The sequence below is a fragment of the Vicia villosa genome, unplaced genomic scaffold (assembly GCF_029867415.1).
Source record: "Vicia villosa cultivar HV-30 ecotype Madison, WI unplaced genomic scaffold, Vvil1.0 ctg.000077F_1_1, whole genome shotgun sequence".
NCBI classification, from domain to species: Eukaryota; Viridiplantae; Streptophyta; class Magnoliopsida; order Fabales; family Fabaceae; genus Vicia; species Vicia villosa.
In genome coordinates, this window is record NW_026705001.1 from 1,425,218 (window position 1) to 1,547,113 (window position 121,896).

General features: G+C 35.3%; 9 protein-coding genes across 10 annotated transcripts; 4 read left to right on the top strand and 5 right to left on the bottom strand.

Moving 5' to 3' along the window:
* Positions 1 to 8,251: 8,251 nt before the first annotated feature.
* Positions 8,252 to 9,284, bottom strand: LOC131623757 (uncharacterized). Its single transcript, XM_058894779.1, has 2 exons — positions 9,105 to 9,284; positions 8,252 to 8,962 (listed from the first exon to the last, which is right to left on the bottom strand). The coding sequence occupies exons 1-2, from the start codon at positions 9,282 to 9,284 to the stop codon at positions 8,252 to 8,254; spliced, it is 891 nt and encodes a 296-aa protein (XP_058750762.1).
* A 5,698-nt stretch (positions 9,285 to 14,982) lies between these two features.
* Positions 14,983 to 15,750, bottom strand: LOC131623669 (uncharacterized). The gene is made up of 2 exons (XM_058894678.1): positions 15,459 to 15,750; positions 14,983 to 15,364 (listed from the first exon to the last, which is right to left on the bottom strand). Exons 1-2 carry the CDS (start codon positions 15,666 to 15,668, stop codon positions 15,044 to 15,046), a joined length of 531 nt encoding a protein of 176 aa, XP_058750661.1. The 5' UTR covers positions 15,669 to 15,750; the 3' UTR covers positions 14,983 to 15,043.
* Positions 15,751 to 51,937: 36,187 nt separating this feature from the next.
* Positions 51,938 to 52,855, bottom strand: LOC131623758 (uncharacterized). The gene is made up of 2 exons (XM_058894781.1): positions 52,676 to 52,855; positions 51,938 to 52,534 (listed from the first exon to the last, which is right to left on the bottom strand). The coding sequence occupies exons 1-2, from the start codon at positions 52,853 to 52,855 to the stop codon at positions 51,938 to 51,940; spliced, it is 777 nt and encodes a 258-aa protein (XP_058750764.1).
* An 11,486-nt stretch (positions 52,856 to 64,341) lies between these two features.
* On the top strand, positions 64,342 to 65,971 carry LOC131623670 (uncharacterized). The gene is made up of 8 exons (XM_058894679.1): positions 64,342 to 64,465; positions 64,550 to 64,622; positions 64,709 to 64,856; positions 64,941 to 65,098; positions 65,188 to 65,308; positions 65,380 to 65,550; positions 65,636 to 65,692; positions 65,778 to 65,971. Exons 1-8 carry the CDS (start codon positions 64,447 to 64,449, stop codon positions 65,949 to 65,951), a joined length of 921 nt encoding a protein of 306 aa, XP_058750662.1. The 5' UTR covers positions 64,342 to 64,446; the 3' UTR covers positions 65,952 to 65,971.
* Positions 65,972 to 67,007: 1,036 nt separating this feature from the next.
* Positions 67,008 to 70,375, top strand: LOC131623759 (uncharacterized). Its single transcript, XM_058894782.1, has 5 exons — positions 67,008 to 67,509; positions 67,598 to 67,684; positions 67,772 to 68,216; positions 68,307 to 69,280; positions 69,366 to 70,375. Exons 1-5 carry the CDS (start codon positions 67,008 to 67,010, stop codon positions 70,373 to 70,375), a joined length of 3,018 nt encoding a protein of 1,005 aa, XP_058750765.1.
* Positions 70,376 to 70,381: 6 nt separating this feature from the next.
* On the top strand, positions 70,382 to 72,529 carry LOC131623760 (uncharacterized). The gene is made up of 4 exons (XM_058894783.1): positions 70,382 to 70,586; positions 70,674 to 70,892; positions 71,001 to 71,858; positions 71,952 to 72,529. Exons 1-4 carry the CDS (start codon positions 70,382 to 70,384, stop codon positions 72,527 to 72,529), a joined length of 1,860 nt encoding a protein of 619 aa, XP_058750766.1.
* A 4,774-nt stretch (positions 72,530 to 77,303) lies between these two features.
* Positions 77,304 to 78,462, bottom strand: LOC131623671 (uncharacterized). The gene is made up of 4 exons (XM_058894681.1): positions 78,247 to 78,462; positions 77,756 to 78,157; positions 77,604 to 77,649; positions 77,304 to 77,488 (listed from the first exon to the last, which is right to left on the bottom strand). Exons 1-4 carry the CDS (start codon positions 78,279 to 78,281, stop codon positions 77,483 to 77,485), a joined length of 489 nt encoding a protein of 162 aa, XP_058750664.1. The 5' UTR covers positions 78,282 to 78,462; the 3' UTR covers positions 77,304 to 77,482.
* An 11,063-nt stretch (positions 78,463 to 89,525) lies between these two features.
* On the top strand, positions 89,526 to 90,973 carry LOC131623761 (uncharacterized). Its single transcript, XM_058894784.1, has 3 exons — positions 89,526 to 89,708; positions 89,838 to 90,327; positions 90,621 to 90,973. Exons 1-3 carry the CDS (start codon positions 89,526 to 89,528, stop codon positions 90,971 to 90,973), a joined length of 1,026 nt encoding a protein of 341 aa, XP_058750767.1.
* Positions 90,974 to 91,917: 944 nt separating this feature from the next.
* Positions 91,918 to 121,310, bottom strand: LOC131623722 (ATP-dependent DNA helicase SRS2-like protein At4g25120). Of its 2 annotated transcripts, none has more exons than XM_058894745.1 (29): positions 121,099 to 121,310; positions 119,921 to 120,899; positions 119,781 to 119,822; positions 119,464 to 119,627; positions 117,778 to 117,976; positions 114,979 to 115,035; positions 114,775 to 114,880; positions 114,545 to 114,678; positions 114,348 to 114,422; positions 114,098 to 114,223; positions 109,519 to 109,650; positions 109,340 to 109,423; positions 102,716 to 102,829; positions 102,486 to 102,586; positions 101,480 to 101,546; positions 100,235 to 100,285; positions 99,762 to 99,839; positions 98,340 to 98,546; positions 98,190 to 98,228; positions 96,571 to 96,642; positions 96,381 to 96,467; positions 96,257 to 96,313; positions 95,062 to 95,273; positions 94,861 to 94,954; positions 94,071 to 94,121; positions 92,924 to 92,986; positions 92,746 to 92,805; positions 92,217 to 92,279; positions 91,918 to 92,104 (listed from the first exon to the last, which is right to left on the bottom strand). In XM_058894745.1, exons 1-29 carry the CDS (start codon positions 121,200 to 121,202, stop codon positions 92,015 to 92,017), a joined length of 3,708 nt encoding a protein of 1,235 aa, XP_058750728.1. In that variant the 5' UTR covers positions 121,203 to 121,310; the 3' UTR covers positions 91,918 to 92,014. The 2 variants fall into 2 exon arrangements, with proteins under 2 accessions (XP_058750728.1, XP_058750727.1); XM_058894744.1 differs by having other exon boundaries at positions 119,921 to 120,938; positions 121,099 to 121,308.
* Between the last annotated feature and the right edge of the window lie 586 nt (positions 121,311 to 121,896).

Consider the following 121,896-nt stretch of genomic DNA (forward strand, 5'->3'; position numbering starts at 1 on the left):
CAAGACTTTTGATTAAAGATTATATCATAACCATTGTCACTCAATTGACTGATAGATAAGAGGTTATGTGTTAATCCTTCTACAAGAAGTACATTAGAAATGGAAGGAGAGTTACCAGACTTTATAGTTCCAGAGCCAATTATCTTGCCCTTCTGATCTCCTCCAAACTTGACTTCTCCACCAGACTTAAGCACCAGGTCTTGGAACATAGACCTTCTTCCTGTCATGTGTCGTGAGCATCCAGAGTCCAGGTACCATGACATGTTGTGCTTTGTCCTTTTTGCAGCCAAGGATATCTGCAATAGGAATAATCTTATCCTTAGGTACCCACATCTTTTTGGGTCCTTTCTTGTTAGATTTTCTCAAGTTCTGATTGAACTTGGGTTTAACATTGTAAGCAATAGAAGGAACAGCATGATAATTCTTAATGTGAGTTTCATGATATTTCCTAGGTTGTGTCACATGCTTTTTGGTGTGTGTTATGTGAAAACTTTGAGCATGTGAAGTGTGCCTAATATCATGGGAGTGGCCATACTTGAACTGATCATACAATGGCTTGTATGTGAGTTTCATTTCATCAACAGGTTCAAGTTTGTATGGGGTTTCACCCTCAAAACCAATGCCAACTCTTTTGTTTCCAGACACAGCATATATCATAGAAGCTAGCTGACTTCTGCCAATACTTCTAGATAAGAACTTCCTGAAACTTAAATCATATTCTTTCAGAATATGGTTTAGACTAGGAGTGGATTTTTCTGAATCAGAAGGAGATCCAACATTATTGGATAATTTTAAAAGTTTTTCTTTTAATTCAGAATTTTCCAACTCAAGCTTCTTTGTTTCAAATTCAAATAGCTTTTTCAGCTTTTTGTATTTGAGACTAATCTGAGACTTGAGTTCCAGAAGTTCAGTTAGACCGGAAACTAACTCATCTCTAGTAAGTTCAGAAAATACCTCTTCAGAATCTGATTCTGATGTAGATTCTGATCCGTCATCTTCTGTCGCCATCAGCGCACAGTTAGCCTGCTCATCTTCAGGGTCTGAATCATCTTCTGACTCATCCCAGGTTGCCATAAGACCTTTCTTCTTATGAAACTTCTTCTTGGGATTTTCCTTATGAAGTTTTGGACATTCATTCTTGAAGTGTCCAGGCTCATTGCATTCATAGCACATGACCTTCTTCTTGTCAAATCTTCTGTCATCAGAAGATTCTCCACGTTCAAATTTCTTTGAACTTCTGACGCCTCTGAACTTCCTTTGCTTGTTCTTCCAGAGTTGATTTAGCCTTCTGGAGATCACGGACAGTTCATCTTCTTCTTCAGATTCTGATTCTTCAGGATCTTCTTCTCTAGCCTGAAAAGCGTTAGTGCATTTCTTGATATTGGATTTTAATGCAATAGACTTACCTTTCTTTTGAGGCTCATTTGCGTCCAGCTCTATTTCATGGCTTCTCAAGGCACTGATAAGCTCTTCCAGAGAAACTTCATTCAGATTCTTTGCAATCTTGAATGCAGTCACCATAGGACCCCATCTTCTGGGTAAGCTTCTGATGATCTTCTTTACGTGATCAGCCTTGGTGTATCCCTTGTCAAGAACTCTCAATCCAGCAGTAAGAGTTTGAAATCTTGAAAACATCTTTTCAATGTCTTCATCATCCTCCATCTTGAAGGCTTCATACTTCTGGATTAAAGCGAGAGCTTTAGTCTCCTTGACTTGAGCATTTCCTTCATGAGTCATTTTCAAGGACTCATATATGTCATAGGCCGTTTCCCTGTTAGATATCTTCTCATACTCAGCATGAGAGATAGCATTCAGCAAAACAGTTCTGCATTTATGATGATTCCTGAAAAGCTTCTTCTGATCATCATTCATTTCTTGCCTTGTCAGCTTTACGCCACTGGCATTTACTGGATGTTTGTAACCATCCATCAGAAGATCCCATAGATCACCATCTAGACCAAGAAAATAACTTTCCAGTTTATCTTTCCAGTATTCAAAGTTTTCACCATCAAATACCGGCGGTCTAGTATAACCATTGTTTCTGTTTTGTTGCTCAGCAGAGCCAGATGTAGATGCAGGTGTAGACTTTGCAGTTTCATCAACCATCTTTTACTGAAGCGTTTTTCTCTTCCTGAATCTTTTCTAAACACGATTAAGTGCTTGCACCTTAGAACCGACGCTCTGATGCCAATTGAAGGATAGAAAAACACTTAGAAAGGGGGGGGTTTGAATAAGTGTAGCTTTAAAAACTTGACAGATAAAAATAAATTGCACAGTTATTTTTATCCTGGTTCGTTGTTAACTAAACTACTCCAGTCCACCCCCGCAGAGATGATTTACCTCAACTGAGGATTTAATCCACTAATCGCACGGATTACAATGGTTCTCCACTTAGTCAGCAACTAAGTCTTCCAGAGTCTTCTGATCACACACTGATCACTCCAGGAACAACTGCTTAGATACCCTCTAAGACTTTTCTAGAGTATTCTGATCCACACGATCACTCTAGTTACAACCTGCTTAGATAACCTCTAAGACTTCCTAGAGTATACTGATCCACACGATCACTCTAGTTCCTTACAACTTAATGTAATCAATTCAAGAGTATTACAATTGCTTCTTAAAAGCTATAATCACAAACTGTGATATTTCTCTTAACGTTTAAGCTTAATCTCACTAATATATTACAACAGCAATGTAGTGAGCTTTGATGAAGATGAAGATTCTGAGCTTTGATTTGAACAGCGTTTCAGCAAGTTAATATGAGTTGGTTTTGTGCAGAATCGTTAACCTTGCTTCTCATCAGAACTTCATATTTATAGGCGTTGGAGAAGATGACCGTTGAGTGCATTTAATGCTTTGCGTGTTCCGTACAGCATCGCATTTAATGTTATACGCTTTTGTCAACTACCTCGAGCCTTGTTCACGCTGTGTCTACTGACGTAGCCTTTAATAGCTTTTAACGTTCCTTTTGTCAGTCAGCGTAGCCTGCCACTTGTACTTCCTTCTGATCTGATGTTTGTGAATACAACGTTCGAATATCATCAGAGTCAAACAGCTTGGTGCATAGCATCTTCTGATCTTCTGACCTTGAAGTGCTTCTGAGCGTGATACCATCAGAACTTCAGTGCTTCTGATCTCATGTTCTTCTGATGCTTCCATAGACCCATGTTCTGATTCTGCTTCGACCATCTTCTGATGTCTTGCCAGACCATGTTCTGATGTTGCATGCTGAACCCTTTGAGACAAAGCTTCTGAGCGCTGAATTATGCATACTCTTTATATATTTCCTGAAAAGGAAATTGCATTGGATTAGAGTACCATATTATCTTAAGCAAAATTCATATTATTGTTATCATCAAAACTAAGATAATTGATCAGAACAAATCTTGTTCTAACAGATTGGTCTGTTGAGGATGATAAATTAAACATTTGAAATTTCAAGGCTTTGAATGCTTTATTCAATGAAGTAGATAACAATGTTTTCGGGTTAATTAACACCTGTTACGTAGCCAGTGATGCTTGGGAAATCCTCAAAACAACTCATGAAGGCACATCCAAAGTGAACATGTCTAGACTTCAGCTTCTCACTTCCAAATTTGAAAATATGAAGATGAATGATGATGAGACTTTCCTGTAATATCATATGGAGGTTCTTGAAATAGAAAATGCATCTAGTGACTTGGGAGAAAAGATGTCAGAAAAGAAATTTGTAAGAAAATTATAAGGTCTATACCTAGTAAATTTGACATGAAGGTTACAACCATTGAAGAAGCTCATAACACCAGCACTATGAGGGTTGATGATCTTGCTGGCTCACTTCAAACATTTGAATTGGCTATAAGTGACAAGTTTGAGAAAAAGAATAAAAGCATATCTTTTGTGTCTAATGCTAAAGATGAAACATGTCAAACTAATCTGGATACTAAAAAAGGATTGTCCAATACCATTGTGTTACTTAGGAAACAATTCAAGAGAATTTATAAGAGAATGGATGGAAGAGGAATAGTAGATTTCAATAACATCTCATCTGACATCAAGATTGATAATAACTTTCAGAATAATACCATACCTAAGAGAAGTTCAATCAAAGAAAAGGTGTTCAATGTTATGAGTGTGTATGATTTGGTCATATTAGACCATAATGTCCAAATTATATCAAGAAATAGAAAAAGGGAATTACTGTATCTTGGTCTGATAATGATGAGTCTAAAATTGAGACTGCCAAACTAGTGATGGCTCTTTCTAACAGATGGGAAGATGAAGTAGAATCATGTGACGGGAATGATCACTATAATGACCTGGCTGAGTCCTACAAGGATACTCATGACAATTGTGGTGATTATGGTCTCATTAAGCCTTTCTATTACAAATTGTTTGGAGATCAAAAATCTTCAGCTCATTCTAAGGCTAGTCAAGTCAGCAAAAAGAGAGGTGTCAAAGAAAGAGATGTCAATCTAATAGCTCATACCTTCTTGAGAGATTCAAATAGAGAAGGCTGGTACTTTGACAGTGGGTGCTCTAGACACATGACATGGATTTATAAATTATTAGTGGATATTATATATCACCCCACAAGTACTGTCAAATTTGGTGGTGGTTTTAAAGGATAAATCAAGGGAGTTGGAAAATTGATGTGTACTGGTTCTCCAAATTTAGAAGATGTTCTTCTTGTTAAGGGACTATATATTAATCTTATTAGCATTTGTCAACTGTGTGATAAAGGGTTGTTAGTCAATTTCTCCAAATCAGAATGTTTATTCAAAAATGAGAAAGATGTTGTGGGAAGTATGTGCTTCGTGGTGTACTGCTGTAGCTGAATTTATGAAAACAAGAGGAAGTTTCTATGAAATGCTAAGGATGAAACAGATGTTGAAGGATTTCAATGTCAAACATAATGTCTTGACATTACACTGCGTTGATCTGAATATATATATATATATATATATATATATATATATATATATATATATATATCATAAATCTCATTCAACATGGCTGGAATAAGAATCTTGATATCCAACTAATCAAGAATTTTGTTGAAGGGAAAGTGATTACTTTGGAGCATATGGACAATAAGGAATAACTTACTGTTATGTTTATAACATATCAGATTAAGAATATAAGCAGAGGGATTGTAACTTGCACTATTGAGGAGTTATAACAATTACAGACATGAAGGAATGCAACTTTTACTGCATCTTTCCTCTATTATTTGAGGCTTGAAAATCCTAATCAAATTGCTATGGATAAGAGATCGGACAGAAGATCTCTGCAAGATATCCACAAGGAATGCAGAAGGATCTTTTACAGGGGCAATAGGTGGAAGGCCACTTGAAAGTGATCAAGTTTGTGTGTTTCCATCTGTGATTGTGCTTTTCCATCCGTGTGTTGCTTGTGTGCAATATGTGTGTACTTCCATTTGTTTACAATTACTCTAATTTTTGTGGGGAATAAGTGTTAGTGTGTTTTTTTTGTCCTAATGTTAAGACACATGTTCTAACATGTTGATTAACATACTGGTAGGACTGTGCTAGTACTAAGGGAATAGTAGCTACTATGGTTGCTTGCTGAATTCAACTATTTAGGAGGAGCATGATAGTCTCTCATGTTGGTTAGTTGTGTTGTGCTGCTGCTACTAGAGATTGGAAGAGTTCTATGCATGATGTCTTATACCTAATGTTCTGACATCTTTCTTGATGTGAGGCTTTTATTATCTTCTATTACACATGCCTCTGATGTGTGAACTTAGGTAGTTCATATTGGTTCTCCCTTTGATGGGGAGTACTCATTCTATATGACAGGGGGAGTAATGGACTTGTCTGATTTCTGGAGAACTTTGAAGAAAAATGTCTCTTTGTGTAATTGTTGTGTAACTTTATTCCTATCTCGAGGACTTAAATGTGCTTTGGTTGTTTTATCCAAAATTTGTAAAAGGGGGAGATTGTTAGTTTCATAGTTTTATAGTTGGCATTGTTTTTGATATAACATGGTTCCTAACTGATGTTGAGCAAAATATTGAAACATCTTAACCAACTGTCATGATCACAAGTTCTGCTGTCATGAGTTTTGAGAAATGTTGTACCAGATGTTGTGACATCCTATACCAGAACATCATGAAAGTGCATACTGGTTTTTAATCCTTGAAGATTTGATTGAAAAATATGAGATTCTGGAAGATTCAGACACTCATACAGGCGCAACCAATCAAAGAGTTTTTAGGACAAATGCATATTTGATTTGGTTTCGTAAAAAGGATCTTTAAGACTTTTTTAGGAAACTTAGATTTGATTTGATATGTTCCTATTTTTTGTGAAGATCTTGCAACTGATTAAAAAAGGAGAAGATTGGATTTGTTTCAAGAGTTCAATCCCATTCTGCAAGAGTCTAAAACTAAGGACTTGCTAGACCTAAAATAGGAAGCATTCACAAAATGAAACCCTTGAGTGTAATAAGGGTTTAGATTTTGAGAGAATAAGTTCAAGTTCTTTGTGTGTTTTTGTTTGTATGTCACTCACATATCTTCTAATACATTGAGGTAGACTAATCATTCTCACTCCTGAAGCTTTTAATCAAGAGAGTTGAGTATTGTTTTTTATTGGAGCTTGTAAGCAAGTTCAAGTATTGTTTATTTGAAAGTGTAATCTTTCTATTTGGTTCTGGTCACAAGGTTTGTGAATGTATTTATCACTGAGGTGTAGATGTTGATTTCTAGGTAGAAGTTACATGGGGTAGTGATTAGGTGATAAGTTGTAAACTCGTATTGCTTAGGCTTTAAACTAATATTATTATAGTGACTTTCCTTCATATAGCTTGTTAGCCCCCAGATTATATGAGTCGCACTGAAATGAGTTAACAATTATATGTGCTATTTATCTTTCTATAAATTATTTTCCGCATAATCTGTTTTTTTGTAAGTAGATGATGTTATAACACCTGCCCTGATATGTGTTTGTGTGTGTGTTGAGACATCTGTCTTGACATCTCTATTTTAAGTGCCATAATTTCAACAATAAATAAATTTTTTCATGTAAATAAGTTTTTGTCATCAGAAAGAATTAACTAGAAATCATTTAATATGAGAGAAATTAAAATTTTAATAAAATGTCCACAATTCCTCTTTCAAAGACATATTTTATTTTTATTATGATTATTATTTAAACAATTCAAATCCTATTCTAATTAGTAATCATCTTTAACTATATTTTCACAAAAATCAAAGAAATCACCACAAATAATAAGTGTCAACAAAATATTCTAAACCATTTCCAGGAACTAAGGACAATAGCGGAGAAACAATCGTCAAAATTAAAAATGCTACCTTTGAAGAGAGTAGCATTTCTCATCAACCATAGATTCCACATAACCGCTATCCAAATTACTCCCACAGTTAATCGTTCTTCTACCGCCTTAATCTTGTCAAAATGATCCAAGAAGTTCCTTAGATCCTCTTTTCTCAAGTTCACGTTATCCCCTATCCATTTTCCCACTTTAATCCAAATTCTTCTAATAAATGAACAACTATCAAAGAGATGAGAGGAGGTTTCCAGCTCTTGAAAACAGAAAACGCAGCAGCAATCTATTTCATCACTTAAAAAGATAATCTACAATCATTTGATATGATTAAGGTGTATCAAAGTCCAAAAGTTGTTAGCTAAGTGACAAATCACTACCATATCATTCTCAATTCCCCTTTTTTTTAATCAAATTATTAAATGATATAATGTTCATATTATCACATCTCAATAACATATTATTAATTAATTTCATTTTTTGTATAACTAATCAATATAAATTTTTGAATCTAACAATGAATTTCATCGAACAAGAATTTGATTAAAAATATATTAAACAAAGTGATTCAAGAAGTTACATAATTTGATTCTTCATCTTGCTACAATGCTGTAACTTAGCCCTAAAATTATGTTTCATTCGAAATTAGATATGAATTTATTAGATAAATTTGATTCTTAATTTACGAAATCCACATGCACATGCAGATTTTTGAACAAGTAGTAAATCATTACATAAAGACCATAGTAATCGATCTAGTTGAAATTAAAACTATTAATATTAACAAGGAAAACATATATATTTTATTCATTTATAAAACAAAGTACATTAACATTAACATAAGGAAGAAAATAAATCAAAACAACAAAACATAATTTAAAAGATAGAATGACCATGAAGACAACATGATGTCTCAATGTGTACGTCTAATGTACTTTTATTAGGTAGACACAGAATCTTAAAGTTCGAGATTCAAATCAAATTCCTCAGATGTTGATTCAGTTGTTGATGATGAAGACGCATTAGTCTCTGCTAGAACTTGGCTTCCTCCAAATAAATCACGAGTTTCAGTTGTAAGATCATTAGAAGGAAACTCAGCATTTGAATTTCTTTCGACACCCTCACCTGATGTAAAAAGTCTCAATTCCACTGCATCCTCACCAGATAGAGGGGTTTGATTAGCTAGACTAGACAGTCTCGATTCCACTGCACCATCAACTGCAGTGTTTGCCCTTTGAGTTACTGGCAATGCAAGAGTTTGATTTTCACCTAAAAAATTAATCATCCCAAACTGTGGTGGTGGCTTTGGAACTTGCATCATAAATGGAGATGGTGAAGTGGGTGTATTTGGCAGATACATCCCTCCGTAACTACCCGATGGAGAATGGAGCCTAGAAGAAATTACATTGTTCATCTGAGGGCCAACTAGGGCTTGCAAGTTGCCGCATAAATTGGGATATGCTTGATGGTGAATAGGGTTTGAATAAGGATAACAGTATGGAAAAATAGGTCTATACCTCATGGCGGCCTCCATTTCTTCCTCTATTCTTTTTTGCTCCATTTTTTTTAAGGCACGTTCTTCCTTATGAGCATTTTGATGCCCTCCAAGAGCTTGTGAACTCGAAAATGTCTTGTCACAAAAAAGACAAGGAAATATTTTCGCTGCTTCCTGTTTAAATAAAATTTCAGTAATAATATTTTTTTGATGAACTTAAATATTCGCATTTCTCTAAGAGATTGGAAGTTAGTTTAGTGTTGCTGCCAAGTTTTCGAGTAAATAAATCTTTTGATTGAATGGAAGATTTCATTACCTTGGGTTCATTATACAGTATTGGCTCTGCGACTGCTACCATTTTGCCCTTCTCGGAATCAGCTTCAGAGGATGTTATTACATTCTGTGATTCATTTTTTTGTGCTGCCTCTGATTCTTCAATCATTTTTTGCTTTAAGATTTTGTCTTCTGCATTTCCGATGGGAATTCTTTGAGACATTTTTCCGAAAACACCAAATAAATGATTTAGAACTTTTTAGTGAGAAAGCAAGTTTGTGTGGATTAGATAATTGCAAGTGAGGGGTATTTATCCTTGAATAAACTTCCTTGAATGCTTATACTAGAAAAATTCATTCTACGGTCAAACAACAAATATAGAACTTTTAAAGAAAATACATTACTTATTAAGGTGAAGTTTGAGTAATGACATAACTTGAGGTTTTTTTTTTTTTTTTAATAAAAGAATGGTATATGTTTATTTTAGATCCATGGACTAAATAACTAATAAAATTGTAAATATTACACTTAAAGTGAATACATTGGATTCAAACTTGAGACAAATAAAAAATACCCGATCTACCAAAGATATTATCGTCTGAATTATATTATATGCTAAATATATATTTAATGAATGTTAAATTATACAAAATTATTGTCAAAGTTAATTTAATTATTTTTAGTTATTAGTTATATTGATTTACTCACCGGTAGTTTTCAAAACATTTCATATATCATAGATAAAAATTAAGACTACAATCTTGAATTAAATAAAATTATATAAAAATTATTGTTATAGTTATAAGAGAAGTCTATTCGAGTAAATGAAGCAGTGAACAAACACAAATGAATTTATGACATGCAACTCCAGTAAAATCATATTTATTGATGTTACTTTTGCATTTTTTTGGCTAATGAAGCAGTGAATAATTTTTTTTTGGAGTGTGAATCAGTTGTTAGTCAATTCAGTCATAAGTCAAATATAGTAAATCATTGTTTAAAATTATTAATGTGCTCCTGAATTAAATTTGAATTATAATATTTTACAATTTTAGTAAACGAGTATAGTATAAACTAGTTTCCTTTTACTATGAAACAAGCCGATAAAACGTTTTGAATATGAATATTATATCGAATTGGTTTTTTTTTTTTTTGGTAAGATTTTAGTTGGACTTTCTATTTGAGAAAGTTGAATTGAATTGAAATTCAAATCAAACTACTTAGCGAAAATTGGTAATTTTACTTAATTTAAAGTGTAAAATAAATAATTTTTTTCTTCAAAATTAGACATTTTAATTTTAAAGGATTTCAATGTCAAACATAATGTCTTGACATTACACTGTGGTTATCTGAATATATTAGATATCTCATTCAACATGGCTGGAATAAGAATCTTGATATCCAACTAATCAAGAATTTTGTTGAAGAGAAAGTGATTACTCTGGAGCATATCACTACAAGAAAACTGACCTATTGTGACACCCATATTTAGTGAAGCTTAATTTTAGTCACTACATGTTACTTTTACCTACAGTCATATTACTTTTACCTACGGATATATCTTATTCTATTAATTTTTTGAATAATTTTATACATTACTTTTACCTACACCCATATTACTTTTACCTACGGCTATATTTTACTTTATTAAAATTTTAAATAATTTTATATTATAAATAAATAATATTTTTTTATAAATTATAAAATTATTATTTTCATTAAAAAAACGTAAAACTTAAGTTTTTTTTTTCATTGTCAAAACTCAACTTTACTAATTACTAATTAAAAAATTAAAAATTAATTTTAATTATAAAATATATGTTTTTATACTAATTAGGACAAACAGGGTAGTATTGTCATTTTCATTTCAATTTCAGCTTGCAACTTGCTTGTGGAAGCGATGTAAATCTGAAATCGTAGAATCCACCGTCAACTCTCTGTTCAATCGCCGCCACCATCAACTCTCTGTTTAATCGCCGCCACCGTCAACTCTGTTCAACCGCCGCCACCATCAACTCTCTGTTCAATCGCCGCCACACAACTCGACTCTTTCTTTCTAAGGTTTTCTCTCGCCCTCTCAAATTGCACTGAATCGTAATTGTTGAATTGTGTTATCGTAATTGAAATCATTGGAAACCATAACTATATGTATTCACGATTGTTTTCAATTTCTTGTGTAGTTAATTTACGTATCCTGAAATCAATTTACGATTTCGATGGTTTTTATTTTCTTCATCATTGACATTGTAGTGGTTGTTGTTGTTTGATGATTTGTGAAAGATGAGAAAAATGATTAGAAATTTTTATTAGGTTAAACCATAGTGAGAGTGTTCTAAAAGTCATGTCTTATTATCCAGCTATGTCATTTGGATTCAATTCCTACATCTCTGCTTAATTTCTCCGACTTCTGGATTTTACTTTTGTGGGTATTGGTATCAATCATAATTTGGTTAAGCTTGAAAAAGAGTAAGGGATTAGATGCAGAAATGCTGTGGAGCTTGGACCTTTTGGACCTTTGGCTGCTACTCTCATGAAAATGTCTCGTTTGAGTTTTTGTCGTGTTGATGAATTAGCTTTTGCAGTTAATAAGCATGATCTTGGGAATTACAGGCCTTTAATAACTCTCTATAAGGATTGGGGTCAAAGTAACTTTAGTAAAAAACTTGCTACTATTAATGTTTATTCTTATTACATGATTAGGAACACATTCACTATAACACGGAAAGGCTTTAAAAGCACTTTTTTTGGCCTTTAACAGCGCTTTAAAGCGCTGCCAAAGCCAGCGCTGGCGTAGGCTACGAAAGCGCTTCTAAAAGCGCTCTGGTAGATCCCCCTATAAGAGCGCTTTTTCCAGAAAAAGCGCTCTGGTAGACCCCCCTATAAGAGCGCTTTTTCTGGAAAAAGCGCTCTTATAGGGGGGTCTACCAGAGCGCTTTTTCTGGAAAAAGCGCTCTGGTAGCCCCCCTACTAGAGCGCTTTTCCAAAAGCGCTTTGGTAGGTTGCCAATTTTTTTTTCTTTTTTTTTTTTATCTTTGGCAGCGCTTTTCGTAACAAAGCGCTTTAGTAGGCTGACCTTTAAGAGCGCTTTTTAAAAGCGCTTTCGTTGCTCAATGAGATATTTTAAAGTGCAGCCTATAATTTCAGCCTCCCAGATCGACCTGTAATATTTTCGACCTGTAATATTTTCAACCTGTAACATTTTCGACCTGTAATATATTTTCAACCTGTAATATTTTCGACCAGTAATATATTTTCGACGATATATTTTCAACCATAGGTATAGGACTATATATATACTAGTATAATACCATTATAATATCCAAAATTATATATATACATCATTATGTCAATCAAACTAAATCTCTAACATCAACAATATTATACTTCAAATATTAATTGGCAACAATATGAACAAAGTTAGTAACCATATATTCTGGAGTACTATAATATTCTCTTCAAATCGACACAAATCCTACTACATGAATAGTTGATTAATATAAAATTGACACAATTCCTCTTTGATTTCTTCCAACTTAAGTTTCGGGTAAGAAGCAGCACGGAATTCGTCAAAGTACTACAGAATAAAAACATAATATGAATGATTTAGTTAAATGTAATAAATTATAAGAAGTTATCTAATTAAGTTATAAATCCATACCGTGATTGGAATCTCTAATTGATTCATTTGAAGGATTTCTTTCATAAACCTCAAAACAAAGTATCCGCAGTCTGAACTGTTCCGCTGTATCAGACACTACATAGAAAACAAATAAGAATTTATAGTTGTCTTGTTTTATCAAGTAGCATAAATATTATAAGCAAAATTGTGAAAAATAATGTACCTGCACTTTGATCCAAGTAATGTTGTTTGATTTAGTCTGGGATACCTGTGCGTCTCGTTGACTTCGGAACACTTGTATTGATCTAACAAAAATATAAAAGCATATATTTAGATCAATCTCACAAATAATTAAATATATAAATATACAAGAATATTTAGAACGATCCCACTTACAAATCAATAATTTCCTTCATAGCCGGATAATTGCTCCACTCACCATCTACCGAATTCAGAAAATATACAACTTCTCTTATCGGGTTGATAGCAAGCAACAACCAGTGTGCTCTATAAATTAAAACAATAGGTTATATAAAAATTTTGCTACGCAAAAGAAACAAAGATTAAATGAACCAAGAATGAGAAACTAACCCTATTGGTCGGGTATTATACGCCCAAAGAATCAGACTTTCTGTATTGCCGGATGACATGAATCTATCGACTAGGCGCTGTCTAACTGATTCCGGTTCCGAATCAATTGTCATTCCGCTGCAATGGGTGGAAGACACGAAACGGAATCTGTTTGACAATGCAGTCCCGCGCAACACTCTGTCATGCAACAACCTTAAATAAAAACATTATAAACATATTAGCGGATGAGTGAAAAACATAATAAACATAATGTGTAAATAAATTGTTCGACTAATTAAATAATATATCGGATAAGTGAATATTACCGGATGTACGAGTGCATATTAGCGACGCCTAGTTGTTCTTGTGTAAAAATCTCTTCCAAGTCATCTATTGCAATATGTGAAATGAATTCAACACCAAAGATACCTTCCTCCATATTGATTTGACGGAGAGCACCTTCCTTCAAATCGGACATATCAACAAGTGTTCCGAGCGTCGTCCGATATCGAGGAAAAAAAGCACCACCTTTTTTTGCCGCTTGCTTCGGAGGACCCTTAGGCGGTACGCTACGAACGACCTGTGTCACTTGTTGTGACTCCCGAGCAGATGCCTAAAAATTAAATAACGATCAATAAAATATAAAATCATGGAGTTTTACATTCAAATTATATATTAACACCTTAAATGTACCTCTTTTAGTGATGCAACAGACTCCTCCTCCTGTAAAATCCCTTTGCCCTTAATTGCGGGTTTTGTAGGAGCAGTCTAAAATTAAAATGTAAAAAATAATTAACGTAACGGTGCAAAATTGACATTCGAAAACTAAATGATTCATAATGGTTTTGAATATACCTCATCACCAATGATAATGAGCTCCGAGGGCCATGCAACAAATGACCCTATTGCATCTCGCAGCAATGTCGTCTCTGAGACCATGTCAGGTACCGGTAGCACCGCATCATGATCTAATACAACATCCACCGATACTTTCAGGTGTCCATCCGGGAGCGGTCTATGGTGAAGTAAATCTCCTACAGTGTTGTGCACTTTTCCCTTGCCAACTAGGCGATAATACGGTGCCGATAAGTATAGTTGGCAAGAAGAAATGCCCTAAACCAATAGTAAATATAAAGTCATTATCGTTAATAAAATAGAACAATTTGTCAGGAAAATAAATTTATAATTACCTCGGGAAGTTTTCTTTGACAGTTGAAACTAGCTTTATCACTAGTTTCTTTCACCGATGCAGTATTGCACTTTTCTCTCATATACATATCTTTATCTCTTTGCAATTCAGAGACTTGTGCTTGCAATTCCGCCAATTTTTGCAACACTTCTTCATTTGAAGGATTTCTTCTCCTAGGATGCTTGTAAAAAGAGGTTGGAGTCACACCATGACCCTTACCCCTCACCCGACCGGGATACTCAGGAGCATCTAGTGCTCTACTAAGTATGCTCCTATCATCCTGGTCCTCACTGGTGGACACCGATTGCGACAATGTCTCCTGTAATTCATTTACATTTCAATAATTATTAGTGGAGATAAAAAATCATTTATATATTAAAAAACATTTGATTTAATTAAAGACACAGTATTATACTTACACATTCAGCATAAACTCTCTGAACATCGGGATCGACAGCTCGATTCTTGCCCACACGAGCTTCCTTCCACAACACATGTTCAGGAAGTGAAGTTTCCTCACTTTTAGACTCCTCTAACTATGCATTGACACAAATGATAAAATCGTCAAATAAAACACATTTAGACAATTAATTAAAATGCATTTCTATTTACTTACAAGTTTATCCTCTAAGCGTGCATATCCCATACGCCCTTTTTTGTATGGATACGCGGGTTTGGATGCTCTCGCACTATTCGTGGCACTCCTTTTCCGAAAATCTTCATCTCTTTGATTTACAAACTCAGCCCAATCTTTTTCACCAATGAAGATCTCATACTTTTTTGGCCGTCCCGGTGCCTCTTCAAGAAAGTTTCCATCTTTATCCTTAAGATAGGTGTTTGTCAAAAAAGCTTTCCACCCTCTATATCTTTTGCCGGCCAAACTAAGTATGTAGCGTCTACGATCATCTGGTATCTCAAAAGTCCTCTGCAAAAAAACATACGCATAGTGTGTTAGTATATGTAATTTAAACAATTTATCGTCAAGATAATAACAACAATTAACCATATATGATATATACCTGAAGCTCGTCCCAAATCGCTTTTTTTTTCGCATCCAACTCTTCGCTTTTCAGATTCCATTTAGCTGTGGAGACCGGAATATGCATACGAACAAGTGTACCAATATAGCTTGTCAACTTTGCAGAATTAGGACCAATTGCTTGTTTATCAGAATTCCAATCCAAACGGTATACTAATCCTTGGTCTCTATGTCGAATGATTCCCTTCATAATGGTGATGCCTCGTGCAACTTCTTTTGCTTCAGTATCAGGTGGAGCATTTGTATCCGTGGCATCTCTTTCTTGAGCATCTCTTTCTTGTGAGTTTTCTTGTGAGTTTTCTTTAGGAGCATCTCTATCCGGAGCTATTGAACCTGTATCAAACAAACTAAAGCACATTAGTACACTATTAATAAGCTAACAATCTATACAAGTCAAATGGAAGTCAAACCATGCATGTACAAGTAAATCGGAAACGAAATCGGTACAAATCAAAATAAGCGTCAAAAAAGAAAGTTGTCGGAATTGAACGAAATTTACATGGCTATGGTAAAACGTCCCCACGGACTCAAAAATAAAGTCGGTTTTCCAAAATTCAGACCCTAAGCCCGACTTTTGATTACGGGTAGAAGCAAAACCGATAAAAAAACAGTCCCGAAGCGGGTCTTCGGAGTGCGCAACCGCAAACTCAACGAATTCCCATACCCCTTTCTCATACTGTTTCGACAATCGGTTTGAATTCATCCATGTCTTATCCATGTCTTAATTAAGCTAAACAAAATCGGTCAAACTTTCACTCTTCACAAGTAACCCCTATGGCGAATTCAATTCACAAAGTTAGTAAGTTCATCACTTAACGATTAACGAAATTGACATCAAGAATATATCACATGTCGGAATAATGAGCAAAGCTCTTGAGCCTCTTTCATTTCTTCTTTGAAAGTAGATAACATGACTATAGTTTTTGTTAGAAATCAAGTGGTTACTCTTATGTTTGTAGTGTACCCTCCTTGCAATCACAACTATACAATTTGTATACTACTTTTATTTATAATACTAATCTTATAAAAGGCGATTCAGCTTGTTCTATGTTACCAGAATCCTGTCTCCTACTTTGTTCAATTTGTATACTACTTTTATTTATAATGTTTAATCTTCAAATTGATACTTCAAATTCCTACTTAGTTATTGAACAGCCAAATAATATATAGGATTTCCTTCTAAAGTATTTATAAAGTACTTCAAAATACATTTCTTATCCAGCTAATGTAAATATATTTAGAGCAAATTTGCCAAACACTGTCTGGAGGAGGCAAGCAGGGGAATTTTTTTACAAACCTATCACATGGGAACCCCATTAAAAATACATTTGCATGAACTTACTATAGTTATAGTCTCAATGTTTAATTTGATATGTCCTCTCTTATCACAATGCTAATAAGAGTTAGCTCCAGTATTAAAATTGAATTATTTCAATACTAAGAGTGACATGCATATTCCCTAAGTCCACATGATAGTAAATCATGTTTGGTGAAACAATGAAGCATTGAAGCATGTTCTAATAAAAACGAGTAAGAAAAACAAACAAGCATAGAACATCATAAAATTATACCTTATTAAGAGTGAAATAAGTCCAGTATATCCGAGAAAAGCTTGAAAAACAGATCCAATAATTATAGCCCCCTGAAATTTCTGCAAATTGTAAAATAACTTCAAAACTTATACTTTTATATAAAATTCAGACTACTATAACAACTCCTAATCAAAATAGTTGCATCATACTTGTAAAATAACAGCCACCACTTAACATACATGCATACATAATAAAAATATTTGTATTTCTCTTTTATTTATACATTTTTTTCATCCATGCCAAATTCTCAAATAAACCAGGTTATCAACAAAATTGTAGCTGATGGACAACACATTCAAACGATTTCACAACAGTTTCATGTATAATGTCTCAAAAACATTTGCAATTGAGACTTATTAACAATTGCAGGGATACATGGTTTCATGATGAAAAAAGTTTCAATGCATAATATGATACAAGACTACTAATTATCAATGTGAGACCTACTATTTCTAGAGAATTCCAAATTGTTTAGGAAGGAGATTACATTGCTACTGTTTTTAGAAATGTAAAGAATGGGATACTTGGCAGTAGTGGTGTTTTAATGCGGGATACTTTGTTTAATTATAAAAATGGGATTACTGTCACTGTTATTAGACAATTTTTAATTCGGGATACATGGTTTCATTGCGAACTGGAATTCCAAATTGTTTAATTCAGGATATTTGGCAGTAGTAACAATTGTTACTTTTCATTGCATTACATGAGAAAACATAATAGATACTTGGTTTCTTTTCATACTTTTTATCATGTCTCCCTACTATTGCAAACCGGCAATTATTAACATGCTTAAATTATGTATAGTATCTACATTGCTATAACTTTTATTGCCCTGTATTAATATATGTATTACTATTGTACCATGACTCCCAAAGGCACCTTTATGTTTCCCATGTAATACAAGAACCCGATTCAGCAACATCCTCTACCCTAACCTTAACTTCCTCACGACTCCCCAAAACCTTCAAAACAAGAACATCATCCCCAATTCTACCAACAACACTAGCCTTCAATCCAACATCAATTCATAACAGTTCTAACTTCCAATAACTAAAATTCTAAATTATCAAATAAACTCAATTCATAACAGTTTCTAAATTCTAATAATGGTTCAAAGTTCCAAGAACAGAAATTCTAATACTCAATTCATAACAGTTTCTAAATTCTAATCATGTCATACAACTGAAATTATAGCAGAGTGAATAAAATTGAATCTGAGTAACAATAAGCAGAGAGAGAGTGGAAGCTTACAACAATAAGCAGAGAGAGAGTGCCAAAGTAAATTCATACCTCTAATACCCAGATGAAAGAGATTTTGTTTTGCAGAAGAAGAAAATCGCAGCTGTAGGTCTGTAATACGGTGAACTGACTTTTATAATCGATCGAAATGTCGCGGTTAAGCATGAGTCGCCACCGACTTTTATTTTATCCAAACAAATTCAGAAAGGCTAAAAGAAACAGAAAAAAACCTTTTAAAGAAATCTAAGTTCGGGGGGTAATTTATGCAAAGGGAAGGTGTAAGGCACCCTTTGCATCCATGGTTTTCCATGGGCTCTTAATTGCTTTGCTTGCTCGTTTTCAGAAAATGTAGATGAAAGAGGAAAAAAATGGACTTTAGCTCGTAAAATGAGCGTAGCCAGTTTTTGAAGAATTTTGAAAAAAAGAATATAAAAAATAGAGCATGGCAAGGCAATTAGGGGCAATCACCTTAAACTCAGATGATAGGTCTCTTTTTAGTCTTTCAGAATGAAAGAGTCTATCCTTGCCATAAGAGGGCAGGAAGCCTTTCGTTTGGAGGTAGAAGGGTCATCGAAATATCCTTTGCCATAAGACTGTCCCATGCCATAGGAGGGCAGGTAGTCTAAGGTAAGGATCAGAATAAGCCTTATTCGTAGGCAGCCAGAAGATACCTCAGCCTTTTTTCGTAGGCAACTTCCGAGGGTCGAGGTCATATTTGTGTATCGAAGGCAGCATCATTTAGGGTCGCATGACCTTTAGTTATCGAGGCAGCATGGCTGAGGTATCCTCATATTCGAGGGACATGGCTTATTCTGCAAAACAAACATAAAGGCAACAGGCAACAGGCAACAAGGCAACAAGGCAACAGAGAGGTTACCCCAAAAGAGTGCGTGTGTGCACCAATCACGTGATTCAATTCAGAATATATTGTCTTATAATTAAATGGCTCTAATTCAGTTCAAGATCACAGTCCCTAAATTACTAACCACGCAATTTAAATAATATAATCACACAAATACGGGGGAGGGAAATTGTAACCAGCGGATCCCTTAATAGGGTTTGACATAAGTAATAATAAAGCATAAAATATTAAGGTTAGGGTTTAGGGTTACCAACACTGTAGCTTTGGCGGTCGACAAACCCTGAAAAAAAAAGAATAAACAGAAGAAGGGGTGAGTGTATTATTTGTTCAGAGACAATTAGGGTTAACCCTAAAATAAAAGAAAAAGGGTAAAAGAAACTTAGCTTCGTGTTTTTGAAGGTTGATAATTGGAGGTAGCCTGAAGCATTGACTCTGACAATAGAAAAAGAAGTAAGTGTAGGAGGAGTTCATTTACAGCGGGGATCAAACCCTAAAAATAAAAGGTGAAAGAAAATTTAAATAAGGAAAGGATAGAACTTAACTTTTGTTTTGACTTGGCGCGTAGTCGGAGTGCATTTGAAAAGTCAATCCGAATTATCCAGTGTGGCGTGTATGGGGAACCATGGTATGCTCTTCTTGCTTCAGACACGTCCGATCTTGGGTGAGTATCATCCAACGGTGCTAAGGTGAGGATGTATGGTACTCTTTTAAATATGAGGCGCATAGAATCCTGTGATATAATTCATGGAAAAATAGAAGCAAAACCAAGGGGTCGAACCCCTGACCCTTAGGTGAATAGCGTTGCTCACTAACCGCTTCAGCTATCTGCTGCTGTTGATTATCACACGCGCCTCAAAGAATATAAAAAACAATTCGATCACATAAAAAGCTGCGCGCGAAATTTGAATGGACGAATGGCACATTGACACGCCATCGTCTTCTCCAATTGATCCTGCGATTCATCTTTTACAGCGCTTATTCAAGTTAGCTGTAAAACCTCATACCTATTATACCGTGGCTTATTTGAACGTGTATCTGGCCGTTTCTGGACTTGGTAGAGATCGTGAATCGCTCAGGAGTCTTCCAGGAATGCGCTTGAGCCTTCAAATCTGCTTTAATCGATCTCAAATTTCAAGAACAAATTTCAATTTTCTTGAATATTATGAACTCGGTTTTAGGGTTCTTGCACCAGAATTCGTAACCCTTGCTCTCTGATTTTGTCATGTACTTATAGGAGAACCATTTAGGGTTGTAAAACCAAACAAATCTTTATTGAATCTTTGATTTGCAACTTTGGAAAATTTGATTGAAATCTTTCTAAATTTGTCCAAAATCAATCTTTTCATCACCAATTTGACTTATTTTAGGGGAATATATTGATTGAATCCTTGGCCTAAAATTGAAGTAAAATCATATCTTTTATTTTTTTTATTTTACATGATTAAATTATGATTTTAAATAAATAAAACCCATAAAATAATTAGTAAAAATAATAAAAATAGTGAGATATAGTTTTGGGACGTGCATGGGCTTAAGATGAAGATTGAATGAAAAGAACATGGGCCCATTTGGAAATGTTTGGAGTTTTGAACCTTTTCTCTTCACATTTTTCCTCCAAAATAACCCAACTTTGACAAGGTGTATCTCTCTCAATATTTGAGATATGGAAGTGTTCTAGGACTTTTTAGAAACTTTAGAGAATCCTCTAACCAGTGTCTTTGGTCTCATATCAAAATCATTTTCCATGCTCCTTGTGTGTTCTTTTGAAAAATATGACTTTTTGTTGACTTTTGAAAAGGACCTATAACGTTTTGGTCCATATCTCTTAAATGAAGTATTTTTAGACTTGGCATGTGAGAGACAAATTTGTAGAGAATCAAATTTCCTTCAAGATGTGCTTTGGATGGAAAATTTTTGATGTTCCATGTGAGAGTTATGGCTGGTCAAAGTTCAGTTGACTTTTCCTATACAAAACCCTAATTTAGAAACTTCTTGATTTGCTGATTTTTGATCTTTCTTTGATGAATCATGATCAATTCTTGATCACATGGTGAATGATACTTCAATATGAGGATCCCGACAAAAAATCAGAAGTTTTGACTTTACTTTGACCACAGTTGACTTTTCAGGTCAACTAGTCGATTGTTGATTTTCTGAACAGTTAAGTGACCATTCCCTTGAATTGAGACTCGATACTTTTCATAGAGGTCATGTGAGATATTTTGAGCCATATGGGATGTCTTGGAGCCACTGATTCATTGATTTTCTTTCTGAACGACAAAAACCCTAGTTCTCTGATCTTTGCTTAGGAGAGATGTCTTTGAGATTTGAATTTGAATAGGAGAAATAGTAATGGGCAAATTTTGTGGTATGACAGCTGCCCCTGTTCAATTTTCTTATATCTGAAGATGTAGACTGGTTTGTACGCCAGTCGGAATCTGAGGGTAGAAGAGGATTGAACACTAGAATACCCAGGAATTTGCCCTAGCTGAAGCAAGGGACCTTTTGTAGGAGATGGGCTTAAAGATGCCACCTGATCTGGATAAGTACGAAAGTCAGGATAAGTCGTACGCTAGACTATATCCGAGCTTGAGGTATTGAAAGGCGCTTGTTGGAGATGGGCTTGAAGATGCCATCAGATGTTTGAAGAATTGTTGTTCTAAAGCAGATGTTTTTCAGACGGGATCATATGCATCGATTGAAGAAGAGATTCATTAAAATGAAGTAATGTCTTACAGAAGACTACCTGAAGAGGTTCTTGAATAGGGTAGATTTCTGACTGATGCAAAGGAGTTTAGGCTTTTGCCAATGCTTGGGAAGAATTGTCTTGTAGAAGATTAACGGAGAGGCCCCTTGAAAGGGCAAGAGATGGTAAGATTATCTCTGAGAGGTTTGAGATATGTCTTTGAACAAAACTAGCCTAAACGGGACTGTCTTAGAGAAGACCACCTAGAGAGGATATGATACGTCTCAAACGAGACTTCCTAGAAAGGCTCCTAGAAAGGGCAATAAACGTCTTAGAGAAGACTACCTAGAAAGGCTCCTGGAAAGGATATGAAACATCTTAGACAAGATTACCTAGAAAGGTTCCTAGACAGGATATGATATGTCTCAAACGAGACTACCTAGAAAGGCTCCTAGAAAGGGTAATAAACGTCTTAGAGAAGACTACCTAGAAAGGCTCCTGGAAAGGATATGAAATATCTTAGAAAAGATTACCTAGAAAGGTTAATAAATGTCTTAGAAAAGACTACCTAGAAAGGCTCATAGAAAGGATAGGAGTTATCTTAGAAAAGATTACCTAGAAAGGTTCCTATAAAGGATAAGAGACATCTTAGAAAAGATTACCTAGAAAGGTTCCTAGAAAGGATATGAGTCATCTTAGAAAAGATTACCTAGAAAGGATATGAAACATCTTAGAAAAGATTACCTAGAAAGGCTGATTAAAGTCTTAGAGAAGACTACCTAGAAAGGCTCCTAGAAAGGATAGGATGTTCTTTGATTGTTTCTGAATTATTCCTGAAGAAAGGCTCGAAGTGTCAGAATTGTATTTGTCTTGAGTGTTGAGGTGAAATCGTTGATGTGATGGTATTTGCACCGTACTTGGATGATAATATTCCTTTGATTATGAAATGACCTGAAAGAGAAAGATTAGTTTTATGCAATGTTATGATGCATGTGTTGAGATTCTCGAAATAAACGAGAGTAATGTATGTTATGCATGTATTTATGAATGCTGCAGGGATGGACTATATAGTCGGAGCATATTGATAATTTTTGTATAGCAGCTGCTGGTTGAGAAAATAAATCTCTGTGTGCTACTGGAGATAATGACAAGAGAATTCCTGTCTTTTGTTCGATGATATTCAGCTGGGGATTTTTGATCTTCGATTGGGGATGAGATTGACTTGAGTGATCTGATCCTGATGTATCCTGGGGACAAGAGAAATAAGCATAATATCCGACCCGATTTCTGAGCGGCAACTTTGAGTTTGAATAAACCATGCTAGAGAAGAAGTTGGAGAACCGGCAGTGTCGGAGGTATAAACTCTGTTGGGGAACTAAGTTTCTGTTGGGAAGAGATTGCTTGGAAATGACTTCTTAAACTGCTATGTGGGGATATATTATGAAAACTGCTCTGTGGGGAAAGTTCCCAGGGATTTTTAATTTTCCATTGCCCCTTGTCTTTGAGTACTTGCTGTTGAAAAACACTTGCGAGAGTATACATGCCCCTGGAATCAATAGCTTGGTATGCTCGATACGTGAATTTGGAATTAGAACTTTAAGGAAGAGACCGATAATGACATCATCTGACGCTAGCGGCTAAATAGCATTTGTTGAGATTTGTGACTGATGCGACATGCCCCCAGTGATGGACTAGCTTCTGATTATTCAGTGCCTCTGAGAGATTATATGAATTGTTACCAGATCTCCCCCAATAGATGGGATAATAATATGTCATGCCCCTTGTATAAACAAGTTTTTTGCTGATCGAGTCATGCATACGAGATGTCTCTGCAAATTTATATGTTGGGATGACTTTTAGTCGGTAATTATGCCCCATGCAGATTCTTCCTGATGCCCAACATTTGAGATTACGTAGACAAAATTGTTTTATAATGACACTCATTAAAATGCAATGCATATGTCTGTCTTGGAGTTTAAAAACAATTTTAGTAAAACAAGGTATGTAAGAAAGTGATATTTGTAAAAACATGATATCAACTCAGGATTTTTGGTAAACTTTAAGGAGTCAGGATACCCTTTTTGTGACAGTACGCTTTCGAGCTAACCATGCTTCAGTTAGGACTTTCAAGGGTTGTAACGTGGCTTGGTTCACGGTTTTAAGAAACAAAGGATAAGGGGCTCAAAGTTTATTTGTACCCATCCCAATCTTCGTGATGTTCTTCGATCTTATGCTCAGTTAACTTTGCTTTCAAGTTCCAGCAGGTCTTGAAGTCGTAATGTTGACATTTGATGATGGTTGAAGCACCGAAGGTTTATTTGGACAGGCGGTCATCTTTTTTTTTTGTAATATTTTCTTTTGTCGAGGATTTTTAGCAACCTCTTTTTGACTTTGATTTTGTTATCCCTAACTTTTGCCTGAACTGTTTATTTTGAGATTACAGTCATCGGGATGTTTCAATTTTTATAAGTCTCCTTTATAGGTTTTGACTTAAAAGTTTTCTTTTATGGATATTGACTGCCTGACTTGAGAATCACGGGAATCCGTCACTTATGTAAAGCACCTGGTATAATTGAGGTAACTGAGTAACTACCCTGCCCCAGGTTATGATTAAGGGTTTTAATCTATATGAGAAAGAAAACTTCTACTTCTTAGGCTCAAAGGGGTTGACGATGGATTAACATCCTTATATATCCACTGTTTAGGAATTGAAACAATGCCTGTACATCGTCATCATAGTCTGTTCGAAAGCATACTGTATGAGGTTGCGGTATCGTTTTCGTCATCCTCCCTCAAAAGGCTTACCGCTTTAGCGAGAGTTAAATATCATAAAGAAAACTAAGTAAAAACAAAGTTTAATATAGAAATAGGAAGAGAAATAAATCAAGACAAACATATGCAATGCATTAATGATTATGATAAAATAAATAGAGTCTGACATAAGACGAATGTTTAAACAAACAGGAAAGAAATTGCGAATGCGAGTAAATTTATGATCTAAATAGCCATCCTTTAGACTTTGTGTGGCTTCTCTGGTTGCCCAAATTCAACGATCCCTTCTTCAATCAAGTCTTGAATTTTATGTTTCAATGGCCCACACTCTTCTGTATCGTGACCAGGACTATTTGAATGGTAAGCACATCTTGCATGATGCTTGTACCCAGGGACGGGATTAGCAGGAGCTGAGTATGGAGGCAGTAGAGTTATCAGACTCCGATCGAGCAAGTGTTGCAAAGCTTGAGCCAATGACATGTGTAGTGGGGTAAATGACCTCTTGGGTTTTGATTTCCAAGTACATTGGCCACCTTGTTGCTTGCGTTGATCTTTTTGTTGTTGTTGTGTTGGAGCCTGGCTAGAGACCAGGACTGCCCCAACAGTGTTGGATTCATTCTTCTGATTGTATGGCTTTTTCACAGTACCAGAAGAAGTAGCCACCTGAATTTTTCCGCTTCGGATACCACTTTCAACACGTTCTCCAGTCAGTATGAGATCGGTGAAACCAGACGAGGAGCTTCCAAGTAAATGGCTGTAGAAAGGACCAGTCAGTGTATTCATGAACATATCAACCAATTCTCTGTCAGTCAAGGAGGGTTTGACTCTTCCAGCTAGATCTCTCCATTTTTGAGCATACTCCTTGAAACTATCCTCGGGTCCCATAGACATGCTTTGTAGTTGTATGCGAGTTGGTGCGAGGTCAGCATTGTATTGGTATTGCTGGTAGAAAGCAACAACCAAATCTTCCCAAGTACGGATGTTGGTACTTTCCAGTTGATAGTACCATTCGAGTTGAGTTCCAGATAAACTCTCTTGGAAAAAATGGATCCAGAGCCTCTTATCAGCAGTGTGGGGCTGAATTTTTCTTACATAAGACCTCAAGTGCATCTTGGGACAAGAGACTCCATCATACTTAGCAAAGGCGGGAGTTTTGAATTTCGGAGGAATAACTACCCCAGGAACGAGTCCTAGTTCTTCAAAATCCAGCCCAGGTACCTTCTGAATTTCCACGCTTCTCAGGCGCTTTTCTAGTAGTCTATACTTCTCATCAGCATAATCCTCATCTTGAGGATACTCATATTCTTCTTCTTCTTCTTCTTCCTGGCCATCAGAACCTACATGGCTTCCCTGATTGTCCTTGACACTAAGATCATCTCCTTCCTCTTCCTCTTCCTCATCTTTAGGAACTGTTTCTGCAACCTTCTTGGGACGACCCTTGAATCTTCTTCCCAGGTTGATCACTCCTTTGGGCTTCTTGGTCTTTTTCTCCTTCTTAGTCATAAGGGTTTTCAGCTCGTCTTGCCCCTTGGATAAGTTCAGGATCAGATCTTGAAATTGGGCATTCTGAGCTTGAAGGTCTTTGACTGATTGCTCGAGATTCATGATGCTGAAATAAACAGCGAGGAGGTAAGAAGCCTGTGGTGGGATCCTGTGATGCAATGTTATGAATGCAGATGCAATATTTTCAAGGATCTCTGGAAATTTAGTTAGCAACGTCAAAAATGATTTGGTCGCTTCTTCGTTTGAAGAACTCTGATTTCTGGATGTTCTTTTAGGGGAATCAAGCTCACCATATCCAGTGGGTCATAGCCTCTGATTCGGGAACTTCCGAATTTGAAGGTACATGGCTAGAGGAAAATAAATCCTCTTGCCCCTTGATAGGTACAGTGTCTCTGAACTGGAAGGTATGTGGCCAGAGGAAAATAAATCCTCTTGCCCTTTGAGAGTACCTGAGATTGCGCGCCCTAAATTCCTAAGATCCTTGAAAGGGTTAGTTAATCATGTTATGCTTATGATGTCATGATGTCATGATGTTATGCGAATGCAGTTCATTAGACATAGTGTGAGATAGTGAGGACAAACAAGTCCTTTCAACAAAACCTGCGAGGAAACGAAGGTTATTAGCAAACACAAGCAAGTCGCACAAGTCACATAAGTCACACAAGTCACACAATTTCCTTAGGCTCGGCTTGCATGGAGTTTAGATCATGTGAGATACCCTTCCCCAAAGGTATTTCTAAAGATAAGGATGATATCAGCAAAGGGTTCTACCAAGTGACCCAGAATTGTCAGCCCTCCTAAAGCACCCTCGAACATGATACATACATACCATGCAATGATACTTTGAGAAAGAACCTATCTGAGTTGTAGTATCGGGTAGCGACTATGCTCTCAACATACATCAAGAGTAGTCCCCCCACTACGTTCCTAAAAGTCAAGATGGGTTAAAGGTAACTAAAGGTCCTTAAGCTCCGACTCACCCACGGACATCCGCACGAACCTCCCTCATACAAGAGAAGCATGCAAACACCCATGGAGGCCTAACTTAAGCGTGAACTCTCATATTGACCAATCCTCCACATACATGAAGGAGGTCGCCATGACTATGCCACATCTTATCTTAGATGTACTTGAATCCGGGTGTAGGATTCGTCCTTCAGTAAATTCCCAAAACAACCCTGAAAAATAAAGCAAGCAAAGCAAACAATAGAATACAATTAAGTGAATCCTAAACTTTTAAGGTAACCCCTCTTTCATCGAAATTTATCCCCAGCAGAGTCGCCAGTTCTGTAATACGGTGAACTGACTTTTATAATCGATCGAAATGTCGCGGTTAAGCATGAGTCGCCACCGACTTTTATTTTATCCAAACAAATTCAGAAAGGCTAAAAGAAACAGAAAAAAACCTTTTAAAGAAATCTAAGTTCGGGGGGTAATTTATGCAAAGGGAAGGTGTAAGGCACCCTTTGCATCCATGGTTTTCCATGGGCTCTTAATTGCTTTGCTTGCTCGTTTTCAGAAAATGTAGATGAAAGAGGAAAAAAATGGACTTTAGCTCGTAAAATGAGCGTAGCCAGTTTTTGAAGAATTTTGAAAAAAAGAATATAAAAAATAGAGCATGGCAAGGCAATTAGGGGCAATTACCTTAAACTCAGATGATAGGTCTCTTTTTAGTCTTTCAGAATGAAAGAGTCTATCCTTGCCATAAGAGGGCAGGAAGCCTTTCGTTTGGAGGTAGAAGGGTCATCGAAATATCCTTTGCCATAAGACTGTCCCATGCCATAGGAGGGCAGGTAGTCTAAGGTAAGGATCAGAATAAGCCTTATTCGTAGGCAGCCAGAAGATACCTCAGCCTTTTTTCGTAGGCAACTTCCGAGGGTCGAGGTCATATTTGTGTATCGAAGGCAGCATCATTTAGGGTCGCATGACCTTTAGTTATCGAGGCAGCATGGCTGAGGTATCCTCATATTCGAGGGACATGGCTTATTCTGCAAAACAAACATAAAGGCAACAGGCAACAGGCAACAAGGCAACAAGGCAACAGAGAGGTTACCCCAAAAGAGTGCGTGTGTGCACCAATCACGTGATTCAATTCAGAATATATTGTCTTATAATTAAATGGCTCTAATTCAGTTCAAGATCACAGTCCCTAAATTACTAACCACGCAATTTAAATAATATAATCACACAAATACGGGGGAGGGAAATTGTAACCAGCGGATCCCTTAATAGGGTTTGACATAAGTAATAATAAAGCATAAAATATTAAGGTTAGGGTTTAGGGTTACCAACACTGTAGCTTTGGCGGTCGACAAACCCTGAAAAAAAAAGAATAAACAGAAGAAGGGGTGAGTGTATTATTTGTTCAGAGACAATTAGGGTTAACCCTAAAATAAAAGAAAAAGGGTAAAAGAAACTTAGCTTCGTGTTTTTGAAGGTTGATAATTGGAGGTAGCCTGAAGCATTGACTCTGACAATAGAAAAAGAAGTAAGTGTAGGAGGAGTTCATTGTCAGCGGGGATCAAACCCTAAAAATAAAAGGTGAAAGAAAATTTAAATAAGGAAAGGATAGAACTTAACTTTTGTTTTGACTTGGCGCGTAGTCGGAGTGCATTTGAAAAGTCAATCCGAATTATCCAGTGTGGCGTGTATGGGGAACCATGGTATGCTCTTCTTGCTTCAGACACGTCCGATCTTGGGTGAGTATCATCCAACGGTGCTAAGGTGAGGATGTATGGTACTCTTTTAAATATGAGGCGCATAGAATCCTGTGATATAATTCATGGAAAAATAGAAGCAAAACCAAGGGGTCGAACCCCTGACCCTTAGGTGAATAGCGTTGCTCACTAACCGCTTCAACTATCTGCTGCTGTTGATTATCACACGCGCCTCAAAGAATATAAAAAACAATTCGATCACATAAAAAGCTGCGCGCGAAATTTGAATGGACGAATGGCACATTGACACGCCATCGTCTTCTCCAATTGATCCTGCGATTCATCTTTTACAGCGCTTATTCAAGTTAGCTGTAAAACCTCATACCTATTATACCGTGGCTTATTTGAACGTGTATCTGGCCGTTTCTGGACTTGGTAGAGATCGTGAATCGCTCAGGAGTCTTCCAGGAATGCGCTTGAGCCTTCAAATCTGCTTTAATCGATCTCAAACTTCAAGAACAAATTTCAATTTTCTTGAATATTATGAACTCGGTTTTAGGGTTCTTGCACCAGAATTCGTAACCCTTGCTCTCTGATTTTGTCATGTACTTATAGGAGAACCATTTAGGGTTGTAAAACCAAACAAATCTTTATTGAATCTTTGATTTGCAACTTTGGAAAATTTGATTGAAATCTTTCTAAATTTGTCCAAAATCAATCTTTTCATCACCAATTTGACTTATTTTAGGGGAATATATTGATTGAATCCTTGGCCTAAAATTGAAGTAAAATCATATCTTTTATTTTTTTTATTTTACATGATTAAATTATGATTTTAAATAAATAAAACCCATAAAATAATTAGTAAAAATAATAAAAATAGTGAGATATAGTTTTGGGACGTGCATGGGCTTAAGATGAAGATTGAATGAAAAGAACATGGGCCCATTTGGAAATGTTTGGAGTTTTGAACCTTTTCTCTTCACATTTTTCCTCCAAAATAACCCAACTTTGACAAGGTCTATCTCTCTCAATATTTGAGATATGGAAGTGTTCTAGGACTTTTTAGAAACCTTAGAGAATCCTCTAATCAGTGTCTTTGGTCTCATATCAAAATCATTTTCCATGCTCCTTGTGTGTTCTTTTGAAAAATATGACTTTTTGTTGACTTTTGAAAAGGACCTATAACGTTTTGGTCCATATCTCTTAAATGAAGTATTTTTAGACTTGGCATGTGAGAGACAAATTTGTAGAGAATCAAATTTCCTTCAAGATGTGCTTTGGATGGAAAATTTCTGATGTTCCATGTGAGAGTTATGGCTGGTCAAAGTTTAGTTGACTTTTCCTATACAAAACCCTAATTTAGAAACTTCTTGATTTGCTGATTTTTGATCTTTCCTTGATGAATCATGATCAATTCTTGATCACATGGTGAATGATACTTCAATATGAGGATCTTGACAAAAAATCAGAAGTTTTGACTTTACTTTGACCACAGTTGACTTTTCAGGTCAACTAGTCGATTGTTGATTTTCTGAACAGTTAAGTGACCATTCCCTTGAATTGAGACTCGATACTTTTCATAGAGGTCATGTGAGATATTTTGAGCCATATGGGATGTCTTGGAGCCACTGATTCATTGATTTTCTTTCTGAACGACAAAAACCCTAGTTCTCTGATCTTTGCTTAGGAGAGATGTCTTTGAGATTTGAATTTGAATAGGAGAAATAGTAATGGGCAAATTTTGTGGTATGACAAGGTCAGATTAGGGTTTTTCGAATTCGCTGAAGGGATTTTCATTAGAGATGGTTTCAATGGTGAACGGCGTTTTTGGCGAGAGGGAGAGAAGGAGATGGTTGCAAGGTTTAATGGCGTTTTTAGCGAGAGGGAGAGAAGAAGATGGTTGCAAGGTTTCTTCGCGTGTGGTCGTTGCAGGAAAGAGGGAGAGAAGTGAAGGAAAAACGCGTGATTTGTTAATTTTGTTTTAAAATTTTTAATTTTAAATAAGCTACGAGAGCGCTTTTCAAAAGCGCCTTTGTAACCATACCTATAGCAGCGCTTTTTAAAATAAAAGCGCTTTCGTATCCTACCCCTATACCAGCGCTTTTCAAAAGCGCTTTCGTAGGGCCCCTATACCAGCGCTTTTTAAAAGCGCTTTCGTATCCTACCCCTATACCAGCGCTTTTTCAAAAGCGCTTTCGTAGGTTCCCATAACCCATGCCTTTACCAGCGCTTTTTGAAAGCGCTTTCGTAACCACCCCTACAAGAGCGCTTTTTTTGCGTGTTTTTTAATTTTGTTTTTAGCAAAACCTATACCAGCGCTTTCTCCTAAAAGCGCTTTTGTAGGGGTGCTGCTAAAAGACAAATTTGGCATAGTGATTGTTTAGTGCTGATAGTTAATCAAGTTTTCCCTTATCTTGCAATGGTTTAGTTGCTTTTTCTATTCAATTTGATTGTTGTTGGATTCCAATAGTACTGTTTATCATCAATGATGATTACAAGGCTCTTGCCATCTTTTTAGGTGTAGTATCAGAGACTCTTTTTATCTTCTATTAGAATTGTTTGAGTTGGTAGTACCTTATATTAATCTCAACAAATTAAAAGACAAGCAATAAAAGAACTTGGTTAAGTTCTTTAGGATTTTGAGTTTTTAGAATGTACTACTATCTCTGATTGGTTATAAGACTGTCATGTTGCAACATCCAAATAAACGTTCTAATCCTTTAGAGTGTCTTAAGCCTCCAGATCATGTTCCAAATATTAGAATATGTGTTGGCATTGAATTTATATCAAAGGCACTAGAAACATTGAAGTTTCCACTGCTAGTGCATGTCCACATACAGACATTTTTCCCATAAACTTTAGTAGAAATTTTTATTAGGTTAAACCATAGTGACAGTGTAGGTGTCGGTATCTGACACAGTATCATGTGATTATGTTAAATTTTTTATTTTTTAAAATTATTACTGATATCGACGTGTAAATATAGTATCGACGTGTAAATATTGGTGTTAGGGACTAAATTGGGCCTTACTATTATAGCTTACTATTAAGATGTTAGGTACTAAGTTGATGTTTTTTTTAATACTCTAAAGCTAAATTGATGAGTTTTATATACTATTTTAATCCAACTGTTGACGCAAATTTGGTCCAACTATTTTAATCCTAAGCTCTCAAATAGGTTATCAGCCATAGTAAAGGTGAAGTTTCCCTCTCTTTTCTTAATCACCACATCAATATATTTTACAATTTTCTTGTACATTTGAAGTTATGGTATACATGAAAAATTGCTTCAATGTGTATCAGATTTTTTGCTTGTCGGATCCATGAGTGGTTGTAATTGGTTGAGTTTATTTTGATTGTGAGATCTTATAGAATTCACTTGGAGCCTCCTTTAATGGTGTAGGCCGCAAGATATTCAGATCCGCGTAATGCATATGCTGCCATTGCTGGAGAGTCTTTGATTTTTCTGTAGTCAGGTACATCTGAATACAGATCAGGAGGGATCAATTTAAGTACTGTAACAAAGGTCAAGAAAGGAAAGGGAACTTCTGGCGTATCTGCTACCAACGGTCTAGATGTTCAGCTGAAGGAGTTCTTCTCTTGGACTTTTAGAAAGCATACTTTCTATTTTCAATGTTTTGCTAATTCTAAGTTAACATGTTATTTAACTACACAGATACAGTTCAGAATACACTTAAACTTAACATGAAAATCCAAGTAGGGGAGCTAGACGGAGTCAAGAGAGTGATCACAGTCAACTTCAGTCTTCACCTTTACGAGGTATATTGTTAGAATAAATGCGGTCCTTTAATACAATTCTAGTTTAGTGCATCAAGTTTTAAATACAATTCTAGATTTTTAATCTATTTTACTCTAGATATAGGTGTGCTTATTGACCAAAACAAAAGGAAAAACCAAGGGAGAGGTCACGGTGATCAACCAAAATCTTCTCAATCGTGCACTAGTCCAGCACCACCACCTCCAGTTACATATTCTACAAAGGTATTTCACTTTTATTAATGATGATTGCTTGTCATTTATAATAGAACAATTTTATTGAGGGATGGTTGTACACTTATCCTTGGCATCTACTCTGTTTTTTATATCAACAAATATGTAGTCCTCTGTTTTCAGATATTGCATTTACTATAATTCACACTCTAAACCAAGTATATACGTATCTTTCTTGTGGAATTGTGGGTGGGTTATTCATTGGTATACACTACTTGCTTAGCTCTTAAGTCATGATGAACATGGAGGAGATCTAGTTCTCTCCAGGTTTTCTTTTGCAGTATTCTTGTTTTACTTGAGGTATAAGTGAGTTCAAGAAATGTAAGCTTAATAATCAGTGGTAGTTGTTCGCAGTGATCTCAGTTGTTGATCAATATTTGACAAAAGTCACAATGCAAACTATCAAATTTCTTCTATATAACAGCTTGAGTGAGCTAATTACTGTGACAATAAGAAATTCCAAAGGTAAGGAATTTGGCTATGTAGGTTCACTGTTATTTTTTGTTAGAATAGGCAGTAAGAAATTCCAAAGGTAAGAAACTTGGCTATGTAGGTTCACTGTTATTTTTTGTTAGAATAGGCAGTAAGAAATTCCAAAGGTAAGGAATTTGGCTATGTAGGTTCACCGTTATTTTTTGTTAGAATAGGCAAGTAGGCCAAGTCAGAAAGGGGAATATATTTGCATGGTAATAGTGACGTGGGTCATGAAAGGTGAAAGGTGTCAAACCAGCCCACTTGTAATTCGTCGTGCCATCATATTCAATCCTAAGCGCTTACTTTTCGCACAATGTTCCCTTTTCCCTTGTGTGCTTCATTGTTGAGGCTAGTATTTTAATGATTCCAGTGAAGTTTTGATTGCTTGATGGAGCATGTCCTAAAATGTGATTATGGTATCAAAATTTCACAAAAAGGTTTAATATGTATTCCATCACTAGTTGGTCAAATTTGATCCTGCACTATAAAATTGTTATTTGTTTTCAGTGCTTTCATTTAGAATATGCTCACAGTTTGGTATTTTACTATAGAAGTACATTGTTTTGTATTTTAGGGACTGAATTGTATTTTAGGGAAGTTTCAATGTTAATATGTATGCTGGAGTATAAAAAGTTACTTGTGTTGCATGTAGGAAGAGTTAAAGAAGCACATGGTAGAGGAGGCAAGTAGCTCACATAATTTTCAAGCCATCAAAGATTCTACAAGCTGAAAGAATGATACTTATTCAAAGGTTAAAGGGCCCAAAAAGAGAGGACGGGTGCGTTGTCCTGGCAAGCTTCCCCGACATGCCAGTTTTAGCTCCAATGCTGATAATAGAGTTGCAACATTAGAGAATTTGCTTGAAAATATAATTTCTATTCTTCAACTGCGGTTTTCTGAAGATCCACAAGTTAACGAGGTCTTACGAGCTATAACCGAAGAGGTTTGATTTTGTGTCACCTATTGACCACAATCCGGTGAAGTTTATCTCAAGATACTCTTCACCTCCCTTTGCCATACTGATGTTTACATGAAAGTGAAGATACAAGAATATTAAAATACAAATATATGTGATTTCTTTTGTAAGATTTTAAGTATATTGAATGAAACTTTCTATGTTGAAATATTTGAATTTAATGTAAAGTAGGATAATTTTTTCATTTTAGTGATTTAACTTTGTCATGATTCTTAATATATTTTAAAATATTTATAATCAGTCATTCAATTTTAATATTAGTAATATTTGTCAATGTAAAATTATAAATTTATTATACTTTCATATAATAAAATTTTTGTTTATTGAAGTTTTAGTGGTAGCAAAAATAAAATTTTTATTTAAAAAAAATTAAAATTTATATAAGTTTTAGTAACACCTAAAAAGTCGTAGGTATAAGTTTTACTAATTATAATACTAGGATAACCTATAGTGACAGTCTATAGCTGTAGGTAAAATTTTGTCTGTAGCTAAAAGTTACAGTGACATCCAATTTAGTGTCACACCATACCCCCTTAAAGTTGACACCAAAGGAGGGTGTCACTAAAAGTTTTGCAGATATTTAGCTACAGATTATTGACTTTTAGTGAAAACTTTTGAGTATCACGGAAAGTCAATTTTTTTGTAGTGTATGGACAACAAGGAACAACTCGCTGTTATGTTTAAAACAAATCAGATTAAATACATTCAGGAATATATTAGATTGAAAATTTAAATTTATAAATTTTCAAGAAAAATTTTATGAGCCAGTAAAAAGATAATCTACAATCATTTGATATGATTAAGGTGTATCAAAGTCCAAAAGTTATTAGCTAAGTGACAAATCATTACCATATCTTTCTCAATTTCCCATTTTTTAAATTTTAAAATGATAATCAAATTTAACATCTTAAACAATTAAATGATATAATGTTTTTTTTTAAACAGCAAGAGACTTTTATATATATATATATATATATATATATATATATATATATATATATATATATATATATATATATATATATATATATATATATATATATATATATATATATATATATATATATATATATATATATATATATATATATATATATATATATATATAGGGGACGACTCAAGTGAGAACACTTGGTTATTATGAGAAATGATAACAATGAATTACGACTATTAAATTTTGATTTTGTTGATTTTAATGGACTGGATTAGTTTCTCTTTCTATGATCCTTAGTATTTATTTTAAATCAACATAGAAAGAGAAACCAATACAGTCCATTAAAATCAACAAAATCAAAATTTAATGGTCGTGATTCATTGTTCTCATTTCTCATAATAACCAAGTGTTCTCACTTGAGTCGTCCCCTATATATATATATATATATATATATATATATATATATATATATATATATATATATATATATATATATATATATATATATATATCAAAAAGAAAACCCCCAAGGGTCACATAGCGGCATACAAAAAAAGCGGGGCCTAAACCACAAGCGGAAAATTGCCCACCAAATGAAACTTAACATAAGTAAAACAATGGGTTTTTATCGAACTCATAAAAATTACATTTGGTGTGAGAAATATTCCCTATAAAAGACCAACGCCAAATAACCGCCTTAATCCCCCAAACCACGTCCCGAGTGACCCACTCAGTATTTCTAAAAATAATGTCATTCCTGACCAACCATAAACTCCCAATAATAGCCAACCAAATACAACCCTCCTCACCTCTCCTTACTTTTTTAGATTTACAAAAGGAGATCCAACATCTATAAATTTCTTTGAAATCCTCAACTAACAAAAAAGGCATTCCAATTCAATGAGCCAATTCCTTCCAAACATCAAGGACGCACCGACATAAAAGAAGGGAATGAAGAGATGATTCGACAACAGCCCCGCAAAAAACGCAAGAAAGATTAGATGTAAGAGGGAGAATACCTCGAATAGCTAATAAATCCTTCGTGGCAATCCTATTCTTGAAACATCTCCAAGCAAAGGCTTTCGCTTTACATGGAGCCTCAATCTTCCAAATAAGAGGAACAATATAATCCAAACGATTATGCGGACCGTACATCCGAAAACTGTCCCGAATGGAAGCATAACAAGAAGAGACAGTGTAGCAATCATTGCCCGAATGCCTCCATGCCACTCCGTCTCGACGGCTGCTGTCCGGCCAAGAAAGATGAAGCCGGAGCAAGTTCCGCAGCTCAGCTGCCTCCGCAATAGCTGCTGGCCCCGGCAGAACCAGAATACCGAAATCAAACCAAATCCACTCGCCATTCCGCCAACCTCCCATTCCGGCTATAGAAGCATCCTGTAACAAAGAAATATCAAATAGAGACGGAAACAAATTCCTAATAATTCCCTCTTCCATCCAATGAGCTTGCCAAAAAGAAGTAGAATATCCATCACCTATATGAAAAAAACAATTATTAACAAAAAAATACACCGGTAATCTCTTCGAAGAAATGATGTCCGACCACCACACCGAATAAGAACTATAATTATCTCTCCTTCCTCCTTCTAAAGTCACCCGAATCTTCACATCCCCATATCTCGCTTTCAACATCCTATACCAAAGAGAGTTAGAGGCCTCCAAAATTCTCCACTTCCACTTGAGGAGAAGGGCCAAATTGAAATCTTCCAAGCTTCTCAACCCTAAACCACCTCTATCCACCGGTAAGCAAACATCTTCCCACTTCACCCAATGAACACACCTCTTATCATCCGTTCCTCCCCACAAAAAATTGCTTGGAATTTTGTTAATCTCCCGAATGACCTTCTTCGGAGCCAAATAAAAAGATAAAGTAAAAATGGGTAAACTACCAAGCACAAATTTTAATAAGGTAATTCTTCCTCCAAAGCTAAGCCATCTTCCTTTCCAAGAACAAAGCTTCTTCCTAATTTTCTCCACTACGGGTCTCCAAAAATCAATCCTTCTAGGATTAGATCCGATGCGAATCCCGAGAAAAGAGAACTCCTCTGATTCCAACTTGCAAGAAAGGAAAGAAGTCGCCACCTCCAAGAAATGAGAATAATATTTATACCAATGAGCTTACTCTTGGTAAAATTGATACCAAGACCCGAAACAATTTCAAAACCACGCAATACCGATTTGATAGCCCACAAATGCCTCCAACTCCCATCTCCCATAAGTAAGGTGTCATCCGCGAATTGTAAAACATCCATGAAACAATTACCTTTTACATTACACCCAACAAACTCCCCGATATCCACCGCATTGTTAACTAAGGTTTTCAAACCTTCCGCCACTATAACAAAGAGAAAGGGTGATAAAGGGTCCCCTTGACGTAAACCTCTCTCCACAACGAACTCCTTAGTAGGGCTACCGTTCACTAAAACCGACATTTTGCTAGAAAAGACAAGCACCTCTATCCACTTCATCCACCTCTCCCCAAATCCCATCTTTCTCATCGTGAAACTAAGAAAGTTCCAATTAACCTTATCGTAAGCTTTTTCAAAGTCTACTTTAAAAAGCAGAAACTCCCTCCCTTCCTTAGATGCAAAATCCACCAACTCATTAGCAATAAGGACCCCATCAAGCAATTGAAGACCCGGGACAAAGGCACTTTGGCATTGAGAAATAACAGAAGATAGCACTCTTTTAATTCTACCAGCCAAACTTTAGAAATAACTTTGTAAATACACCCCACCAAGCATATAGGTCTATAGTCGTCCAAACCTAAAGGATTGGAGGACTTAGGAATCAAAGTAAGAAAAGAGGAGGTTATGGCCTTAGATAGAAAATAACCCGAGTGAAGATCCTTAAAGCAAGCTAAGAAGTCCTCTTTAATGAAATTCCAGCACTTTTTAACGAAAAGAATAGAGAAACCGTCCGGGCCTAGACTCTTCGAACCATCACAATTCCACACCGCTTCCCTTATTTCCCCCTCGGAAAATGGAACCTCAAGAGAGGAACTATCATCCTCACTCAAAGAATTGAACGAAACCTCATCCAAAATCGGTCTTCTTTGGCAAATCTCCTTAAATTTCCCATGAAAATGATCTCTCACTTCTTCCCTAACCTCCTCCGCTTTCATGATGATACCGTTTCTCGTAGAGATTGCACTAATGTGGTTCCTCCTCCTCCTTTCTTTCATCACTCTATGGAAGTACTTGCTATTAGAATCTCCATCATTGAGCCATTTTAATCTAGATTTTTGAATGAGCATATTCTCCTTAATTTTGAGATTCAACCAAATCCTACTACTAGCTTTACTCTTAATAGCCCTCAACTTCTTGCTAAAAACATCGATATCATCCGCCTCGTTTAAGTCTCTAACACCTTCTTCCACCTCTAAGTCGAACTTGCCAAACACCGTCAAATTCCACCTTTTTATCCTTTCTTTTAATAAACGAAGTTTCTCCTTTAACACAAAATCGCCTCTTCCAAACACCTTAAACTCCTTCCACTCACGTTCAAGAAAAGGCATAAAATCTCTATTATTAAACCACTCATTGTTGAACTTGAACGGTTTAGGCCCCCAATCTTCATCATCCACAACCAACCAAACCGGACAATGGTCCGAAATGTCTCTCCGTCCAATTAATTGACCCACCACTCCCCACGAAGAAACAATGTTACCATCTACAAGAAACTGATTTAATCTACTCTTCGACTTCCCATCACTACTAAACCAACTATACTTTTTTTCCCTTACAAGGGACATCCACTAAACCGCACTCATCGATAAATTTGGAAAAATCCCTCCACTCCGAATAATTGTTCAACGAGGAAAGCCCTACCCTTTCACTTCTCTTCTTAGTAGCATTGAAATCTCCCCTATAAGCCATTGGCCATCACAAAATTTATCTTTTAATTTTATCAAAGTTTTCCAAAGAGTACGCTTAGAAGAACTCGAACACGACGAGTAAACATTGACAAAGTAATACACATTGTTATTCCAACAAGCTTTGACCCCCAAGAAACCTTGACCTCTGAAACTAAAGATAACCGACATGGAACTCACCTTCCAAAGAATAAGCATACCTCCTGATATACCTTCCGATTCCGAGAACGAAAAATCTATGTCCTCCTTCCCCCAAAAGCTTCTAGCTAACGTTTCTGAAATATCCTTCAACTTTGTTTCTTGAATGAAAAATAAATCTGCCCTTCCTTTTTGAATAATATTACTAATACGGTTCTTCTTAACTCTGCTACCTCCGCCCCTTATATTCAAAGAACCGATGATCATTTCAAAAACTTTTTAAGCTCCATCCCTCCGTCCTTACTCTTTCCCCCATTCTTCTCTGCATCCTGAAATAATGTACAACAATCACTCCTAGTGTCCTCCATAATAACTCCTAAATTATTTATCGCCCTCCATAATTTCTCACCCGCCTCCACGCCAAAGTTCCCGATAATTTTTTAGTTGCACCTGATGATGTCCGACGCTGCCGATAGCTCTCCGTAACAAACCGAAACCGGGCCAGATCCATTCACCGAGACAACATCGTCAGAAGAATTGAAACTCTTGATAGCATCCAAACTACTATCCCTCCTATCTAAAATTCTGTTAGAAATGGCTCCATCCACAGGCCCTGTTTTAGATTTATCCCCACACTATTTCAGTGGAACCGTACCATTCAACTTCCTTCTAAAAACCTTCTTATGACTCTTCTTTATCACCTTCCTACCCTTACCGCTACCTACCAGCTTACTACAAACCACTTCTGACATTCTTTTAAACAACACTTTTTTACCCTTATTACTAGCAGAGATTACCGGACCTGTAAAGCATTCCTCCCTAGCAGGTCTGCATAACGACACATGCTTAATTGAGTTGGAGATAGAATTCCCCCCTGCAGTGGCAAAACCCCCCTTGCTTCTCTCCTTTTCCAAAAGCGACTCAGCAACCACAGTCCCAGTAGATGCCGAAGCAGAAAGAGAACTGGATAGGTTATCTTCTACACCAGCAACATATGGCCTAGACTCCTTCAACTTTACAACAGCATCATCAAACAACCCCACATCCACACGTGTTCCTCCCCTAACCTCTTCAGCGTCACCACCTGAATCCTCCTCACACGAGCCCGCATCAACCTTACCATCCTTGCCATTCTCCCTAACAAAATTTCCAACTAAACTATCAAACAAATCATCACTTCCATCATCGGAAAAAGAGGAGTTGTTCGACGACGCACTCAAACCTTTGGTACTCTCCGCCCTCTTACCAATCTTCATAGGCCCATAAGAATCTTCTCTCAACACCAATCTGAAGTCAGCACCATCAATATTGACAACAATTGATTCAGCCAAAACAAAATCCAGAGGAACTCTCACCATAAGCCTAGCAATATCCGAAATACCCCCTCCAATCGTTGCCTCGTCAACGCAAACAAAAGAGCCGATGGAATTAGCCAATTTCAAAAAGAAATTGTAGCACCAAGCATGACACGGTAAGCCATGTATTCGGATCCATGCCAATCTAACAGAATCGACATCGCTTTCTCTCCATGGTCTGGTCGTTCTAAACCATTGTTTCCACCACGAACTTCCATCGCTAATAAGATCTTGGATCATACCCTCCTCGTTCTCCTCCAAAACACAAAGATTGGCCCCAATAGGAAACACTTTCACAGCAAAAAACCCTCCACTTCAAGATGAGTTTGAATGTTGTAGGACTCACCTGAATGAATCACTTCTCCAATAAAAGCTTTCTTCCATCTATTAAGTACCTCCGGGTGGGATTTGAACTCCACCACCGCCCTCTCTTGATTCCTCGCACTAACCTCCCTACCATCCCTCACAATCTCAGCAAAAGATACAGACCCTGAGACCACTCTTTTTCCTTTCCCTTCCCCATATCTTCTTATCCCCTCTGGCCTCTTGAAACCACCTGAAAATTGCCTCGCATAAAAGCCCCCTCCTTCACCTCTGTTACTCCTTCTATCAAATCTGGGTAGGTAAGCATGAATTTTCCTCCCATCGATTAAAACATTATCCAGTTTGACAGCCAACAATCTAGCATCCTCAACATTCTTAAACCTTGCGAATCCGTAGCGTTTCCCCAAGTTGTTCCTCTTTGGAGGAATCACCACCTCGATGACATCCCCGATACAACCGAAAAGTTTGAATAGATCCACTGCTCTATGCCTCTCAGGGAACTCCGAGACATAAATCGAGACAATCTCCATCTCAAAATCCACGACATTCCTTCCAAAGGGAAAAGAATCCCTGTCATACCCCAAAATTTGCCCACATTATTTCTCCTGTTCAAATTCAAATCAATACATAAAGCTCCTAGACACCCTCTCCTATACAAGGCTCTGAAACTAGGGTTGGGTCTGCTCAAAGGAAAATCAATGAATCAATGGCTCTAAGGCATCTCAAGTGGCTCAATATATCTCACACTATCTCTATGACAAGTATCAAGTCTCAATTCAATGGAATGGTCACTTAATTGTTCAGAAAGTCAACAGTCGACTATGTTAACCTGAAAGTCAACTATGGTCAAAGTAAAGTCAAAACTCCTAATTTTTTGTCAAGATCCTCATATTGAAGTATCATTCACCATTTGATCAAGAATTGATCATGGTTCATCAAGGAAAGATAAAAAATCAACAAATCAAAAAGTTTCTAAATTAGGGTTTTGTATAGGAAAAGTCAACTGAACTTTGACCAGCCATAACTTTCACATGGAACATCCAAAATTCTTCATCCAAAGCTCATCTTGAAGGAAATTGGATTCTCTACAAAATTGTCTCTCACATGCCAAGTCTAAAAATGCTTCATTTAAGAGATATGGACCAAAACATTACAGGTCCTTTTCAAAAGTCAACAAAAGAACACTTTTTTCAAAAGGTCATATAAAGAGCATGGAAAATCATTTTGATATGAGACCAAAGACACTGGTTAGAGGACTCTCTAAGGTTTCTAAAAAGTCCTTCAACACTTGACAAATTGGAGAGGGAAATGTGAAAAAAAAAGCCTCAAATTAATTTCTCTTGCAAAGAGGCCCAAGTTTTTATGGCCCAACCTTGTTCCTCAAGTTGTCTAGAATACCCAATCCTAAATCCACGAATTATTGACAAATTATTTGATTTTTAGTGAATTTTATTCATTAAAAATTATGGAAAAGTGAAAGATTTGATAAAGGTTTTGAAAAGATTTGTTTTGGTTTTAAGTCTCAATCAATTTCAAACACATTGTGAATCAAATATCTGATAAAGTCAATAAGAAATCAAGATGGGCAAAAGAAGATGCAATATTAGTCAAAAATAGCAAGATTTATGTCAAAATATTCATCCAAAGAATCAAATCAAATCTTATGATTTTATGAAGATTCAACACAAGTTTATAAACATAATCATACTCCTATATAAAGGGGACAAAAATCCAAGCCCTGGTTTCACGAACTCTGCCTCCAAGACCCTCACGAAAAGCTTCAAAAAAATCAAAGAAATGTGAAATTTGGATTCAAGGATTGAAGCCAATTCAAGGACATTTGAAGTGTTCAATCCATTCTTTGGTGTTCCCTGGAGTTATCTGAATCATCTCCAAGCCCGTACGCGCACAGGACCATCCCCTACACGTTCACGGTTTGCACCTATAGATTCGAATTCGTTTTCTTTGATTCATGCATAATTAACTTAATTTGAGTGCATACTTGTATTCTTTATGAGTTTTCTATGCTTTCTGGATAACTTGATTGGAGTTTAAGGGCAGGGATGCAGATTTGCCATTATTAGGTTTCAAAGCTCCAATTTAGGGTTTTGAAATTTAGCCAAAATTGGAAGAAATTAAGACCACCATCGTGTTCAGGAGATTGAATGCAATCGATCTATGGTCCTATGTCAAATTTCTTGTGCGTATTTTTGTTGATTGTGATTTACAGGGCTATGGATACGGGCAAAAAACGTTGGCAAAAGCGTTGCCATTCCCAGAAAAAATCCAAGGTTGAAGAAAGGGGGCTGGCGCGAACGTTTGCTTTTGAATCTTATTGTTATTGTTTAATATATATTGTGTATGAAGCATATCTTGAACAGCCAACGTGGCCCAGCGCGCATGGTGCGCGCATGGCAAGTGGAGACCATATTGTCCAAAGGGGAAGTGGTTCGATCCCAGCCTTCCTCGTTTTCCTTTAATTTCTTTTACTAGTAACATGCTAAATCTGGTACAAACGTCAGTACGCGTGACTATGGTGCACCTTCGTTCAAGAGCCTTTCAATCTTCATCAGATGCATCTCCATCAAGATCCAACATCCACAAAGTTGATGGCTTATCATGGACCTTCACAAGCGCCACACACGATAATTAGCTAAGTTTTTCTTTCTTCTTTTTCTTTTAATCATATAATACTTTGTTTTTTTTACCTATTTATTCATTTAATTATATGTTTAAAACATCCTTTTACAAAACTATTTTTAATTCTTTTTTTTTCTCTTCATAAAATTTTTTATTAAAATAAAAATATTTTTATTTGATTGATTTAGTTTGTTTAAACCATTTAATTAATTATAAATATTTTTGTTAATTGATTAATTACGTGTTAGGGTTAGGCTTTTTAATCGAAACCTGATTTACACCGATTTAATTAATTAGGTAGAATACCAATAATTAATTAAATTGATTTTATTCATTCTATTAACCATGGCTAACTTGTCCCCTAATCAGGGTTTACGAGGATCATTCCTACACTGAAAAATATTTCTTTTCTGTGCCTTTTTTTTAGGGTTGACTTTTCAAATGCCTTCCGACTACGCGCCTTCAAGATCCGAAGCTAAGTCTTTAATTTAATTATTATTTTAAAGTCTATTTTGTTTCCTTATTTTTTAAGGTTTGCCTTTTGAACTCTGGATACACCCACACCTACTGTTCTGCCTTTGCCTTTGCCATGTTTCAGGGTCAACCCCGAGGCTTCCTCCGACTGTCAACCATGTCAGATCACATTCAAAGCTAAGTGCCTTTTATTTATTTATTTTAATTCCTTTTATCTTTTTATTTTTAGGGTTAGCAATGTTCGCCTCCGAACCGATAATGCACTCACCCCATTTTTTGTTTGCCATTTTTCCCACCTTTTCAGGGTTTGTCAATTGCCAAAGCGTCGAGTATCGGTAACCCTAAACCCTAATCTCAATTAAATTATTACTTGTTTCAAACCTATTTGTTTTATTTTATCCCGCTGGTTTCAGTTCCCCTCTCCTCCGCTGGTTGCAATTTCCGATTTTTTTACCACTATGCCACAAATATGGAAGTTTAATACCAGAATGCCACAAAGTGAAAAAAAATACCAGAATGCCACTTTTCTAGTACAGGTCCGGCCAGGCCTTGGACGGACTGGAAAAGGTTTTTTTCTGCACGTTGGGGTCCGGCCAGGGGTGGGCCGGACGCAAACTAGGGCCTTTTTTTTAATTTTAATTGATTTAAAGAATATATTAATTATAAAAATTGTTTTTTTATTTTAAAAATGATTAAAAGACAATAAAATATAATAAAAAACATTATAATATAATTAAAAATAATTATTTGCCAATATTTATTTTAATTGAATTTAAAGATTTATTAATCATGAAAATTGTTTTTTTATTATAAATAATGATTAAAATATAATAAAAAATTAAAAAAAAATGTTATTTTAATTATTAAAAAAATGAGTAAGTCACGGGTTGGACGAACATGTGTAGGTTCGGCCAATAGATGGACGAGCATGTGTAGGTTCGGCCAATAGATGGACGAGGACATATATTTTATTATTATTTTTTTCCCTATAAATAAGACTGTACAGCCACATTTCCACTCACACCAGTTACAATTGAAGGTTTAGTGTTACTATTGGAGATGTCTTCTGAACCCCTTCCAACGTTTCCACCTATGAAGAGAGATGCAACATTATTTTTTTCAGCAACAAAGGCTCCGTTGAAGATCAAACTATGGAACACCCAAACTTTCGAGCATCTACAGAGGCACTTGATCGGATGGTTAGACGGAAACATTCTCGAGGGTGAAAAGATAAGGAAAATTGAAAGGCAGGTCACGGAGAAAGGCCCAAATGGAGTAGTAACTCGTTCTTGGAGAGCCGTGAAAAATGATGCCGGTGTCCTTATGATGATGCTAGGACCACATGATATTGCGTTGATGGTTGTAATCTCTTAGAATATGTTTTATTTGTTTCCTGTGATGTTGTTTTAAGTGTTTCCTTGTGTGGTTGTTTTATTTGTGGCTGTCTTTATTTCGATGTCATTGAATGTTGTTTTAGTAATGTGAAATGTTGTTTTAGTTATGTTTAATGTGAAATGTTGTTTTAGTCATTGATGGTTGCAAACTCAATTAAAAAGACATTATATTACATTCATAAAACTAGTTGAAGTAAACATTAAATAAAGCTAGTTGAAGTAAACATTAATTAGGCCTATTGGACGGGCCTACTACATTTGGACATTTACTTCGGATATGGCCTACTTCACGGCATATCCCACACATTCTCTTTTCCTTTTCCACGTCGTCCATTTCGGTTCGAATCCGAGTACTGTTAGGGCGTCCTCTTTTTTTCCTACGCATAGTTTCGTCATGACAAAGAGTAGGCCCTCTATATTGCGGCCAATTGTCTTGATGTGGGAGGATCTGGAAGCTTTGTTGGTAGACTTTAAAAACATGCTGTATCTTGAGGATATAAATATGTTGTTTGGCCTCCGCATAGATGGGATGGCTGTAGTAGGTGAAACCGAAGGTCCTGATTATACATGTATCGATGCTTTAGGCATAGAACCTTTTAGTGATAGGGTGAAGGGTGCAGTAAATTGAGATGGATCCACGACGAGTTGTATGAGTTAGAAAAACATTCTCAACAAACCGAGGAGGAAAATATACTGCATGCAAAATTATATATCTTAGTATGATTGCTGTTTTATTTCCTGATAAATCTAATAATGTATTGCATTCTTCTTGGTTCAAATTTGTCAAAGATTTTGATGAATGTGGCAAATATAGTTGGGGGTCTGCGTGTTTGGCTTACCTTTACAGGGAGATGTGCAAAGCATGTCGTGTAGGATGCATGAGTGTTGCAGGCTGCTCACTCATTCTCGCTGTGTGGACATACTATCGCATTCCACGACTTGCTCCAAGGAGTGAAATTGCTCCATCCTATCCATACGCCACTAGGTAAATTTTTTATTCTATATATTTATTTTTACACTAAATTAACGCATATTTCTAATTGAACTTTTTAAATATGCAAGATTTGCACAACGAGGTATGGAGTATTTCTCAACTCCAAATACTTATCTTGATGGATATCGTTTCATTTTGGATCACATGGTCCAAGGAGATGTAAGTTTTTTTCCATTCCATATATTAAATCTTTCATCTACGTAAATACGACTCTTATATTTATTTAAGTCTTACACTTTTTGTGGAGGCCTTACGAAAAATATCCTCGTGGCGCTCAACGAGAAGCTCGAGCGTGGAGTGCAACTACATATATTATTTGTTTTCATATTGTGGAAATGCATCACGCCGACAGGGTTAGGCTTCAATTTGGGTTTACTCAAAACATCCCTCAACCTCCGAGGTATCTTGGAGATCACCACACCATAACAAAGAACGATGTCAAGGATTGTGCTTATCGAGATTTGAACATTCAAGAGAACAACGAGTGGAAGTGTAGAAAAAACTTAATAATGACAGGTGAGGTGAGTACTACTTTACGCCACACCGATGAATATATGCAATGGTTAAGAAATATTCCATTAATATATTTGTCGAAAGAAACGTATTTGGTTGACCCTCGTCATTATGCCTCCTCTTCATCAACCCCACATACCACCTTTCAACAAGAAATCCCACAATCATTCCAACCAACACCACAATTCCAACCAACACCACAATTTCAACCAACACAACAATTCCAACCAACAACACAATTCCAACAAACACAATTCCAACAACAAACATCTTCATTTCCACAAACATACCAACATACTCAAACCACACAACAACACACGTTTTTTGCCACACCATCTCAAATTCCAAGCCCTTACACCTCAACCCCCCAACAAACTACTACTACCATCAAGAACAATATCAACAACAAACAACACTTCGACCACCGCTACATAACACCCCAATCCCTCAACCCGACTTCGACCAGTCATACTCCCAATCTCAACCGCTTTTCTCCGCCCCTTCACTCTCCCAACAACAATATACCTTTGACACGACGAATGTCTACTATCCACCCTTTCAAGCACAAATGCCACAAACCTTTGTGGCGTCAAATAAACCAATCCTTGAAATGACCGATGAGGAAATACTTAACTTACCACCAATAACTGAAGAACAATTGGCTAGGTTTATGGATGATGGTCCGTCGCATCAAAACGATAATCTTTCAAGCGACGATTCTCCACAAAGGCAACCTCCACCAAACAATGAGCAACCTATACGCAAGAGTACAAGAGCACCGAAACCCAAAAAATGTATCACTGGGGGTCATATGGTCCAACCAAAGCCCAAGAAAAAATAGGCTTTTTTTCCTTGTACCCGTTTATGTATTGAGTAAAATAAATATTGGCAAATAATTTTTTTTTATATTTTAATGTTTTTTATTATATTTTATTATATTTTAATTATTATTTATAATAAAAAAACAATTTTCATTATTAATAAATCTTTAAATTCAATTTAAATAAAAAAAACGAAAAAAAAGTCCTAGTTTGCGTCCGGCCCACCCCTGGCCGGACCCCAACTAGCGAAAAAAACTCTTTTCCAGTCCGTCCAAGGCCTGGCCGGACGTGAACTGAAAGTGTGGCATTTTCGTATTTTTTTTTCCAGTTCGTGGCATTCTGGTATTTGAATCTCATATATGTGGCATTCTGGTAAAAAAATCGCAATTTCCCTTCCCCATTATTACTATTTATATTAAACTGCTTGGTTAGTAATCCTAGGGAGTGCAAGCCTGTAATTAATTTAGATCACTAATTTGCAAGATAATATAACTGAATATAATCACGTGATTGGTGCACACACGTACACTTTTGGGTAAACCTCTCTGTTGCCTGTTGCCTTGTTGCCTGTTGCCTTGTGTTTTTTGCAGAATAGTCAGTCCCTCGAATACGAGGATGCCTCAGCCCTGTTGCCTCGATTAAAGATCATGGTCCCTAATGATGCTGCCTTCGATACACTAAACATGATCTCGACCCTCGGAAGTTGCCTACGAAAAGGCTGAGGTATCCTCTGGTTGCCTAAACGAAAGACTATTCTGATCCTTCCCTTAGACTACCTGCCTCTCTATGGCATGGGTCAGTCTTATGGCGAACGATGCTTCGATGACCCGTTAACCTCCAAATGAAAGGCTTCCTGCCCTCTTATGGCATGGAAAGACCCTTTTACCCCGAAAGGCTAAAAGGACTGTTTTCTACTTTATTAAGGTAATTGCCCCTAATTGCCTTGCTCTGGATAAAATTGTTTTCATATTCTTTCTCATAAACCTTCAAAATGGCTACGCTCATTTACGAGCTAAAGTCCGTATGCACTTCTTCTACATTTCTGAAATCAAAGAGCAAAGCAATTAAGAGCCCATGGAAAACCATGGATGCAAAGGGTGCCTTACACCTTCCATTTGCATAATTACCCCCCGAACTCAGTTTTTATCTAAAAGGTTTTTCCTGTTCTTTTAGCCTTTCTATTAATTTGGATAAAATAAAAGTCGGTGGCGACTCATGCTTAATCGCAACATTTCGATAAAAGTCAGTTCATCGTATTACAATCCCACTTCTGGACAATGTGACAAAAGCCCCTTCTGTTTACACTATTCCAAGCCATCACCAAAAAAACAGAGAAGCCTAAAAACGAAAATAAGAAAAAGAAAACAGTGAACGCAACCCTGTCGAGGCCGAATCCGCAGAAGAAAACGGAACCAAACGAAACACTGTGCAGACCCTAGAAGCCCCAAACCCACTTCACCACCGAGGTCCTTGATTCGAAAACCAAGAATTTAAACCAAAGATGGAAAGGAGGGAATGGGCAAACCCCTAGTACCTAAACACAAGAACGAAGAGAGCACTCGACCGCAGCACAGAACAAACGAAAGAAACTACATCCTCGCCGCCATACGCCGCCGCACTGTTTGGGCTTCTCTAATCGCCGCCTTTATATTTGGACATATGATATTACTCTAAATGATACAATGTTAATTTTATCACATGTCAATAACATATTACTAATTAATTTCATTTTTTATATAACTAATCAATATAAACTTTTGAATCTAACAATGACTTTTATAGAACAAGAATTTGATTAAAAATATATTAAACAAAGTAACTCAAGAGTTACATAATTTGATTCTTCATTGTTGGGTTTAATGTAAATGGTAAATGCTTTGTTGATATTCTCCAGTTTGCCGATGACACGCTTTTAATTGGCAATGGGAGTTGGAATCACATTTGGGCTTTAAAGGCGGTTCTTCGGAGCTTCGAAGTGGTGTCGGGTCTTCGTATTAATTATCACAAGAGCAAGTTGATAGGCATAAACATTAACTCTCATTTTATGGGAGTAGCTACCAATTTCCTTAATTGTAGGGAGGAGAAAAAGGAGTTCAAATTTCTTGGTATTTTTGTTGGTAAAAATCCTAGGAGAATCTCTTCTTGGAAGCCTCTTTTGGAAAATGTTAGGCGAAGATTGAATTCTTGGAAAGGGCGGTGGCTTAGTTTTGGTGGGAGGATAACCCTTTTAAAATCGGTTCTAAGTAGTCTGGCGATATTCACTCTATCTTTCTACAAAGCTCCGAAGAAGATAATATTGGAGATTAACAAAATGCAAAGTATTTTTTTGTGGGGAGGGACGGAAGAAAAAAGGAAAATGAATTGGGTGAAGTGGGATGATATGTGCCTTCCGGTGGAGAAAGGCGGGCTTCGTTTTAGAAGATTGGAAATTTTTAATAAGGCTCTTCTTTTAAAGTGGAGTTGGAGGATTTTCGGTGCAAAAAAATGAATTATGGTATCGAATGTTAAAAGCTAGGTACGAGGACGCGAATATAAGTTTGAGTGGTAATTCTTTGAATTCTAAGAAGGATAAGTCTTCGTCGGTGTGGTGGGCGGATTTATTATCTTTGGGGAAGGAGCTACCGGAGTATTTTTATACTAACAATTTTCATTTTCAGGTTGGAGACGGGCACAATATCTCTTTTTGGAATTCTCATTGGTTGAACGGCGGCATTTTAAAGGATCTTTTTGCGAGTCTTTTTAAGACGTCTTTGTTACAAGATGTTTCTATCGGAGCGATGGGTGGATGGGTAGATGGAAGATGGAGTTGGGGAGATTTAGGTGTCTCTGTCAACCATGTTTTACGTGTGGGTGCTTCTCCGAATGCTGCCCCTTCTGTTGGTGTTTTTGATGCCCAAATAGGTGCAGCCCAGAATTCTGTTTCTACCTCTGCTATATCAATGTCGCTGAAGAAGCTAATGATGAAGCTGCTTCGGTTCAGGCCAGTTCTGTGCAGCCGGTTGTCGCTGGTAACGCTGCCTTCAGGCAGCCAGACGCTGCTGCCACCCTTGGAGATATGGACAGACTGCATCTTTTGCTAGCCGAGGCTCCTATTTCTCTTTCTCGAGAGGACTCGGCTCGGTGTGGAAGCTTCTTTCGGATGGTATATACACCGTTGCATCTTGCTATCATTTCTTGTGTAGTTTTTATGTTCCTTGTGGCCCGGCAAATAGATTTGATTCGGCTTTCGTGGATATTTGGAAGCTTGATGCACCTTTGAAGGTAAAGGCTTTTGGATGGAGATCTTTATCAACAAAGTCCCAACCAAGGATTCTCTTTTGTTTAAAGGTATTATTTCTAACACCTCGAATTTGGAGTGTGTTTTTTGTGCCGATTCTAATGAATCCCTTCTTCACTCTTTTATTTCTTGCCGAAATGCCGGTATTGTTTGGAGAGAAGTGGCCGAATGGATCGGGTTGCCTTATAAAGTCGGTTTAGATTTTAAGGAGGGGTTTATCTATTGAAGCTCTTTTTGCCGGTCTATGAAAGTCAAAGTTGCGAAACTTGGTATCGTTTGGCTTGCTATTTTATGGAGCTTGTGGTTACGAAGGAACAATATAGTTTTTAACCAAGGTTCGTGGAACTCGAGGGATGTTGTTTGGAGTTGTAAGACTTTAATTTGGAGGTGGTCGTTTATTGGGAAAATTACACATTCCAATTATAACTTCTTTGAGTTTAGCAATAACTCATTGTTTTGCTTAAGTTATGTTTCAATCGATTTGTAACTTTCTTTTTTGGCTTTCCGGTGTTGTATTTCGAACGTTTGGTTTTATATATATTTCTTGATTTAAAAAAAAAAAAAACTAGCTACGATGTTGCAACTTAGCCCTAAAATTATGTTTCATTCGAAAATAGATATGAATTTATTAGAAAAATTTGATTCTTAATTTCGAAATCCACATGCACATGCAGATTTTTGAACAAGTAGTAATTCATTACGTGAAGACCATAGTATTCGATCTACTTGATAATTAAAACTATTAATATTAACAAAGAAAACATATATATTTTATTCATGGTGAATTCATAAAACAAAGTACATTAACATTAAGATACGGAAGAAAATAAATCAAAGCAACAAAACATAATTTAAAAGATAGGATGACCATGAAAACATGATGTCCTAATATGTGTCTAATGTACTTTTATTAGGTAGACACTAAATCTTAAAGTTTGAGATTCAAATCAAATTCCTCGGATGTTGATTCAGTTGTTGATGATGAAGACGCATTAGTCTCTGCTAGAACATGGCTTCCTCCAAATAAATCACGAGTTTCAGTTGTAAGATCATTAGAAAGAAATTGAGCATTTGAATTTCTTTCGACACCCTCACCAGATGTAAAAAGTCTCAATTCCACTCCATCATCATCTACAGGGTTTGCCCTTTGAGTTATTGGCAATGCAAGAGTTTGATTTTCACCTAAAAAATTAATCATCTCAAGGTGTAGTGGTGGCTTTGGAACTTGCATCATAAATGGAGAATCAAGCCGGGTAGAAATTACATTGTTCATCTGAGTGCCAACTAGGGCTTGCAGGTTGCCGCATAAATTGGGATATGCTTGATGGTGAATAGGGTTTGAATAAGGATAACAGTATGGAAAAATAGGTCTATACCTCATGGCGGCCTCCATTTCTTCCTCTATTCTTTTTTGCTCCATTTTTTTTAAGGCGCGTTCTTCCTTATGAGCATTTTGATGCCCTCCAAGAGCTTGTGAACTCGAAAATGTCTTGTCACAAAAAAGACAAGGAAATATTTTCGCTTCCTGTTTAAATAAAAGTTCAGTAATGATATTTTTTAATGAATTTGAATGTTCGTATTTCTCTAAGAGATTGGAAGTTAGCATAGTGTTGCTGCCAAGTTTTAGAATAAATAAATCTTTTGATTGAATAGAACATTTCATTACCTTGGGTTCATTATACAGTATTGTCTCTGGGACTGCTACCATTCTGCCCTTCTCAGAATCAGCTTCAGAGGATGTTATTACATTCTTTGATTCATTTTTTTGTGATGCCTCTGATTCTTCAATCATTTTTTGCTTTAAAATTTTGTCTTCTGCATTTCCGATGGGAATTCTCTGAGACATGTTTTTGAAAACACCAAATAAAAGACTTGGAACTTTTTAGTGAGAAAACAAGTTTGTGTGGGTTAGATAATTGCTAGTGAGGGGTATTTATCCTTGAATGTTTATACAAGGAAAAAACATGCAAGACAAAATTTATTCTACGGTCAACAAGAATATAGAACTTTTAAAGAAAATACATTATTTAATAAGGTGAAGTTTGAGTAATCATATAACTTGAGGTTTTTTATTTATAAAAAAATGGCCTATATTTGTCTTAATCCATGAACTAAATAACTAATAAAATTGTAAATATTAGAGTTATATGAAATACATTGGATTCAAATTTAGGACAAATAAAAAATATCCCATCTAACAAAGATATTATCGACTGAATTATATTATATCCTAAATATGTATTTATTGAATGTTATATTATAAAAAATTATATCAAAGTTGATTTAATTATAGTTATTAATTATACTGATTTACTCACCGGTAGTTTTCAAAACATTTCATATATCATGGATAAAAAATAAAACTACAATCTTGGATTAAATAAAATTATATAAAAGAGAGTCTCGTTTTTTAATAAAATCTCTCATCTTATTTATTGATAAGATCAAGTCCATTAGATTAAATGAAGCAGTGAGCAATAACACAAATGAATTTATGACATGCAACTCCAATAAAATCATATTTATTGATGTTACTTTTGCATTTTTTTGGCTAATGAAGCAGTGAATAATTTTTTTTTGGAGTGTGAATCAGTTGTAGAAAACGAGTATCGTATGCTCCTGAATTAAATATGAATTAGCATGTTACAATTTTAGAAAACGAGTATAGTATATACTAGTTTCCTTTTACTATGAAACTAGCCGTTAAAACGTTTTGAATATGAATATTATATCGAATTGTTGTATTTTTTTTTTTGCTAAGATTTTAGTTGGACTTTCTATTTGAGAAAGTTGAATTGAATTGAAATTCAAATCAACTACTTAGCAAAAATTGGTAATTTTACTTAATTTAAAGTTTAAAATGGATAATTATTTTTCTACAAAATTAGACATTTTAGTTTTAAAATATTTCTAGAATTGACCAATTTTTCATTTGTCTGTCTTAATTTTTATAAAAAAATATTATATGAGAATTACTATATCAGTTAATTTTTGTTGAAAATTAAAACAATAATTATCACAAATGAAGATATAATAAGGATAACTTTGTAATAGACAGGTTAATACACGTGTTAAAAAAATAGTGTTAAGACATAAATCAAAATGAAGGTTACTTTAAATCAAAATGAATAGATGCTATATGAATTATCAAAAAGAGATTAAGAAAAAATTTCAACTAAAAATATTTTACTCGACATACCTTGATTCATTCAGCATTAATATTTTAATTACTTTTAGTATTTAATAAAAAATGTTTATTGAAACTAACAAGTAACAACACAAACATTAGGCGTGTGAAAAAAATAGTTATTAAGATATAAATCAAAATGAAGGTTACTTTTAATCCAAATGCATAGTTATTATATGAATTATGAAAAAGAGAATAAGAAAAATTTCAACTCAGAATATTTTACCCAACATAATTTTATTCATTCAACAATTAATATTTTAGTTAATTTTAATATGCAATAAAATATTTATTATTTAAATTTACATCAATATTATAATAATACTTTACGTAACTTCCCCTAAATCATTCAAAAAAAAATCATTTAATATTTCTTGAAAATAAAAACATAAGTTATTAAAATCTATTAATATAGAAACATGAATTAATTTGTTATCTATTTTTATTATTATATAAAGTAATTCTTATGAAATGAATAAAATTCCCACTGCCGACCTCTAAATCATTAAATAATTATCAATTTACTTAACGTATATTTAAAAATAAATAATAGTTATTAAGTTTAGACTAAAACTAAAAGGGTTGATTAATTAATTAATTATTGTATCATATAAAATAAGATTTTTGAAAATGAGTATGTAACATGTTGTATCCCTTAATCCACTAAACAACCAATTATTATTAATTTAAAATTATAATCATTATATTAACTATAATAAGTTAAATCAAAATATGAAATAACTAAACATGAAAAAAAGAATACAAAACAAAGATTAATATAGATATTGTAATAGAATTAGAGTTGATCGAAAAGTATGAGTTTAAAGTTTGTTGTGGTGGTTCAGAGTTTCTAAAGTTGTGGTGGAAAGGAGACTGACCTTCAAGCTTAGTACTTCAACGATCAACTTAGTATCAGAGTGAGAAGTTGTATTTGAATGATAAAACAATTTCAATATATGTGAAATGGTGTACTAACTCTTTAAATAGGAGAAATGGTTGACAGTTGAACGCGTGTGTAACAACGTGAGATACAATCATCCATTAGATTGATCTCGATGGTTGACATGGCATTTTCACGATGGATAGTTCCTGTAATACGGTGAACTGACTTTATTTGAAATGTGCGGATAGCAAGAGTCGCCACCGACTTTTATTTTATCCAAATTAATGAAAGGCTAAAAGAACAAAAAAAAACCTTTTAAAAGAAATTTTGAGTTCGGGGGGTAATTTATGCAAAGGGAAGGTGTAATGCACCCTTTGCATCCATGGTTTTCCATGGGCTCTTAATTGCTTTGCTCTTTAATTTTGGAACCAAAAGTTTAGAAATGTAGATGAAAAAGATAAGGACTTTAGAAATGTAGATGAAAAAGATAAGGACTTTAGCTCATAAATGAGCGTAGCCTTTTTGAAGTTTTTAACAAGAAGTGTAATAAAAATATTTTTAAACCAGAGCATGCAATTAAGGGCAAATTACCTGGTTAGATGAAAAATGTTCTTTTAGCCTTTCAGGGCTATCCATATCATAGGAAGGTAGGGAAGTCCTTTTATTTGGAGGTTGAAGGGTCATCGAAATATCGTTCTCCATAAGACTGTCCCTGCCATGGGAGGGCAGGTAGTCTAAGGGAAGGATTAGAATAGCCAATTACGTTTAGGCAACCGGAGGATACCTCAGCACTTCGTAGGCAACTTCGAGGGACGAGATCATATTAGCGAATCGATGGCAGCATCATTGGGACCTATGATCTTAAGAACGAACCGAGGGCAACATTGCTGAGGTATCCTCGTATCCGAGGGACTTGGCTATTCTGCACTGAAAAACACAAGGCAACAAGGCAACAGGCAACAAGAGGGGTTACCATAAAATGTGCGTGGGTGCAACAATCACGTGATCGGATTCAGTTATATTATCTTGTAATTAGGTGATTCTAGGTTCAATTCGAGGTTATCACTCCCTAGAATTACTAACCATGCAATTAATATAAACAGTGTTAAGTACCTTCAAGTCCAAGCAATACAACCCAGAAGCAATTACATGATAAATCATGGGGAAGGGGAAAAAGCAATGATAAAACCCCAATAAAGCAATAAGGTTCGACATAAGTAATAATAATAAAGAAATTAAAAGATGAGTTTCTAGGGTTACCGAACATTTGAGCTTTGACCGGTTGGTTAACCCTGAAAATTGGAAAAAGAAAAATAAACAACAAAGGGTGAGTGTAGGCGGAGTTCATTGGCATTTAATGATAAACCCTAATTTTAATAAAAAAAAGCAAAAACTAAATGAATAACTAAATAATAAATAAAATTAGGGACTTAGCTTTTGATCTGATATGGCGTGTAGTCGGACGAACCCTGATGGTAATCCTGAAAAATACACGAAGAAAAAATGCAAAAATTTAGTGTAGGAATGATCCTCGTAAACCCTGATTAGGGCACAAGTTAACCTGGTTAATAGAATAAGTAAAATCAGATTAATTAATTATTGGTTTTTTTAAACCTAATTAACTAAATCGGTGAAAACAAAGTTCCGATTAAATTTTATAACCCTAATATTTGTTTAATCAATTAATAGAATAATTATAATTAATTAAGTAATTTAAATAATTTTAATCAAAATGATTAATAATAATTAAAATAAATATATTTTAATTTAATATTTTTGTAAAACAAGGGAAATTTAAAATGATGATTTTGTTAAGAAAAATAATTAAAAGGATTTACAAAATCAAATATATAAACATATATATAACAAAAAATAAAAATAAAAACAGGTTGTATAATTAAAAATAAAAAAAATTGGAAAAAACTTAGCGTTTTGATCCTGTGTGGCAGACTGGTGGAGATCCTTGGTGCACCTGCAGCCTCATGTGCGTTGGATCAGGAAGGAGTAAGATCTGAAGGCTGCGACACTGAATGAGCACCGTACGCGCGTGAGTGAGGAACACGGAATCAAAGGCCCAACCAAAAACAAAAGTGCGCGCTCCTCATTCAAATGTGGCCAATCGTCTCTTGCCACAACTTCATTGTCCCCAACCGTCTGTCGTTTTAGCCCCTGGGTTTTAGCTACGAACATTCCTCCGTCGCCATAGACCTGCAAAATAACGAACACGTTCAAACACAACAAAAAATGCTTCGCGACCACTCCATTGTGGTCGTCTAAGCCTCGTGAATCCATTGGTACCTGAATTTAAGTTTGATTTCACCTAAACCAAAAAGCCCTAATGTAAAACCTAAAAATTCGTTCATCGTGAACCATAGCTATCGTGCCCAAAAATCAAATTAAAGCTCCAACAACGTTAATAGCATCATGACAAACATAAACATGCATTTAAATTTTGTTTAGAATGCATCAATGATTGAATTCGAGTCAAAGTTTAAACTAGCAAATAGTGACTTACAGTGACGTGTTCTTGATGCTTTAGAGCCTGGGAATGATTGGGATAGCTTTAGAGAACCTTCAGGGACGTGTTTGGATCAATAAAGTTTCGTATAATGGTCTTCAACTTTGAATTCGATCTTTGAGTTTTCTTGTATTTTTTGGACTCGAATTTAGGGTTCTTGAGGCAGAGTTTTTCGTAACCTTGTGATCTGGAAAGCTTCACTATATATATGGAATGGATTTAGGTCACCAAACTTGTAGAAAATCCAATTCAATCTTGCCTTTTGATGATGAAAAAATTGATTGAGAATTAGTTATGAAACTTTCTAATTTTAGTCTAATCTCAATCTTTTTCTCTCAATATTGCTTTGCACGAATTTGTATGGAAAATATGCTATTTATGAGATTGATATTGATTAGAAATCAAGGCTAATCAAATCTCCTTCTATTTTCCATCATTTATATGATTTAAATCATCTTTTAAATGAATAAAAATTCAAATAAAATCCAATATTCATTATAAATTCGTGGCTTTAAGATTTAATATCTTTGATGACTTGGGGAACAAGATTGGATCATAAAAGGTTGGGCCTCTTTGTAAGAAAATCCATTTTGAGGCCTTTTGCTTCACATTTTTCTTCTCAAATTTGTCCAACTTTTACAAGGCATATCTCCCTCAATTTTTAAGGTATGGAGGAGTTTTATGACTTTTTAGAAACCTTGAAGAGTCCTCTAACCAATGCTTTTTGTCCCATGTCAAAATAAATTTCTATGCTCCTTGTGTGCTCTTTTGAAAAAGATGACTTTTGGTTGACTTTTGAAAAGGACCTATAATGTTTTGATCCATATCTCTCAAAAGAAGCATTTTTTGACTTGGCTTGTGAGAGGCAAAATAGTAGGGAATTCAATTTCCTTCAAAATGAGCTTTGGATGGGAAATTTCTGATGTCCCGTGTAGGAGTTATGGCTGGTCAAAGTTTAGTTGACTTTCTCCTATGAAAACCCTAATTTAGAAACTTTTGAATTTGTTGATTTCTGATCTTCCCTTGATGAAACATGATCAATCCTTGATAAAATGGTGAATAATACTTCAAAATAAGGTTGTTGACAAAAAATCAGGAATTTTGACTGTACTTTGACCACAGTTGACTAGTCGACTGTTGACTAGTCGGCTGTTGACTTTCTGAGCAATTGAGTGATCAATCCTTTGAATTAGAGCTTGAAACTTGGCATGAGGATACATTGAATCATATGAGAGACCATGGAATCCACTTGAGGTGTCAGAAGTTCAAATTCCTTGACTAAATCAGAAACCCTAATTTTGGATCTTGTACTTAGGAGAAGAGTGAGCTTTGAGTAATTGGAGATTTTTTAGCATTTGAAAGTCAGGTGGAATGAAATATGATGGGCAAATTTTGGGGTATGACAGTTCCCTTAGTGTAAAGAAATTGTCAACTTGTTCTGCATTCAGTGTGTCACTACAACCATTAAGACTTTGTCTTCCAAGTCTTGCGGACGATCATGAGCAGTTTTTCCTAAGCCCTAATTTCTGCTTTGGAGATTGATGGTTCGTGACAGGTATCTTTACTTGACCACAAAATCTCTGGACGTGGAAGTTATAATTGGTATCTTTTTATTCTTGGGAATAGGGGCATTAAATTCTTCCCTTTAAATACATAACGTAATGGTGGAAATGACTAACTCGTCTTATTATGCTAGTTAGTAATGATGTCTCTCCTTATTTAGAGTATTTTATTGATTTTTGAACCTCTTTTGAGAAGATCTCAACTATTGGTGGTGCATAATGGGTCATACGGTCCTCAATGTTTTAATAGGGTACAAAAGGGTTTTTGAAGTATCGTGTTTACCCTTTTTGTTGCTAACGACCTACGAATAGAGTATTTTTCTTTGTTTACCATTCATTTTGGAATATTCTCTTATTTAGAGTTGGATCAAGTTCAAACGACTTTTCTCATTGCCACTTGTCTTTCATGTTTGATTGTTCCTTCCTCTGAGTCCTGAAATTTAACGGTCTTCTTTTTCTGTGGCTTACATCTTTTATAGGGCTTCGAAGATAGTGATGGTTCAAGACTCATTTCTTATTACATTGCACTTGAATTATATTTTTTCACTACATATTTTAATCATGGTGATGATGTACCTCAACCAAAAAGTTCAATTAGGATATTTCAGGTGACTGGGTGGATCCAGACATATTGGGGATTGTTTCCATATTTATTTGTGAAAACTTTCACAATTATTTTTCAGAGTTTAAAAATAATTTTAAAATGTTTTTAGAAATTAGAAACGGAAAAGTAAATAAGTAAGAAATAAAGAGTTAATGGTAAAATAAGTGACACTGGTAGTTATTGAGGTTCAGTCGGAATAAAGTGACCTAATATTCTTTTTAAGATTTGATCTTGAGAGTATCCAACAATTCTTAAGAATTTTAAGTAGGTTGAACTTTCAAACCCCCTTATGCAAAGAAAAATGAAGTTTCAGGAGATCTTCGAATAAAACAACAAGCACCGAAGAGAAGTGGCTAGTCATCCTTCCAAACACCATATTAAAACGATAATTCTTCTTTCTAAACATCAACTAGAAGAATTTAGTCCCCAAGCTATACTGCTACTCCCGCTGTACCACAATGAGTGACCCATTTGGAATAAAATGGTGTCCTAAAATGAATGACTCATTTCAATTTCCAATACACTTTCTTCAATTATACCCTTTAATAAATAAAAATTTCATCATTTCCAATACACAATAAGGGTACTATAGTAAAAACCTTATTCTCTCTCTTACTTTTATACACTTTTCTTAATATATGTGAAATGGTGGGCTGAGTCACTGATTATGGGACGGAGGGAGTATTTTCTATAGGCTAATCTCGAACCATGATGATTTTTTTACCGAGATGAACTCACGAATCGAACCGAGGTTTTGACTAGGATGACCATAAACCACTACAATTGTAAGTCAAGCTTATCTCGAACCGAAGAAATATTTTGACAACCGAGGGACTTACCAAGATAACCCTGAACAAAGTTGAGATTTTGAGCCAGTTTGATCTCAAACAAAACAAAGTTTTTGACTAGGCTTAACTTCAGAACCAAAATAACAACTTATAATGTAAATCCCCGAACCAAATATATCAAATGGTTTAGCTTTGAACGCAAATAAATATTCCCTTATGGATAATTATTAAACCTTTCATTCTTTCTTTGGGACTGGTACAATATTAGTGACATATTGCGGGTACTTTGCTACAGATTAGAATCCTACATAGACCTGCCTTTTGACTTCTTCTCGAATCTCGAGTGACATGTCTGACCTAGTTCTTCTCATATTTTAATTTACAGGAGGATATTTTGGTCGAAGTGGTAACTTGAGCTCAACTATGTCCATGTCTAAACCTGGCATATTTTGGTATGACCATGCAAACACGTCCACATATTCTTGCAAGAGTTTGACTAAACTTTCTCGTAAACTTCTTCCTCATATACTCTGATCTTAACTTTCTTTCTTTCGTGTTGTGTGCCCAAGTTTATTACTTCCATCGACTCTTGATGCGGCTAAATCTTTTTAGACTCACGCTCTAGCAGTCTTGTCAATTTGTTAGGAAGTTCATAATCTTCCTTGTAACACCCTTCTAAACCCCACAAATAGTGTACGAATACATTCATTAAAACAAGCCACACAAGGGTGTCAGGCTTCATAAAACAACACAATTATCTTGATTCGTAACACGGGTTACCATAGTGAATAGTTAAACTAGACATTTTATACCTAGGAGGCTACACGACATCCTATATGTTTGATTTTAACTTGGGATGTCACACGACATCCAACACATCTGATTTAGGTCAAGTACTATAAAAAACACCGCAGCAGATTCATCATAAAAATTTAGTTAATACTTCCATGACTAAGGTTGAGTCTTAAACTCTAACATATATAGAATCAATAAAAGATAAGTGTCGTCAACACTCGATTTAATATCTTAGATTATCACCATGAAATTAATAGCAAAAGAAATAAAAAAGACAAGCGTCAACCCCAACCAGTGTTACGTGAATCGGAGCAGAATCCCTACTTCTTAAAACGATAAACTGAAACAAGCTCCAATAGCTAGCTTCCACTTAATTGTTTGGAGTCTACTCCTGATTATATGCACATTACCCGCATGGATGCAACATTCAATCAGAAGGAGTGAGTAATAATAACCAATAAAAAACAACATAAGAGAAAAGTAAACTTCAACAAATATAGTCTACAAATCAACAACATCAATACAACATATACTCACACCTTCATTCATCATAAATAGTTCATACATAATCACATAGTAATCACCATTAATCACCACATCATATATCATATATCCAACATATGCAATGTCACATAGAATGTTAATGTAGCAACACTGACTCAAATGCATGTGGTACCAATAATGAACACCTGGTTCATTTCCCTCCATGATCCTGACCATTGGATCAAATCCCTTTGGAACCGGAGCACATCACAAATTGCTACCATCACCATAGTAACAATTCACTAAAATCCCCAAACAAGAAATTCTAGCTACTCGCACTCGATCTATCACCATAGAAACGGGTTCACAACATAAACAGAACCGAAGTTTTCACATCATGGATGCATTAACTCTGATCATGCAACAACAACACACATAAGTCCAACCTCGGCTAGTCAAACGTGTCCTCAACATCATATTCATCAGTAACATAACATGTTTATATTTGGGCATGAAAAAATCACTAATATATCATCACAATATCATCATAGCAACATCACTAACATCAACGCCCTAACAGGACCGATAAGCTTCATCATTATTAGAAGTCATCATAGCACAACATTATCACAACAGTACAACAACCCATTAGCAAAACATATAAAAAAATCAACTTAAATAAACATATTAGGCATATAAACAATACTCAAACAATTCACCTATCTATATCACGTTATATTTCAGTGCGTTAGCTTTCTAATGCTTCAAACGTCGCTCAAATTGGACTTACATGTCAAAAGTTGTGTTTGTGTTGCTCATTACATGTTCGCTATTAATCGCTACATTGAAATTTTGCTACTTCTCGCTACAGTGAAATCCTCCATAAGAAAAACAAGTACTTTCGCTACTAGTTTGCTTAGCAAACTCCTCAGGACAACAAACCAGAAAAATGCATATTTCCTAGTTGGAGGCCTTCCGGAACTCTGAATTTAATTCCGTAAAAAGTCCCAGTTTCAGAATTCAAAATTCTACAATTATATAAAATTTATAATATCTTAAAACACCTATTTATAGGTCCTAACATAATATATACATCATGCAATCATCAATTCATATATTCAACACATGATTCATGAACACACGATCCAACAATTAAGATACGGCAAAATTATTGTCATTACAACACCACACAACATCAATATCAATGGTTTTTCCTCAATTGCATAATCTACTTTTAATATAATAAAGTACAATACATATGAAATCCTTTCAATAACCCTCTAATCTTTCAATTTGAGGGTGATAATCGGGGACACAACGGTAATTGCATAAACCTTAATTAATTTAATTAGAAATATGTATCCCATAATCATTGCATTACTTTTCAATTGTCCAATTCCTTTTCCATAATTAATATTTCTGTCATGCTTTCGTAGATAGTTGTGCATAGCTGCATGGAATAGAGCAAAACCATTTGCACGCTTTTTCTCTTTGGTTGCTCAAGAAAATTTCACTTCTTCTATCATCCTTCTATATATATTATGGCTATTGATCTCAAGCCCCAAACCCTACATTTGGCTTATCTTCCTCTTCTGTTTCCGCCCATCAATATTAGGTTTTTCTTTTTCACGTATATTTTGCGATTCAGCTTCTTCCATGCCACAGTGTTAGTTGTTTTTCTAAACGACTATTGTTTTAATCTGTCTTTTTTTTCTTCCATTTCTGCAGAATATGAGTCGTAAATTTGACTGCATAAAAGACATCAGCGACAAGAAGGAAACATGGAGATTGGCTGTTCGAATTATTGATATATGGAGCGTTGTTAACAGTAAGGGTGCTGAACATCTGGAGATGGTTATCATGGATGCTGCGGTATAAGTATTTCATTTTCGTTTAATGTTCCATTTTTCATTATTAGCAATGCAATGACTGCGATTAACCATATTTTACAATACATATGTTGTTAGGGTGATCGAATTCAAGTTTTGATTCGGGCTGATCATACAGATAAGTGGAAACCAAGAATTCAAGAGAATATGACTTGCATAATCAACAACGGGACTGTATTTGATAACGATTTTCAGTGGAAGCTGTGTGACCATTCAAAGAAATTCGTGTTCCTTGGTGGTACGACCATGAAACACATGGATGTACAAAATATTCCTCCTCTGAAGTATTATTTCAAAGAGTTTTGCGATATCAATGCAGGCAAATGTCATCTTAACAGACTTGAAGGTAGAAAAAAACATTAAGCACCCTTTTCTTCTTATAAGGATCCATTTACTTATAACATTTGCCATATTTGATCTCTTTTGCAGATATTATAGGCGTTGTACATGAGATAAACAATATGCAATCAAACACTCCAGGAAAAAAGACATTTGTGGCCCTCAGTCTCAAAGATTTGAGGTACATTTGTTACCCTTAATCCTCTTTCAGTATTTATTGTTCGATTATTATGATTCAAAGTAGATTTTTCTTAACCCAATTTTTGGTTTAACATCTCAGCGGTGACATCATTAACTGCACCTTATGGGAGAGCTATGGTATTAAGTTTTTGGAATATTATAATGACCCAACTAACACGGGTGCTATTGTCATCATACTAACCCATGCAATGATCAAGGATTCTCAGGGTTTGCTTTTATTTTATTTTTTTCTGCTGTTGCCTTATCACATTTTTTCAACAATGTTGTAAACTTTTTTTTTTCTTCAATCAGTATCCAATGCATGGAGTGGTTCAAAGCTGCTAATCAACGAAGACATCCAGGAGATTTCTGAGTTTTTGTCAAAGTATTAACATTAGGCAGTCTTTTATTTCAATTGGTTTTTTCATTTTGATTCCAAATTATATCATGGATTTATTATAACATTCCCAGGTTGCCTGCAAATGAGCAATCCCAAAAGCCTTCGCAATCTGCCAAATCCATGTCTCTTTGGTCTGGTGGATCTCAGTTTACAACACTTGAAAAATTTGTTCATAAGGCAAAGTGCATTCCTTTGAGCCAATTCTGCAAAATCAAACAAGTATGAGTCATAAATTCGTAAATGGTTTTCAAGTTGTTAACAAGTATCTATATGTATTTGTAATGCTTTTATTTTTATTTTCAGGACATGTTATGTGTTACTGTTGGAACTACCACGAAATTTTATGTATCCAAGCATGGTTGGTTTTACTATGGATGCACAAAGTGCTCTGTGAAGGCTACTGATTTGAACAATCCATACCAGTGTGTGTGCGGCGAAAATGTTCACAAACCCATACCAAGGTTGTTTGTTGTAAATATTTCTATTTATGACCTTTTAATCCTTTTTGTATAAGATCACTCAATTATACATGTATGTAATTATGTAATAGGTACAAAGTTGATATATATGTTTATGACGGTGAATCAAAGTTCCGGTTTGTATTTTGGGATGCCGACTGTGAGCAGATTATAGGACAATCTGCTGATAGCATGCATAAATCAATGTTAGAGGTATGTTAATAATTTAGTTTCTTTGTAAAATAGTATAATATATGGTTTCTAACATTCTTTTTCAACTTTAGAATGGTGAAGATGATCCCATGGTTTATCCTGACGAGCTTGACATGTTGTTGGAGAAGAAAATGGCTTTGAGAGCTAAAGTACAGCCAACCTTTGGGCAAGCATCTGTTTGGAAGTTTTCTTATGATGAAGAATTTGTCAGTCAAATTGAAAAGGATTATATTGCTGATGAGGTTTTTCAGTTTATAGTAATCCGCTTGAATATCTTAAATTAACTGAAATCCAACTATATTAATAATATCCTATTGTCTAATACAGGCTCATAGTCTTCCTCCCATTCAAAATGCTGTTGCTGATCATGTTGATACTTCCATGGTATGTTATTTGTTAATTGCAATGTTTTCATGCAAAACATGTATTTTCTTACATATTTTAATAAATCTGTTTACTACATTCGAAGGAGTCCTTATCTGCATTTGGAGAAAATGATCCTGACAAGAGTTTGGCCAATACCCCATCAAAGAGTGTTTCTCATGGTGTTAATGCTGAAGAATCGGATTGTCAGCTTTTAGGACTTACACAATATTCAGGAACCAAGCCACCCAAAAAAGTGAAGATTGAACCAAATGCTTGAAGACTTCATCAACTTTTGTATTTTATGCATGCTATCACAAATCTGTTGGAACATATAATCCTATGGTTAATGTTTTTTGGTTGTTAAATTTATGGGATGTATTGTTTTATTTTCTTTGTGGTACTGCATTTTCTACCAACAAAGCTTTCGCTCTTGAACAACATGTAGTATTTGTATTCAACAGAATTTTATTTAATTTCAATTTGAGATTGCCATGGAATTATTTTGTTCAATTTTAATCAATGTCTTATTCTGAATTTAGTGTTATGACATAATTGTGGGTTGTATTGATTCAAAATTATATCTTATTTTCTTTATCACTATTATACAAGATAGATGTTAGATATTTTTACATTTATGCCCAATCCAATTCTACTTTTACTTAATCATATTAGTTTACATAATATGATTCTAATATATGCTGCAGGTGAGAATCTATATATTTTATTTACAAAATCATAATAACTAAATTTTACAAGTTTAATTTGAACCATGTTTTGATCTTGCATATTTAGGGTTCTTTTTAAATATTGTATGAATTACTAAATCATGATCCTATTAATATTTTCAAAAACAGCTGTGCACATCAACCAATATAACTTTTGCTATTCCATTATTTTTGAAACTGAACTTATAATAGTTTTTATTTATTCATGAAATATTTTCTAGAACTCCATTTTTTTACTCAAGCCACTTACTCACTCATTTCAGTTATGACATGCTTTGGAAACTACACAATTTAAGTTTGTTTCACACATAAACAATTATCATTGCTTTTCTATCATGCCTTGGATGTTTAATGACACTTAACGTGTAATGCCAAGAATGATAATCATTACAATTTCAAAACTAAATTGTGTATGAGAGAGATTAATTTATGACTATGCTAAGCGTGCAGATGAAAGTAAATGACCAAACAAAGTCATCATTACTAATATCAACTCCTACTGTAATTATTACATATCCACATAACTTAAACATACATATATTATGGCCTTATGTTCCCACCGTATATTTGTCCGAAAATCTGTATAATCAAACCAAAAAACCAGAAATATGGATGATCTGAATCAAAAGGCTCTTGAAGATAAATGGTTTAGCAGTGTGTTAAGCAAAAAAAGATCAGCAGAAGCAAGACTTCATCGTAAACGTCAACTTCAATCCAAGAGAGCAAAGAAATTGAATGGTCTGCAGAAGGAGAATGTAGGCAAGACTACCCCAATTAGTAGTCATGATAATGCTCATGCAAGAATTCCATTTTCTACCATCTCTCAGAATATTCCAAGTTCCAGCAATTCGGTTATAACAAATTTGCAGAAAACTCATGCTTCCTCAGTGATCAGTAATCTTGCAAATTCGTTGAATAAAAAACGTCCAAGAGTTGTTACATGCAGAAACATCAATATGAGAGGGACGAATTTAAAGAATAGATTTGATAACGTTGTTGGTGAATGTGGTTCTACATCTTCAAAAAACTCTCCATTACATACTACTGAAATCAATGAACTTTTTGAAGATGACAACGAAGAGGATAATATGCATGATGATTCGTCAGAGAGTATGGTTTATTTATGGTAATGTACATTCTCAATTAATTTAAACACTTAACAAATTTCTAATTAATTTGCATGTATCAATTTCCATAGGTTGGAGTTCAGATGACAGCATGGTTATGGACGAAGATGAAGAAGATATGGACAATCAAGCTGTAATGGTCAATGCACTACCATCAGGTTTTGTAACAATAATGTAATAATTGTCAGTAAATTTATATTGTTAAACATCCTCTCATCTGTTAACTTAGCTGTGCATTCATTTAGGAGATTTTTACGACATAGGTGATCCAGTGTTTGAATGTCCAAAATGTGGTGCAAACATGTGGTATTTAGAAAGGAAGACCAAGTGTCGGCAAACATTAAGTCCTAAGTTCACAATGTGTTGCGGTGATGGTAAAGTTCAAATTCCTTTATTGAGAGAACCTCCACCGGTGTTACAGAAACTGCTGTTTGACCAAACAAACCCTGAATCAAAACTATTTCAACAACAAATACGTCTTTTCAACATGATGTTTGCATTTACGTCTCCGGGTGCTAAAATGGACAACCGTTTTAATAATGGTAGAGGTCCTCCGAATTACCGAATTCAAGGACAATCATGTCATCGTATAGGTAGCATGTTACCATTGCCAGGACAAAATCCCCGATTTGCACAACTCTATATATATGATACTGAACATGAAATACAACATAGAGTAAACGGATTCAAGTATGTTTATTTATTACTTCGTGTATAATAATATGCTCTTTTTTATGCGATATGGACCATATACCATTTTTGAGTTTTCATTCTTTGCAGGACAAAAGACGGAATAGATCTTGACATAGTGAAAAAACTCTCTTCTATGTTATATCAACACAATGTTCATGCCCAGAGTTTTAAGATGGCAAGGGATATACTTTCCGAAGGCAATGTTTCTGACCTAAAGCTCCGTCTTATTTCCGAGCGACGCACCGATGGGAGAATTTATAATCAACCAACTGTTTCTGAAGTTGCTGCTCTAATTGTTGGTGATGTTGACACTGCTGAGAAAAGGGACATAATAATGCACAAACAGAGTGGACAACTTCAAAGAATAGATGAATATCATACATCATATTTGGGATTTCAATATCCATTGCTTTTCCCTTATGGCGAAGATGGTTACAGGCCGAACATTAGACACCGTAATCAAGATTCCAACAATAGACGTAACTCAGAATCAATAACTGGAGTAGCCGACAATGAGGATGTTCCGTGGGAGCAAGCAACTAAAAGAAATAGGCTCACAATTAGAGAGTGGTTTGCATTTCGTATTCAAGCCAGAAAGAATGAGGCCCAAACAGTTATCAGATCAAGAAGGTTATTTCAACAGTTTTTGGTTGATGGTTATACAATGATGGAATCTGAGAGACTTCGATGGTTAAGAAAAAATCAATCTAAACTTAGAGTTGGAAAGTATAACTATCTAGCAGATATCAGAACCAATGGACATACCGATGGTGCAAACACAGGGAAAAGAGTTGTCCTTCCATCGTCCTATGTTGGTAGTCGCAGATACATGGATCAACTTTACTTTGATGGAATGGCAATATGTAGTTATGTTGGATTTCCCGATCTATTCATAACGTTTACGTGTAATCCAAACTGGCCGGAATTGAAACGTGTACTTGCTTCTAATAATTTGACACCAGCAGATCGGCCGGACCTCATAACGAGAATATTTAAGATGAAATTCGATGAGTTACTGTCAGATTTGACTAAAAAAAGTTGTATGGGGAAAGTTCTTGCGTGTAAGTATTGATTCATTTCAAAACTGATCATACATTAATTTGATTCTTAACCATCATTATTCATACTTTTTTTTTTCTGTTGTAGATATGTACACAATTGAGTTTCAGAAGAGAGGCCTTCCCCACGCTCATATTTTGATATTTCTACATCCATCCAGCAAATATCCAACACCTGCTGGTATTGACCGTATTATATCTGCCGAAATTCCGAACAAGGACACCGACGGAGACTTATATAATTTGGTAAAAAGTCACATGATACACGGACCTTGCGGAAACGCAAACCGGTCTTCGCAATGTATGAAGGATGGTAAATGTTCCAAATACTTTCCTAAAGACTTTCGGGCTGAGACAGTTGTCGATCAAGATGGTTATCCGGTTTACAGAAGAAGGGACAACGGTCACACTGTCATTAGGAATGGTATAGAGGTTGACAATAGATTTGTTGTTCCTTACAATGCAAAATTGTTGTTGAAGTTCAGAACTCATATTAATATGGAATGGTGCAATCAAAGCACATCCATAAAATATTTGTTTAAATACATCAACAAAGGCTATGATCGAATAACAGCTGCAATTGTTATGAATGAAAATGGATGTCCTATTGAGCGTCAAGATATTGATGAAATCAAGCAGTATATTGACTGTAGGTATGTTTCTCCAAGCGAAGCATCCTGGAGGATTTATGGTTTCCCCATTCATGGAAGGAAACCAGTTGTGGAAAGATTACACTTCCATTGCGAAGGTCAACATTCAGTCTACTATACTGACATCAGCAATGTTTCCAATGTCCTTGAGAAACCAAGTGTAACTGAATCGATGTTTACGGCATGGTTTGAAGCTAATCAGAAATACACCGAAGCTCAACAGTTAACTTATAGCAATTTTGTTTCAAAGTTTGTATATGTCAAAAAGAAAAGAGAGTGGAAACCCAGGCAGAAGGGTTACACAATTGGCAGGTTAATTTGGGTTCCTCCAACTACAGGAGAATTGTACTTTCTCAGAATGATGCTTACACATGTGAAGGGCCCTCAAAATTATTCAGAACTGAAAATAGTTAACAACGTCAAGTACGATACTTTCCGTGATGCATGATTTGCAATGGGCTTTATTGGGGATGATCGTGAATTTATAGCTGCTATTTCAGAGGCATTTCAGTGGGGTTCTGGCCACTATTTAAGATTGCTTTTTGTCCACATGTTGCTGTCAAGTAGCATTAACAGACCAAGGCATGTATGGAGCAAAACAAGGCATCTTCTATCTGATGGAATTCTTTACTCTCAACAGACTATTGCCAACAACAGAGGTAACATGTTATTGAAAAAAAGAATTAGATATCAACTTCATTAACTTCATTTTTTAAATAATTCTATTGCAAACTTCTGTTAAATAGGTTTGAGGTTATCAGAACAAGAAATATACAATCTGACATTGATTGAGATAGAAAAGCTACTACAACGTAACCGTAAGAGCCTGAGCGACTTTCCTGGGATGCCAAAACCACAAGGATATGTCCCCGAAGAATTTGGCAACAAGCTTATTTACAAAGAGCGGAACTACAATCCCGATGAACAACTTCAAGAATTTAACATGCTGTATCAGAATCTCACAGGTTTCTTCACTGTCCATTTGAAATTTGTTATAAATGTAAAACCAAATTAACAATAGCATAGCATAGTATATTATGATTGTTTAAGAATAATCTTCTAATTACCAACAGATGAACAAAGGGATGTATTTAAGCAAATCATGATGGCCGTGAATAACCAGAATGGAGGCGTGTTCTTTCTTTATGGTTACGGCGGTACAGGCAAAACCTATATGTGGAGAACACTAGCTTCTTATATAAGATCAAAGAAACAAATATGTCTGACAGTTGCTTCTTCTGGAATTGCCTCACTATTACTTCCAGGTGGCCGGACGGCGCATTCTAAATTCAAAATTCCGATTCCCACGCTTGAATCTTCCACATGCGACATAAACAAAGGGAGCGATAGAGGTGATCTACTAAAACTATCAAAGTTGATAATCTGGGACGAGGCTCCAATGTGTCACAAATTTTGTTTTGAGGCATTGGATAAAACTATGAAGGATATCATGGGTGGATCCAAAGCATCAAATAAAATATTTGGAGGTAAGGTAATAGTCTTTGGCGGTGATTTCAGGCAAATTCTTCCAGTTATTCCAAGAGGCAGCCGCTCGGATATAGTTCTTGCTACAATAAATTCATCATACATATGGGATCACTGCAAGGTTTTGAAACTCACAAAGAATATGCGACTACAGCAGTCGGCAAAATCCACCAGTTCTGCAGAGTTAAGACATTTCTCAGATTGGATTTTAACTGTTGGAGATGGGAAGATATCAGAACCAAATGATGGTTACGCAGAGATCGACGTTCCTAAAGATCTGTTGATCTCTGATTTTGATGATCCCCTCAAGGCAATATTTGAAAACACCTATCCAAATTTTGCCGTTAACTACAATAACGTGGATTTTCTACAGTCAAGGGCAATATTAGCTGGAACCATAGAGACTGTTGATCAAATCAATCAGTATATTTTAGAATTTGTTCCCGGTAATCAACATTTTTTTATAATATTTCGTTGTGTATTTTATTTTTTCATGCCCAATGTTATTTACGACAACAAATAACATTGTCAACCCGCAGGTCAAGAGAAAGAGTATTTAAGCTCGGATTCAGTTGATACAACAAACGGTGACGGCAATGAATCTTTTGATGTTTTAACTCCAGAATTTTTGAATGCCTTGCAAACTTCCGGTGTCCCCAATCATAAAATCAAATTGAAGATCGGTACACCAATAATGCTGCTCAGGAATATTGACCAAGCAGAAGGGCTTTGCAATGGAACACGTCTCATTGTTACCAAACTGGTCGATCATGTTATAGAAGCAAAAATTATTTCTGGAAAGAACATTGGTGGTATTGTATACATTGCACGAATGGATATAACTCCGACTCAATCACCATGGCCCTTCCGAATGACCAGAAGACAGTTTCCTATAATGGTATGCTACGCTATGACAATTAAAAAATCTCAAGGTCAATCTTTAGATTTCGTCGGTATATATTTGCCAAGAAGCGTGTTCAGTCATGGTCAATTTTATGTGGCAGTCTCAAGAGTAAAGAGCAAAAAGGGTCTAAAGATCTTAATTCACGACAAAGACAAACAACCATTGTCGGTGACGACGAATGTCGTTTTCAAAGAAGTCTTTGAAAATTTATAATTGGACAATTAAATGTTCCATTCAATTAGTATTTTGAAGTTTTAAACGCCATGCACGTTAATCATTTCAAGTTCGGGATATCTATTTTTTTTTGTAATTGCAATATATAGTATATGCAACTCATGGATATCTATTTTTTTGCAATTCACACATTCTTCAAATATATATCATTAATCTAAATGCCATAAAGAAACAGAAACATGCTCTAAAATATTTACATCATAAAAAGATCCACTTTTTAATAAAACACATATACCAAACAATATAAAGCTGTAATTTTTTTTAAGAATAATTCACTTTGTTACCAAACAGTATAGCATTTGCAACATCATTCATAGAAATTAACAGAGGTAAAACTAAATCGCACTCAACATAAATTCCATATTCTTAAACAAATACCATTCACAACACAAAGTCTAAAAATAAAAAACATCCAACCCAACACAAACTATAAAGATAAAAAACAACCAACCCAACACAGTACCTTCATATTAAAACATACCAGCAACATCAATTCCTGTTCACTAACTGAACAAATATCAGATCTGAAAATGGAATCATTGAGAATTCCAGCACGTCTCCTGATTTTAGTTTTTTCTCTCTTGCAAAAGAGTACCATCCAACCCCAATATGTATTTCATACTCATTCCTACTGGCCCTAAGAATTACGCACTGATATCCTTTTCCATCAACAAGATCTACCATCCTTATTGCATTCTGCGTCTTTCCAAAGCACGTCTTCGATATTTCCATAGGAATATTCTACAGATTTTACAACATGCATGATATGTAAATGAGTTTTACAAATATATACATAAATACATTAAATTTTTCAAGATATTTACCAGTGCATTTTGTCCATGCATGTTTGCTTCTGTGACATGCTTCCTCCACTTTACTTCACCACTATAATCAGCAATGCATTCCTCTTCAGTAAGAAATCCATCGTTTATGAGAGTTTTTAACATTTTATCTTGCTCTTCGTCGAACTCTTTAATGATTTGACGTGCCCACACAAGGGAGTCTCTTTCCGGATCACTTAAACATTAAATACAACAGTACAATTATTCTACAAATTATAACAAATATTTTTCGAATATAACTATTCTTTTTTTTTTTTGTTAAGAACAACAGTCATCTTAGTACAGATCTAACAAAAACTTTAATAAATACTTAGTTATCAACTATACATCCCTAATTGAGATCAATTTTCCAGTGCATGCAAAAGTAGAGAAGTCTGAATTTTTTTTATGTCAGAAGAAATTTTTGCTTTAAGCATGCATTTTCTACTTACCTGCTGGAAGGAGAAGGAACAAATGGTACCCCCCACTTCACCATCTCCAATGTTTTAATGATAATAGAGCAAGATTTTATCATTTATCAAAAATTTCTCAAAAACTTCCTATATATGCTCTTAGGTATACACTTACAGCTTGGGCCGTGAAACTTGATGGGCCTTTATTCTATAGGACATAAAAACCAAAACAAATTAAAATAATATTCATCATTACACTTTGTAACATGTATACATATATTGTAAACCATATATTATTACTTTTTTTTAATTTTGTTACATATGTTTCAATATAAATTTTATTTTACTCGCAGTACATCATAAATTAATTCATATTTTTTTTTAATTATAAAAAACATATATTTAAATATCTAATAGAGTATGGACTTATGTATTTTTGAAATATTTTTCACTTTCTTAACAAGTACAGTAAAAAAAGAATTCATATTCTAAATGACAGCATTCTAACAAAATAATAGTTTTGATACTCCAAACATATGGATTCACAATAAAGTTAGGTGCCAAAATAGTCATCCATAACATACAAATAAACTTATATATACCATAACAGCAGAATTATAAAAAAGATGCAACCATTAGAATTTAAACAAAAAACATAGTTGAGTTTTGATAGAGTTAAGGAGCACTGCAGTAAAAGTTCAACACAAAATTCCATCCAACAAAAACACTTAAATTCCCCCATACATAAAGGAAGAAGAGTTTATACTGAAAACACTTAATAAACATAATGATTAGCAAGTTCTTCCACAAATTTCCAAGTCCCATCATTTCTTCTTCATCTGAACATAAATGAAAGTACCATGTCGGGCCAATTGACATGTAAGTTTGTCACCTCTCTTGAACCCTTTGGCCTTCACATATGCGTACCAGCCTTTAGTCATGTATTTCTCAGATGGACTTGGAACCCCGTTACGATATGCCGTCTTCACAGTACACTTGAATTGTTGATACAGATCGCAATCTCTAATGGTTACCTCCTTCTGATTACTTGCCAAGCAGTCTAATGCTATCTGCTTAGGGAAATGCTGCAATAACACAGAGATTCCATTGATCAAACACTTGACATAGTTCAGTATTAAAATACAAGGTAAATTTCGAGCATGCTTACCTGGACATTATCCTTCTTTACTTTTGAATTCTTAATAGCAATATCCCAGCAGTAAGTCGGCTTTCCCCCCCACATCCTTATCCTAACATTTGAAACATTTTTGCCCTTCTTTGCAAGTTTCACAGAACTTTTCGGCTTCCCATCTGTATCAGCTCTTTTGTTGGCAGTCCTGCACTCAGCCTGCATATTTGTTCTCTTACAAAGGACACTTGCTTTGTTTGCAACTGTTTTCTCAACAACAGTGTTGGAGTTCTCAGTGGTTTTGCTATTTGGTTGATTATCGTTCCCAGAGACAAGGGGGACATCATGTTGTTCAACCTTAACATTCCTTATAGGAACAGCTGTGTTGACGACATTGGAAACAACTACAGGTGCATTCTTTGAAGTTTCAGCAAATGTAACAGATTTCTTTGATTTTGTCTTATCTTTTCTAACAGACTTGCCACAAGATTTTTTTTCAGAACCATCTGCAACCTCATTCACGAGTTTCTCTGTCTCAATCAATGCTGTCTCCTCACTGGAAGAACAGTTGTAACTCCGTTAGGACGTTTTGAAGGAGAAATAAACAATAATAATCCTAAGTCTTACTTAAATAACCTTAAAATTTCAAGATTAACAACTTGAAAATAGATATAAGATGACAATCTGGACCGATAATGAAGACTATTAGAAAATAATGAGTAACACTAACAGCCAAACAAAGATAAGTCATACTTTCACAATATTCCGAAACGTGACTTTCAGAAACAGTAAGGGTTCTACTCCATTCACATCATTTTATAAAACTCACACAAAACCATTTTATCATGCAGATTAAATCAAAAAACCCTAAAACCTAAATAGATCGGGGCTGGAAAAAATAAAAACAACCGAAATAGAGGAGGAAATAATGTTTCTGACCTCATGACACCTTCATCGTCGTCTGATATCCACCCATGCGTTGGCTTTCGTCCACCCCTCAGTGTCTTCATTTCTTAGTATCTTGAGAAGAAATGTCTGTTTTTTTTGCTAAACAAGAGGAATGAAATCAGTAAAAGTGATGTAATGTGAATAGTTCAAAATATATCGTGACTATACCTTGCACGCTTCAGTTTCCCCAGACTTCTTCAATAAATGACACCTATTTAATCAATCATAACTTTTCCCTATTATCCACGGTGTAACCGAAACAATTAATAAACATTTGGAACAACGCTTTGTATTGTAACTAAAAAAATGCATTTATGTTATCAGCATCCGTTAACCTCAAATATACATGCATACACTACCTTTTTTAGCTTCACCAATACCATGCAGTGTTTTTATATTTTTGATCTCTTTTTTTTTTTTTTTTTTTTATTACCTCCTCTTTACCATATTTCCCGGAATTCTAAACAGCAAAAAAGTAAATAAGTATTTTTTTTATACCTATATAGTAGAATCAATTTTTTAGGGGCAATTATTACATTTTATCAACTATTTTTAAATAAACTATTAGTTAATTTCATCAAATTTAATAGCAAAATAAAATGTATCACAACCAGAAATTATCCAAAAATTTTATTTTATAAATACTTGAATATATAATTTTTAAAATTATTATATATATGTCAGAGCAAAAATTGTTGATCAAAAATTTTCAAGTTATTTTTTTCCACTTACGTAGTAATAATTAGGAATCAATAAATAATTTTTTAAAAACTATTAGTTAATTAGGAATCAATTTTTTAGGGGCAATTATTACATTTTATCAACTATTTTTAAATAAACTATTAGTTAATTTCATCAAATTTAATAGCAAAATAAAATGTATCACAACCAGAAATTAAGTCACATATTATTTTATAAATACTTAATATATAATTTTTAAAATTATTATATATATGTTAGAGCAAAAATTGTTGATCAAAAATTTTCAAGTTATTTTTTTCCACTTACGTAGTAATAATTAGGAATCAATAAATAATTTTTTAAAAAATACTATACATATTTTTTAACACTTAATATTCTATTAAAAAAAGTATAAATAATCTTAAACATTTACTGTTTTTAAAAAAATACCATACATAATCTGTGCTTTCAGATGCTCTTTTCTCTTCAATTTTTTTTATTACCAATTATATTGAACTACAAATGTTGCTACAATATCTACTTTCATGTAATGGTATCCTTATTTTTACTTTTTATACTATATATCATTAACACTTGGATCCTATTAACTCACACATCTTACACAAATTAAATAAATCTGAAAGCACAGCCACATTACAATAACAACACCAATTAAACTAAAGTAAACCATGCTAATAATCATTTAAATGTTCAAGCATCTGTCCAAATCATAAAACTATGATATTGGAATTACATAAAAGGTTATCAAACCATGTTCTGTTAAAATTCAAATACAGAATATCAATATAACATAAAAAAGGTTCCAAACATTACATTAAACTTGATAGATTTAAAACAAAAGAACCCAACAACATCATTCAAAACAAACTGCTGCTCTTCCAAACTGCAAAACCACTTCATCCAGTCTAGCCATCAACACCTAAACCTGCATTACACAACAATCACAATTTCACAAAATTACCAGTAGCATACGGATCAACAAACAAATCATTTAATATAGATATTACAATAGATTTTGTGGCTACAGAGATGTTCCTAACCATTGTTTTAAGCTTCTTCACCAAATCTGCCCATATAATCCAGTCACTGTCATACAGAAGACAAACACAGAGTTAATGTGTGGAATGGAATTAAACTCATCTACCCTAATATCATCTTCTTTCAATACAGTCGTTGCATAAAAATGACATACCTTTCACTTTCAAAGACGATTCTACCAAGATACACTGAATTGGATATCTCAACCATTCTCGGATTTATCTGCAGTCCCACACTTCCCATAACATCAGCCACAAATTGAACGTCTTCCAATAAAGCAAAACCCAAACCAGCCCTAATTTCCTGATGCTTCCCCGACCATTTTATTCCAATCATCTCATTCTGCCACACCATTGATATGTTCTTAATCTTACTCCCCCTTTCCCAGCCGCATGCAACATTGTTGATTGCATGTAAAGCCCACTCACTGCATAACCTGGTAATCCGCTGTTTCTTCGTTCTCGACCTCATTCGGAGTTGCTTGGATCTCTGCTTCATCCTTCGCTTTATCGCGAATCTTTCGACAGGGTCCTCAACGACAAGAAATTTCAGTGACCTAAATAAGGAACAAGCATCGAACAGATTCATAATCCACAAAAAACAAACGAAATAAATAGATTGGATTAATAGAAGAAGATCAACCACCTGCATGCTTTGGCGACTTGTGAGAAACTAGCCATTTTTTCTTCCAACTTTCCGATTTACTGTTCGCCCTTTCTTACTTGAAGTGTGGGAGTTTCCAAGCTTCTATCACCATATATACACAAAAACCTACTACCTATTAGACTTCTCTTTAGTAGGTAAACGTGCAAGAGATTTTGGAAACTGGAGAAATCCACTTTTTCTGTGCATGCAGAACTAAATACAATCAACTCTTTTTAAGAGTAATAATTAATTCCACGTTATTTATACATCAGTCAATTTTCTAATTGTGTGGAAAAAATAACACATTGATGTCTGTTTATTTTATAATGTAATCCAAAACTTATAGTATTTCTTTTCATACAATATCACACGTTAAGATTCATTAACTTAAAAACTCTAAAATAAAGAGTTTTATTTATTTTTTTCTCTTTCATAATTAATAATAATTGTTCATACTTATTTATTCGTTTATTTTTTAAATCTTAAGAAAAAAAAAAACAAAATTGTGGTATTTTATAAAGTATTAATTCTTACAAATACAAATTCATAATAGTCATATAACTATATCATTAATTTATATAAATTAATTTAATAAATCACAATATAAAAAAGAAACTAATATTATCATAAAAACTATAAAATAAAGAATTCTAATGTTTTTTTTTCTCTTTCACAATTATTAATAATTGTTATTGTGTTCTAATTATTTATTTATTTAGGTTTTCATACATATTTCAGCTTTAATTCGAAATATTTACGATTTAATTATTTTCATTTATATACATTTTTCAGTTTGTTTAATATAATTATTTAACCATAACAATATTATATTTATTTAATATTTATAATGTAGTCCACAAATTTAAATAATTTTTTTGGATTCATTATCAAACATATAAGATTACTTAATATAAAAAATGTTACATCTATGTTCAAATTTTCTTTTCCTCTCTATTGTAACTATTATTATTAATTGTTTTATTCTAATTATTTAGTTATTTAATATTTTTTTTCTTTCAAAATATTACATTTTTATTTATCAATCATTATGATACGTTGATTATTGTTTATATACATACGTCGTTTTTTTTTTTAAAATTTATTATTTAACCATAACAATATTATATGTTTTTGATTCTTATACCGACTTTACGTGACCCGTGCGGGCGCACGGGTCCTTTACTAGTTACGCAATAAAAATATAAAACATAGGAACTTATTTTGGAACAAGAGATATGTGATAGATGTGCTGCCACCCCTCATGTTGGTGATCCAACAATGGATGAAGTACCATGAAAACTAAATAAATAAAACAAATCAATCAGCTTTGAAGAGAGAGAAAAAAGATAGATTAGTATCTAATTTTACAGCAACAATGAATGAAAGTATGATACTTGTGCATGAGAGAGATGGTGATAATTAAAATGGAAAAAATATTGGTAACATATTTTATTCTAGAATGTCTTTGTCACCCTCACATTTTTAATTATTGTTTTCTTTGTCATGACTATTAACAAGTCTCAAGGCCAATCACTTACAATGTTGGTTTGTATTTGTCAGAAGAAGTTTTAGTCATGGACAATTATGTGTGGCTATCTCAAGAGTCAAATCCAAAAAGAGATTAAGGATTTTTATTCATGACAAAGATAAAAAAACCTATGATCTCTACCACCAATGTTGTATTCAAAGAAGTGTTCCATAAGATTTGAAAGGTGTGCTTTTACATAATTCAATCTTATAATACCTTTAACAACATAATATACCTCATTGTTGTTCTTTACATCCAACATATCACTATTTTTGTATTTTTTTAGCTATTTCAGGTTCAAACATTCACTTCATTTTGAAAAGACATGTTGCAACTCTATATTTTTTTTATAAGTTTTTGTAACACAATTTGTAATTGACATTTTGTAATTTAACACTCTTTCATTTATATGACATTATCAATACTAATGATATATTAGTTGACAAAATTTTTGTTTTTATCAAGATCATATTTCGTATGTTAATTTATTGGGGATGTACACAACATCATTAAAAAATAACTCGTGCTACGAGTCTCTTACTAGTTTTATTTAACAAATAAAATATCTTTTAAAAAATAAATAAATATTTTTATATATTTAACTCTTATTATTGAATAAATATTTTTTATTTTTATTATAAAATAATCTATTAAATTAAAATATATAATAAAAATGATCCATTAAATTTTTAAATATGTCGAATAAATTGAAGTCATCCATATATATATATATATATATATATATATATATATATATTGTTGTTATGTGATCTTCAAGATAATTTATTGTTGTTATGTAATCTCGATTGCTACTTTCTATAATTGCCCTTTACTAGTAATAGAACAGTACTAATGCAAGCTTAATGTTATATCTAGCACTATTATATTAAAAGAATTAGAAGTTGACGATGGCCCCAACCGGCAACCTAACTTACACAGTTCCATTATCTGACTCTCCCATAACTATCCTCTCTTCTTCCTCCTACCTATATATATCTCTTTCTTGTTTTTCTCTAATCCAAATCCAATCAACACTACAATACAAAAATGAGTATCCCTAAAGCATATACTATTCTGATGAGTTTGGAGTTAGGTTCAATTGGAATTAAGTATCAAGGTTTAAACACCAATCCATTCCAACAATCATCTCCAACTATCTTGCTCTTTTTTACTTCTATTTTTTGTCATATCCTTGCATCCACAGCTGATATGACCATGCCAACCACTATGGTAATATTCCACATTTCTGGTGTTGTTGGATGTGAGATACTTCTTTGGATTCTCATCCCCCAGTTTTGGAATTGGTATATCATTAACCTATTCCTTCTAATAGTTACTTCATTCTGTTTCTTCAACTGCATTAGTAAGAGTGTCACTAAGCTCCTTCTTCTAACACATTCAAATGCTGCTATTGCTGATCACCCTCCTAATTCGGATCCATCTCAGGCGTAAGATTAGTAACCTGCAATGCAAACACTCACCTGGCTTCGTTTGGTTGATAGTATTTTGCATTTCTGTTTCTTCTTATTGTTCATCCAAATAAAGCAAGACCTAGGATATAAAATTGAAAAATGAATATTGTGTATGTTTCAATAGTTCATTTATATATATATATATATATATATATATATATATATATATATATATATATATATATATATATATATATATATATATATATATATATATATGGACAATTGTCTTCTTTTTAATGTTGTCCGCTTATGTTGTTAGGCCCATTAGACAAAAAAGGAAAACTTTTTTTTTTTGTTTAATAGTAGTTTACCCTGTAATATGAGCGTGTTTTGGTTTATCTTTCACCGTTGCCAAAGGCAGGTTTTGACAACGGTTTTTTTAAAAAAATCGTTGCCAAAGAGTAGGAAGGGGGAAAAACAAAATTCGCTAACATTACAGGGGTGAACTACTATTAACCCTTTTTTTTATGTAAGCAAGATACCATATAAGAGAGAACTAAGGGTTCTCAAAACCTTTTTTACACAAGAACGGGGTACACCCGCCAACAAAAGAAGAAAAATTACACACCAATTAGCATTACGAAATAAATAGCAAAGGAGCTTTGTTAAATTCGTAAAAATTACAAATGGGATGTGTAATTTTACTGATAAAAGACCATCTCCAAACCAACGCTTTTATACTCCAAACCGCATTATTCACATTCCAAACTTCATTACAAAAACATATCCCATTCCGATATAACCAAAGCGACCAAACAATAGCTAACCACACTATACCTAATTTTTTTCTCCTCCACCTTCTTCTTTTTACAAAAATCAAACCATTCCATGAAGCACGCCAAACAATCTTCTTCCAAATCTCTAACCGGCTTCCCAATCCAAATAGCTATTTCCCTTCAAACCACCTCCACCATTTTGCATTTAAAGAAAGAATGGTCCATACTTTTCGGGTCAATACCACAAAAAACACACTTAGTATTTTCCATGGACAAAGTTACCCGCCTATATACAAGTAAATCCTTTGTTGGGAGTCTATTCACAAAAAGTCTCCACCTGAAAGCCTTGATTTTGTATGGAACATCCAACTTCCAAATCGAAACTAAAGCTCCATCATCTTTGTTCAAAATACCAAACAGGTTACGCTTTTCGGCATAATGCCCATAACACGAAGAAACGGAAAAACACTCGTCCTTCGAAATGGTCCACAAAACCTCGTCATTCACCTCCCTAACCACCTCGCTTCCGTTGAGCCAATCGCAAAAAGCTACACCATCCGCCCCGTTTCCCGGATTGGATGCAAGGTTCGGAGTAATACCGCAACAACCCCACTTCCACACACCGTTCTCCCACCCTCCCGTACTCGCTATCGACACCTTTTTCAAATAAGAACCCGCATATAAGGCCGGAAATTTTTCTTCCAAAGAACAATCTCCCTTCCATTTCGCTTCCCAAAAAGGAATTCTAAATCTGTTACCGACCTTGAAACGACAAAGGGACACAATAGGATCATCTACCTCCCTACTACCCACCGAACACAAATCTTTCCACCAAAGAGAAGAAGAAATAGAAGATGAGGAATAAGAGAGAGAGAGAGAGAGAGTCGAAACAAAACGTACCTCCACAAAAGCTTTTCATAGATAAATCACCATATCGGTCTTTTAACAAGCTATACCAAATCGAGTCGGAGCCTTTAAGAATTCTCCACCTCCATTTGTTAAGAAGAGCCAAGTTAAAATCACCTATATTTTTTTATGCCAAGCCCTCCTTTATCGAACGGAAAACACACCTTCTTCCAACTCACCCCATGAATCCTTCTCTTATTATCCTCCACCCTCCCACCCCAAACAAAGTTACTTTTCAATCTAGTAAATTCTTTGGAAACCTTAACCGTCATCTTGTAAAAAGACATAGTGAAAATAGCAATCGAACTTAGAATGGATTTCAAAAGAGTGATCCTACCACCCAAGCTAAGAAACCTATACTTCCAACTCTCAAGACACTTCTTCATCTTCAACAAAAGCGGTAACCAAGAGAAAAATCTCCTTGGATTGCAACCAATCATAATCCCAAGAAAAGAAAATTTACTTTCTTCCACTCTACAAGAAAGGACATACGAGGCGGCTTCCATGAAGTTCTAATTCACATTAATCCCAATCAATTTACTCTTGTGATAATTGATTCCAAGACCCGAGACTAACTCGGAAGCTTTCAACACCACTTTAAACGCCTACACTTGTCTCCAAGAACCTTCCCCCACTAATAATGTATCATCCGCAAATTGAAGTATGTCAACATTACTACCTCCATTAATACCAACCCCTCTAAATTCACCATTCTCGATCGACTTCCTCACTAAACCCACCAACCCCTCGGCTACCACCACGAAAAGAAATGGGGATAAAGGGTCACCTTGCCTTAAACCTTTCTCTACAAAAAAACTCCTTCGTAGGACTACCATTAACCAACACGGACATTTTACTTTGAAAAACCAACATTTCGATCCATCTCCCCCACTTCGCCCCAAAACCCATCCTACACAATATAAATCTAAGAAAATCCTAAGATACTTTATCGAAAGTCTTCTCGAAGTCTACTTTGAAAAGGAGACAACCCCTCCCCTCTTTCTTAGTGAAATCCGCAATCTCATTGGTCACCAAAACACCATCAAGCAATTGCCTACCCGAAACAAAAGTTGTTTGACTCGGAGAGATAATCTTGTTGAGAAACTTTTTCAACCTTCCCGCCAAAATTTTGGAAATAACTTTATACATGCATCCCACCAAAAAAATTGGCCTATAATCATCCAAATTTATCGGATTCGAAGACTTTGGAACCAAAGTCAAGAACGAAGAAGTTATAGCCTTTGAAATTCCTCCACCGGAAAAGAAAAAATTGAGATATCTCACAAAATCTTCCTCTATGATACTCGAACACTTTTTCATAAACAAAAAAAGTATAACCATCCGGACCCGGACTTTTTGAACTTCCACAACACAAAATGGCTTCCTTAATCTCTTCAATTTGAAAAGGACTTTCAAGAACAAAATTATCTTCGAATGAGAGAGTCTTAAAAGCAATATCTTCAAAAAGTAACCTACCTGAATCCCTCTCTATAAATTTATTAGAAAATTGCCTTCTTACTTCCTCCCTAACCTCCTCCACACTTTCCACCATCCCCCCCTTGAGTACTAATCGGACCCAAGTGATTAAACCTTCTTCTTTCCTTTACCACCTTGTGAAAAAACTACTATTAGAATCTCCTTCATTAAGCCATTTAAGTATATATTTTTGCATAAGCATACTTTCCTTAATCCTCAAGTTAAGCCAAAACCTCTTATTAGCTTCTCTCCTGCTATTAAGAGAAACGCCAAAAGAATCCTCCACCAAATCATCCAACTTAGAGTCACCGTTATTTATGTCCCTCACACTTTCCTCCACCTCCGAATAAATCTTGCAAAAGACCGTTTTATTCCACCACTTAAGTCTCACTTTATGCCGACTAAGCTTTTATTTAAGAACAAAATCCCATATTCCTTCAATCTCCATCTCCTTCCATTCCTTTTCGACAAATGATACAAAGGAACTAAAGGAAAACCATTCATTATTGAATTTGAAAGGTTTAGGACCCCAATTAATATTATCCACCACCAACCATATCGGGCAATGATCTGAAATATCTTTCACCTACTAGTTGACCAACCACCCCCCATCTATCCACAACCACATTCGAAACTAAGAAACGATCTATTCTACTCATGGATCTCCCATCACCACTACACCAAGTGTATTTTTTCCCTTTACACGGTACGTCCACCAACCCACTATCTTCTATTAATTTACAAAACATTTCCGCCCCATTATCCACCTCCCTCGCCGACCTCCCCTTTCTCTCCATAAGATTTTTAGTCGCATTGAAATCACCGCCTAAAATCCATTCTCCATCCGAGCCGTTCTCCTTTAACTTCAACAAAGAATCCCACAATACTTTCTTCTTGACAAGAGAACAAAAAGAGTAAATATTAACCATATAATAACATTTCTCCTTCCAAATCACTTTAACACCTGAGAAATCCTCCCCTTTGAAACTTTGAATAACCTCCATTCTCTCCCGCCTCCATAGAGTTAAAATGTCCCCCGACAACCCTATCGAATTAGAGAAATAAAAATCGATATCCATATTACACCACAAACTATTAGCAATAAAGTCCTCCATCTTTGTTACTTTAGTTTCTTGAATCATGACGATATATGCATCTCATTTCTTCAAAATAGCGCTTACTCTTCTTCTTTTCAGAGCATTGCCCCCCCCCCCCCCCCCCCCCCCCCCTCTAATGTTAAAAGATACTAAAATCATTTCAAAATATGTTTTGACTCCTTCCTCGTATCTTTTCTTTCCAACTCTGCTTTTTTATTCATATATCTCATTTTACTAATGAAATTACACCTATCCTTCAGATTTCCAATTCCCATCTCTTCAAAAGTTGTCCACTGTTTGGCTGAAAGACTTTATTACAGAATAGTGGTGTATTTAGAAATTCTATTTTAATTAAATTTAGTTATTATTCCTCCAAGAGGCCCATGGCCCAATTGTAGTAAACCCTAGTAATATATATCTCTTGTATATGCTGATGGAAGAAAAATGAAGAAAAGTTGTTTTTATATTATATTTTTTTATGCAACCTAGATCTAAATTTAGATAGTGTAAATCTATCATTGGTACTTTCATTCATGATATTCAACCTTTCTATGGCCCCTCCTAAACCCCCTAACTCTACTTCTAAAGAAATAGTAGAAGAAGTTATCCATTTGTCTAACTTCATTTAAATAATGCTCTCCAAGAAACCCAAATGCAAATGGATGAATGGTTTGGTATGGTTGCTGCTGATCTAGCTCATCAAATTGGGGAGCTCCACACAAGATTTGATAATGAGAAATAAATTGCTGATAATAGGCATGAATCTATTATGGAAAATCTCCACAAACTGCTCACTCAAAAGGAACCACAACAGTCTGCTGTTGTTCACTCTGTTATTGTTCACGGCGGTACTATTCATGGCGGTATTGTTCACTCTGCAGCTGAAATTTCAAGTATCACTCAAAACCCTTATTCCATGTTTATGATAACTTACCTTATTCCCCAGATCTTAACCCCAATCCACATCCCTCCTAGAAACTCATCCACATTTTCTAAAACTCACCCACATCCTGTTGCTACAGTACCACCGCGTCATACAACACAACCACCATCACCACCTTTTTCACCTTATCATACTTCCCCCACATCTTTTCACCCAAACCAATACTATAACACCTCTTTTCTCCACCAACTTTCATACCCCCACCTCCTCAAATTCCCCTTTTACCCCAAGCTCGTACCCCTAAACTTGAATTTGCTATGTTTGATGGTTCTAATCCATTAGTGTGATTATTTCAAGCTGATCAATTTTTCAGTTTTTTTAATTTACCTCCAGAAAATAGGTTATCATTAATTTTATTTTATATGAAAGGTGATGCTTTGTCTTGTCTTGGTTTAAATGGATGTACCACAACCATTTATTGAGAGATTGGTTTTCCTTTATTAGAGAATTGGAATTACAATATGGTCCTTCTACTTGTGAAAACCATCAGGCTGAATTGTTTAAATTAAAAAAATGGTTTTGTGCTGGAGTATCAAACACAGTTTGAAAAATTAGGAAACCAAGTTGTTGGATTACCTCAAGATGCCATTTTAAATTGTTTTATTTCTGGTTTAAACATAGAAATTCGCAATGAAATGGCCATTCACCGGTCGTCTTCAATTTCCCAAGAAATTAGTCTTGCAAAACCGATTGAACCCAAACTCAAAGATTGCAAACCAAAATTAACAAAACCTTTCACTAACTACACCCCAAAACCTATCTCTTTTATCTCAAACTCCCCAAACCCCAAAGTTAACCAAACCTCAAATTCTCAAATTCCCAACCTCATTAAACAACTCCAACAAAACGTACCAACAAGACTCCCAATAAAAAAATATCACAAGCCCAATTACAAGAAAGAAAGGCTCAAGTATTATGTTTCAATTGCGATGAAAATTTTTTAATGGGCCACAAATGCTCTAACAACAGATTTTTACTATTGTTGGCTGGTGAAGATTCTATTGAGAACCCCAATATTGACCTTGAGACTAATGACATTGAACAGGAATCAGAACTTGGTGATACTTATTTTTCAGTTGTCAACACATGCTTTAACAGGACAATTTTCTCCACAAACTCTAAAGTTCAAAGGACAAATTGGTGGTCTATCAGTAATGGTTCTTGTGGACACAGACAACACCCACAATATTTTGCAGCCTAGAATTTCTCATCATCTCAATCTCCCAACCACCCTAATATCCCAATTTTCTGTTATGGTGGGAAATGGCTCCCATTTACAATATGAAGGAATTTTTTAGGATGTTCAAATTTTTCTACAAAATAAACCATTTACCCTTCCCTTTTACTTACTTCCTATAGAAGGAGAAGATGTCGTTCTTGGAATGGCTTGGTTGAGAACTCTAGGCCCCATCCAAACTGATTTTTCCATACCTTCAATCACTTTTACCCACCAAAACAAATCAATTTCCCTAAAAGGGGATTCAACACAACACCCCACACAGTCCACCTTTCACCAATTACGCCAGCTTATACACACCAATTCCATTGCTTCTTACCACTTAATGATCTTGCAACCATTAGACCCCCCTTCTTCAAACACTAATACTACATCTCCCTTAAGCAACCTACCGCCAACTCTACACCATGTTGTTTCTAACCTTATCTCAACCTATGAACCCATTTTTCACATTCCAACAAGTTTACCACCAATCAGACCCCATGACCATAACTTTAATCTTTTACCAAACACCCCCCAATCAATGTAAAACCTTATCGTTATCCCCATTCCTAAAAAGATGCAATGACATCAATCATTCAAGAAATGTTAACCAATTGAACCATTATCCCTAGTAACAGCCCTTTCTCCTCACCAATCATCTTAGTCACAAAAAAAAGACGACACTTGGAGTTTTTGTGTGGATTACAAAGCATTAAATGCGGTGACAATCAAAGACAAATTCCACATCCCAACTATAGACGAATTACTATACGAGCTTGGCTCAACCACCATTTTTACCAAGATAGATCTACGCTCAAGCTATCACCAGGTCCGGGTTTTAATTTGGTTACACAATAGAAACTTGTTTCAATCCAACAAATTTATCATGAAATGAGATTTTTGGTAGGGTGGTTTGTGGAAAATATCTACTAGAAATTTCAAATTTTCTAGTAAAATCTTTCAAAAAAATTAAAATTTTCTAATAAGATATCTAGAAAATTTCAAAAAAAAAAATCATTAAATTTTTAAAATTTTCAAAATTTCTGGTAAATATCTCACTTTTATAAAAATTCATGTGTTTGAAATTTCTGGTATCGCCCAAAAAATTTATATATTTTTTTAAAAACTTTGAACAAGATTATTTTTCTCTTTTCATACATTTGAGAGGTGTGGTATAACTGTAGAAGTAGTAGGATTTCAAAGCGCCAATATATCATATTGATATTAAAAAAAAAACAGTTTGCTTTGATTTTAAAATATAGATTCAAGCAATTTTACAAAATAATATTTAAATATATTTATAATATTTTATTAATACAATTTTTTTAATTCTTTTTAAATTGGTTTAAAATTTTTATTAAGATAAATTTAGACAGCCGAGTATCACAGTTTTAAAATCAAATCGTAATGTGAAAATATTTTAGAAAATATCTTACCCCACCCCTTCTATCTCTCACCCACCGTGTGAGTTGTCTAAAATGTCCTCTTGCTTTCATAGATGTATCTCCGGAAGTACTTTTTTTTGTTTAACGTTGTTTTGTTCCCTAGATGTACATACGGAAACTTCCGTAGATGAATTTACAGAAGTATTTGATGTTATATTCATAACAGACTCTTCCTCCCATGTATAATGCGATATGGATGGTCGGCCATAATGTTTGCATTGTGATACTAATAAAATCGAGTTAGATACTATGAAGTTATAACAAAAAAAGATAGAAAAAAATATTTGTTCTTTCGTAGATACATCTAAGGAAGTACCTTATGTTTCCAAATGTTGGGTTTCTTCCGTAGGTGCATATGCGGAATGACCCAATGTTCTAGTCGAGGGGTCTTCTCCATCCATTCCAGATGAGATGCCTTCTCCATCTACTATTTCATCACAGAGGCCTTGAGATGATGCAAAGTGTTCCTCACAGATGCACTCCACCCGCAGACATCGACGAGGAAATTCTTCTTTTGTGCTTGTGCCAGTGACGACCGAGGCAGGATCTTCGGTGCCACCTCTAGTGTTGTACGAGGATGATCCGGTGCCGGAGCCTGTCTGGTACCCGAGAGGTCCTATAGATGCATCCCAGTTGACAGGGTATGCAGATCATTCAGTCAGGCATATTTGGGGGAGAGAGAGAGAGAGAGAGAGGTAAATTTTGTTTGGTTATTACTTATTACTTTTTTTCTTCAATTTATGACTTTGCTTATTAATAATAGTGTTTTTTTTTGGAAAATTTCAGGACAGAGATCCTCAGAGGTTCTACAACCACGGCCAGAAGATTGGCGCTCTCGCGCAGCTTGGCGAGTCGTGGTTCCAGGATGCACTCGCAGCTTCTGAACTGAGGGACCTCTGTCAGGTCGGATTTCAGACGATCCATGATGGGATGATGATGACATTTGCAGAGAGATGGCATCCAGATACTTCGTCCTTTCATCTTCCTCACGGTGAGATTAACATCACTCTTGACGACATTGCATGCCTCTTGCATCTACCTATCATAGGTACCATCCTTGGTCACGGTAGGCTGGCGAAGGAGGAAGCGGTGGAGATGCTAATTGAGGAGCTGGGGGCTGATCCTACTGACGTGCTTGAGGAGGTGGAGAGGACCCGCGGGGCGCACGTGAGGTTTCACTCCTTGCAACGGATATATGATGCCGAGCTTCTTGCGGCACACGAGGTTGCTGGTAACGAGGAAGAGGCGGATATACATAGAGAACGGGTGTTGAGATGTTACTTCCTATATTTGATAGGCACTCAACTATTTGTGGACACGAGCTCGACGTACACATACGTCGTTTAACTGACGTACTTATCGGATATCGCATGTGTCCATGAGTACAACTAGGGAGCGGCTACATTGACATACACCTACCACAGACTCTAAGAGGGATGTCTGTGGAGGACAAGGACTGTGGCTGGAAGTTGTACCCTCTTAGTGGTAACAATCTTATATCCTTCTACATTTTCTCAAAGCTTATTATATATTTGTGATATTATGTTTGATCACCGTGTTTTTTTCAAGGTTGGATACTACAACACTTTCCTGACATTATTGACTGGGGAGAGGTGTCGGGTTACACTAAAGTCATGACGTGTGCTAGAGCCTGTGTCCCCCTCAGAGCGAACCAAGTGCTGAAGCCTTACAGACACTGTTTTGACCGCATGGCCGATGAGGACGTTCGATATGACTGCTATGATGATCAACATGAGACGGTTCCGTGGAATGACATCGCTCTATATTCTGGATGGTTAGTTGTCAGTTCGACCATTATTGTTCGTTATCTTCTGGAGCGCGTCATGCGTCAGTTTGGCTACCAGCAGACGATATCCCGCCACCCTTCTGACTTCGCTCCTATTGCCATGACTCGTCGATAGCTAAATGAGGTATTTGCAGACTGGGAGCACCACATGGTTCCTGCTGAGGCTCGAACGACCAGATCAGAGGTAGATTGGAGCTGCATCGACTGGTCCATCACCTGGTACTACAGAGTGTCACACCCATACATGATCCCCATCGCACTTGGATCACCGTCCAGACCAGCCCATGAGGAGATTTTGCGGACTCATCAAGCTCAATTGGACCACACTCAGGATGTTCTTCCTCGGTGTCGTCAGATAGCTGACATGGGGCGGGCAAGCTTTGCAAATGGTTTCTTCTCTGAGGGGTACGATGTCAGGCGTGTAATGGATGGTATGATTAGGCTATCAGAAGAGGCATTTATGTATCATCGACATCGTGCTAGGACAGGTGGGTCAGGATGATGTATGGCACACGCAGTAGTGATGCCTGTGATTTAATTGATATCTATATTTTGATTTCATTTTTTGCACACTAATATGATTATATATTCAACATTATTGGCCGATGATTTACACGACGTATTATTTTGATGTACTATTTACTATTGCCTTTAAATTGCATTACTTTAATTTATTATAATTTAATTTTTCATTTTTGTTATAAAAATTGAGTTTTTAAGTGAAATATATGTGATTTTAAAATATAGCATATTGTTCCCTCCTAGGTACATCTACAAAACACTATGTTTTAACATGTTCCGTAGAACCTACGTAAAGAAACAAATTTTTTGGAAAAAAAATGCTGCTGGATTTGCATATACGGAAACAGAGGACATAATTAGAATTTTTTGCCATATGACTGAGAGATTCAAATGGTGGATTGGAATTTTCTCCTTTTTTTAACTGATTAATAACATTTTCATTCAAAAACGAATAAAATCATTTGAAATTACAGCCGAAGGCTAACTATGGGATAAAATAAGCATACAAATAAATTTCAATGGAGTACATTTGCAATATATAAATAAAAACAAATAGATAATTGATGAAAATAGTTGTTCCATAACAGAAGTTGGCAAAATTTAACTTTAGTTGACTATTAAATATCGGAATTTGTTACAATGATTTGTATTGTTCAATAAGATGAGATGCATGGAGGCGAGATGTAGGGGTTGTGGTGCACCCCAATTTCTTCAAATACGAGATCTGCAATAAGTCAAAAACAATTCATAGGTTTACTAAAATGACACAAGAAAAGAAGGAACCATAAATATTAAATAGGAAAGGCCTAATATGTCCTTTCACTGTGAAATTTTACCTGCTTGTCAGTTGGTGATGCCGAACTCATTGCATTCTCCATCTTTAATTTCAAGAAATGTTCCTGAAAAATGCAGAACATATTTTTAAGTCTCAGCTGGATTATCAGAATAAAAAGGAAACTCCTGGCGTAGGTTTACAAATAAATCCACAAGCCAGAACTGTGTTAGCACCTTAGATCTGGAAAAACTGTACAAATGTTTTGAATAGTACAGAAATTGTAAATTTATTAAGATCGGTTAAAATAATTTCATTAGTTCAATAGTTTGGAGGGGTAAAAAGTATTGTGTCACAATCCACTATCACATATGTGTGAAATAAACATGTGTCACTCAGTGTGAGAGGGAGTATAACATTAGAAAAGATTTGTAACGGTTATTTTGTTTATATTGGACATGTACAAGTTTAGTATTACTGGTACAAGATTACTAACGCGCCATTAGATAGATAAATCAGTAACAATGCTAATATTCTAACAGATCCCATAAAATTATAAATGATAACTACTGAATAGAGAAAGCACGGCTAACCTGTTTTTCCCTCATAAGATGAGCACGTTTATCAGCTGGAATTTGTTCCCATCTCAAAACCTACATGGAGAAATTTCAAAAGGATGTGGCAGAAGTTCCATTTCCTCTAAAATCTGAAAATCCCCATATCTCAAAAACAAAACAATAGTTGGCTTTAGCAACAAGTAAAGGCACTTACATATTGAGCATACTGCATTGCTTCATCACAGCTTAAGCAGGACTTTAGAGAATTCAACAAATCCTGAAATTGCAATTACAAATAAGCCATTTGAAAGAATTAGTTATCAATTACCAAAAATTCACAACAAAGGAGGTTATGTTATCAGAGGTTGCATAACATATAACAAGAGAAGTAATGGGGACAATATTTGACAGACTGGTGTCAATAAAACTGATTGTCTGATAAGGCAGAGAAAGAAAAATTATGTCTTGTTTGAGGAAGAAAATTTAGAAAATGAATATGTTAATCAGCATATGCTCTTGGAACCTTTTTTTACAGAGGCCTGAACCCTTTAATCATTGTATATGAAATAACAACCGACATCATTTCAAGTCAAATGCATTTTCCTTGAACTTTGGTCTCACTCAACCTAACAGAAATGGCTTGTAAGGTGATAACTGTTCAAGTCTTTTACACACTACCAAGGCCTGGCTAGTCGATGTGAGATTCTCAACACACTCTATCACATCCAGACAAAACATCTTAAGTCTAGAAATGTGGCTATAATAACATAGAATATAGCCCAACAAAAATTTGAGGATAGGTTCAACAAGCCCTCGCACTCAGGACTACACATCTGAAATATGGACTAGTGCTGGTGAAATAACAGGGATCTCAATTCTCAACACCCTCTCCTCACGTCTAGGACTATATTTTGGCTCATTAACAAGTCTAGGTTAGACTGTGATAAGATCCTTAAATTTGGGCTTAGGGTTTATCCCATCCCTACAAAATTGATTTGTATGGTGATGTGATATGACTAGCCAGGCCTTATAACCACTACTTAGGCAATATCTCTAGTCAATGTGGGAAACGCAACATAATGACAAATCCATCACGCTTAGGATTGCAATCTAAAGCATAGTCTAATGTGGGTGAAAGAATAAGGATTTTTCTGAACACTTTTAATATTGGAAATACTCAACGCAACCAAACAATAATATGCACATTCACTTCACTATAAATAATGACAAAGAATACAAGAATGTATCCATTAGAACCATTCCACATAACTGAGAATTTGCTAATGTGAAATAAATATAAATATTCAAGAGAATGATGTGTAATAAAAACAAGCAGTACAGAGTGATATGATACCGCAGACCTTGTGTTTGTTCTTCTTCTGTCTAAGGCGTTCATCAATTACAAAACCAACCTGAACATCCAATATGAAAAAAATTAGTTTCAAACAAGCAAATTTAATAGTATTCCTGCACAATATCTCTGAAATGCCTCATTAACATTCCCCACTAATATTCAAGATAGATCGAATTATTTATACTTTACAATTATAACTTAGAGAGCTGAACATAACTTCAAGCACTATTTATTTCCTAGAAGTCAATTAAAAGGGACTTGATCAATTCAATTAGTTTAGCTTTTTTATAGCGATTCAATTAGTTTGTAATTCCCAACAATAAAAAAATCCATGAGCCTCACTGTCTCAGTTAGTTATTGAGTTCCAGCACTTCTATTTAAAGGATTTACCATAAGTGCAAACAGGATACTTCTTGGGCACAAAAACTGCTTTATTTCCATATGCATTTTGTAACAGATACTTGTATAGATATTTTAGAAAGATTCTTTGATTCAATCTTTTCATCCTGTTCTACTTTTTTTGCTTTTTTCACTTGACATTTTAGAAAGATTCCCAATCCATGTAATGAAGATTTCACAACGTTAAATAGACATTGACAACCTTGTCTAAGAGAAGTGCATCTGCTAAGAAGTTTGAATAATTTTTTTATAACAAATACATTTCACCATAACAAATTTGCAACATATTTTTCATCTTAATAATAACTCATAATCCTAAGAATCCATTACTTGGCTATGAATGATCAAGATAAATATGTCACATGCACACAGGTAAGCCAGAACAACTATAGAGTCACCTTATCTAGCAACCTCTTTGGATCTTGAAATGCTTTCTTTTTGGCCCATTTATGGAACATATGGGAAACCACAGATCTCTCTTCTACGTTGAATCTGCAAAGTAACAAATATATTATGACTAAAAACAATTCTTCAAAATTAATCATGGCTGAGATCATTAACGCATAATAGTAATGTAGTTGCCAAAATAAAAGTGAAACCTTCTTATGAAATCATTGCCATTGTTTGCCTCTGCAAATTCTGCAAGCTCGATGGAAGCCTCGCTAAAATGATAGTTGAGCAAATCATTTGGCACAGGGACCAAATTAGACTCAGATTGTTGTTTTTTAATCAACAAATCAGTGGTAGAATGGGTAGTTTCCTTTTGATGACCTTCTCGCTTTATTTGTAGTTCTTGCATATTTATTTCACCCTACACAAGAATGTACTATTCACTGACTCAACTTGTGAACATTGATGTCGAAGTTATGGAAGAAGAAATATTATTATTTGTAATATAGTAACTTGATCCAAATGAATAAACACCATCACCTGATTATAAGGAAAACAAGACTCTTAATCCTAAATAAATAGAAAAAAAACTAGAACCAAATCAAAATAAAGACCAAGTAATATGTAAGCTAATCCTAAGAGATAACTTAAGTTCTCAACAATTAGAAACTGACCCTACGAGATAAACAAAGATATTCAAAGATAATGCTCCCTCCATCTCTAATTATAAGCACCATTTGAGAAAGAAATTTGTCACTAAATATAAGCCCTCTTTCAAATTACAAGGTGCATTTATTATTCTTTTTCCAAATATAACCTTAATTAATACTACTAATTGGTCTTTGAATATGACAAATCAATAATGAATATATCTATACACAAAGGATAATTTAGTAATAGTCAAACAGAATGCATACTTAATTACACTTCCAACTTTTCTTAATATATACTCCCTCTGTCCCAAATTATAAGAGAAAATTACTTTTTAGATTCATTGAATAATTAATGTATTTGGTCTATATAAAGACCAGATACATTAATCCTTCAATGAATCTAAAAAGTGATTTTCTCTTATAATTTGGGACGGAGGGAGTACTCCCTCCGGTCTCATATATAAGCAAATTTATAAAAAAAACTCACCCTTTAAGAAGAGTGTCTCATTGCAGTTAATTCTTACACTCTTTCTAATTTTACCCCTATTTTTTGCTTTGGAAATCGTTGCAAAGATTAAAATGTAAAAAATTATAGGGGTATATTTGGTATAGTGACATTGAATGTAATAATTATAGATTTTTTTTGCCTATATTTAAGACCATAGCACTTTTTGTTTTTTTGCTTATATTTGAGACCGGAGGGAGTATGAAATATACAATAGGTGTTTATAAAAAAGGCAGTGTGACATACCTGAAACTCTAGAAGATGATGAGGGATTTCTTTCAGAAATCGGGAAGGTTGAAGCATCTAGAGACACACAAAGTTAGCAAAATCCAACAACTATAAAAAGAGCTGAAAGTTATGCTGGACAAACCTGCCAATTTGAGTCCACCGTGACATAGAGAATAAAAAGCTTCTGCCGAGCACGAGTCATTGCAACATATAGTAAACGTCTTTCTTCCTTTTAATCAAATAGGAGAGAAACATAACCAATAACCAATCTATAACAAACTACAAGACAAAAAAAATGAACTTAAGAATAAAATTATAGAAGAAAAATGTACCTCAACTATGGCCGCAGTGTCCTTCACAACACCTTTGAATTCATGTAATAGAGGAATCTCAGATTCATTTGCCTATTTAATATACCAAAACAGCAGTCAAGACTTTAAGGCAATACTTGTTTTCATAATAACTTTGAACAAACCAAGAAATGATGACCATCAAACAAGGTAGTGAAATTGCAATTAGACAAGTTCCTCCATCTTCTGAACTGTAACACTTGGTTAACCAGGTGTAAATGCCAGCCATAAAGTTAAAAAATACCATACAAGTAAATATTAACAATGAAACAACTTCCTTGAATAACATTAGAAAACATGCTAAAGAAGCAAGAAATTACTCATGAACAAAGTAATCATATAGAAGATTCAGATCACAATAAAGATATATCCTACTGCTATGTGAAATGCAAGATTTGGTAATTGCATAACTAAATCTTCAATTACTTTCTTAAAATATAATTTCACAGAAGTTTATGCATTTTTTCGTAATCTTCTCTCTTATATAAGGAAGGAGACATGCTATTATTTTCTACTTGCAATCTACACCCTGGATTGGCTACCTCTGTTTTTTGTCTCGTTCGATGCCGGTCTTGTTTATCTTCCTTAGGTTTACATTATTGTTACTGATATCCATCAGTAACAATAATGTGTTGCACTGTGAGTTATAAAAAAAATTCCAGTATTTGGCTCAAATTGAACAAAGAAAAAAGTAAATTTCATTTGGAGATTAGCATGAGTTGAACAATTATCCAGCATTCTATAAAAATATAATTAAACTATTTTGATTATTAATAAAATTCAAAAATAATAAGTTAATTATATTAAACTGATGCAATAAATTAGTTCAATAAACCTATCAGTTGAATTTATATAATCATTTGAATTTCTTATTAGTAATGTAAATTAAAATAACCAAGTCAAGTAATTTAATTTCTTAATTAAATTTTAAAAAATAAGTTAATTGATAAGGTATAACATTCAAATTTACCTAGACCAAAAAAAAATTCAAATTTCATCAATACTCCTATATATAAGAAAAAAATTTGGTGATTTTCTTGGTCCTAATTATAATAAAAAATCACAACCTTAAGATGCATTAATTGCTAAAGTTCCTTTTTATATCCTTATCAAGTATATCTATTTCCACAGTTGGTGGGTGTAAAACATTTATGTGGAGGTTAATAGCATTTCAAAATTAAAACATTAAATAGCTTACATTGGTATTGATGATTTTTTTTTTTTTTTTATATGTAGGACCAAAGGGAGTAGCTTGATTTTTTGGCCCAAGGATATCGTTGTCTTCTCCAAATTAAACATGCATCTTTCGCATCTATTGCTTTTATTTTTCATATTTACCAAATAATCTGTCAAATCTAGTTTATTTGTTACTTTTTTTCTCCCTTTCTTTTCACTTTTTCTCTTTCCAACCAAACATACCTTATATGGCGCCAACAATTATTTACCAAATAATTGTTGGCGCCATACAATTGTCCAAGGATAATATGAATAATAGGTATAGATATTTGAGTATCTGTGTTTCAAAAACATCATAAATCACAAATTCACCAACTTGCTTTTGAGCTAGACAAAAAAGAAATGCTCTAAATATTAACGCATACCTTAACTATGAAGACAATGTCCCATTCTAAACCTTTTGCCTACAGGTCAAATGAGTTTGAACTTGCATTACTGTTGAGCTTAACTCTATTAAATACTTATCAAACTGTTGAGCTTAACTCCATTAAATACTAATAAAGTGAGATGGTTACCTGATGAATGGTAGTCAATGTCACAGAATTATCATTGTCCTTTCTCCGAGCACGGAAATTTTCTTTCTCACGCTCAAATAGATAATCAATGAATGATTTTAGCACAAAAATGCAGCCTTTATCTTCAGACATTTCCTTTTCCCCTCTTACTTCAATGAATTTGGTAGACAAAAACTTAGATACATCATCTAATAGGTATTGAAGAACCTGAATAAAAGGTATATTCAACTTTGGATGAAGAAAGCCTATGTAAAAATGAACTAATGTGAAAATCAAAAGACATACATTTAAAATTCTAATCATAATTTTGGAACAGAATCTTCTGCCAAACATCAAATGCTCTTTATTAGATTTTTAAATTGAGCTTAACTAATCCTTAAAAAACCAACTAATAAGGTGAGGAGTGTCATTCTTTATAAACTTTAATCAAACCTTATCTTTATTCAGTGTGGAACTTGGGCTTTTTCCAATGCCACACGCCAAACACTGTTAGGGTTGGTGTGTGGATATAAGTGGTGGGTGGGTTGATCAATAGACTTTGATACCATATTAGATTTTTATATTGGGTTTAATTTATCTTTACAAAACAGTCTTGTAAAGTGAGTGGTGTCAGTCTTTACTCTTGATGCATATTGTGCCGAATATATTTCAAAAGGTGGTAGTCTATGATGCATAGGTATGGGAGTTTGAGTTATTTGTTTAAATTTATATTAAATATATGTTTTTAATTGTTATATATAATTTGTCCAAAATATGATTAAAGAGTGGTCATCCCGTTATCCCATCTTCGGGGCCCGCCAATCCGCGCCGCTATCTGGAATTGATTACTTTGGTTCAATTCAATCTATATTTATCTAGATTTGTTTGCTAATATTTAGTAATCCTTGTGCTAAATAATGGGGTTTTGATAAACTTTAGGCTTATATAAAGAGCTGGGTATTACAAAAGCACGAATATATATATATATATATAGAGAGAGAGAGAGAGAGAATATCTAGTGAGAATGGGTAAGTTATATGAGAATGTGAGAATGAATAAGAACCGTCAGTTTTAAAAAGGAAAGGTTGAGATTAAATTGTTGTTTTCACTAAATCATGTGCCATTAAGAGGAAAGAAAAATCATTAATCAAATTTTAAAAATATCTTTTAATCTCAACCATTAAATATAAATCTAGTGGTTGCAATTAAATTCTTACATTCTCATATAACTTACTCATTTTCATTTTATATATATATATAAATATATATATATATATATAAATATATATATATATATATATATATATATATATATATATATATATATATATATATATATATATATATATATATATATATATATATATATATATATATATATATATATATATATATATATATATATATATATATATATGGTTTTATCTTGCATCAATAACTTACAGATCTGATGTCATAGTCTTCATTCAACAATGTCCCTCCATCAACATCAACAGTTGCCCGTTGCTCAAGAAGGTACTTCTAAAATTCAAAATTCACATATCAGTAAATATATCATGACATTATATGGAACAATTTTAGAAAATAATATAAATTTATTTTACAACTTATGAATGTGTATTTCAAAACTTTAATTTGTTTATATCCAAATGTATCTGAACACGATATTACTGGATCATGCAATAAAACAATTATATATTTGATGGGAGCATTCTCAAGACTGTTTCTCAGAACTATGAATTCTAAACATACAGTTAAAAATTAAACAAAAATATGCTCAACCAGCACAACTTTTAATAATAAAAAATATGGAAGGGAAAATTATTATCAATAACGGTGACAATAATGAACATTATACAACTGCTTTAGGTGGGATTTGAACCATGTTCCTTGAGGTTAAAGAGTCAAGATCTTACCTCTGGTATCATATTTGCCACAGAAGTTATGATAGTTGAAATTGAATTTTCCTGTCAAAAATAAATATGGCATGCATTTCAAGTGAGAAAAGTATTTAATGGAAGATGTGAAAGAAGTCCATCATAAGCCTTGAATATTGTAGAAATGGTTAGGACTAAAAAAGTAAGTCATGTTGCATTTCATTTAAAGTATATACTATTAAGGAAGAGGAAAAAAATAAATAAATTTTAAAGGATGTACACCAGATGTATAAAAGTTTTACAGAGTCATAAAACCATATTCCAACATAGTGTCGCTATGCTATATTACTTTCAAATATATTTCAACAAACATTTACATGTTGAGATATAATTGTATGATTGTGTTGAACTTTTTTCCATAGTCGGTGCGTATCTATTAAACTCTTTAAATAAAGCCATATGACTATGACCAATGGAGGTTGGGTCAAGCGGAAGGGGCTAGATTCACATAACATAGCGAACAAAGGTTTGAATCCCGAATGAGAGGCACCCAAATTTAGTCCCAACGCGGCTCGAATAGGAATACCTCCGGGGAAGGGGAAAATATGGGGGAAAACAACATGACTGTTTTTTTTTGGGTAAAGTATATATAACTAGGTTTGAGAGGCAAAAAGAAATAATAATTTAAAATAACCAGAGGACCCTAGAATCATTTAAAACAAGTCATTGTATGACAAAAACTGATTTCTTATATCTCATAGAAAAGAAGATCCAATTCCAAGGATAAACTATAAAGCATCTTCTCTTATGAAGTTCAAGACCAACAAATATGAGAAAAGGAAGATAGAAAAAAACAATAGTCTGACTAGTAAGTTAGCTATATGAACTGATAAACACCATTGAGATTAATAAGAAACCAACTGTTTAGTAAAATCATAAATTCTTTTTTTATGCTTTCAGTGTATGTTTCCTTTACCACCTCTTTATTTTTCCCAAAATCCCACAAAAATGTCAGGTCAGGTGACTTTCTATTTCTTAAGTAGTCCGACTCATGTTAGCCATGAAACATTTAATGGCGTCTTTTGATTAAAAAAATCATTAATGTAAGATCCAATGGTAAATCTTTGCTCCTCCATCTCTCATCATATTGAACACTCTTTCTCTCATTCAATGTTTCCCACGTATATGAAAAAATGAAAGGTCAGATGTCACCTCACCACGGTATACTTTCTCCCCAATAAACACAAATAACATCAGTAGTCAAAGTGTACAGAAAGTATTTACCCTGTGAACAAGTTTTGATATGATCTCTAGTGTCGTTAAAGTCTTCCTTCCGTGGGTAAGCTCACTCCTATGGTCCATGAGTGATGAAAGTCAGTATATCAATTAGTTTATAATACTATAAAAAAAAAATAGTACAAGAATAAAGAGAAGATATGTATAAAAATGGCTTCACAGGCATTCTTCACAAGGTAACATAATAAGCCAATGAAGCCGTGGGTTTTAAAATAAAGCAGGAACTACTACAAAATAAACAAAATGTAAAATTAGATACATCCAAACTCCGAGCACAAATCCTTTGAATCTAAAGAATTAATAGCATTAAAGATATCTTTCCAAGTACACTGTGTACGACTGGGCTGTTTTCACCTATGTATCTCTTCAGTAAAGAAAATCAGAACTTGCAGGATTAACAACGAAATGGTGAAGCCCGTGACCATTAATAACTGGTTCTACCTGCTGCTTCCGCGGGTGGAAATTTTTATTATCTAATTTCTCAAAAGAATTGAGGGAGACTGATCATCATGGATTGAGAAATGAGATGTTTGGCAGTGCAATATTGAGCAGGATGAAATGGGTTGCAATGGCTTTGTCGGCGCAGGAACAAAGATGACAGACAGTGAAATAGGGTTTTCCTAAGGCAATGAAGGTGTGGAGGCCTCAAAGTTTTATGAAGAATATATATATATATATATATATATATATATATATATATATATATATATATATATATATATATATATATATATATATTTTAATTTTCAATATAGTTACACGAAGGCTTTCTAAGCAGGCTTTACAACCATGACACCATGACAGAATCTTACAGAAACAGTAAATTAGGACTAAGGTCTGTTACACCAAGCTACTTAATTGAGAATCTTATACAACATATCCAGAATATTTTGCATATATCATTGGTCAAAGTGGGGGTTCAATACTAATAAAATATTACACATACATTTCTATATAACATGATAAAACATTCAAGGATGAATAACCTAACCACCTTTTATAAGTACCAGAAATCTTTGCACTAAAGATGTCACGGGCAGCTGATAAGAAACTGCATTTTCTATTAGTTGAAATTTTGCTGATATGGTCAATTACCTGCAGATATAAGCACTGATATGAAACACGGATGCTGAAAGAATTACTTAAATCAAAAAGACAGGAAGCCACCATGCTACATGTTCCCTTATAGCAAGTCAAACTGAGAATTCATTATAAAACTTGTACCCTCTTTTTCATATCCTTCTCGAAAGGAAGTAAAGCCTTGAAGACTCTACTATATGAGTCATCATCACAATCAGGCAGTGCTGTTTGCAGCATAGCAATGATAGTTTTGACCACCTATTATAAAAAGGGACAAGGTAAGAACTTATGGCATATATGTGAAGGTAAAGATACAAGAATTTGCAGATAAGATAGTTGTAAATTATAAATGTTAGAGTTCCATATTGGATGAGAGATGGCTTGAAGATATATTAATAAGTGTGGGTAGGACTCACCTTACAAGTCGTTTTTGTAAGGTTGAGTTAGGTTCAACCCAAATTTTAAGATGGTATCAGAATCTATCCAAGATCTGTTGGTTCACCTGCTAGGTTTCCACTATCGAGTCACGCTCTAGATGTCATGTACTGAGCGTGATGGGGGAGGTGTTATGAGTCTCACATTGGATGAGATGGCTTGAGCATATATTTATAAGTCGGGACAATCCTCACCTTACAAGGTTTTGTATGATTGAGTAAGGCTCAACCCAAATTCTAAGAATAAACATAAAACTTACAAGAGTTTGTGAACACCAATACGAAACTAAAAGGTACCACTGCCAAATCTCCTTAAGGTCAACGGACGACTTACACATGTATTCAAACACATCGTTTAACCATATGTCTCTCGTATTTCTTTCATTTCTCTCTTTCTATAATAATAAGTAATATTAAGTGTTAGGGACCAAATGAATGAAGATGGGCCAGATATGGAAATAACCAATCATAGTGGGCCTAAGAGTGCTAAGACCTGGCAGGTTTATTCTAGAAGGAAAAGAGTATCACACACCACTAGCTGAGGTGGCAGAGAGAGAATTAGTGGTACTGCCAATACCGTTAGACTGTACCTATAAATGATGTGGGAAGGGAATGGGAAGAGCACCTTAGAGAATCATAGAGTAGTCTTGGGATGGAGAGCTGTTAAGCACTCCAAGGAGCATAGCTCTGTGGCAGTTAGATCATAGCATCTTCTGTAAATTCTCTTCCAATCATATAATAAACAGTCATTATTTTCCATTAGCTTTTTATTCCTTGCCCTAATTTTATTTTATTCTGTCAGAACCTAACATTGGTCCGACCTACCGGATTACGACGACGGAGCCAGTGAATGCCACCTAAGAAGGTGACGTTGCCAGCATTCACGAAGATGGAAGCTAGGGTCGAAGCTTTAGAGAGCGAGATCTCGGAGGTACGATCAACTTTGGTTGATGTACAAAATACGGTGAAGACGAACCACGTGAACTTGATAATGATGCTGGAAAAATGCTTGGGTAAGTCGTTGATAATCGATGAAGAAAGCTCTATCAAAGGCTCACCAACAGGACCAGAGGGGACGGAGAAGAAGTCGAGTGCAGTCGTCAACAGCCTTCGTGGAGAAGCATTGACGGAGTTTCGTCAATCCGTTAAGAAGGTGGAGCTACCGGCGTTCTCCGGTGACGATCCGGCGGGATGGATATCTAGAGCAGAGATTTATTTTCGTGTTCAAGACACAAGTGTCACAGTGAAAGTGGGGTTGGCGCAGTTGAGCATGGAGGGGCCAACCATCCATTTCTTCAACTCGGTGTTGGAAGAAAACCCAGATCTGACATGGGAGGAGCTCAAGGTAGAGCTACTAGAGAGGTATGGAGGTTTGGGGGAAGGAGACGTTTATGAGCAACTTACAGAAATTCGTCAAAAGGGAACGGTGGAAGACTATATCCAAGAATTTGAGTGTTTGACGGCTCAGATCCCAAGACTGCCTGACAAACAATATCTGGGGTATTTTTTGCACGGATTGAAGGACGAAATCAGAGGTAGGGTTCGGAGTTTTGTGGCGATGGGACCACTTACGAGGAGTAAATTATTTCACGTCACTAGAGCAGTGGAAAGGGAGATGAGTACTGGGTCGGGGTGGAACCGAAGTCCGAAAATAGGTGGGTCAAACCGGGTTAACCCGGGGAGACAAGGAGGTACTGATTGGGTTTTTGTAAAAGGGGGTCAGAATAGTGGAAATCATAATGGGGTTGGGCCTAGAGGGTTCAGTGGCCCAAATCGTGAATCCAAACATGATCCTGCAGATAGGAGAAAGGGGGGTCCACGTGAGAAGGGGTTTACCCATTTGTCTTATCAAGAACTCATGGATAGGAAGAAAAAGGGCCTGTGTTACAAATGTGGAGGCCCATTTCATCCTCTCCATCAATGCCCAGAGAAGAAGCTCCGGGTCATGATTGTAGACGAGGAGGAAAGTGGAGATGTTGACGGAAATTTGCTGGCGGTAGAGGTGAACGAATCTGAGGAGGAGAGTGGCGGTGAAATGAGTGTTATGAGTCTCTTTGAACTAGAAAAATCCCAGCGTTACAATGTTCAAACACTCAAACTCAGAGCAACAATCAACGGCGTACCGGTGGTGGTGTTGGTTGACAGTGGGGCTACGCATAATTTCATTGCGAGGTCCATGGTTCAGAAGTTAGGGTGGAAGGTAGAGACCACACCAGATTTTAGAATCAAGTTAGGCGATGGGTTCCAAACCGTTACCAGAGGAAAATGCAAGCAAGTTTTATTCAAAACTGGAGAAGTCACTTGTGAAATCGAGGCTTATCTATTTGATTTAGATGGGGTGGATGTAGTTGTGGGAATGGCATGGTTGAAATCTTTGGGAGATATGATAGTGAATTGGAAGAAGCAAACAATGGAGTTTTGGCATGAGGGGAAGTGGGTAATGTTGAGAGGGATAGAAGGTACGCTTGAAGCAAATCCGGCATTGCAAAGCATCGTCGGGAAGGCTAGCAAAGGGTATGGCAATAAAGGATGGTCCTTAGATGCAAAATTGAGCACCACTGAAGGGAAAACAGAAGCAGTGTTAGTGCAATCTGATATTCAAGGAGTATTGAAGTCATTTGATGATGTGTTCCAAGAACCTAAGGGTCTTCCTCCACGACGTTCAAGGGACCATGCTATTAATTTATTATCAGGGCAAGGCGCAGTCAATGTCAGGCCATACAGGTACCCACACCACTAGAAAAATGAAATAGAGAAACAAATTAAGGAGATGTTAGAGGTGGGAATTATTCAACACAGCTGCAGCGCTTTTTCGAGTCCTGTTATACTGGTGAAGAAGAAGGATGGGACATGGCGGATGTGTGTTGATTATCGTGCTCTTAACAAGGTCACTGTGCCCGACAAGTTTCCAATACCGGTGATAGATGAGTTACTCGATGAGTTACATGGAGCTCAATATTTCACCAAGCTGGATTTGAAGTCTGGGTACCATCAAGTGAGGGTGAAACCGGAGGATGTTCACAAGACGGCTTTCCGTACTCATGAAGGCCACTATGAATACCTTGTGATGCCGTTTGGATTGATGAACGCTCCATCCACGTTCCAATCTTTGATGAACGAGGTGTTCAGGCCGTTGTTGAGGAAGTTTGTGTTAGTTTTTTTTGACGACATACTCATTTACAGTAAATCGTGGGAGGCGCATATCCTTGAAGTAACCGAAGTGTTGCAGATTCTGAGGAGACACAAACTGGTTGCTAATAGGAAAAAGTGTCAATTTGGCCAAAAGACTGTTGAGTATCTCGGTCATTTGATCACGGGAAATGGTGTAGCAGTAGATCCCACAAAGGTGCAGAGTGTAATACAATGGCCTATACCTAAGAATGCTAAAGGGGTGAGGGGATTTCTTGGCCTTACGGGCTACTATCGCAAGTTTATAAAAGATTATGGGAAGGTTGCCAAGCCATTGACAGAGTTGACAAAGAAGGAGGGGTTCAGATGGGGACCTCAAGCTCAAAAGGCTTTTGAAGTATTAAAGCAGAAGTTGACAACAGCCCCGGTACTTGCATTACCTGATTTTGAAAAGGAGTTCACAGTGGAATGTGATGCATCCGGAGTGGGTTTAGGTGCGATCTTAATGCAAGAGAGGAAGCCCATTGCTTTCTTTAGCAAGGCCTTAGGAGGAAAGAATTTGGCGAAGTCGGCATATGAAAGGGAATTAATGGCAGTAGCTTTGGCAGTGCAACATTGGCGTCCTTATTTGTTGGGCAGACATTTCACTGTGACAACAGATCAAAAGAGTTTGAAGCAATTATGGCAACAAAAGATTACGACCCCGGATCAGCAGAATTGGGCCACTAAATTGCTTGGTTATCAGTTTGATATCGTATATAAACCGGGAGTGGAGAATAGAGGGGCAGATGCTCTTTCCCGGTTACCCGAAGGTGAATTAGCAGCTCTGGTTTCGTATCCAATATGGGAGGAAGGCAATGTGATACAGGATGAAATCCACAAGGATAAGGTTTTGCTAAAAATCATAGAAGACTTGGACAAGAAACCAGATTCAAGGCCAGGATTTAAGTACAAACAAGAGGTGCTATTTTATGAGGATCGTTTAGTGTTGTCTGCACAATCTTCATTGATTCCCAAGATGTTGGCTGAATTTCATGTTACTCTGGAAGGTGGGCATTCCGGGTTTTATCGCACCTACAGACGTTTAGCTGCTAATGTATATTGGATAGGGATGAAAGCAAGGGTGCAAGCTTATGTGAAGGCTTGTGATGTTTGTCAACGACAGAAGTACTTAGCTATCTCACCTGGGGGTTTATTACAACCTCTGCCCATTCCCTCAGCTGTATGGGAAGAGGTCTCAATGGATTTTATCACCGGTTTGCCAAAATCCCGTGGGTTTGAAGCTGTTTTTGTGGTAGTTGATAGGCTATCAAAATACTGCCATTTCATTCCTCTCAAGAGACCTTATACGGCAAGAACAGTAGATGAAGTTTTTGCAAGAGAAGTTATACGACTTCATGGTTTACCTACAGCAATTGTTAGTGACCGTGATCCTGTGTTCATCAGTAATTTTTGGACTGAACTTTTCAGGCTGCAGGGTACTACTCTGAAGATGAGTTCAGCATATCACCCGGAAACGGATGGCCAAACGGAAGTTGTCAATCGATGTTTGGAAACTTATTTGAGATGTTTTATTGCGGACCAACCAAAATCCTGGCTGTCTTGGATTCCGTGGGCAGAATTCTGGTTTAACACCACATTTCATGCGTCTACAGGGAGCACGCCTTTTGAGTTAGTATATGGAAGAAAACCTCCCGTCATTACAAGGCTCTTGCAAGGTGAAACAAGGGTGGCTGCTGTTCAAAAAGAGTTGGAAGAACGAGATGAAGCACTCAAGCAGCTTAGAGCTCATCTCCAAAGGGCTCAAGACCGCATGAAGTATTTTGCAGACGAGAAGAGGACAGAATCCAGTTTTAATATTGGAGAATGGGTGTTTCTGAAGCTTCGTCCACACAGGCAGCAATCCGTCGTCTCTAGGATTAATGCTAAATTGGCAGCTAGATATTATGGTCCGTTTCAGATTGTGGAAAGGATTGGAGTTGTTGCATATAAGCTTAAATTACCGGATGGGTCGCGGGTACATCCAGTTTTTCATGTCTCTCTATTAAAAAGGGCAATTGGAGATTATACAGTGGAGAAGGAATTGCCGCAAGAAGTTGAAGGGAGCTGTGTGGAGCAGTTTGTGCCTGAAGGAGTTTTAGCCACACGTCTCAATGGGCTAGGAGAACGGAGAGTTAAACAAGTTTTAATTCAGTGGACTAACAGGGCTGTGGACGAAGCTACTTGGGAAGACATGGAAACCATAACAAATCAATTTCCTGAATTTAACCTTGAGGACAAGGTACTTTTTCTAGAAGGGAGTATTGTTAGGGACCAAATGAATGAAGATGGGCCAGATATGGAAATAACCAATCATAGTGGGCCTAAGAGTGCTAAGACCTGGCAGGTTTATTCTAGAAGGAAAAGAGTATCACACACCACTAGCTGAGGTGGCAGAGAGAGAATTAGTGGTACTGCCAATACCGTTAGACTGTACCTATAAATGATGTGGGAAGGGAATGGGAAGAGCACCTTAGAGAATCATAGAGTAGTCTTGGGATGGAGAGCTGTTAAGCACTCCAAGGAGCATAGCTCTGTGGCAGTTAGATCATAGCATCTTCTGTAAATTCTCTTCCAATCATATAATAAACAGTCATTATTTTCCATTAGCTTTTTATTCCTTGCCCTAATTTTATTTTATTCTGTCAGAACCTAACATTAAGTTTGACACGGGAAGATATTCTAGGATACTTTAAATTAACTTAAAGATATTATAAGATATTTTACAATATTCTAACAAAAACCAACGACAAACCAATTCTTAACCGTTCTAACTTCTAATGCATATTCAATCCGTTAACTTATTCTGGCCGAGCTTTATAACATTTGCATAAGCATTATATGCTCTGTCTGTGTTTTAGTTTATTTATTGTGGGACATAAATCGATGGGAAGCACACCTAACACAACCGAAACCGATAGATGTGAAATAATTAGTATTAGTCTACCACGGATTTAACCTCCAAGGGAGAAAACACAACTATAGTCTACAATTAAGGGATTATGTTGTAATGGAATATCGTTGTTTATAATAGTTAACGATCCACGTAGTACAATAAGCTGTAACTGTTAGTGAGTGGAAGGGTGTGAATGATTCATAGTTACACATTAGTCAATTAAAATTCCTAGAAATGAACACGTTTTATCTTAATTAGGAAAATCAATACCTTTTTTCTGTAGAATGCTACACCATGAATGTTAAATGGAATTTTCCTATCCCGAAAAGCCATTTGGAAGGCTTTCCCTGATACCTATAATCAGGAAAAAGGAAGCAAAGACCATTCAGTAGTTATGGGGCAATTTCTTTGTACATACTCATAATAGTTAGAGTATCAAGAAACATCACCCGCCTACGGTAGAGAATTGCAATGTTTCCATAGGAACAGTTATCTGCTGAATGATTAGATAAAATTTCTGAGATTTTGTCAACAATAAATGCACATTGTGCATCCTCATTGTGACACTCCTTCATAATTATCTGCAGATTATTGCAAAAATCATTGTATATAAAAAGGAAAATCACAACGGAGCTTGGCATACTGTGAAAAATAGAAATCAGAGTGTTCTGAATGTGCTTGAGTGAGTAAAGCACTCAGCATCCATAATATTTATACACTATATAATTAATTACATATTATGTTTACAAGGAGAAATAAATAATAGTCCAACTTCCTAAATGCATGAATCTAAATATACATGAACCTAAAACTTAAATGCTCTTTTTAATGGAAAACATACAATGTATTTTTTCTATTTCCAACACTCCCCCTCAAGCTGGTGAATAAGTATTCTCCATTCCCAGCTTGGATATAATTCGTTCAAAATTTGAGCAACTCAATCCTTTAGTGAGAATATCCGCAAGTTGCCCATGTGAGGACACATATGGGGTGCAAATCAGCCCACTGTCAAGCTTCTCCTTAATGAAGTGTCTATCAACCTCAATATGCTTAGTTCGATCATGTTGAACTGGATTATGTGCTATAGTGATAGCTGACTTATTATCACAGTAGAGCTTCATGGGTCCTTCCCATTTGATTTTCAAATCTTCTAAAATAATTTTAAGCCAAAGTAATTCACAAATGCCTTGTGCCATGGCTCGAAATTCAGCTTCAGCACTAGAACGTGCTACTACATTTTGCTTCTTACTCCTCCAAGTCACAAGATTTCCTCCAAGAAAGGTGCAATACCCTGTAGTGGATCTTCTATCAACAATTGATCCTGCATAGTCTGCATCAGTGTAGGCCTCAAGTGTTGTATTTCCATTTCTTTTGAACAAAATTCCTCTTCCTGGAGTTCCCTTGAGATACTGCAGGATTCTATGAACTGCTTGTAAATGGATCTCTTTAGGACAATGCATGAACTGACTAACCATACTTACAGCATATGCAATATCAGGTCTAGTGTGAGACAAGTAAATTAATCTCCCAACTAGACGTTGATACATTTCTTTATCTACTGCAACATCTTCTTCTGTATTACCCAATTTAAGATTTGGATCCATAGGAACGCTCGCTGGTTTACACGCTGTTTTTCCTATCTCTTTGAGTAAATCTGTAATGTATTTTTGTTGTGATATAAAAATGCCTTTTCGGGAATGTGCCACCTCGATTCCCAAGAAGTACTTCAGCTTTCCAAGAGCTTTTATTTCAAACTCCTTAGCCAAACAATGACTCAAGATCTGTTGCTCCTTCCAATCATCTCCAGTCATTATAATGTCATCCACATATACTAACAAAACTGTTACTCCCCCTTGTGGCGAGTGTTTGATGAACAAGGTGTGATCCCCTTGACTTTGCTTGTACCCCAAGGATGTCATAACCTTAGTGAATCTTCCAAACCATGCTCGAGGTGATTGCTTTAGGCCATATAACGCTTTTTTCAACCTACAAACTGTATTGTCAGACACATTTTTTTCATACCCCGGTGGTACCTGCATATAAATCTCCTCCTCAAGTTCCCCATGTAGGAAAGCATTCTTCACATCAAATTGTTGTAAATTCCAACCATAATTGGCAGCAAGTGACAAAATTACTCTCTGTATTCATCTTCGCAACCGGTGCAAATGTTTCTGAGTAGTCAATTCCATAGGTTTGTGTAAACCCTTTGGCAACCAACCTGGCTTTATATCTTTCGATTGATCCATCAGCCTTATATTTTACCGTGTACACCCATTTGCATCCAACTGGCCTCTTTCCTTCTGGTAAAGTCACTATCTCCCACGTTCCATTCTTCTTCAGTGCGTCCATCTCAATATTCATGGCTTGCTTCCATTTTTCATCAGACAATGCCTCAGAAACATTAGTAGGTATGGAAGTAGCGTTAAGGTTTGTAAGGAAGGCTCTATGGGTAGGTGAGAATTTTTGAAAAGAAAGATAGTTTGAAAGGGGATATAAAGGCTGTTTGGTGCATTTTCTGGTACCTTTCCTAATAGCAATTGGAAGGTCTAGGTCATCATCTGTTGTTTGGGTCATAATTTTATCCTGCAATTCAGAAGAATTAATTACCTCATTTGAAGGAGTCGAGTCAGGCTCTTGAACTTGTGTCGATTCAGGAACGGCCTTTGACTTTCTCATGTAAACCAGATTCTTTCCATATCTCACATCCACTTCAGGTTCACGTTCAACTACTGGTATATTTGATTGATTTGACTCAACCCTCAATTCTTCAGGCTCAGATGGGTTTGGTACAAGTGTGTTTAACTCAAGACCAGAAAGATCGAGTCTATTTGACTCAAAACTGGAAGAATTAGGTGGATTTGACTCGAGACCAGAGAGATTGAGTGTATTTGAGTCATGACCAGATGTATTTGACTTAATACTAGACAAATTGAGTGTATTTGACTCGAGACCAGAAAGATCAAGACTTTCAAGCTTATCTTCCTTAAAACTCTCCCCCTGAAGATAAGGTTGAGTGAAGTACGGTTCCTCTTCATGGAAGGTTACATCCCGCGACACAAAGAATCTTTTAGATGGAGGATGAAAACACTTATATCCCTTTTGAGTAGAGGAATAACCGACAAAAACACATCTTAGGGCTCTAGGATCGAGTTTTTGCTTGTCTTGACTATGCACATGGACAAATGAGACACACCCAAAGATTCGAGGTTTGAGATTACTACTTGTTGACAAATTTGGATAGAAGGAAGAAAGAACATCCATAGGACTCTTGAACCCTAATACTCTAGAGGGTAATCGATTAATAAGATATGTGCTAGTGAGAACGGCCTCCCCCCATAAATATTTGGGAACATTTTTATGAAACAATAGTGCTCGGGTTTGGTCTAATAGATGCCCATTTTTTCTTTCTGCGATTCCATTTTGCTGTGGTGTTTTAACACAAGAAGACTCATGGACAACTCCCTCTTTTTGACAGAAAGAAATAAGAACATGATTGAAGTACTCTTTTCCATTATCAGACCTAAGTCTTTTAATGTTTACTCCAAATTGATTTTTAATCATGTAGAAAAACTTTGGAAAAACAGTACTGACGTCAGACTTGTTTTGGAGTAAAAATACCCAAGTAACCCGGGTACAATCATCTATAAAAGTCACAAACCACCTAGCACCTGTTACATTTGGATTAGTAGAGGGACCCCAAACATCTGAATGAATAAGATAGAAAGGGGAAAGACTTCTTTTGTTGTTTAATGGAAATGGTAGACGCTTATGTTTAGCAAACTCGCACACATCACAATGAAGACTTTCAATATCTACCTTATTGAATAAAGACGGAAACAAAACTTTAATGACTCCAAAAGAAGGATGACCTAATCGACAATGAAAAAGAAAGATTTTTTCCTTTTTGGAGAGTATTGACTCTGACATAAATGAGTGAGACAAGTGGACATTTGTACAGTGACCTGGTTCTTCAAGATAGTAAAGGCCATTCCTTTCTCTAGCACGTCCAATCGTCTTTCCCGAGTCCTTATCCTGAAATATACAACAATCATTAAAAAAAGTCACACTACAGGATAAATCATTTGTAAGTTTTTGTATGGAGACAAGGTTCATGGATAGCTTCGGAACATGGAGAACCCTTTTTGAGGTTATAGAATGATTTATTTGAATATCTCCAAAGCCAGCTACAGTTACAAGAGTACCATCAGCAGTAGAAATTTTTTTATTACTGGGACAAGGGGAATATGTGGAGAACTGTTTTGAAGAGGATGTCATGTGGTCTGTGGCTCCTGAATCTAATATCCAAAATAAATGAGAAGGTGTTTCTGAGACATGAAATCCAAATGAGAGTGGAAGCTTACTAGAATACGCCACACTACAATTACTTGATGATTTTTCCATACCAGAAAATGCAGGGACAGTGGCTGGAACAGTGCAGACAGCGGCTGGAACTTGCAAACAGTGGCTGGAACTTGCAAACAGTGGCTGGAACTTGCAGACAGTTGCTGGAACTGTGCAGACAACGGCTGAAACGGTGTAGACAGCGGCTGAAAAATGTGCAGAGTTGTACCAACGGCTGCAGAAAACTGTATGAAGCAGTACGGACGGCTGCCGGAAAAGTATAGATAGCGTTTAATTGAAAAAACTTGACAGCACGTGTTGCCCAGTCAAGATTTAAGGGTTCTGACAGCATAAAAATGCCCGGTCAGATTTCTAAATACTGATATTAGCGGAAGTAGAGTCCCCTAGATTAGGAGCTCTGATGCCATGTGAAAAATAGAAATCAGAGTGTTCTGAATGTGCTTGAGTGAGTAAAGCACTCAGCATCCATAATATTTATACACTATATAATTAATTACATATTATGTTTACAAGGAGAAATAAATAATAGTCCAACTTCCTAAATGCATGAATCTAAATATACATGAACCTAAAACTTAAATGCTCTTTTTAAAGGAAAACATACAATGTATTTTTTCTATTTCCAACACATACTTTTCAGAACAGCACACTGCAAGATGTATGTACCTTCGAACCAGAAGAGTTATCAGTAAGAACATTCTTCAACTGACATCGCTTGGCATTATTTTGAATAAGTGCAGATGCAGCCTCGACAATGTAACGTGTGGACCTATAGTTTTTGTTAAGCCTGATCTGAACCAAAAAAGTAGGTGATGTCCAAATGAAGACATTTAATATGGCTGTGTGAGCTAGTCACAACCAAAAAAGAATTAAGCATTTAGCATAAAAATCATAATCTGTGAAGGACAAGAGAAACCTCTTTGTAGTTTGGAAAATCATTACGAAAGGAAATAAATCCGGAAATGTCAGCTCCATTGAAACTGAAAATGGACTGTAAGAAAAATAAGCCATGTGGCCAGTAATTAGGATGGTCTTTTAAATTCAGAGAGAAAACAATACAGGTATCTAGCCAGTCATCTCATACATTAGTGATCAAAGAAGAAATATTAAGACCTGATCATCGTCACCAATAATTGTTATTTTATGATGGGATGCAAGAACTTTTAGAAACTTGTATTGCATGGCACTAGTATCTTGGAACTCATCTATGACAACAGCTTTCCAAGAGTCCTGACTTTCTCTGAAAACTTCAAAATAGTACAAACAAAAATTGGAACCATAAACTGTAACAAGATGAATAGATTGTAGTTAATATTATATTTAATATTTTGGAAAATATTTACCTTCAGGAAATTCAGCGAGTAGCTTCACAGAACAGCTGATCAAGTCATGATAATCCAGAGCATTACACGATTTTAATATGTTACTGTAATTCTCAAGAATTTCTGCCTGATTACAATCCAGAGCACAGAATCAGAGATACAAAAGCAGAACAAGGATGTGTGTTTGTGCGTGCACACACATATGGAAAACTTTTAGCAGCTTACTCCTATTTCATTGCCCATTTCACGAAACTCTGCAGGAGTTCTTCCTGAGGCTTTGGCCTGAAACAGTGTACAGTTATTGCATATGACAAAGCTAAAATTTAACTACGGCATAAAAAAAATATGAGGAGGGATTGAACAAGCCATTTTAAGCAAATATAAGCAACAACCGACAAAGAGTGATACAGATTATAGGCAATAAGGAATGCACAATTCTATCAAGTTTCATAGCATCAGAGAGACTTTTTACATATTTCGATGTGTTCTATAGAGCCGTATAGATACAAGATAGGTTGCATTATGTAAATGCTGAACTGGTCAAAATACAGTTTAGAGTAAATTCCTGCACGATAATTGATTATATATACTATTTTTAAGATAGGTTGTAAATTGTTTGTGATCAACTATCCATGAGAATAGCCTTACTAAAATAAACTGAAAATGGATTATAGACATGTCATAAGCTATTTTTCTAAGCTCTCTCAAATGCTTTGACAAGCGTTTCTGCTAGTAGATAAGTCCAAATAAGTTGTTCATCAGTCAACACAAATACTGCATATGTATAATTAGTCAAGGAAACATGCAGAAATGAAGTGGTTGTGAATTATTATTCAGGTCAGAAAACCATGGAAAGATCCAAGTAAGCATGGAAAAGTAAAAGTTCAACTCAACACTATCTCAATCAATATATAAACCACCTCTTTCTTGGTATATATAAAAAGAAAGTGTTATTCTCATGTTTACCTGCATTGTGCACGCAAGAGATGATAATCACCAAAGCCTATGCACATTCATTGCCTACAAGAATAATCAAACATTACACCATTTTTTTGGGGCCAACTATGAGAATCAAACTACATTATTGTTCTCATACAAAAACACCATTTAGATTGGCTTAAATTAAGGGCTTTCCTGAAGTTCTCTTCATTCATCCCCTTCCTCTACTAATCAAACTATCATCTAATCAACCTAACCTTTGGCAACTATATGTCATCTTCTAACTAGGTGCTGTTTGAAGTTTCTCCTAAATATGGTTCTTCCTAATCTTATTTTGTTTTTTTAAGTCCACTCATAAACTACAATATTAGCTTCTCTGCTAAGCTTACTGTTTGTTCTTGCTGGTTCTTCTTTTGTAAAGAAACTCTTTGGCACTTTATTGTCGAACATTCAATGAGATAGATCCCTGCTGGTATTTACAAGTAAATCACTTTTTCATTTCATCCTCCTATGCCTTAGCCTCTACCTTATCACTTTGTAAAATGGATCCAAGATGCCTAAACCATGAAACTTATGGTAGTTCCCAATTTTGACCTCCTATACTGTTAAGAGTCCCACATCGGACAATATATGGCCTAAACATGTCCTTATAAGTGGGGGCAATCCTCACCCTACAAGCCGGTTTTGTAGGGATGAGTTAGGCCCAACCACACTTCTTAACATGGTATCAGAGCCTGGTTTAAGATCCGGTGGGCCACCTTCTATGGTTTCCGCTATCGGGCCACCCACCGTTCATTTCCACGCTCCAGTTGTCTAGTCCTGGGCGTGAGGGGGTGTGTTAAGAGTCCCACATCGGACAATATATGGCCTAAACATGTCCTTATAAGTGGGGGCAATCCTCACCCTACAAGCCGGTTTTGTAGGGATGAGTTAGGCCCAACCACACTTCTTAACATATACATTGCTAACTCTAGGGGTGTTAAAAAATCTGGTTATCCCTAAGCACGCCAGTAACTATGTCATTCCAAATTACAAAAGCCCAGACCATTTTCAGAAAAAATTGAACCAAACCATTTAGGCCTAAAAATAAATATAAAAATAAACGGTTACCAAAATAGGCTCGGTATCAGCTCACCAATTCTCATTTAGCAATTGAATTCTTCGTCGTCTTTCAAAAATCTAAACCCTAAGAGGAGCTTATCAACGCAGCTTTGCCACTACCGTCCTTGGCTGCCGCCACTATCTATTTCTCCAATTACAACTCCAAAATTTCAGTTCCACCACCGAACTCGCAGCCCTGAAATCACTTTTGTGAATTTCATCTTATTCTCTTTATTTTTCACCTTTTATGAATTCCTTTCTCGTCTTTGATTTTCTTTGAGGCCTATTCACTGTAACTCTACCCGATATTTCTTTGTGGTTGATTTGCTTTGAAATGTTTTTTATTTTACTTTGGCTTCCATGAATATCTCAATTTTCATGATCTCGGTGAACAAGGATCCCCTGTATTTATCAAAATCTGTTTCATTCACATCTCCAACCACTACACATGCATCAGGTACGTTGTAAACCCTTTGATTCCAAAAATTTCTCATCAAAATTCAAGTTTACATTTTTTTTTTCTGCCACTTAACTCATCAACAAGGAATATTCTCCACAAAATGTTTGTGTTGGCACTGCTGAGCAGTATGCCCAGAATGTGCTATTTAAGGCTAAGCTCTTATGGATATTTCATGGACAGTACCAACAAGAAAATAGAGGAGTGCACTGGAATACTGTGCCTGAGACAAATCTCACAATGGTACATTTATTGTTTATACACACAGTATTAATTGCGGTTAAAATCACAATAGTGCTTCCTTAATTAGAGCACAAAATGACCTGATATAGTGATATGAACTGTAGTTGCAAGATGTATTTCTAGTATAAACCATCACTTCTATAAAAATCAAACATCTTTGCAAACATAATCATAAAATGACAAAGCAATCAAGCTAGGCTAATGAAGATTTCGTAAATTAAGTGTCAGTTTATTGTTTGAAAATGAAGTTTAGAATTAGTTTCTCTTGTAAAAGAATCACACACCTGAGTCACAAAATTTTGCCATTTCTTTGCCTTATCCTTGAACTGTTTAGGGGTCTTTAGACTATCGGATGCTTCTCCAATCAATAAGTCACCATTTTTATGTTTCTTTGTTTCATTTTCTAATAATCGGGTGGCCTCAATAATTGCATTTCTCTGTTGCCATTGTCCATATATTAAGAATTCAGATGTACGGCCTAACCTGCAACATATGTGTAAATAATAAAATTAAAAAGAAGTTTTTCGACCATCGTGAGTTTAAACTTTTATGGGTGCAAGTGCAACTGTGCAACAGATAGATCACTTAGATCCAGTCATGATATGTGTCTATTGCGGTCAAGTTACTAGGCAATAAGTCTTAAAACCTGAAGTGGCGTATTATTTTTCATTACATGTTTGTTTTATTGCTTTATCATATATACTGTCCGTGTACTTCTTTTCCTCCTTTCTCTAACAAAGTTTCCTTTCAGGCTCTAAGCAGCTTCCCAATATAAACCTCCACTGCTAAAGCCAAAATTTTGAAAACCAACGAATTTTTTCCATATCGCAGGGAACCCTTATTCCCTTAGTATCAATGGCGGATAGCATGGCGAAGCAGCTGACCCCCAAAACGCTATAGTGCTATAGCGGTTAGCGGTAAGGCCGCTACGTCAAAGTTTAGGGAAAGAGTACAGGAAACTCATGCCATAAACACAAGCTTAAAACTAGAAGAATACACAACATTAAAGACATATTCATAATTAATAATCAAAGTTCATTGCTGACAATATTCAAACCAATATAAAGCAAGTAAGTTTTAGTTTCCAAAGCTTAAAATAACTCTTCTACGCATTTAAAGTAAACACAAGTGATAACCTTTAATGAGTTCACTATCTCCAAAGTAATGATTAATGAATAAAGATGGTCGCGAGAAAGGGCTGTCAAAAAGCAACAGATATCCAAAAAGCTGCAGAAGGTGGGAGGGGAGATGAAGTTGTTTTGGACAAGGAAATGACGAGACAGGGAAACCCTACTTTGATGTCATACCGAATTTTAAGATGAAATGACTAGAAAGTCTTTAAAAACAAAGGAAATGGCTATAAATTTAGGGCAAAAACACGGCTGTTTTGCATGAACTGACCCAAAGAAGTTTATTCAAAGAAAGTATGCACTGCACTGTATGTTTAAAGAAATACAGTTTACAGTTTATTCAACCTTTAAATGCTGAATAATGCAGTTATACTTAAGAAAATTATGTTATTGAAATTTGGATTGGGTCAAACTTACAAAACTGGCTTGTAAGGTGAGGACTGCATCATTTATAAACATATGTCCAGACCATCTCCTATCCAATGTGGGATTCTTAACCTATGTATAAAATGGAATTTATTGCTTCTTAAAGTTAAATATAAGAAAATGTACGTAAACTGTCTTATTTCTGCTACCTTATCCTTAGTAAATTCAATTCAACTACTAAATGGGAACAAATTAACAAAATATATTTCCCACATAGCAAGAGTTCAGACGGGGGTTATCAGTTTGAGGAATCGTGGATTATGACTCATGGCAAATGCCACAATTAGCATTTAAATAGCAAGAAAACTAACTAGAGTAGTAGACACAACACAGAGAAGCTCACAACTTGGAACTTATAAGCTGCAACTAATGACAGTTAGAGAAAAAATCTCAAGCAAATTCAGAGTTACTAACTTTTCTGCATGTGAACGACAAAGTTGCAAGCAAAATGAATGAAAAGTGCTGATTGTAAGTTCCTTTGCTGTTTCCTTCCCAGTTATGGCTCCAATGCGTTTTCTCATTTCAGAAGCTGCTGCGGATGTAAATGTCATTGCAAGAATGTTTAACGGACTAATGCCCTGCACACATTTAGCAGACAGTGAAAATTATAAACAAAAGGATTTAAATACATAAGCTCAAAACAAATTAACTCGGAATCAGAGAAAAGGAGGGACAAGAACGAAAGATAAGTGTACAGTGTCTATATATTATAGCGCAAAAAAATGTGTCACCTCATTAAGCAGCATCAAAACTCGCCCAACCATTGTCGATGTCTGGTATCACCAATAAATAAAAACAATTCAGTTCCTATACAAAAAGCAAATAGTCAAAGAAGAAATAAAATGTTGAAGAAAGCAGAGTTTATGAAAACCTTTCCACTTCCTGGACCAGCTACAATCATTAAAGGGGTGGAAACATCAGTGCAAGCTGCTTCTCTTTGTCTATCATTTAGGGATTCCAAGTATTTAGAATATTCCTCTGGCATGGTTCCACTCAATAAACCTTGCCTAGTACTATCACTATGCACATGTTCTTCTTTAGGATCCAAAGCAATCCCATGACTAAACATGTCACCATTTCCTATACCCTTAGAAACAGAACTAGTTCCTGAAACCAGATCAACATTACCAACTACACCGCTCTCACTCAAAACTTTCTCATGACAACTATTATCTAACCCCTGCCAGAATGCTTTCACCGCGGATTTCTGCTCACAAAGCATATCAATTTGCTCCAAAATGGACTCATCAAAATCATAATCTTCTATACCATTAGAAATAGCACTAGTTCCCAAACCCATATCACTATCACCAACTACACTAATTTCACTCAAAACTTTCTCCTGACAACTATGACCTAACCCATGTCCAGCTGATTTCACCGCAGATTTCTCCTCACAAAGAATATCAATTTGTTCCAAAATGGAGTCATCAAAATCATCATTTCCAATATCCTTACATACAGCACTAGTTCCCAAACTCAGATCAGCATTACCAACTACAATCCCATTTGAAACTTTCTCCTGACAGCTATGATCTAACACCTGCCCAGCCGCTTTCACCCCGGATTTCTCCTCGCAAAGTACATCAATCTGTTCCAAAATGGAGTCATCAAAATCATCATCGAATAGGCCACTTCCAGAAAAGTAATCAAGTGATTCAGGTTTAACTCCTCCAGGCACTTTCCTCGGAGTTTCGAAACTCGATTGACACAGATTCTCCTTCCCAACCACTGTCCTTGCACTTGAACTGCAGCTAATTGCATCAGAAGATGCTCCGCCGCTATTCCCTGTCGAATTGAGTCTGTTTGACGGAACATCCGCAAGAGGAACTTTCTTCGCAAGCGGAACCCTACCAGCATCACGGTCAACATCGCTTAAGCCTTTAATTCTAGTAACAAAAAGAAATTTCAGATTATGAGGGTTTCAATAACGAAATCAATTTGCTTAATTTCTTTTGTGATTATGAATTTTAAAACCCTAATTGAACAAAAAATGATGTTTGAGAAAATGAATGAATATAAAGGAAAGAGAGAAGAAAGAGTAGTTACTGATATGGGGAAGAGGTAGTAGAATCATATGCTCTTTTTTGAGGAAGGAGTGGCTTTGAGGCATTGAAATACGCGCTGATACGGCCACTTTGCTGGTCTGCCATTTTCAGTGTCACCGAGAGAGCATGAAACTCGGGGAACTGAAGAGCATTGTCTATATGCGCATGAAAATAAAATCAAAGGAGGCGCCAAGGAGCATATAGTCTCCCGATTTTTGAATTTTTATTTGGAATTAAATTGTCTATTACAAATTTAGAATTAAGGTTGTTAATTTTTATTTATTTTATTTTTTAAAATAACTTTTGTTTAAAAGGATTTTAGCGAGAATATCTCATTACACATTTTGAATATTTTAGACATTGGCGAAATTTTAATTATGCTGAATGTTTTCCTAGATGCATATTAGAAAGTACATTTTTTTCAAAAAATTTAGTTTTTTCCGTAAGTGTATCTACGAAAGCATTTTAAACTAGTGTATGTTGACAAAAACTACAAATAAATTCAGTTCAGGGATTGCTCCGTAGGTACATCTACGGAATGGCTTAGCGCCAGAATATTCCGTAGATGTACCTACGGAAGCATATGATATAGTTTGAACCAGCATGATCACTCCCCCATTGACACATTTTTTCTTCAACACTCACTCTCGCCACCCTAAAAAACCTACTTCATCAAGATCATTTTCCGCTCCAAAGCTCCAACTTTTTGGTGCAACAAATCAAAGGGAGCAAGAGAAGACTGAATTTCAGGTAAATAGCCATCTTTATCCATTGGATTGCCCACATTATGCATCAATTT

Bases quoted from the DNA above. Each gene is read 5' to 3' on its own strand.
- LOC131623758 (XM_058894781.1), bottom strand. From the start codon at position 52,855: ATGTCTCAGAGAATTCCCATCGGAAATGCAGAAGACAAAATTTTAAAG. The intron at 52,535-52,675 runs GTAATGAAATGT...TTATTTAAACAG, and splicing joins TACTGTATAATGAACCCAAG to GAAGCGAAAATATTTCCTTG.
- LOC131623759 (XM_058894782.1), top strand. From the start codon at position 67,008: ATGGATGATCTGAATCAAAAGGCTCTTGAAGATAAATGGTTTAGCAGT. The intron at 67,510-67,597 runs GTATGGTTTATT...CAATTTCCATAG, and splicing joins GCATGATGATTCGTCAGAGA to GTTGGAGTTCAGATGACAGC. The intron at 68,217-68,306 runs GTATGTTTATTT...CATTCTTTGCAG, and splicing joins CATAGAGTAAACGGATTCAA to GACAAAAGACGGAATAGATC.
- LOC131623671 (XM_058894681.1), bottom strand. From the start codon at position 78,281: ATGGCTAGTTTCTCACAAGTCGCCAAAGCATGCAG. The intron at 78,158-78,246 runs GTGGTTGATCTT...TTCCTTATTTAG, and splicing joins CAAGTCGCCAAAGCATGCAG to GTCACTGAAATTTCTTGTCG. The intron at 77,650-77,755 runs GTATGTCATTTT...TCTGTATGACAG, and splicing joins ATCGTCTTTGAAAGTGAAAG to TGACTGGATTATATGGGCAG.
- LOC131623669 (XM_058894678.1), bottom strand. From the start codon at position 15,668: ATGAAGGGAATCATTCGACATAGAGACCAAGGATTAGTATACCGTTTG. The intron at 15,365-15,458 runs GTATATATCATA...GTTTTTTTGCAG, and splicing joins CGATTTGGGACGAGCTTCAG to AGGACTTTTGAGATACCAGA.
- LOC131623670 (XM_058894679.1), top strand. The intron at 64,857-64,940 runs GTATGAGTCATA...TTTTATTTTCAG, and splicing joins AATTCTGCAAAATCAAACAA to GACATGTTATGTGTTACTGT. The intron at 65,099-65,187 runs GTTGTTTGTTGT...ATTATGTAATAG, and splicing joins GTTCACAAACCCATACCAAG to GTACAAAGTTGATATATATG.
- LOC131623722 (XM_058894744.1), bottom strand. From the start codon at position 121,202: ATGGCAGACCAGCAAAGTGGCCGTATCAGCGCGTATTTCAATGCCTCA. The intron at 120,939-121,098 runs GTAACTACTCTT...TTTTGTTACTAG, and splicing joins ACTACCTCTTCCCCATATCA to AATTAAAGGCTTAAGCGATG. The intron at 92,280-92,745 runs GTTAGCCGTGCT...TGCATTTTTCAG, and splicing joins ATCTTATGAGGGAAAAACAG to GAACATTTCTTGAAATTAAA.
- LOC131623761 (XM_058894784.1), top strand. From the start codon at position 89,526: ATGCACTCCACCCGCAGACATCGACGAGGAAATTCTTCTTTTGTGCTT. The intron at 89,709-89,837 runs GTCAGGCATATT...GGAAAATTTCAG, and splicing joins CAGGGTATGCAGATCATTCA to GACAGAGATCCTCAGAGGTT. The intron at 90,328-90,620 runs GTTACTTCCTAT...GTTTTTTTCAAG, and splicing joins TAGAGAACGGGTGTTGAGAT to GTTGGATACTACAACACTTT.
- LOC131623760 (XM_058894783.1), top strand. From the start codon at position 70,382: ATGGGCTTTATTGGGGATGATCGTGAATTTATAGCTGCTATTTCAGAG. The intron at 70,587-70,673 runs GTAACATGTTAT...TCTGTTAAATAG, and splicing joins GACTATTGCCAACAACAGAG to GTTTGAGGTTATCAGAACAA. The intron at 71,859-71,951 runs GTAATCAACATT...GTCAACCCGCAG, and splicing joins TATTTTAGAATTTGTTCCCG to GTCAAGAGAAAGAGTATTTA.
- LOC131623757 (XM_058894779.1), bottom strand. From the start codon at position 9,284: ATGTCTCAAAGAATTCCCATCGGAAATGCAGAAGACAAAATCTTAAAG. The intron at 8,963-9,104 runs GTAATGAAATCT...TTATTTAAACAG, and splicing joins TACTGTATAATGAACCCAAG to GAAGCAGCGAAAATATTTCC.